A 144179-nucleotide genomic window follows, 5' to 3' on the forward strand; every position below is an offset into this window, starting at 1 on the left:
GATTTCCTCAAAGGCTCTCTTCTTTGGAAAGTGGGAAAGAAAAGGATTTCAGTATTCTGACCTGTTTATTTACATTGAAAACCAAGAGCAGTCAAGCTTGTATATGAATGCTCTCCAGAGAATGATGTGATTTATAATGAGATCTCATCTAACTCTCTGTCTTATAGAGACAGAGGTCATACATAAAATAAGATTTCAAACTTACAGCCTTTGACTCAAAAACCTGAGTTCCTTCTACTCCTGTTTTTAAATATTAATGTACACTAATGATAGTCTTGAGCTTTTAAGGCTTACAACTTACTTTTATTTAAACTGTAACTCAGATGGCTAGGTGGCATAGTGGATAAAGCACCAGCCTCCGAGTCAGGAGTACCTGGGTTCAAATCCAGTCTCAGACACTTAATAATTACCTAGCTGTGTGGCCTTGGGCAAGCCACTTAGCCCCATTTGCCTTGCAAAAAAGAAAACCCTATAAACTGTAACTCATGAAAATCATAAGCATATACACACACACAGTCTTCTTTTTCATCTCATGTTTTTAGGCAATAACAAAAACCTTAAACTACTGAAGACAAATAATATAGACTATGGTGTGCTGGTCATTACAGATTTTTAGTGGATGGGCATTAAGAAGCTGCTGATGTTCATTGTATATTTACGGAAAAATACATTAACTGTGCGATGAAATTCTACAGTCTTCTCCAAGATAAAGACCTGCAGTATTGTAATCCAACAGCAGTAATGAAAGAAAAACACATACTTTATCTAAAGTTTCAAGAAAATTTTCAAATGTCTCCTTTTTAACCTAATTTTTTGAAAAGAAGGAACATCGACCTTTCCCCCTCCCTATTTTGTATGCACTCAAGAGTGACCTTTGGCTAACTCACAGGAGTCATTAACAGAAAGGTCCTCCCCTCGGCCACAGTACTATTTGCCCTTCATTCAGAGGTTGGCTTTCACAGAATTCTCATCACTAGGCTGAAGGATGAGAGTGAAGACTTGTTTTCCAGTCCAAAGGGTAACAGGCTGAAAGAGGATAAAGAATCAGTCCCCTAAGAGTCCCTTCATTATATTTTGTAAAGTAAAGGAATTAAGAATTTATTACACCAGCCAAGCTGGTTTCAAGTTCAAATATGGTATACCTGGTTATAGGCCTAGTCAAACTATAGACAGTCCAACAATAAACAAACAAGTCTGGGATTCTATAAACCAACCTTTAGGATTGTTGGGGGTTGAAGGCAAACCTTAATTTTCGCATCCTTACCAACTAGAATGGAAGCAATGATCTAACAAGCTTCAGCCCAAAGAAAGTATCTTTTAGAGTAAGAAGATAGGCACCTATCTTTGAATGAGAAAAAAAATAGTAGTTAATGCAAAATAAACACTGACCATAATTTAAGATGAATCTGGGAAGTCACTAAAAAAAATATTGTGGACATCTATACTGATAAGCCAACTAGTTAAGAGTTGACATTTCTGTAACGCATTACCTTTTACAAGTTTTTTACTAATACATTTAAAAACAAAAAATGCAAACCTAACACTCAAAAACCATAACCACCCCAAAGACACCCAGCCAACTAGGATCCATAAGACTCAGGGTTTCAGCACTATCTCCTCTAGTTTTGTGACACTGGGAAAAATCAATTTCCCCTACAGGCCAGTTCCCTTTTCTGTAAAACAAGAAAGTAGGAACAGAAAATCTGTACTATTTAATTTAATTCCAACAATTGATAATTCTATGACCCTATGCTCAAAATACACTATAGTAATTATTTTGAAAATACTTTTAACAAGACAAATCACTAGAATCCTTACTATATTAGAGGATAAGACATGGTTCCTCACACCCCCCATACTCCCTATATCCCCCTGCATGTGACAAACCTGTCAAGAAATCCTGAATAGCAGCTATTAAGTGGTTTCTCATTTATTGGTGTTACTAGATTTACTTTTGTCTAAAAAACAGAAAGAGCAAATTCACTATAATTCACCCAGTGTTAGAAATTATTTGCAACAATTCCTCAAAAGGTTTACAAAATTATCGTTTTGTTTTTTTCATACTGCAATAATCACATTTTGTTATCACTTCTCAGTAACTGTTCCAAAAAATCAATCTTCTGACTGATGAAAAAGCATTTGATTTCTTAAAGTCCAAATGATGCCATTTTTAAATTTTAAAATATCTCTCAGATATGTCTGTTGAATTTCTCTTTAGCTTAATAGCCACACCTCTTCTAACTATGAAAAGATTGAGGTACTTTTAGATTGATACTTTTCATCCTTGCTTTTAAAGGCAAAGGACATAGCCGTTTTCTTCCTAGTCTCTATTTTCTTTTAGATGGGGGCTCTTCATTTTCCCCAGGCTAGCAGTGAAAATAGTCCCTCATGGCATAATTACACTAATAGGAAGAGATTCCTTTTTTATGGGACAGCTCTCCATAAGAAGTCAAGTGACCCTCTCTTGTCTTGGGGGCCCCCAATATTTGTGATAGAATTCATGTGGACACCTGTTTGCCTTGTAGTCCTATTACTGCTTGGGACTGCCATGTTTCACTGATCCACCAACTTCTCCAATAGCAGTGATTATAGGAGTCTACCACCATACTCAGCCTCCCCAATCTCTACATTAAAACACTACTCAACTGATCTAAGCCAATGGTACCATGGGGAAATAAGGAGGCTGGTTCGGTAGAAATCATGGATAATTTAAACATTTATCTGTGGGAAGCATTCAGGTTCAATGTTCCTTCAATGTGGTGGGAGGAAGATAATGTCCTTGTGTCTTCAACCCCAACATTGATGGCTCATCAGTTCCCAGGTCATTTATTCCAAGACTTCAGGAAAGAAATACTGTGGTACTTCACCAAAAGTTTAAAAATACAACACTCCTATCCCCAGTGCTCTTAGCAAGGAATATATATATATTCCTGTTACAAAGACAGGAAGTCTATTTGTTACCAGACTTGCTTGGAATCCATGGTACATTCCCTATTGGAAAAGTCCACCAAAATAGTCAGTTTTCCAAATATATAACACATATCTAACTCACTTTCCCTTTTCTCATAACCATAAATTAAGGCTGGGGTAAAGACTTAGTAAAGAATTCCAAGAGGAAATACAAAGATATGAGGTACTCTGAATCATGAAAAAGCCTCTAAGGACATCAAACAGCATCCTGTTACCTTTGTTTTTAGAAACCAGACTAACAAGCTTGATTATCTGGTTTCCCAAACCACAGTGAATGAGAAGCAGTCAATTAGAAGCATGTTATGTCTATGGCTGGGGAAGGGCAAGCTGAAGCCTCTGAACTTGAGAGAGGATAAGAGGGGGTTGCTGTTAGAGGCAGTTTCACAGAGTAACAAGGAGCAGATAAGAAAGGTGAAAACAGGTAACATAAAATTCAGGCAGAAGAACTAACTATCCCACTAGTCAGAAGTCATTTTGTGAAGGGCTGAAAAATTATATCTATATTAATAGCTTCTGAGGGAATCAATGGATAATAAATATTGCTCAGTGATGACAAGATTTAAAGATCACTAAGGGGCAGCTAGGTGGCACAGTGGATAGAGCACTGGCCCTGGAGTCAGGAGTACCTTAGTTCAAATCCAACCTCAGACACTTAATAATTACCTAGCTGTGTGGCCTTGGGCAAGCCACTTAACCCCATTTGCCTTGCAAAAACCTAAAAAAAAAAGATTATTAAGACATTAAGAAAAGTTTTTATCATAGTCAGTAGATTGCTTTTTAAAAGGCAGAGAAAGGTAAAAAGCATTTAGGATTAGAATTAGAATTTAGATCTAACCAAATGAAACAATATTGGTAGCTTATAAGGACATATTTAAGTTATATGGAAAGTTCATTTTATGTGGAACCCTTTACTTCCTGGTGACAATAAATCAATGAGGACATATACTGATGAGTGGCAGCAAGTATGACCCAGAAGACAGATGGAAAGTGTCAGACAGGAGGAAGTGGGTTCAAATTCTATTTGGCACATATCCTCTCTGGGACCCTGGACAAAAGACTTAATGAACCGCTTAGGATACCAAACAACTCTCTTAAGTCTGTAAGGAGATGACCTAGATTGGGAGAGTGAGTTTTCTCACCACCAATCCTTCAAAGCAATAAAATCATAGAGCTAAACAATAAAGAACAATTTGGCTTTTGTCACAGTTGCTGCTGTTTTTGTATTTTCTTTTTTGTTTGTTTATGTTTTTCAAGGCAATGGGGTTAAGTGATCTGTCCAAGATCACACAGCTAGGTAATTATTAAGTGTCTAAGGACACACTTGAACTCAGATTCTCCTGACTCCAGGGTCAGTGCTCTATCCACTGCGCCACCTAGCTGCCCCCTTGCTTTTGTATTTTCTTTGAAAGAACCATCTGCAGTGATGGTGGGGAGGAAGCAGGATTAGTATTTCTGACAACCTTCCAAAATCCTGCTAACACCCAAATATGTAAAATGTTTTATAATTAAAATCACTAAATATGACATAGGGAGAACAAACAACAAGGGGAATTAAAGGATAAGGCCAATAAATAGCTAAACTAGAAAGAGAAACCATGTGACCTCCCTGGACTCCTGTCTGTCCCTAAGGAAACTTTAAAGGCATAAAAGCCATGGTCTTCCAGGTAAGATGCATGAGAATTACCCGGACACACCAGAACAAGAGCCTCTGCTTTAGTTTCTTCAATTTGAGGAAGATGAAGGTTCATTTCATCTCCAAATAAATCAGCATCATAGGGTGTACAGACACATTCAATAAATCTGAAAGTCCGGTGGGATTTTACTCTTTCCTATAAAAAAAGAAAGTTTTGTGTCAATGTTATTTTACTGTTGGACTAAGCCAATTCATTTTTTTTGCCTCTGTATTTAAAACCATGCTAACCATATATCAATACTGAACATGTTGTGAGATAAGAATCAGATCCAAACAGAAGAAAATATTAAGAGAGAAAAATGGTATAATACATAGGACAACTTTTAAAAATTGAAGATAATAAACTTTGGTCTTCATTTAAACTCCACAGTTCCTTCTCTGGATATGGTATTTTCCATCACAAGTCTTTTATAATTATATATATATATATATATATATATATATATATAAAATTTATAATTATCTTTGATTACTGCTGAAATGAACTAGTCCATCATGGTTGATCATCACCCCTGTTGTTGTTAGTGTATATAATATTCTGGTTCTGCTCATTTCATTCAGCATTAATTCATGTCTTTCTAAACTTTTCTGAAATCCCAGTCATCACAATTTCTTTTAGAACAATAGTGCTAGGGGTGGCTAGGTGGCCTAGTGGATAAAGCACTGGCCTTGGAGTCAGGAGTACCTGGGTTCAAATCCGGTCTCAGACACTGAATAATTACCTAGCTGTGTGGCCTTGGGCAAGCCACTTAACCCCAATTTGCCTTGCAAAAAAAACTAAAAAAAAAAGAACAATAGTGCTTCATCACATACATATGCCAGTTTGTTTAATCATTCCCCAAATGATAGGAATCCCCCCAAGCTCCAATTCTTTGCCACTACAAAAAGAGCTGCTATCAATATTTTTGTACTTGTAGAATTTTTACTTTTTTTTCATGATCTCTTCAGGATACAGACCCAGTAGTGGTATTGCTGGATCAAAGGGATGCACATTTTTATTGTCCTTTGGGCATCATTCCAAAGTGCTCTCCAGAAAGATTGGATCAGTTTAACAACTTCACCAACAATGCATTAGTGTCCCAGTTTTACCACATCCTCTCCAACATTGATTATTTTATTTTCTAGTCATATTGGTCAATCTGAGAGGTGTGAGGTGGTACTTCAGAGATGTTATCATTTTAAGTCAATTTATTTTAAAAATGATGCCCTGGAAAATTGAATACTTTGACTTTTAGAAATGGATTCTTAGCTATTCAATTAAATCTTGATGTTCTTTACATCATATTTTCATTCACAGAATTAGAAGGGTTCAGAGATGGAAGGGTCCTTAAAGATCATTCCATCAAACTCCATGACTCTACAGTTGAGAAGACAAAGGGTCATTCCAAAGCCTTGAACTGAACTGCTAGCATGTGGACTAAGCAGCATAAACTCAGATCCTCCCCTTCCAAATCCAGTGTTCTTCCAGCAAACCACAGGTTCCAGAAACAATTCTCAAGAAAGTCAGCTATAATGTGAATTAATCATTGTTTGATATGAGAACTGAAATACTAATTTTGTAAAAATGTGAAAACCCCCAAACTATAAATCTCCCAAACCACCAACCAAACCCTAATCCTATACATTTTTAGCACCAGGTGATGCATCTACCTTCAAAGAACTTGATTTTAAAAAAACTGCTCAAAAGGCTGTTTACACAATCCTTTACAAAATATGTGCACAATATGGAACTATGCCCAAAGAACAATAAGCTGATCATGCCCATTAAACAAGCAATACCAATCCAGGCTTATATCCAGAAGAAATCATTAAAAAATGGGAAAAGTTCCACATGTTCCAAATGATTAATAGCAGCTCATTTTGTAGTGATAAAGAATTGGAAATTGAGGGGATGCCCATCAAGTGGGAAATGGCTGAACAAGTTATGGTATATGAATGTTATGGAGTATGATTGTTCTATAAGAAACAATCAATGGTAAGACTCCAGAGAGGCATGGAACAATTACAGGAACTGATGCTGAGTGAAGGGAGCAGAATCAAGAGAACATTGGACATATTAACAACGCTGTGAGTCGATGAACCTTGATGGATGCAGTTGCTCTCTGCAGTCCAAAGAACTAGGACAACCTTGTAAGACCTGTTATAGACAATGTTATCTACATCCAGAGGAACACAAACAAAACCAAACCAAAAAAAGTCAAACAGAATCTGAATGAATATTTTGTTCATTTTTTAAAAGTTTATTTTCTGGGGCTGCTAGGTGGTACAGTAGATAGAGTATCGTCACTGGAGGCAGGAGGACCTGAGTTCAAATCCGGACCCAGACACTTAATAATTACCTAGCTGTGTGACCTTGGACAAGTCATTTAATCCTATTGCCTTACCAAAAAAGTTTATCTTCTGTTTTTCTTTCCTATCTCATGGCTTTCTTTCTTTTCCTTTAGTCCTAATTCCTTACAGAAATACAGAAATGCAGAGAATGACTAATCTGTAAACATGCTAAAGGCAAATATATATGTATAATGTTCATCGGACTGTTTGTGGTTGAGGGGAAGGGAACAGGAAGGGAGGGTGGAAGGAAATTATGTAACTTTTAAATATGTGTATGCATATAGATGAATGTTGAAAAACTTGCATAACATGTAATCAGAAAAATAAAAAGAAATATCAATTGGGAAAAAATGGAAATATGTGCACATTATGAGTTCATGGATTTCTTCAAAGACAAAAGTTTCTGAATATTCTATGAATTAAAGTTGCAGTACTTTTCCACTTCAAATCTTAAAAAAAATTACCACTGTCACTGTAAAACCAATTCTAAAATAAACAAAGAAGTCAATGCCTTAGTTAAAGGCATTCTAAAAGATAAATCATTTCAAGAACAATGGCTTCTAAGTCTATTAAATCAAAAAAATTCAAGAAGTAAAATGAGTTTTCTCTTATTTTAGTTTTATAGTTTCATGCCCTTTGGTCCATGAGATTATTCCAATTACTTTTTTCAACCAAGTTATTTGAATTTATTGCCTAGAGATAATACTATAATGTCAAGATTCATAGCATTGAAAACAGACTGAAGTTTCAAAAACCAAAAGGAAATGTAAGGGAAGTTTTGAAAATGAGTTGAGATTATTGCATTAAATGTAGGAGCCAAGAATTTGGCTGTAGTATATTTATATTCCATTTAAGAGAATATTGACATATTTTATATTCCATTTGAGAAAAATAAAGTAATTATATATTCACTAAGTGAACCATGATGCTCAATTTGTGTGGGGAGGGCTATCGATTGAATAGCACCACATCACCATCTATGAGATGTCTCTCTACTATGTCTCCATACTTGAGTTCTTGGGCCATCTTTTCCCGATTTCCATACTTCAGAAACCTTATGATAAAAAAAAAAATCACAATTTCTGAGAAAGAGGTTCAAAAAAACATTTCCTCACAAAAATGAAAGCTTAAAAGCTAGTCATAGTGGCCTATGTTTTCCATATATGGTCTCACAAGAAAGTACAATAAGCCTAGAGTTCATCATCTGGAAAATCTAAGCAACTGAAATATGCTCTGATTGTGTAAGATTTCAGAAGACTTAGTTTTTCTATATTTGTTAGTATGCTATTATATTTTCACTGTTTGAATTAAAGGCAAAAGTTTACTATTGAATAACTGATATACCAATGTACTGAAAGGTCAAACCAAGGTGGCAAGTGATCTGTTTTTTTCAAAGAGCAAATATAGTAGCAACAACATCACATTCTAATATTCAAAAATTCTTAAGTACAAATATAGCACAAATTTCATGAGGTGAAAGAAGAAAATGGAAAATTCCAAATTCTGAAATTAAATTCTGTGACTGAATGTTATAACACTCCAGTTAAAGAACCTTAGCCATGAAGTGACAGATAAATTTAGTCAAAAGAAAGTACCATTCATTTCCATAAGTCATCGCTGAATGAAGTTGGCTCCTGGGTGAACTTCAGGACCATTTCTAAGAAGTTTCCTCAGAAAATTGATATTTTCTTACCTGTAGGTCCAAAATTTAAAAAAATAGAAATTCTTTTTATGAATGATTTGATTTTTATATTTCTGTTGATTCAACTAATAAGTTTTAAATACTTTAACCTAAATAATAATTAGAAAAGAGAATGACCCAGGCAGACCACTACTTAAATTTCTTGAAAAGTGGACCAAGTTGTACAGTGAAATGTACATTATGTGTTTGTTATTAAAAAATGTTAAATGCATGAATCTAGCATCAAAATCCTTGTTTTTTCTTGACATGTAGAATGGAATTAAAGAAAATCACAGCACTTTTAATGGAGAAGCTAAGTGATATAAATTCCTAATAGGCTCTTTCAAACATTCTCTGACCTAGAGGAAATGGATTACCCTTTCCCAGTATTGTTTGAGAGATAAATCTAGATCTTTATTTAAGATGCCCCTTAAGAATATAAAATATATAGTATATATTTCTCGGGGGGCAGTTTAGGTAGAACAGTGGCTAAAGTGCCAGACCTGAAGTTAGAGAGATTCACATCCCTTAGTTCAAATCTGGGCTCAGAGACTTGCTAGTTGTGTGATCCTGGACAAGTCACTGAACTTTATCTGCTTCACTTTCCTCATCTGTAAGTTGTTGGAGAAAGAAATGGCAAATCACTCTAGTATTTTTGCCAACAAAACCCTGTAGTATCACAAGAAGTCAGACATGACTGAAACAACTGAAAAACAACAAAATACATTGCCCCTGAATCAAACACAATGGATGATATTAAAAAAAAAAGGAAAACAAGTGAAGGAAGTAGTTTGACAGTGCTCACCTTCTCAGGAAAGGTTAATATTTTGGCCACATGAACTGGTACAGTGACTTTGTCTATTCTGAGATTGGGATCAGGTGAGATGACTGTTCTGCCAGAAAAGTCTACCCTTTTTCCAGAGAGATTTCCTCTAAAGTGACCCTAAGAAGTAAAAAATAAAGGAATGGCTCAAGATAGTGTGGTGGGGTCTTTTTTCCAAGTAATTTTGATTATTATTTGGTATTGGTGCACATGTCCAAACTGGCTCTTATAGAAATGGTAAATGCAATTTAATGAAGGACTAAGAACATCCTCCTGGCTTTTCTCTCCCTAGCCTAGATGAAAGAATCCTTGACCTAGACCTTGCTCAAGCAGGGGTGGTTTTTCTTCCAGCTCCACTCATCTCTCTCTGGACTATTCCACCAGCTCCAGCCCAGGTGCCTTCCACTACCTCCCCCCACTAGGTAGTTCCCTTTGTGGGGATGCCTTCCCTCATTGGAAGGGCTCCTCAAGGGTAGGGAGTTTGTTTGAATTCAAATACCCTGCTCTCAGCCTAGTTGCCCAACCCAATGAGTTCTTAGTATTGTTAAGGGCTGCTGAGGACTCTTCTGAATTTTTCTTTTTTGAGTTGTCATATATTCTAGAAACACTGGCTCTGAGGTGTGCAGGAGGCTCTACATGTATCCAGTATAAAGTCCCCTGCAAGCTGACATAATTTCTTATTTGCACACCAAGCCAGATTGCCTATGTGTCCTTTGGAACCAAAAAAGGCACCAGAAGGTCTATATTAGGGTGGGGAAAATGCTTGTGCAGTTGGGATCCTTTGAAGATAAGCAGACCCTCCTATCTTCATAGTGTAGAGGTTTCCAAGGAATTACTACATCTTTCCCCTCCCATGTCATGCCCCTTCCTATTTACTCCTCTTCTTTTTGCTATACTCTCATAGATATGCCATGACTGTGAACTCTTTGGATCCCACATGCACACTCATTTCTCTTGTAATAAACTTCATGTTTACTTATGTCTCATGGGTTTGTGATTGCCCAATGACAACATGCACATGTTACTGAACAGAGACAGAGGAAAAAAAATTACACCTACCTTGTTTTCCTTTCAACCGCTGAACAAAACCTTGGGTCCATTTCTTAGGTGCCATGTTGAGAGGTATACCTGAGAGTTCACTGTTGATGTAGAGGGCACACTGGAGCTGCAGGAAGTCCCAGTCTTCCATAATCATTTGTGTTTTTGCACCTGTTATCTGATGCTGAAAATCAAAGGGACAGAACAAAAATAGATTGGTTTCTAATTTTACACAAGCATGTTCTCATCATCCCAGAGTGTTCTACAACACTGACCTTTTTGATAACATCATTAAGGAAGATAATTTCAGTTAGCTTTAGGGTCAAGTCATCTTCATGAGTGCCAGACTTCAGATCACTCACAACAGAGGGCCTGATACATAAAGGAGGTACCAGTAGACGTGTGAGAATCAAGTCAGAGGGTTTCCCAGCTTCTGGGTTCATTAGAAGGAGAGGAATATCTTCAGCAGGGATTCATTTAAGTAAGTTCAGGGCCACCAAGGGATTCAAATTTTCCTGCAAAAGACAAAACGATCATGTGTAAGTCGGAAGCACCTACATCAATTTGCCACAGCTTGTCCTAACTCTGCCTACTTTATTGCTTCTCTGTTTTCTCTCCTATCACTTATTTAGAGAAAAAGAAGAAAACTATACATGTGCTTCCCTCCTCAGACAGTACTAAATTGCAAATTACAATTGATTTTTCAATATAGCAAGAAGAACTTATATTAGGGAGTGTAGCAGCAAGCTATCTTTTCACATATTTGAAAAAACAAATGACAAGTCTAACAGCAACACAAATCATCATGTGGCCATGCTCTCAGAAGTTCAGACTTGATTAGTTTTGGAGCAATATATCTCAGAGTAGGAAAAGTATTCTACTCTTATTTGGTTTTCTGTAAATAAGTGACTGTGCAGGAGAAATGGAGTTCAGGGTCTTGGCCTAATGATATGGAAATAGCTACTGAGTGTCTACCAGAATAGAAACACATTCATGGTACAAAGAGAAATTATCAAAAAAAAAAAAACCCAAACAGGACTGGATTTTGGCCTAGTGAAGCATGCAGTTCAGTGAAAAATATCATGTATTTGTACATTTAAGATTTGAGCATCATATTCAGAAGAAAAAAAGAATTAGGACTAATAAAAAGTAAGCAAGGATTGAAGGTTTTAATATTTATTTGAGTGTTTATTGGATTAATTTAATCAGGATACCTTTGTATGTATTTTTCTTCAAATAGTTCAAAGTTTTGTGTCAAGTTTATCTTCTCAATCTCTCAGTATAAAGAAAACACACATGTTTTTTCACAGAGAAGTTAATGAACTTGGGATGTACTCTTACTCAATATTAACTAAAATAAAAAAAGTTTTAAATTATTAACTATAATCACATTAATCTCAGACCAATAGTGAAACGATACCCCTCCCATAGGAGCTATTAAGAAGGGTAAAACAAAACAAATCCATCAATTCAAAGTGTTTATGAAGTCCCTGATATATAATCAGATGTTAGAGCACATGAAGGAAAAAGACAGTATCCGCTTTCCAGGAGTTTTCAATTTGGTCAAAAAGACACAACATAAGGATGGGCAGGAATCTTTCAGGCTGGAAGGCATGAGTCTTTGTTTAGGCAAGGGCACAGAAGGAAGAATTGGTACAAAAAGTGAGAGAGACTGTGAGGAGACCAACTTGGCTGGAAAGGAAGGTTTGAGTTTGAAATAAATGGATATAAAGATATGAGGGGAGTAATGTGACTTCTTAAAACAGGCAATAGAGACCCAATGTCACTGCATAAGCACAAGAGTCATGAAATGAATGGGTTTTGGAAGATTCTTTGGACAAGGAAAGAAGTGAGGCCAGAGATGATTTTGGAAGGGATGATGAAATATGGGTTCTGATCTCAGATCTGCAGCTTACTCATTCTGGGACCTAGTAGATAAAGTCCCTTGATGGGGAAAGCCCCTCAGCTCCTCTGGGCCAAAGCTTCTTTAGGTGAAAAATCGGAGGAGTGGGCTAGATATTCTTTAATGTTCCTGACAATTCTAAAGGCTTGTAATAAAAAGTCTACTTAATTCAGAGTTCAAAGCTTTACATGAGGATGAAGGTAATCCTGGTCCTCTCTAAGGACCTGGCAGTGACACTGAGGCAGTGACAAAGCACTTTTGCTGTTCTAGAGTAAAGGTCTTTTTCTCTATATGAAGGAACTTTAATTTTACTGTCAAAACTAGCAAGTCATATGTCCCAAGGTTGGTGAGTTATATGATCTTATTTAACATTCCTGTCAAAAAGGAATAGAAAATAATGGAGGTGAAAGCAGAAGCAAATGACAGGATAGTTCAAGAGAAAGTCCAGATCAGGATTCCATCTCTTTGGGAGGTCCCTCCATGGAAAGTTCCTCCAATGATATGATTGAGAACCCATAGCCTTCAAAACCCTCGCTGTGGACACTGAGAGGTGACTGGACTCTCCAAGAGCCACAAAGACTGAGTCTCAGGCAGGACTGACATCCTCCTGACTCCTCCACAGCACCCTTGTGCTCAGTCTAATTACTGAATCATACTAAATATACTGTTCTAGAACAAATTCATTCAGCAGTTCTGCCTCCCTGCTGGTGTCAGTGAGTAAGAAAACTCTGGGTCATCCACAGATGTCCTGTAAGACCACAACCAAAAGGACTGTGCCACGTACATTCTTGGGCTCACCTGGGCTCTCCCGAGGAGGGGTTCTACTTCTTTGTTGTATTTTCAAATGTAGTTTCAAATGACTGAAGAAAATTAGACACAACAGGATCCACCACTTTTTTATTGGTCTTGTACTTCTTGTACTTCTCATGAATTATCTTCAGCAAACCACATTTCTTCACAGTGCCTACAAGATGAAGTTTGGTTATGCTGACTTAATATGACTAATAAGAGGGAAAATATAAAAATATCAAAGTGCTTTAATTATCAAAATACATATTATATTAAAGATTATACTTTGAAACAGAGAAACCTGCAAAGAGAACGTTAAGAATCTGAGTGGTTATTACACTAATTCAGGGAGATTTAGGTAGTGCAGTGGACTGAGCTCCCCCCTTCCTGAGTTCAAATCTGGTCTGAGACACTAGCTGTGTGACCCTGGAGAAGTCACTTCTCCCTGTTGGCCTTAGTCCCTCATCTGTAAAATGAGCTGGAGAAGAAGGAAATGGCAAACTGTTCTGGTAGCTTTGTGAAGAAAACTCCAAATGGGGTTCCCAAGAGTCGGACACCACTCAGATCAGTAAACAACACAATTTTATAGGTGGCAAAAAGGAAACTGATGAAATGGAAGCTTCAGGAAAACAGCACCTGCACTCATTTATAGATTTGCTTTCTGTTCCCACATTCTTCATCCCAATTACTCATCAATGTAAAGCAGATAAGTGGAAAGCTTCGAAAGCTAAAAATTCCCCACTCTAAACCCAGCAATTTCAAGATGAATCCAGTGCAGTTTAGAACAGAAATCACAGTCTTGGGGCTCAGTGATTGTCTCCTCTGCCTCGACCCCTCAGTGGTCATCCAGCCTCTGCTTGGGAAGGCTAACATTGAAGCTCTCTATCAGGAGTGCCTTTTCTACTTTCAGAGAATTCTAATTCAGATAAAGGTCTTCCTTTTACTCAATCAAGATGGACTGTCTAGCAACCCCTGCCCCCAAGAAGCCTAATTCTGCTAGTGGAGAAAACCCTTTTAAATATTGAGGACATACCTCTCCCCCAACCCCAACTCCAGTCTCCAGGTTAAATAAACATCCTTCCTCATTTCTAATGTTACTCCAATGACACCATCCTCAGCATTTTAAAATTCAACAAAGGACCCATGTCCTGATAAGACAAAAACCAGTGGGGCTGCTCTCTCCTCTGTTACTGGCATTATACTTTTTGCTACATTTCTCAACACTCTTACTATGGTAATTCAACTGGCTCAAATTTATCTGATTACACCATTAACACTCTCATGTCTCAATTTTCTTAAATACATTATTGAAAGGAAGTTTTGGGCGGAGCCAAGATGGTGACATGAAGGAATCCAGTCTTAGGAGCTCTCTGATAAAAACTCATAAACTAAGGACTCTAACTAAACTTTTGAGAGACAGAACCCACAAAGGGACCCAGTGAGGCAGTTCTCCTACTCAAGGTAACCTGGAAAAGAGCAGAAAGGCTCTGCTCCCCGGGGTCAGAGGGGCAGCCCGCCGGAGGGGTGGCCCGCCAGAGCAAAAGAACTTCAGCCTCCTGGAGGCAGCCCCAGAGCACTGGGAGCCCCGCTCACAGCAGCAGGGGAGTCTCCTGAGCTGCACCCCGTGGAGCACCAGGCACAAAGTGGGGGAACAGTGGGGGACCTCTGCCAGAGTGAGTACGTGGATCCCAGCCCTGAGGGCACACAGCGTGGATCCCAGCCCTGAGGGCACACAGCGAGCAGCTTGGTCTTTCAGCAGCCCAGACCCAGAAACAGAAGCAGGCAGAGCCGGTAAGCAGGAGCCCCCAGGGCATGAGCCCATTGAGCTGAGGGAGGGGAGTGAAAGAGAGAGAGACTGCAGAGCTCTGTCCTCAGCCCCAGGAACAGGACTCTGGGGCTCTGACCACATTCAGATCCTGATCCCAGTCTAGGCACCCCCATAGAACAACAGGGCCCCTCCACCTCCGCCCGTGGCAGAAGGGGTCGCTTATGGTCATTCACAAACCAGGAGAGTGGACAGAACCTCACACACTGAGACCCTTGTGGGAGTGTCCCAAAAGATCAGGAAGCACCCCAAAAAACAGGCTTAGGCTGGGAAAATGAGCAAGCAAAGAAACAAGAGGAAGACCATTGAGAAATATTTTGCAAATGAGCCCAAGAAGGATCAAAATACTCAGTCTGAAGATGAGGAAGCACAAGCTCCTGTATCTAAAGACTCCAAGAAAAACAGAAATTGGGCTCAGGCTATGACAGAGCTCAAAAAAGACTTTGAAAATCAAATGAGGGAGTTGGAAGAAAAACTGGGAAAATAAAGGAGAGAGATGCAGGAAAAACATGAAAATGAAGTCAGCGGCTTAGTCAAGGAAATCCAAAAAAATGCTGAAGAAAATAGCATGCTAAAAAACAGCTTAGGTCAAATGGATAAAACAGTTCAAAAAGTTATTGAGGAGAAGAATGCTTTAAAAAGCAAAATTGGCCAGATGGAAAAACAGATAAGAAAACTCTCTGAGGAGAACAAATCCTTCAGACAAAGAATAGAATTCAGGGAGATTGATGAATTTACCCGAAATCAGGAATCAATACTTTAAAACCAAAAAAATGAAAAATTAGAAGAAAATGTGAAATATCTCATTGAAAAAACACTGACTGATATGGAAAACAGACTTAGGAAAGATAATTTAAAAATTATTGGAATACCTGAAAGGCATGATCAGGAAAAGAGCCTTGACATCATTTTCAAAGAATTACTACAGGAAAATTGCCCTGATATTCTAGAAGCAGAGGACAAAATAGAAATGGAGAGAATCCACCGATCCCCCCGAGAAAGAGATCCCAAAAAACCAATCCCCAGGAATATTATAGCCAAGTTCCAGAATTCCCAAGTCAAAGAGAAAATATTACAAGCAGCCAGAAGGACACAGTTCAAATATCTTGGAGCTGCAGTCAGGATTACACAGGACTTAGCAGCAACTACATTGGAAGCTCGTAGGGCTTGGAATACAATATACCGGAAGGCAAAAGAGCTTAGAATGCAGCCAAGAATGAACTACCCAGCAAGGCTGAATGTCCTCTTCCAGGGAAAAAGATGGATTTTCAATGAACCAGGGGAATTTCAAATGTTCCTTTTGGAATGGCCAGAGCTGAATAGAAGGTTTGACCTTCAGATACAGGATTCAGGTGAAGCATGGAGATTGGAGGAGAGGGGGAAAATATGAGGGACTTAATGAGGATGAACTTCATGTATAGAAAAATGATACTGATAATATTCATATGAACCATTTCAGTTAATAGAGCAGGTAGAGGGAGCTTTTATAGTTGAAGCACAGGAGAAAGCTGAATTCAAAGATAAAATATGGTGTAAAAATGGAGTCAATAGGAAAAAAAGGGAAATGGAATGAGAGAAAGAAAAAGGAGAGGGGGAATAGTCCAAGCTATTTCACATAATAAGATTTTTTTTTATTACAATGAGCTATTGAAATGATATGGAAGTGGGGAGGCAAGGGGGAATGAGGGAACCTTTGCTCTCATTAGAGATGGCTAGGAGAGGAAACAGCAAATATACTCAATAGGGTATAGACAACTGGAGTAAGAAGGAGCGGGGGAAGCAGGGGGAAGGGGTGGGGATGTGAATAAAGGAGGAGAGGATGGACCATGGGGGGAGAGTGGTCAGATATAACACATTTTCTTTTTTACTTCTTGCAAGGGGCTGAGATTGGATGGCCTGCCCAGGACCATAGGGCCAGGTGGATTCTGGGCTTAAGGGGTGGTATGGGGGCTCAGGGCTTCTTGGCCCCAGGACCAGGGATCTGTCTGCTGTGCCACTCAGCGGCCCTACAGCAGAGTCAGAGTGAAAGGAGAGAGAAAATATAGTACATGGTAGTGGAGAAATAAGAAAGGAGGGAGTTGTGATCAGCAATGGCAATGTTGGAAATATATGGAAGTAACTTCTGTGATGGACTTATCATAAAGAATGAGATCCACCCATGACAGAGTTGTTGGTGTTGGAACAAAGACTGAAGCACATTTTTTGTTATTATTTGGGGGAGGGTGCAGGGCAAGTGGGGCTGGGTGGCCTGCCTGGGGCCACATAGCGGGGTGATCTTTGGGTGTCTGGGGCCAGATTTGGACCCAGGTGCTCCTGGCTCAAGGGCCAATGCTCTGTCTGCCACCCAGCCACCCTTACTATTATTACTATTTTATTTTATTTTGGGTCTTTTTTTTCCTTCTTTTTGGCTTTTGCAGGGCAGTGGGGATCGTGTGGCTTGCATGTCACACGGCTGGGTGATTGTTAGGTTTACGAGGCTGGATATGGACTCGGGTGCTCGTGGCTCCAGGGCTGATGCTTCGTCCATTGCGCCACCTGGCCATACCTACAATTATTACTATTATTTTTTTAAATTTTAATTTTTTTTCTCTCCCCTTTACTTTTTTTCACCCAAGCAAGTTTATCTATATTCATGGGGGAGGGGTATTTTGTTTACTTGTAAACAAGAATATTTTATTAATGTAAAAAAAATTTGTACAAAATGAGAATAAAAATAAATTTAAAAAAAAGAAAGTAATAAAGTAAAAGGAGGGGAAAAAAAGAAAGGAAGTCTTTTAAAATTATTTTTTATTCTGAACTTGAACAAAAAAAAGCATTTCCACATATACAGAGCACAAAATGATTACATAGAAAGGACTGAATCTCCATTTCACATCACTTGCTTTATTAAAAAAAGTATATAATATGTGTGTGTGTTTAAATGTATTATTTCTACAAACAGATGTGTTGTGTGTGTGTATATTTTTCAATATTCCATACAGTACTTTGAAAGCCCTGTTTGTCTCTGCTTATTTCTGAACTCTCCTTGGTTCCCTCCTTTGTACTTAAAGAAGAAATTATTTGGGATTTCATTACTGCTAATCTTCCCCCTCCCACAAATCCCCAGATTAAAAAGCCTGACAAATAGGCATCCTCAAGGAAAACTAAGCCACCCAAAGGTTGTGTCCAAAAGTATGTGTCTTTTCTTACACCTTTGATCCATTTCTGTTAGGAGCATCACATGCTTCATAACGAATTCTCTGAAGCCATCGTTGGTCAGAGTTTTTAAGACTTTGACAGATGTTTGAAATCCAGTCTTCATCAACAGAAAAATTACCCCTTACTCCTGAGTAGACACTCAGATCCTCATTGATTCTAATCATTGGGGATCTAGAAGTTTCCCTACAGGTTCATCCTGAGCTACGGGCCGATGTTCCAACCACACTGGCAACTCCTCTGCCCACCCAAAGAGGCACCAGTGGCTTGTCTTTGCTTCCTGTCTGGCCCCCATATCTGGATTGCTTTCCCTCCCCCTCCTGACCAGCTCATTGTTACCCACTTTCTTAAAAACCCAACCTGGGAATGTGTTCACCCCAAGTGAAGTAGGATGCTGCTTCTGGAGACTTGACCCAATACCCCTTTCATAATGAATGCACTCACCTTGTAACATCGCACTATACCCAGTAAGTGATGCCCCCTTCCTGCATGATCAATTGTGAAGGTCACAGACTATATCCAGTTTTAAAGTTCTACTTTCTTAGGCAAGCGCTCAGAAAGCAGCAGGGGAAGCAGAGGACAGAAGAGAAGAATTGTAGTCAAGAAGACCTGGGTTCAAATCCCACCTCAGACACTTCCAAATCACTTAAGTCCTTTGTGTCTTAGTTTCCTCAGTTGTCAAAGGGGATAATAACACCACCTAACCCCTCAAGGTTACAGTGAGGATCCAATGGGTTAAGACATCATCATCAACATTCTGTTTCTGAAGGTACATGTCCTGGAAGATTCTTCAGGTGATCTGGAGGGACTCAGGGCTTGTACAGGGAGTATATGAATCAGGTAGAACTCATACCTGTGGGAGTGGAAGACACTTGGTAAGGGTGAAAGAAATGACTGAAGCTAAGGAGAAGGGCTCAGGGAGGCTGGGTCAAAGGAGGGGAAGACTCCAGAATAAAATCATAGTCAGAAGGGGTGACAAGAAGATGCTACAACCCTTGGGTGAAGGCATCACTTTTGACCAGTGTCAGGCTTCTCAGAGGGTAACAAGGGAGCCCAGGAAGGATCCTGACAAAATAAGGGACCAGTGTGCAGCACTGGTTCTGCCAGTACCTAATGACAGCCAACTGCCCTCCCTGAACAGAGGTTGTTTGTAGGAACTTGTATAATCAGAACAATTACCATTCTCTCCTGTTTCATGGAATTCTTGACCACAGGATGGTGAGACACTGCCCTCCTCTGCCCTCTTTCCCATCCATCCATCCTCTAGCCTGTCTTCTAAGATCCATTTTGCTTGTAAAAAATGGGCAGTGTTCTCTCTCAATTGGGGATTGGTTTCTTGAAATTAAGGCCTGGTCTTTACCGGAAACAAGCAATCCTTAAATGTAAATTGCTATGATTCTAAGCAAGAGAGAGTATAATCTGCAACCATGACAGAGTACTTATCATTAAAAGCTCCCTAGCAATGAAAAGTACTTTTTTCCTTGCAGCTGTCAGAGATTTTCTTTTTGAGCCTTCTTTCCTAAGTGAGACAAGACCTTTTTTAGGTACTATAAAAATTGTTTCCCTTCTTCTTGGGACAGCATAACGTGGCAGCAGGTTTTGCGGATCATCTTTAAAAAATTTTAAAAAGTAAATTTATTTAATGAAAAAGGGAATGTCATTTCCCAAAAAATGAAATTAGCCTAATAATTAGCCTAATAATTTCTATCTAATCCAAATAATTTGTCAGATTATATTCAGTGGTGGGATTCAGCTGGTTTGCACAGGTTTGGTTATGTTGAGTTCAGCAAATTTGAATTTCACCACTTATTATATTAGTATGAAACATTAAAATATAGAATGTTTTTAATTCAAAACATAGCTAATCAACAGAAGAGACACTTTTTCTATTCTTTTTTTTTGTTTTTGCAAGATAATAGTGTTAAGTGACTTGTCCAAGATCACACGGCTAGATAATTACTAAGTATTTGAGGATAGATTTGAACTCAGGTCCTCCTGACTCCAGGGCCCATGCTCCATCCAATAAGCCACCTAGCTGCCTCCAAGAGATACTTTGTCATTCAGTAACTCTTTTAGAATTTACATCCCAGAGACTTTTGTCATAGAAAATAATATTCATCAAGTCTGGAGTGCACCTGTATTCCACATGAAAACAGGGCAATTCCAAGTCAATAATATATCCATAATGTCCCAAACATTCTGCTTAATTCCTCCCACAGATTTCACAAGGATGATCCTTCTTACTTGTACCCTTTGAATAAAAACAGATAGCCATGAACCAATGGTGAGGAGAAAAATCAATATGGTGTAGTCAGTTCCTTTTTCCATATTTCATACTCCTTTGTTTGAGGGAACCCTGAATTTCTGCTCTAGCCCTTAGATCTACTGCCCCCTTATCAAGGGGGCAGGCTCCATAGCCCATGGGGAAGATAACCCCTTGACCTAAAGGACTCCAGGGCCCTGATATTTGTCTTCTGCTATACCAACAGACCTTCCTTTTCAATGGCCTTCCAAACTTTTCTCTTGGCACTGCCTTTCTTTATTAGATAGTGAACTCTTTAAGAGTTAGAGATTGACTTTTTTCTTTATATAGAGAAAGTGTTTGGCATCTTATTCTTTCAGTCATTCAACTTCCTGTTCAATCCTAGGCAGGGTATTAGGAGAGATACAATGCACACCAGCTGGCATTAGCACAGAATATCAAAATATTCATGTCTAAGCATGCAAGGCCTAAAGGAAACATGATTTCTAGCTATTCGGAGTCTAAGCTCTTTGATATCTGCTCAAGCTTTAGCCAATGGAAAAGTTTTGGAGATTATAGCCATCTGTCACATAGTGATATCCATGCACCCTGGTCTAAGTGAGGATGAACCAGCTTAAAATTTTTACATTTTTTTTCACTGGGTCCAGAGGACTCATCTACATAAAAACATATATTGTTGTATGAGAGTTTTGGAGATGTTTGAGAAAACAAAAATGGGTCTTTGAAGAGGACAATTGATTCTTACATCAGAGAAGAAAAGGAAGGAAACAACTTCAGGGAAATCAGCAATAGTGGTCACTGGATCTTAAAGAGAAATTCTGATTAGGAGTTAGAGACAGACCATCAAACAAGTTCCAAATGAATTCAAATTTGGAATGATGAGGGAAAGTTTATAGACAGATAGGAAGAAATGGTGGGGAGAAGATACAGGACAATTTCAAGGGAAACTACCAAAGGCTATCAGAAGCAGTTAGCTGAGACAAACTAATAAGGTCATATTAATGAACCAGTGGGACCAACACACCAACTGTGAAACAAGGAGATAGAAAATATTCTAAGTTGGGAAATTCCTGGAGGTTGGTCTGACACTGAATGGACAAAAGCTCACACCACAAGTATCACTCTCAGAAGGAACTCTGAACATGTTGGCCATTTTTCACAAGCAAATTGGATCTTAGAAGACAGGCAAGGGGGTATATTTATGGGAGAGAGGTGCAAAGGAGGAGAGAGGAGCAATTTTACCAGTTTATGGTCAAGAAATCCATGAAGCAGGGGAGAGTGGTAATGGTCCAAACTGTACAAGTTCCTACAAACAACTTGAATGTGAGCCTGCTGGCACTTTTGCTGGCACTTTTCTTCAGGTGACTCCATTCCAAAACAGATGTGGCTTCTAAAATAGAAAGAAAGCGAGCAATTATATTAGAATCAGTTGTCAAAAAAAATCCAGCAACCAAAAAAATGCTTTGTTGGGATTGAATACTCGAATTCCTTTTGGTTCAAGAGACTTAAAAAAAGTGAAATGATAATTATATTTTCAATGTGATAGACATTAGTAAAAATACATTCCAAAATAATTTTCTCACTAGGAACAAAAATACTCAAAAAAGCTCTTTGATCAAAGCAATTGACTTATATGGTAAAAAAAAAAACCCCTAACAGAAGTATCTGTCTATAAGCAGTAAGATGATGGGACTTTATGAAAATTTTAACTCAATATTGCAAACTATAATTGTGGAAAATTATCATACATATATATATATATGTATAAACTTTTTATAATACCTTAAATCATGTTCATTACCTTAATAGTGAAAGTAGCCCTGGGGGTTCCAGCTGTGAGGAAGACTAAGAAATGACTCTTTTGTCTGAAGGCATAAATCTGAGATCGTGATTTCTCTCATTCATTCCAGGTCTCACATTCTATGCAGGACCCAAACAGAACCAGTAGTCATTACAGGAACTTCTTGTGCCTTGCTAGCCCTTCCTTCCAGTAGCTGAGCACAAGGAGTCCCACTCCATCCTTGATTCTGCTGCTGAGAGCCTTCAGTTCCTTCTTGGGTGGAGGCCACCACCCTAAGGAGGTCTCCCCTCTCCAGTCTCTCAACCTTCTCCACCAGACTTCTCCTATGCCCTTATAGTAAGCTACCTCTATGTAGGATTCCTAAATCATAAGGTCCTTGGAGCCCAAGACTAGAATGAGAGGGTTATGAAGATCTGGAAGAGGAAACTGAGGGTAAATGACTGGGTTAGGGTTAGAGGTTGGAAACTCTCGTTCCAGAGATGGTTCAATCAGGAAGCCTGGCAGGATCGATTGGGGGGGGGGGGGGCGGGAGGAGGGAAGAAAGAGGAAGGTGTTAAGGTGTTAACAGACTGGGAAGGATTTGGTACTTGTGAAGGACCACACAAAAGGAGGTGAGAAAGGAATGGGCAGACACCAGAGGGATCATCCCCTTTTGAGGACTAGAAATTAGGTTGAACAGCAGATGCAAGCCTATGGATCCAGTGAAGATGATGATGATGATGACCCATCATCATCATCAACCAGAATCAATGAATAAATGAATGAAGCATTTATTAGGCACTGATTGTATACAAAGCCCTGGGGCTACAAATGGAAAAGGGAGTGTGTCCTGGCTTCCAAGGGATTCCCTCCCATACTGAAGGTGAAGACACTTCATATAGAAGGTAGTGGCATATCAGATGATTGCTCAGCAGCAAAAGCAGGATAGGATCAAAGACTCTAGTGATCAGATCAGGAGTCTTCCAGTCCTTGTGGCTGCCACACCTGGAGGGGTAGTGGCCAGGATGCAGGTGGGATTCCTTCCTAGAAGAGAAGGTTGGAATGGAAATTGTGGCTTGTCCAGAGGCTCTTGGGTTCAGGGTCCTGGGTTGTCTTGATCCAGATCTGAGAGGTTATTGGGGGGTACAGGGGGAGGTTGTTTGTTTTGTTGACAAGTACTACCTCCTGCCCAGGGCTCCCCGGCCAGTCCTGTCTGGTTGATTGGGGGGCGGGTGGGGAGGGGTGGGGGGGTGGGGGGATGGATGGCTCCTTTTCCTTAGTTTCCTCCCTGAATGATGGTTATGAGGACTGCTCTGGAAATGAGGCAGGGAATTATGAATATAGGAAATTTGTAATTAGAAATAAATTTGTAATATTTTATACTATTAAATTTTATAAAAATATAAAATTTTATCTGCTCCTGAGTTGTAAATTGACTCCTATTGTTCCTTTGTTGAATTAAAATAATACCATCTCCTCACCCCCAACCCCCGGCTTCCAACCTTTTACCTGGTTTTGGTCAGATAGGAGGGGAAGGGATTTCCCCTTTACCCTCAGTCTCCAGATCATTTGTATCCAGAGAATGGGCAAGACTATAAAAACTTGGCCTAACTCCCCTTGTGGCTGCCTTTCTCCCTGATTCTGGCTTTGTCTCTCTGTCTTTCTCTGTCTCTCTCTGTCTCTGTCTCTTTCTCTCTGTCTTCCTAAACAAACTTTGACTAGACTTTTATTATTCACTTCAGTCCTCAAAAGTGCCTGATGCTTTTCTAGGAGGAGAAAAGCTAATCTGTCAGTAGCCTTCTATAATAAATCCTGAGCAAAAGGATTCAAGACCTCTCAATCTTTAATTGGCAGCCCCAATCTCACCCACAACAATAGGAGTCAATTTACATCCCAGGAGCAGATAACAGTTTACATTTTTACAAAATTTGTTTCTAATTAAAATTTCCTATGCTCTTAATTCCCTGCATCAGAAGGAGGACTGTGTAGTCTTGAGAATGCCACCTCTTTCATGGTCCTATGCCTGTTGGGAGCAGTTGGTCAGATATCACTTTGGAGGTTCAGTGATTTATCCATATTCCTACAGCTGCATTCCTAGGGAGGATTTGAACCTATGTTTCTTAGCCTAGGTCTTCCCTCCTTACTTCATCCCAAGAAAAGGAAAATGTGAAAAATTGAAAGACTCATTGGGAAGCTTCATGAAGTGATGGAACAGAAACAGTAGAATAATAGTACCTTGCCTATTACTAAGAAAATTAAAAAAAAATAACCAAAAATCTTGGAAAATTATGAAGGAAAGCAATCCAGAAGAAAATGTAAAAACAGGATTTTTTTACATGGCAATGATAGAAAATAATATATGTAAAATGATTTGTAAATCCTAGCTGTAAATCTTAACTATTATTATTATTTTATCAAATTCAAAACTGTCCTTTTTAAAGATAATAATAATGTTTGTTCTTCATTTTTGAAGACAAAGCTGTAAATAACAGATTTGCCTTACAGATATTCATGCTTGTATATTTGATGGATATTGAGAATGTCTGACCCTCAGCAAGGCTAAATAATGCTTTAATCTTATCTTTATAGTAATTTTGCAAAGCGCTTTTCTTTGCTATGGTAGTAACAGGTATGGTTTTGCCATTTCCTAGATAAAAGCAGGCTCATCAAGGTTGATTAAACACTTCGCACATTTTGTACTCTTGATTCACCTGAACCATTTAATTTATTGAGTGATTGATCTTGTCGCTGAAACAGATTAGAGAAGAGGTTTGTTGGGGAGGCTGTACTATGACAGGAAAAGACTGAGGTGGGATTCAGAGCTAGATCATCCAGACGCAAGATCATCATATTTTAGTCTTTCCATTATATTATTGTCTTCCTATGGCATATTTTCCAGAATAAATTTTTTAAAAAGCATAAAGAAGGCTCAACCAAACTCCTTTTGGAAATCAGAATTCAAGGAGGTTAGAATTTTAATAAGCATGAAAAGTTTCCTTAGCATTTCATCCTGCAGATGAAGGGTTTCTTGTCTATAGAGCTAGACAATGGTCTCTTTTTTTAATTAAAGATTTTATTTATTTTGAGTTTTACAATTTTCCCCCAATCTTACTTCCCTCCCCCACCCCCCACAGAAAGCAATTTGTCAGTCTTTACGTTGTTTCCATGTTATACATTGATCCAAATTGAGTGTGATGAGAGAGAAATCATATCCTTAAAGAAGAAACATAAAGTATAAGAGATAACAAGATCAGACAATAAGATAGCAGCTTTTTTTCTAAATTAAAGGGAATAGTCCTTGAACTTTGTTCAAACTCCACAGTTCTTTCTCTGGATACAGATAGCATTCTCCATTGAAGACAGACCCAAATTGTCCCTGATTGTTTCACTGATGGAATGAGCAAGTCCATCAAGGTTGATCATCACCCCCTTAGACAATGGTCTCTTGCAATAGCTTTGCAACTAATGTCTTTATGAGTCTCTGATTCTCAAACAGAAAGGTCAAGGTAAGGTGTGATGAGACATGTATACCCAAGTAGGTAAGATTCACAAAGGGAATTCTATGGGATGGATTTTAAAGGAACTCTTTTTGGTTTACTCATTTTTGTTGTTTCTTAAACTACTCCCACTCTAGATCTGAGGGCAGAAAAATGCCTACTCCTTCCTGTTTTATTTCCATTCACAGGTACATGTAAATTGAATTCAGTTCAATTCAGTTTATCAGTAAAGACAGGTTCAGAGATATAAGGTCAAAAAATGAAACTGTTTCTACACTTAAGAAGTTAACGCAATTTTCCATTCCAGTCCCAACTCAATTCAATAAAAATTTATTAAGAGTCTACTCTGGGTCAGGTACCTCTCTAAGCCCTGGGGGTAGGGGTGGGAGGTTTAAAACAAAAAAAGGTAAAAGAGAATTCTGGAGGTAGTTAGATGGAGCAGTGGATAAAGCACCAGCTATGGAGTGAGGTGGACCTGAGTACAAATGTGACCTTAATATTTACCAGTTAATAATGACTTGGGCAAGTCATTTAACCCTATTGCCCCCAAAAAACAAAAACAAAAAGACAAACCTTGCTCCCAAAGGAGAATAATTTATTTCTAACTCCACTGAGACAATGTAATGGAAAGATGGATAAGTAAATACAAAGTAATTTTAAGAAAGTGATCCAATGCAAGACCTTAAATCTATTTTTGCTTCAGCTTCCTTAGCTGTAAAATGGGGAGAATAATCCTCAGAAGCATTTTTTAAATAAAAGAATCATTGTTATAAATAGTTCATGAATACTTATTCTAGAGTGATTAAAATGTTTTTTTATTAAGATATCTTAATAAATGGCACATGTCTCTCAAGGGGAGATGGGCGAGGAATCTAGAAATGTTAGGTTTTATATGAACTTTGAAAGGCTTTGTTCCTGTGCCTTTGTGCCAGTCATTGGCTGAGGTTGAAATCTAATTGATATAATTAGCCCCCATATGTTTTCCCTGCCCTGCTCATTATACTAATGAGCAAGAAGGACACAGACCCTAGATTAACTCAGAACCAGATGGGGCAGACCTGGCCAAATCTCACTTTTTGATCAGATTGAGGCCAAACCTTTTGCTTGACTTACGTATCTGCCCATAGACAACAATGTCTATGTAATGTAAACTAAAAATTCTCCCTTCATATCCTTGTGGAACAAAAAATGCCCCATATTCCTCATATCCCGAAAGGTGAACTGATGAAGGGTAAAAAAGAAATTTAAAAAATTGTTTTGGAGTGTAGTCTAGTTTGGGTTTGAATGGGTGATGAATTCACTGAAGGACAGGTTATGACCCAGAAATATTTAGGGACAAAAACAAGTTTTTTTGGTTTGTTTTGTTTTTGTCATTAGCAGGAGCAGCCACAGCAACTGTCATATGGGGATAAGCAGTATGGAAATGGATAGCAGCTTGAGTGTTTATGTAGTGGTCATGCTTTCCAAGAGCAAGCTGGCTTCCCAAAGGATGATTCAGCCTCAAAGGAGGAGAGGATGAGCTTGGGGGCAGGGAGATGAAGTAATAGGTATTCCTTGATGTTGGAAGTAACTCTTAGAGCAGGGATGAGGTAATTAAGGATATATATATATAGGTCAGAGAGTATATCTCAAAGACGTAATCCTTTCAAGTTAGGATTGGGATCCATTGTTTTGTGGGGATTGTCTTGTGCCTAGGGACTAGGATTTTTACTTAGTCCTTGATGGGAAAGGCAAAGGTACCTTTTACTAAAAAAGTTCATTGAACTCATCTCTATAGTTTAGATAATGGGGGGAGGGGGTTGTGAGTTAAATTTTTTTTAATTTAGAAAGCATTTTACATACATCATATCTTTTGAACCTCACACCAACTCAGAATGATGCAAGGAGTTATGGACATAGGAGATGTGATTAGAAACAAATTTTGTGGAAGAAAAAAATTGTGCCTATTTAGGGAATTGTTGTTCAAAGTGACTTCACTATTAAATGTGAATTTGTTAAAATGGCAGTTTAGCTGGTTTCCCTTCCTCCAGCTTCCAGTTTCCAGGCTACCTGATCTTGGCCAGGGTCAAGCTTCCCCTGACATAACAGGAAATGACATGTTGGACTTAGAGGTCATGCAAACTGGGGACAAAAAGGACCAGTACATAGCTTGCCTATTGGAGAATACCTGGAACCAGATGCTAGACCACTCCCCAAGTGCTATCCTTGTCTAACCCACTACAGAATTGTATTTAAGTTATCCTGAAGTGAAGTGCCACCCCTTTTCCCTCTTCTTCACCCTACCTTTGCCTTGTAAGGAAGGCTATCTCTCTATCTCTCTAAGTTAGGCCATGTGCTGCTGACCTAGACCTACTGAAGAACCATGGGCTTCTATCTCATGTGGCTATCTATCCTTTCTCCCCTGAGGAATGAAGGACATTGTTGGTCTTCACAGAGTTGTGGAGGGGGGCCTCTTTGGAATCCATTACAAAGGTGGAATGGCCCCAGCCAGTCACAAAATTGAGAGAGTTCTCCTAATCTTATTCTAAAGATGACAAACTAGATTAGAAGAAACTAGTCCTTTACTGGTCAAGAGTAACCTAGAGTCTTGACCTTCTTTGCATATGCTCAAAGAGATCTATGTGTTCTGGCTCATTAGTATAATGAGCAGGGTGGGGAAATGTATAGGAACCAATGTATCAATTAGATTTGTGACCCCAGCCTATGGTTGCCATGAAGGGGCAGGAACAAAGTCTTTCAAAGTGCATAAAAGAGTTTATATGATGGGATTTCCCTGCCTCTCTCTCCCACCATGAGAGAGGTGTGCCATTTTATTAAGATATCTTAATAAAAATCAGTTTAATCACTCTGGACTAAGTATTCTCAAGCCATTTATAAAAACCCCTTAGCCAGGCAATTTTTCTTTTCACTTTCTTCTCTCTCTCTCAAACCTCACCTAGCTTTTTGTTATTCACTCCTGTGCTTGCAGCTTCTCCAAGAGGAGAAAAGATTTTAATCTGTACACTTTGCAGGCTTATATAATAAATCATGAGCAGTTTTAAAATCCCAGGGCTGTGTAGGAATTTGTTCACCATTCAGGTTCTCTCAATCTTGTATGATGACACCAACCCACAGCAACAAGAGGACCTATAAATCCTGATTTACAGAAGAGGAAACTGAAGGTCAGAGAGATCATAATTTCCTAGGAAGACCTAACCACTCTGGTCCAGGAATGCAGGTGTAAAAACAAAATATAGATTTGACAAAAAGTCATTACAGCATAAAAGAAAGAAAATGAGAGATAGCTAAGAGTCTGGTTTTGAGCACAGCAGCTTAAATTGGGAGGTTAGAGGCTGATTAATTCTCACATTAGGAGGTTAGAGACCATAAGATGAAGAGCTAGTTAAAGTTCTTTAGGTTAGAGACCATAAGATTAAGAGCTAATTAAGGTTCTTTAAAGGCCACGTGGTTTTGGGCACAGCAGATTAACTCACAAATTAGAAGCCAGAGAGGTAAGGGTTGTGAGAGGGAGAAACTCTCCAGTTTCTCCCCGGATCCATAGGAGGGGTGGTGTTATAAAGGTACCGTAATAATAAAAACTTAACCTGGAGTAATGAATAGCTTTTATTAATTAACTTTTCTGCAGAAAAGGACTATCTCCCATGGGGGTGGGGGGGGAAGCCCCAAATTGTGACATTGTTCAGTCTTATATTCAATTTGAAAGACTTTCTCCTCCCCTCTGAGCCAGCCATTGGTCTGAATCATCAGGTGTACAATCTAATCAATATACTGAGTCTCAATCTGCACAGGGGTAGGGGTGAGGGTGGGGTGCATGGACCCCATATGTATGGACCTCATTAAACAAGTGCACTTGCAGAGATCAGAGACTGGAAGTCAACTCAGGACTAGTGGGAGGTAAGTCTCTGTCTAGTCTCAGGTCTGGAATCTTTAGGCCAGGTTGGAAGACCTCTCCTAGTTCAGTGATTGGTGGAGTCAATGCCTTTATCTCCCCTTTTGTCTTACTCTCACATATCTGCATGTAGGCTGGTGTCTTTCCTATTCAAGAGCCATAGACAGACCCCAGTCTTTGTGATGTATATTTTTTTAACTAACAGTCTTCTCTTACATCCTATGGAAGCCAAACACCCTATCTTCCTCCTAGGTGGTGCTTTGAAAGTGGTCTGGGTCTTTTGTTGGAGAGATTCTATAGGAGGTGTGATTATAGGATGAACCCCAACTTGATTTAATGTGACATACTATTTCAAGTACATAATGTATTATCTAACTTGACCCACTGGTGAACACATGGCTAGGGTCAAAGTAAAGGTGGAAATACAAAAAAAATTTAATAAATTTGTTTCCAGTTAAAATATTCCTCTATGCCAGTAATTCCTTGCACCAAAGTGACTTGTCTAGAGTCACAAAACTATTTAAGTGTTCTATCCATCATACCTCAAGTCCCTTCCATATTCCTGGGGGGGGAGTGGCAAAACAATGCAGAAAGGTTGATCTGATTCTCTAAGTGATCCCTAAATTGCTCAACATCTAGTAATCTTAATGGCTCTAATGGGATTACCATGGAATTGGAGTCAGAAGACCAGAGTTCAAATTCCAAATCTCCTACTTACTACCTTAGACAAGTTAAGTAGCCTCTCTGAGACCCTATACCTCACAACTCCTTTATCCAGGCTCATAACTGTGGTGCTACTGGAAATTCCTTCTTTTTAGGATACAAATAATAAAGCAAGGAATCAAGGATTTAAAGTGTCTGTTAGGTATCAGGCAGACAGCTAGGTAGCTCAGTAAATGAAAGATCTGAGTTCAAATTCAGCCTCAGACACTTGATACTTATTGGTCGAGTGACCTCACTCAAGTCACTTAATCCTGATTGTCTCTCATCCGGGAATCTCTTCAGTCATCCTGATTCATGTCTGGCCATTGGACCCAGATGACTCTGGAGGAGAAAGAGAGGTTGATGACTTGGCACAGCAGCCCCTCACTCAAATCAAAATCCATTACTTGTCACGGCATCACCTCCCTGATGTCATGGTTCTCTTTGAGAATGAAGGGCAAACATCATCACTTCTTAGGACTGTTTTGAGGAAAGTGCTTTGTTAGCTTCAAAATGTCATACTAAAGGAAGCAAGAAAATTGAAGTTAAGTGAAAAAATTTCCTTCAATCTGTTCTCAAAGGTCCATCAATCAGTTCTCTCTCTGAAGGTGGAAACCATTTTTCATCATGGCTTCTTTGGAATTGTCTTGGAGTAGTTAATTTTCACAATTGATGATTGTTATGTGACGGTTGTTACTATGTCTAATATTCTCCTGACTCTTCCCAGGTTTTTTTCTGAAACCATTCCCTTCATCTTTTCTTGATCAACTATTCCTTCAGTTGATGGGCATCCTCTCATTTTCTATTTGCCACAACAAAAAGAGCTGCTATAAATAATTTTGTACATATAGGTTCTTCTCCTTTTTCCATAGTGTATTTCCAAGTCTTTTTTCCTTCTTTCCTTTAGGCACCAGTTCCTTCAATTCCAACTACACCCTCATTCCTTCACATTCACTTTGCCTTTTATGTTTCATTTTACTTTATTTTTTTGATGAATAAGAATTTATTTTCTTCTTTTCATTTAAAAGGTAAGAAAAAAAAGCAAAATCTTTATAACAAACGTGTAACCAAGCAAAACAAATATTCATATTGTCCATGTCCAAAAAGGTAACATTCCTGCTATGTTTTTATACATCCAAAGCAGAACTAATTATCTTTCCTTTAAAAACTGAATTGAACCTTCTGAACATCTGAACTTCCCTGTTTCTCTCAAATTCTCTGTCATTGGGGCAGCTAGGTGGCACAGTGGATAAATTACCAGCCCTGTAGTCAGGAGTACCTGAGTTCAAATCTGACCTCAGTCACTTAATTACCTAGCTGTGTGGCCTTGGGCAAGCCACTTAACCCCATTTACCTTGCAAAAAAAAACCCTAAAAATATTGCTCTGTCATTGCTCTAGTCACCCAAGTCTTCAACCTCAGTCATCCTTGACTCTTCTCTCACCTATATTCTGATGATGATATTTGTCCTTCATTCTCAAGGAGGACCATGGCATTCAGGAAGTTGATGCCATGACAAGCACATGAATTGAATTTGACTGGGTGCTGTGCTAAGTCACTGGCCTCACTTTCTCCTCCAGAGCCATCTGAGTCCAGTGGCCAGATATGAATCAGGATGACTGGAGATGGTTCTGGATCGAGGCAAACAGGGTTAAGTGACTTGCTCGAAGTAACACAGATAATAAGTGTCAAGTGTCTTAGGCAAGATTTAAACTCAGATCTTTTTGACTGCAAGACCAAGTTCTACCCAGTTCTCCAGCTTTCTGCCTACCTATCCAAGCAATCACCAGTTTTATTGATTCTACTTCATGTCACCTCTAGCATCCATCCACTCCTACCTACCAATGGTAGCCACTCCAGTTCAGGATTTCTTTACTTTTTATGTGACATATCGAAATAGCCCCCTAATCTGTCTCCTTTCCTTTACAGTCCATCTGCCACAAAATGCTGACAAAATGATATTCCTAGAGTCCACTTCTGAAGTTGTCATTTCTCTGTTCAGTTGGCAACATTGACTCCCTATTACTTCAGGCACCAAGTGAGAATTTCTCTGTTTGACATTCTCATGCTCTTGCTCTTCTCCTCACCCTTTAAAATCCAACTACAGTAGTTTATTTGAACACTCTATCTCCCATCTCTGTGCCTTTGAATTGCCTGTGTCCCAAGTCTGGAAGGTTCTCTCTCTTTCATTCTTCGTCTTCCTGAGTCAAGACCCAAATCAGATTCCCTCCCTGTTGAAGGCTTTTCCTGATCTCCCCACAGCTGCTTTCTGAGATCATCTACCATCACCTATATAGCCAGTTATTTGTATGCCTGCCTTCCCTATTAGAATACAAGCTCCACGAGGGTAGGACTATATTTTGCCTTTCTTTGAATTGTTGGGTGCATATATATAGATATCTATCTCTATATATATGTATATACATACATATATATAGCACAGCGTCTATCTTAATAAATGCTTTTTGACTGTTGAATGATTGGCATAGATTCCAAGCTACATTTTGAGACTCTATCCCCCTCAACCTGTAGTTTTATTAAAACTGTACTTTCTGCATTGATGAAAGGAGTTTCCCAATCTAGGAGTGTCTAATCCTATGCATATCAATCCCAAGTTCAGTTTCCATCCATCATATAAATAACACACAAGTATAGATGAATAAGTATGAACTGGAGACCTTCATATGGGTAGGTACAATGGAACCTTAGGGATAAAAGGGGCAGACAGAGCCTTTAGCATTTTCAGTCAAGTCATGTTCAGGCAGCTTCAGGACCTCAGACTCTGATCTTTCCCAGGCTCCATAGAGGTAGGAAGTGTTCCCTTAGCTTGGCTATAAAAGTCTGGCCCAGTAGCCTTCAGAGGAGATGCCAAAGAGCAAAAATAGTTTGGAAAAGGAGATAGAAAGAGAGAACAAAGAATTGAGAAACCCTCATGCCCTTAACAGAGGCTCTGTGGCCTAAAAGCCCCCAAGAAAAGGACTGGCAATGGTAGAAGAAAACTCAAGTCCCACTTTGGAATCAGAGACTGAATTTCCTTCTCAAGGAAATTTTCCAGAAGCTCCCCAGAGTCTGGTTTTAAATCCTGCCCAAAACTCCCAGGGAAGGAGCATTTGGTGTGACATTCTCATAGGACTTCCTAGTTCCATACCTTCTTGCAAGGCAAGAAGAAACAAGACCCCCAAGGTCAAGCACAGATTAAGGAATGACTGAGATCAGCCAGGTCTTTGACCAAATTCAGAGTTTCTTCTACTGGACCATGCTTGCCATTCCTCCTTCAGGATAAAACAAAAGAAAAAAAGACTCCCTGAAAAAAAAAAAGAAAAAGAAAAGAATGGCCTACCTGCTCATTAGAGAAATGAGATCAGAGACCATGAGTAGCAAACTTTCATACAGTTCAGCTCTTTAGGATGATAATAATAACTACTTACTAAGAATAAATTCTCCCTGAAAGAGCAATTTATAAGTTTATAAAATATTACCCATAGGGATACTCTTGTGGTATACAAAATGCCAACTATAATTATTTCCATTTACTGAATAAGGAAACAGGCTAGAAAAGAGTAAAGGACTTCCTACAACTCCCTTTTTCATGGAGATTTTCCTGATTTCTGCCATGTTAATACCCCCAAAACTTGACTTATATTTAGCTTACGTATACTTTGATGTGCAAATGTTGCTTACCCCATTAAAATGTTAACTCCCTAAGGCCAGAGACTATTTTTATTGTTGTCTTTGTATACTCAGCATCTGGTACATGGTGAATAAGCATTTAACAATAAATTAATAACATTTAAAAATACTTTAACTTAATAAATGAAATTTTAATAAATGCTCTCTGGTGTACATCTATTATCAGCACATTCACATTCACCTGTGCGGAAAATTTCTGGTGAAGTCCTCTCAAGGTTAAAGAAGTGTTTATGTCAAGAAAAACCTTGCATTCCAAGGGACCCAGGGCATCCTGCTTTTGCAATAAGACTGTTTTGCTAACGGAGGCACAACATCATGGCCATGAAAATTCTTATTACCATTTCTATTCTTAGTCAAAATAAGTGATACGAAGTCACTAGGACCTGATCATTCCACCATCTGGTGAGAAACATATTTTGAAAATATGACATTCCTTTCCTTACATATGTTGTGAGGAGGTTAGGGAGGGGGGAACTGCAGTTAGAAATTATAAAAACCAAACTTGTACTTTCAGCCAGACTCTCTGTATGTGAATGTGCCAGAAAGAGAGAGAGAGAGAGAGAGAGAGAGAGAGAGAGAGAGAGAGAGAGAGAGAGAAGCAAATAACAACTTTCTTTTGTTCAGACCAAATCTTGGAGAATTTCTTTTAGAAATTTTAACTTTAGCCCCACACATCCATTTGCTGAAACAGAACAATGGAAAGTTCAAACCTAGAGTTTGAACTCCAGCTGCCACCATGGACAAGTCATTTAACTTCTGATCTTCAGTTTCTTCATCTATAAAAGGGAACAATGCCACTTTTACTACCTGCTTTGCAGTGTTGCCATCAGCTTTAACAAGTGCAATCATTATATAAAGCAGTCACAAAGTCAGAGAGCTGGGAAAGCAGCCATTCTAATAATCCCCAAATCCTTTGGACCCATGGAGATCTTGCCTTTTCATCAGTTCTCCTTTGCCTGTCTTCATAAAGTTCCTTTCAAATAGGATTGTCAGATGTTTCTTTCCCTTTTTTAGACACAGGAAGACTAAAATCCAGAGAGTTTAAATTATTTTTTTCCAGGGTTATAGAATAGAGCTTATAGTGGAACTTAAGTAAGATTCTCAGACCAGTTACTTCTGCCCCTACATTGTGAGAAGAGTATCCACAGCCATCTGAAAGGTAATGTGCTACCTCCATTTGAATCCTGGAATCCAGCCTCAGTGGATTTGACTTTACTAGTCTCAGTCCTTGCCAGGAAAGTGACTGATAACTCTCTACCTTCTTCTTTTGGGGACAGAAGAATTGAAGAGGTTAGTGGATGTCCCTGAGAGACAAGAAAACCTTCCCCAATCCCCAGTCCCAACTTCCCACAGCTTTCAACTAAGAATGAATTTACTCCAAACTGATTCTGTGTGAATGATTTTCCTGGACTTTGGTTTGCTAAGGATTACACTCTTCATTCGGTACAATCTGTCCGCCCTGGTTGGTTGGTTGGTTTGTAATTGAAGAAGGCCAAAATGACATTACCATGTCAGAGATGTTACAGTGTGTTTGATTGTGATGATCAGAGCAACATGAGTTCAGAATGCTCTATCACAGGACAGGTACAAATAGTCCACATGAACACCTAGGGTGGCTACTCTAAACTTAAGCATCTCATGTTTCCTTTGAGTTGTTTTGGTTCTCAGAGAGCACAGCACCCTCTCTGATGAGGGCACACCATGCTGGGTGGTCCTGTGCCACATCTCTCATGTTGCACCATCAATTCTAAAGTTCTTAAGAAAAACAGTCAGTCTTATATCTCTTCTCTCCAAGACTTTCTTTCAGGGACTCCCAAACACTGAATTAGCTCTGGCAATGTGCATGTTGATCTCATTATCAATGTATACCTCCCTGGAAAGGATACTGCCAAAGTAAGTGAACTTATCCACAACATTCAAAATTTCTCCATTTGCTGTAATAATGGTTTTACATATGGATGGTGTGGTTCTGGCTGATGAAACCCCTGGGTTTTCTTATTAGCCAAAAATTAGCAGAAACAGCAGAAATCATTCCATACTTTATTGCATCTCAGTTTCAGAGGTTACACTGTGTGCACAATCAACCAATATTCCCTTCACTTTGATCTTGGCTTGTAGTGTTTTCAAATTGAAGAATTTACCATCAGTGGTAGCTGACCTTGATTCCTTGTTCATCCTCAGGAAAGGCATTTGATAACATGGCAATTCTCCAGTGTTTGCTTTGGGCCAGGCCTAGCAGGACACAACTGAAAAAGCATTCAATTTGGAGACAAAATTTGCAATCAAATCCTACCTCAAATATTCTCAATCTTCTGGACTTCTATTTCCTCAGCTGTAAAAGGAGGAACTTGGTCTCTGAGGGCCCTTTCAAGTTCTAAAAATATGATATTATGAATATGGGAAGCTGGAACCTCAATTAAATGCTTGTGACTGACTGGCTGAGATATCTCACAAATACAACCCCTCTTATTTCCACTGTCACAGTGCTCTTCTATTATCCTCCTAGTCTATTCCAATAACCCCTTTTAGAGTCTTTTCCCTCTGCTCTCTCCCTTCTAATATTGATTATTAATATCACTGGCAAATTAATCTTCATTATGTATTCATTTCAAATCATTCAAAAGCCTCCAGTGAATCTCTTGCCTTCACACAAAATTAAAGGCAAAGTCCTCCATGATCTAATGCATCTCAAACTTCCTAGACTTATCTCCCACTGTTCCCTTAAATTTGATAATATACTCTAGTCTAATTGAATTTATTGCCATTCCTAGTGTCCATCCCTTCAATATGCCTTCATTCATAATGTTTTCTAAACCAGGAATGCTCTTCCATGTCCCTTTTCTGCTATTTTAGCACACATCCTTTATAACTTAATTCCAATACCATATACTCCATGAAATTTTCCCTGGTCCTATGATCCTACCCAGTCATCAATAACTCCCACACAGCATTTGAATTATGCCTCTTTTTCACCTTGTTAAGGATCCTTTTGGATTATGGTCTGTGTAGCATAGCTCCTTAGTCTGTTATTGAGTTGTTTTTAATCATGTTTGACACTTCAAGACCCTTTCTGGAAATTTTTGGGCAAAGATACAGGAGTAGTTTGCCATTTCCTTTGACAACTCATTTTACAGATGAGGAAACTGAAGAAAACAAGGTTAAGTAACTTGTCCAGGGTCACATAGCTAATAAATTCTGAAGCTGGGTTTGAACACAGGAAGAAGAGTCTTTGTGGAGTACTATTGTTCCATAAGAAATCATGAACTCACTGGTAACTTCAGAAAAGCCTGTACAAACTTACATGAAATGATGCTGAGTGAAGTGAGTGGAACCAAGAGTTGTACACAGTTGTACACATCAACAACAACATTGTGTGATGATCAACCATGATGGACTTAAGCTCTTCTCAGGAGTATGAAGGTCAAAGAAAATTCCAAAGAATTGTAATGGAAAATACCTCCACATCAGGGGAAAGAACTATGGAATCTGAATGCCGACCAAAGCATATTATTTCCAATTTTTAAAACTTGTTTTATGCTTAAAGTTTTTGCTCTCTTATGGTCCTCCCTTTCCTTCTGATTCTTGTTTCACAACATGACTAATATGGAAATATGCATAACATAACCATACAAGCATAACACATATCAGATAAATTCAATATTAAGGGAAGAAGAAATTGAAGAGAGGGAGGGACAAAAATGTAGAACTCAAAATCTTACCCAAAAATGACTATTGAAAACTAACTTTGCATGTAGTTGGAAAAATTTTTTTAATTATTTTAAAAAAAAGGTTTTCTGATGCCACTTGGCCACCCAACTGATGTGCCCACTGCTTTACTATACACTTGATGAGGACAGGAAATCACGCAGTACTCATCTTTGAAATTTGTGCAGTGAACAGAAAAAGGCCATTATCAAATATATGAAGGTAAAGTTCTTAACAATAAAAGAAAATGTGTTAACTTGCCCAGATCTAGAAGCCACTGAAGACACATAAAGAAAGAAAAAACATAGAGGGGAGGGAGACCAATTTTGCTTCACTATCATGACACTGTGGGGGGGGGAGAGGTAGGAAGCATTAAATTTGGATTTAAAGGATCTGTGTGAGGGAATTCCAGTTTTGTCATTGCTTACCCATGTGACCTTAGTCAAGTCACAACCTCTTTGGGCTTGCTACTTCAACTAGAAAATGAAGCTGCTGAGGAACCTCAAAGTCTAATAATCTTAAGATTCTAATAGCCAATTATCAATGAGTCTTGGAAACCTTAAAGAGGCATTCTCAGACATTTCTAAAATGAATTCTAAAATGTTTCCCTTTCACTTCTCCCTCCCCCCCCACCCCAGCCCTAATCCCAGGCGGAATCCCAGCGGGACAGCGAGTTCGGGGGTCCAGCCTTTGGGGGTGGATACCATTTGGTTTTTTTTAACCTTGACATCTAGGGGACTTAAGGGGAGAAATGGGAAGCTTGAACACATCTTACATATCTGCAGTTCTACATCACAGAAATCATCTATTTTGTTTTTGTCAATTTACAAATAAAGAAACTGAAACAGACTTGCTCCAAGTCACACAGAAACTGAATAGATGAGCCTGGATTAGAATCTTCATCCTCTGGATTGCTGAAAAAAATTTTTCCCCCAGAGCTCCCTACTCACTCTGTAATGCTAGAATACAAAATCTGATTTCAAAATCATTATCCTAAAGCAAATGCTGCTGGAATTTCATCCAGGATCTAGGAACTTAGTTGCTTCTACTAACCAAATGGACACAGTGTCTGGGGGAACTCTCTAAAGGGCTTTAAAAAATAGGCTTAATCAACATCCACTGTGAAGAGTGGATGAAACAGGTTTCATCCTGAGGTTTTCCTCAGGAATCTGATGATGCTTGTCCTTCTTGAAGAAAAACTTGACATCCAGGTGGTATGGCCATGACAAGAACAAGAATTGGATTGGGGGGGGGGGGGGACTGTGCTAAGTCACTAGCTTCACTTTCTCCTCCAGAACCATCTGGATCCAGTGGCCAGATATTGATCAGGATGACTGGAGATGCCCCCATACAAGCCCACTTATAGTCTCCCAAGGAAAATAGGGTTAGATCTTTACATAGGAGACTAAAAACTTCAGGTACCACATCTACCTTGAGAAGGGCAAGGTCCCCATATACATTTTGAGGTGGGGAAGGACATTGATCCCCTGCAGGCTATGGGACCTCAAGAATTAAATTTAGAAAGGACAAGGTGGTTGGTTCTGGCTCCAGATGAAGCCAGCGAGACCCAAAGCAGTAGAAAATCCTGCACTCGCTTGCACCCTCCGAGGGCTCCCTTCAGGTAAAGGATGGGGAGCAAGTGAGGCTCACCCAAAGGTCTGGGAAATGATCTCGCTCTTTAGGGAGCAGCTTGAGTAGCAGCTCTCCTTGGCCCCGGGACCCCAATGGTTCTTCCAGCTGTGGCCATCCCCTCTTTCAGCTTCAGGCTATCCAGGCTCAAGGCTCAGGCTGCCTCCAGCAAGCCCAGGACGCCTTCCACTTCAGTCATGGCCTGGGCCAGGCTCTGCTGACAGTGAGCAAGCTGCTCCCCGTGCCTGGACCCCAAGGCTCCAAGGAATTTCACCCCACGGGCTTCCTCACCTTCCCCCTTTCCTCAGCTGCCTCCTTTGACCAGGAGAGCTTTAAACGCTCCCTTAATCCGGAGGCTGATGCGTCCAGAGTCCGAAAAAAAACCTAAGCAAATGGAAAAAAATGCTCTGGTCCGGTTGAGCGCAGGACCGCTTGTCTGGGGAGGCTGCTGCTGCTGCTGCTGAGGACAGCCCAGGCGGGCGGGCGAGTGGCCAGAGGCAAAGGCTGGTGACTTAGCTGCAAGCCCAGTGTGGCGGAGCCAGGACCTTGGAGAGGGGCGCAGGGCTCAGCGGCGGCCGCCTCCCCGGCTCAAGAGCGCAGTCGTGGGGTGGTGAAGGAGAGGGTTAGGAAGAAGAGGAAGAGGAGGGAGAGAAGGACGAGGAGTAGTTGCAGGCATGCCCCCCACCCCCAGCCCTCTCCGATCGTGCCCTCCAAGATAAAAGCAAAAGTAAACCCCCCCATCTGAGTTGTACCCCAAGTGTGCTTTGTGAGGTCCGTGCCCCTCTCGCCCGCCAGTCGCTCAGCTCCCCAACTGCAGCCTTCAAGGGGGTAGAGAGAGCAAGGTAAGGAGAAGGAGGAGGGGGAAGAAAGGGTCCCCGCTCCACCCCCAAAGGCTGGACCCCCGAACTCGCTGTCCCGCTGGGATTCCGCCTGGGATTAGGGTGGGGGGAGAGAAGTGAAAGAGACCTGCAGCTTTATCCTAGAACCCAACCTCTCCCCCCTCATCTTAGACCCCAAGCCCCCAACCTTTCCCACTCTTTCATTCAGGAGTCCAACACTCCCACTCCCCCCTCCCTAAACTGTCCCCAAGACTGGGCTTTGATACAGCTCTACTGTTCTAAAGCACGAGGCTAAGCGGTTCTTTTTAAACTAGAAATTCCTCCACCTGATTGTCCTTTCCTAACAAAAAAAAAAAATGAAGAACGTTCCCTGTTTCTCAGAGCAAGACCCCCTGTATCTGCACTCCAGAAGTGGTTTCGCCGGCCAACCTAAATGAGCTTCCCCTGTAGGTAGCAAGCCTTCCTTTCCATCATCATTCCTTCTGCTCCATTCCAGTAAGACTGGAAGGGGAGAAATGTTCGCACTTCTAGAATTCAGTGAATGGGGAAGGCCTGAGAGGCTGGTCAGCCCGCAGTGTGAAAGCATTTGTGTTCTGGTGCAGAGGGTCTGCGAAGGTGGGCAGGGAGGATTTGGAGGAGAAAGATCTTACATCACCAAATCTGCAAGAGACCTTAAATCATGCAGCCCTCTTCTTTCACGGGGAGGCAACAAGGTAGAAGTGAGTATGTATCTAAGGTGACATGGATAAGACTAATCACTTGATTGAAATACAGAGCCTCCCATTTCAAATCCAATGACTTCTGTAAAAGTTAAATTTCTTTCCTCTTATATTTTTGATAAAAAAATATTGGCTTCTTATCCTCTAATTGGGGTTTGTAAATTGTAATGCCTCTGTCCTGCTCAAGGTCTGTGTCTCCCCAGCTCTAAATCGAAGGCTGGCTCAGTCAGAGGGAAACAACCTGTTCTCCCCTACATGTTTGGTTTTCACAATTGGGTCATCAGACAAAAAACCACCCTAAGAAAACAGGAAACTGGTCTGGTTATCTGTATAAGAGACACATAAATTGTTGTACTGATGACATTTTGGAAAGCCTGCCTCATTGAAATGGGGGGGAGTGAGTTTAAAGGGTAGAGCAGAGATTCAGGGTTCCCTCGGGTAAGGGAGAGTGACCTTTGGAAATGTCTAGCCAGAACTGGAAAAGGAACTGACATGAGATCTATACCATATTGGTTTTTCTCCTCACCATTGGAAAGGGAGAAATCTCAATGTTTTAAATATCTATAACATAACTGATAACAACAGAACATATCAAGTCAGAATAGAGGCAGTAGTTCTGCTAATTGGCTCTTTTTCAGTTTTGACATAGAACAGACCTCATATATGGGTAAGAAATAAAGTAATCAATGACATCTTTATATACTAATGTGTAACCTTATTACACTAATGAGCAGGGGAGGGAACAGTAATTTCCTTGAGTTTGCCCACACAGACCCTAGGTTAATTCAGAACTAGGTGGAACAGACCTGATCTAATCTCAGGTTTTGATCAGGTTGAGGCTAAATCTTTTGTTTTATACTCACATACCTACTCTTAGGCACCAATACAGGCAGACCCTGGTCTTTGTAATGAAAACTAGCAATCTCCCTTTACAATCTTGTGGAAGTCAAACACTCCCAGATTCCTCACATTGCCACAAAACACTTTTAGGGGTGATGGGTCTCTTCCATTAATTTAAGGACTGGTTTGTTTTCCATATTAACATGACAATTTTATAGGGCAAATTGGGGAAAGAATTTACATAAGTAAATTGGAAGATTCGGTTTTACTGTGAGGAAAGGACCAGTGGAAAAGACATGTCTTGCGCAGTGCCTGCAATATTTCAGTGTCTCTTTTCAAACTGATGCATTTGCTGCCCTCTTCCCATCCCCACCTCCATGTCTCATTTCAAACCCATGATGGATGGCACACTTATTCCTCCCTAGCCTAGGAATTAGTTTACTCCTTCTGGTGACTGCTAACTCCCCCAAAGCCCTGGACAACACCCTAGATTTAATTTGGGCTAGAATCTACCCTCTCTTCTTTTTGAGCCAGGGTTAGTACACTGTCATTACTGGGGAACCTTGTTGGGGGGAGGTTGATGGGGGGGGTAGGGAAGGAGTTTAGAGGAATTTGACCTATAAATTGAGCCAACAAGTGAGCTAGATCCCAGGCTTCAAAGGGGTCATCATACTCTGTCAAATTATGACATTCATTCCCTTGGCAGACAAAACCTACCTGAAAATATGGAAAAGATCTCTTTGATCTGTATTTTCTTCCCACCTACCATTCCTTCTTTAACCCTGCTCTCACTGTGTGTTCTGGTATTCCCTATTTTAAGCAAATATGACTAGCCTTGGCTTTGGGAAAAAGGAAGACTCAATGAAATCCTCAGGGAGGCTTCTCTCAGTTTATAGTCCCACTGTAGCTGCTGGCTACTTGTGTTTGGTTCTGCCTATGAGGAATCATTATTCAGATTCAGAAAAGCAAGGGTGGAAATAAAACAAAAATGTATTAAAAAGGTTACAAGACATAGGAAGAATTAGGAGGAGAGAGAGAGAGAGAGAGAGAGAAAAGAACAGTCAAGTAGCATTGACTAGACCATATAGGCCATAGCTAGAGAAGACTTTGGCCCTGAGTCAGGGTCCAACCCAGGTTTTTATGTCTTGCCTCCCATTCAGAGGGCAAAAGGTGAACTCCCTTTCCCTATACTGGACTCAAAATTAGGTAGAGGGTAAAGCCTAAGGAGATCAGGATACACATTTTACATTAAACAACAAATCAATGGTACATCAAGAATTGTGTTGGGGGGGGGGGAGGCTCCACCCAAGCAGCTTTTAAGATTACAATTGTTTCTGCTACAATCATAATTCTCTACTTTTAGTCAATTTACATCTCAAGAGTGGGTGGTAGTCAAAAACATCTCCACCCAAGTTCTACTTGCACAATTCTCTTCATCCCTGCATCACCACTCAAAAGTTTGCAAATCTTAAATCTGTTATATAAATGTCATGTATGATGATGGTGATAATTACAACCTCTCCCCTCCAAAAAAGTCTCCATATTCTCCTTCTTTCTTTGGGGCAATTGGGGATAAGTGACTTGCTCAGGTGGATACATTTAGCTAGTATCTGAGGTCAGATTTGATCTCAGTTCCTTTTGACTCCAAGGCTGCTGCTATCTATTGAGCCACCCAGCTGCTCTTTGAAATTCTTCCATGTCACTGACTTTTTGAACACTGAGGCTCAATATTAAATATGAGATGGCACATTTCCAGGAAGTGTAGTGGCGGGATCTAAAATGATAGATCTAGACTTATAGATGACATGTATGGCTTCCTAGTCTTAAAGGCTATTCATGTGAGACTTGACCCTCATTAGTTAAGATCACTACCCCACCCTTCCTGAGGGGTGGGACAAAATAAAAGAGAAGGGGAGAGAGCAGAACTCTCCACTCTTTTATTGTTCTGGGGTCTCTTTAAGTCTCTTTGGACTACAATGCTTCAGACTTCCAACTTCAAGGTTACTGAAGGAAAATACTATAGGAAGAAGACAGGAGAGGAGCTGAAAGTCTTCATTGTTTCCATATTCATTTCAATTCACTAGAGACTTTGAAGAGGTGGGAGGAACAGGGGTGTGGAATATTATATATTTTCAGGTTTTTTTCCTATGTATTCATCAGTCTTGCTGATTTTTTCCCTCTAATTTCTGTTTTACTATGATTGGGGTAAATGGATTTTCTTTGCTCCTCTTTATGTTTTGTTTTTAATCCTATATTTCTGTTTAAAAATCATTTTCTCAGTCGCTTAATGCGTTAGAGGCTGCCCTCTGTTGTTAATGGTAACCTCAGCCCTTATAATCTCAGTTATAAATCAGAGGCCAGGTTCTATTTATATGAAGCAGCCTGGTGTATCTCCAACTGAATCTGCAAGTTTGATTTTCATAGTTTGTGTCAAAAATTAGACAAAGACCATCCTGAGAAGGCAGGAAACTGGTCTATTAACTCTGTAAGAGTAATAAATTGTTATACTTATGATATTTTGGAAAGGGAGAAATCCCAGTGTTTTATATATATATATATATATATATATATGTCATATCTGATAATAACATAATATATCCAGTCAGAATGGAAGACAAGCCTTGCTGCTAATTGGATCTTTGTTAGTTCTCATGGTTGGATAAGAGGTTCATAAAGTAAACAATGACACCTTTCTATACTAATGAGTAACCTGATTGGTTGGCTACCAAAATTTTATAACTCTTTGGGTGAAATCTATAAATATTTTTCCCTCATTAATATCCATCTATAAGCTTATAAGTAAGATCCTAGAGAATAAAACTTCATGATAAACTAACTTTTTGAAATTTTGTTTATCTAAGAAAATTAAGGTGACAACAATCTATGATTCAGATGAATGGAGATTCAAAGAGGGACAGACCCTTTCCCCCTCTCATTGGAAAGAAAGAGGTCTGTAACTTTTCAACTCCCTGCTCCATTTTGAACTGTTTTTGTTTCCTAGTTGACTTAGCATGGACAGGTGACTTGCAAAGTTTCACTCATTCCTAACAACACCCCATAAAGGGACCAGAGCTAAAACAGATTTTGAGCCTGGTAAAGTTCTTTGATTTAAAACCAGAAATTCTGCCACCTTTCAATTCAAACCAAATTTCAATTCAATTTGCTCTAGTTTTGAATGTGTGTTTTGATTGAACTTGGTATTTCTCTAGAAATTTATCTTTGATTTTACAGAATTCTTGTGTTTGGTGATAATTTTCTATTTTCAGCCTTTGAATACTTTGTCTCTGGTGAACAATACTATGAAGTGCTAATGGTAGTTGTCTCTGACTGTCCCTTAATAAGGGGATCTTGTTCTGGCACCCTGTCGTATGTCTTTGCACTGTTTTTTTATTTAGTGTGGTATGTGTCTCTCAGACACTCTAGGATGAGAGCAAAGCTCATTTTCCCTTGGTCTGGTACTTCTCTGGTGATATTTTGGGGTGTTCTGACTCTGTTTATGTGATTTGTAGGTATTTGCTCAAATTGTGTGTACTCTATGTGGTAAAAGGCAGAAGAATTAAAGTCTCCACTGTCCCTCCTAGGTCAGCTTGCTATCTCTTCTCACTCCCCTCCTCTGTTGACCAGCATCCAATGCCTCCCTCTCCCTTTTTCTCTGTTTCACAACCAGGAAATAGGAGGAAATTTGATTTTTTTCCTTTTTAAAAAATTCACAATTCATAGTCACAGGTCAGATTTCCCTTTAAATTGTGCTGTTTTTGAAGGAGGAAAAGGTTCTGTTCTTTTCCTAACTTTCTTTTAAGTTCTGGTCTGGCAGTCTTGCTAATCCTGCACTGAGAAATTTCATCCTTTACCTCTTTCTCATTTTCTGTCCAAACAAGTATATTCAGCTGCATTTTATATATCTGTCTTCTGATTAACTGATTTGAACTTTCTTACTTTCCAGGCTCCTGCCCACGTGCATTCCCCAGGGACCTGGGAACTCTCCCTTCTCTCTTGTTCAGGTCTTGTTTTTTTCTAAGATCAAATTTGTTTAAGTATTAAACTTTCTTGGAGAGTTTGCACAGACCAGAGTGACTCCTTCCATCATATTGGGAAAGACAAGAAAGGATACTTTTTTTTCAAATATATCATTCCTGATCTAAGCATTCCAGGGCTATGTGGAGGGAAATTTCATTCCTCCTTTTTCCTCTTAGCCTCTCTTCCTCTATTGTAAAGCAGCAAATCACTTCATCTCCTTGCTTTTGCTATATTCAACTCTGCCACTCTGCTCTGGATCAGAAATTAGAATGAAATAGTTCCTCTTTTCCCATTCTCTTGGCAGCTGTCATGCTGCCCAAAAGGGCTGGGATTTTTGTTCAAATATTTTTCAAAGGTTATATAAGTTAAAAATCAAGGAGTGATAAATATTAAGACTTTTGAATGGGAATGTGCACTGGGAATAATGGAATTTTTACTATAAATGAATGCCTTGTTCCTCACTTGAAAATGTTTTGTTACTAGGGTTGCGAATAATTTAAAATTAAAATTTGAAATTTAAAATTAAAAAAACATATCCAAGAGAATTTCAGTTGATGTTTTTTCTCTTTTAAGGGATATCAAAATTGTAGCAAAGGGATAAAAATTTTTAGTGTGTTAGACAAGTTTCCAAAAGTTAATTACTGTTTGGCTTATAAGAGTAAGATTGTTATTAACCATAGATGCTTATTAGAAAGAATGGTCCAGAATATGGTTAAATAGCATACTGAACTAATAAAAAGGAAATTTATAAAATGAATTTTTGAATGACATGGGAAGAGAATAAAAAGGTTAAAATGAAAAAAAAGGAAGGTAGGAAAAGTTTGGATTTTCTAAACCACAAGAGGGTATATTTACCATGAAATATGATCTTAAGCATGTCAAAAAGACTGAGCAAGTTTTGAGATTGTTTAAATAGAAGAAAAATGGATTATGAAAGGTTTTATAATTTGATTTTTTTTTTAGGTTTTTGCAAGGCAATGGGGTTAAGTGGCTTGCCCAAGGCCACACAGCTAGGTAACTAAGTGTCTGAGGCCACATTTGAACTTGGGTCCTCCTGACTCCAGGGCCAGTGCTCTATCCACTGTGCAACCTAGCCACCCCATAATTTGATTTTTTAAAAAAATAAGTATTTTTAAGAAAGAAATTACATGAGAACTGTAAATCAAAAGTTAAATTACTCATTCTTTCTGGGATTGTGGAATTCAGATTTGAACTAAAAAAGTTGTGCTTAGATGCAACAACTGAGGTCAAATTAAATCCTAATATCAGACGACTATTTTTATAAATCTATGGCAGTGAATTGACTGGGAAATGAGGAAAGCAGGAAAATATTTAATATTCTAAAATATGAATTCTCCTTTTATTCTTTTGGATTTTCAAAAGACCAATGTGGAATTGATAATCAGTAGCAGATTATCATCTGATTTTAAGATTTCAGGGTCTAGCACCAAGTTAGAGCATTAAAAGATTGTAATAATTTAAATTCAGCAAAAACCTACAAAAAGAAAAGAAAGGTTTTTTTTGAAGTTTGTCTTTGATCAGTTAAAAATAATCAGAATAATGAAAGTTTGCAAGCAAATTAGTGATTTGCCAAATATTTTTTTTTTTTTAGGTTTTTGCAAGGCAAACGGGGTTAAGTGGCTTGCCCAAGGCCACACAGCTAGGTAATTATTAAGTGTCTGAGACCGGATTTGAACCCAGGTACTCCTGACTCCAGGGCCTATGCTTTATCCACTGTGCCACCTAGCTGCCCCTCAAATATTCTTAATAAAGAAGAGAGGAATATATGTATAAGGAATAAAGGACTTATAAATACAGATCTGATTTAATCCAAAATTTAGTCATAAAAAGAAAAGAATAGGGCTAGTTGATATTTATTATTATTATTATTTTTAATGTTTTATATTTTCCAGTTATATACAATAGTAGTTTCTACCTATCATTTTTTGTAAGGTTTTGATTTTTTACAGTTTCCCCCCCCCGAAGGCAATCTGACAGTTTTTATATTGTTACCATGCTATACATTGATCAAAATTGAATGTGTTGAGAGAAGAAATATATCCTTGAGGAAAAAATAAAATATTAGAGATAGCAAAATTATGTAGTACATTAGACAGCTTTTTTTTTTTTTAAATGAAGGTAATAGTCTTTGGTCTTTGTTTTAACTCCACAGTTCTTTCTCTGGATACAGATGGTATTTGCCGTCTCAGATACCCTAAAATTGTCCCTGATCATTGCACTGATGGAATGAACAAGTCCATTAAGGTTGACCATCATCCCCTTGTTGCTGTTAGGGAGTACAGTGTACTTTTGGTTCTGCTCATCTCACTCAGCATCAGTTCATGCAAGTCTTTCCAGGCTTCTCTGAAATCCCATCCCTCCTGGTTTCTAATAGTACAATAGTGTTCTATAATGTACATATACCATAATTTGTTCAGCCATTCCCCAGTTGATGGACATTCCCTCAATTTCCAATTCTTTGCCACCACAAACAGGGCTGCTATGAATATTTTTGTACAAGTGATGTTTTTATCCTTTTTTCATGATCTCTTCAGGGTACAGACCCAGCAGTGGTATTGCTGGATCAAAGGGTCTGCACATTTTTGTTCCCTTTGGGAATAGTTCCAAATTGCTCTCCAATATTTATTACTGAAAAATTTACAAACTATACAAAGAAAGTTCTCTCTTCTTTAGGTTATTATTTCTGTAAGGAGAAAATATATATATATATATATATATATATATTTATATATAAAATCATCCATGTAACATAATCTGGAAGACATTTAAGTAAATTAAGAAGTTTTTTAAATTCATAAACTTGATTATGATTATTGTGACATTCTTAAATGTTCCAATATTAAAAAATATTAATCAATACTTATATCAGCTATATTTATTAGTTAGGATAAAGGCTAAACTAAATATTTAAACTAGGATAAACTAAACATTTGGGAGTTTAAAATTGTGCTGTTAACAAAAAGAATGAATAAAATTTAAATCTCTTATGCATTAGTTATTGCTTATTTTAGCTAAAGTTTTAAGGCCATGACATAAATTTCATAAGATTGTTAAGTGAAGCAAAAAGAAAATTTTGCAATCCTGAAAAAGGGATTTTTAGAATCATATGGCTATAAATCTTCATAAAGAATTTTCTGTGCTACAGAATTTCTATTGAGTAAAGGAATAATCTTTGTTTGAGAATAGGTTGTAATCCATCAGTATGTTTCAGCCAAAAGATATATTTATATACAAAGCCTGCTTGATCTAAGGATATATTTCCTATATAAATTTGAAGAGTTGATATGGGATTATTTCTGGTGATAAAGGTAAAAACAAAGAGGAATATATTGAGTAAATCTTAAAGCTTTGATAACCTTTATTATTCATAATCAAATAATTTAATTACATGTATTCTCCCTGTCTTAAACAAACTAATCTTTTCCTTTTGAAAATAACCTTTTGAGTGGATAGAGTACCGGCTCTGGAGTCAGGAGTACCTGAGTTCAAATGTGACCTCAGACACTTAATAATTACCTAGCTGTGTGGCCTTGGGCAAACCACTTAACCCCATTTGCCTTACAAAATCCTAAAAAAAAAAACCAAAACAAAACTTTGGTGCAAGAAAAGTTGTAATTAGAAATTTTGTTATAGAGGTTTATTGTATGTGAAGAACTTTTTGGAATTCATTTATTAAAGATAATTTTCTACCAACTTAGGTTTGATAAATTCTAATTTTGAAGATTTATTTATATTTTAAGGTTAAATAAGAGACATCTATCACTTGTCTTTTAAACATCAGAAATATTGATTGCTGTTTTTAAGAAAGAGAAACTCTAAGAAAAGGAATGTTTTATAAAAAATTTTATGTGATTTGTATAAGACCAACTTAATTTTCTTTTTTTTTTTTACTGTTTTATTTTTCCAGTTACATGTTATGAAAGTTTTTCAATATTCATCCACTTGCATATTAATGAAGTTATATGATTTTCTTTTACTCTCCCTTCCCACCCCCCCTTCCTTCAGTGGCAAACTAGTAAACCATTGGACAATGTACATTTGTGTTTAACATGTTTACAATATTAGTCATTTTCTGTAAGAAAAATTAGGACTAAGGGAAAAGAAAACCATGGGATAGGAAGTAAAATAAGAGAAATTTTAAAAAAATGAACATGGCGCTCATTCAGATTCTGGAGATTGTTTTTATGGTTTTTTTGTTTTGTTTTGTTTTGTTTCATTTTCTTTGTCTGGATGTGAATGGCACTGCCCATAACAGGTCTCCCAGGGTTGTCCTCATTCTTTGAATTGCTGAGAAAAGCTGCATCCATCAAAGTTAATCAACTCACATTGTGGTGGCTAATGAGGACAATGTTCTCTTGGTTCTGTTCCCTTCACTCAGCATCAGTTCCTGTAATTGTTCCATGCTGCTCTAGAGTAGGACCACTCACTGCTTCTTATAGAACAGCATTCCATAACATATATATATATATAGATATAGATAGATAGATATATCATAACTTGTTCAACCATTCCCCAATTGATAGGCATTCCCTAAATTTCCTCAAAAACAACTGCTATTAATATTTTTAAACATGTGGGATTTTTCCCATTTTTTATGATTTCTTCTGGATATAAGGCCTTCTAAATTTTAACATCTGTAAGGTAATTTCATTGCAATAATGTGATAGTGCTGTTTATAGTTTTCAATGAAAATGTCTATTCTTACAGAATTGAAAGGTTGCCATTGTAATACTAATCAATTAGATTTAGGTTAATATTAAAAACAATTGAAATGACTAATAATTTCAAGTAGAAAAGATCTTTCTGTTTTGATATAAACTTGTTGACATTCCATGACATAAGTAAGAATTTCAAAAGATTTTTTGAATTTATCAGATGTATGAGATTAAATTTCTGATGAATCTAATTTTCTGTTTGAGAATGAAATGAGTTTATTTGCGCAGGAGAATAAACTTATGAAACAAAAGGTATAATTCAATAAGATAAGATTAAAAGTTAAGAAAGTCCTTTACTGCTTTGTTTTCTTCTAAGAAATAGGATTTCTGCATAGAAACCTTATGTTTAGTGAAGGGTAAAAATTCATGTCACCTTATCTAAAAATTTAATGTATTTTATGTTGTTACATCCGAATTTAGAACATCTGTTTAAATACATGCAGATTTTAAAAGTGTCATCTAAAGATGACTAATTGTTTTGAAAGGATGATGGAAGCAAAAGTTTGTTGCTTATGTTTATTTGAACATAGATAATAACTACACATATTGCTAGAGAAAATTGTTTTTATAAAATCTGCTTCCATATCCATATTATGCAGTTTGTATTTATACATCCCAAATCTTTTGATGTTTGTTATTTGAAGCAAAATCTTTTGTCCTACATTATAAAATAATCTGTGATTTTGCTGTGATAATCTCTTGTTGTTGCCAATGTGAAATTATAATCAATATTGTGAGTTGAACTCACCTGAAATTTTGATTATTTGGAATTTGCTGTTTAAGATCTTATGGGAGGGGCGGCTAGGTGGCTCAGTGGATAGAGCACCAGCCCTGGAGTCAGTAGTACCCGAGTTCAAATCTGACCTCAGACAATAATTACTTAGCTGTGTGGCCTTGGGCAAGCCACTTAACCCCATCTGCCTTGCAAAAACCTAAAAAAAAAAAGATCTTATGGTACTGTTTAATTGATATTATTCTGTGTCTGACACTTGGTATGATCAGCAAAAGAAATTTTATTGACCCAATGTTCTATTGATGTCAGTCATCCTATGGGGTTTTGGAAATACATAGTACAGATATTGGTCTCATTAGGACATCAGAAGAGTAACTAGCAAAGCTTCAAGGTTTGATTCTTCTGATTCAGGTTCCCAAATGTGACACTGATAATGACTCACCTGGCAGACTTAAAATCTGGTTTAAGACATTTGGCCTCTCATATGATCTCTGCTTAGAAACTGATGTTTTTTTAAAAAAGGGGAATTTTCCCTTTCTTAAGTCCCTGGTTTTTATGATAAATTGCTGTAATCTTGTCAGTTGATCAATATTAAAATTACATAGAGAAATTTAAGTCATTTGATCTAAATTCTAATAGTCTACTAGTCTAATGTGTAGTTTTGCCATCTGTGGCAGCTATATGTTCCAGGGTAATTACATTTTTTTTTCAGAAATATTCAGGGAATATTTAAGCAAAAATGATAAGAATTTTGTGACATCAAGGTATCTATTATAACACTGTTTCTGTTTTTAGGAAAGAATTTTTAGTCAGCTAAGTATATCAGAAGAAGGATAACCTGTTGATCCATTTTAAAAATATTTTAAAGAGAAATTCATTTTCAGTTAAGTATTTTTGGTTCATTTCTGAACATTGATAAAAATTTAAAACTGTTTTTTTTTGTTAATCACTAATGGATACTCTCTGTTTTAAAAAATGATTATCAATTTATATGTTACAAGCTCAAGCTAATTTGTCAATCTCTAATGAATTCACTTTTGAGGTAGAATCCTTTTTTTAACTGAATTTATTTGTTAAGTGAAATAGCATCCTCCAAATGGGGGAATGAAAAAATAATTTTACCAAGTATAAACTAGGTTTATAATTTCCATTTGAAACTGAATTTTCTGATTTCATGATCTAAGAGGTTCCAGAATTTCCTTTTCCAGTTATGAAAATAATAATAGATTTTTTGACTTGTTCACAATTGTATTGAGTTCTTTTAATAGAAAGGGAAAAACTTCTACAAGTAACCTAGACTGAAGGGAACCTCTAGAACATCTGAAGCCAAAGAACTGCATCAGATGCTGTAGACAAATAATCGACCTGAATTTTCTTCTGATATTTTGTACTTCTTTTCTACAGTCTGTACAATAAAAGGACTCTGCACCCTTTTGACACTGTAACTATCACTGACATACATGTACTGTTATAGACCTTACATTGCCTGTCCATATTTCTTGGCATCCTTAGATCTCAAAGATAGTCAATTCCCCTCCCATATGCCCATCATCTCCCTCCATCTTTGATTGATCTCCCATACACTACAAGTATCAATTTTGATTAAAATGGAGGAACATTGAATCTACATGTCTTTAATACTATACTATACTTTTTTTAAATAAAAAATTGGTTTCTCAGACTAATTGGGGTTTGTAAGTTTGAATGTTAACCTCTGCACTCCTCAAGATCTGTACCTGGGGGGCAGCTAGGTGGTGCAGTGGATAAAGCACCGGCCCTGGAGTCAGGAGTACCTGGGTTCAAATTCAGTCTCAGATAATTACCTAGCTGTGTGGCCTTGGGCAAGCCACTTAACCCCATTTGCCTTGCAAAAACCTAAAAAAAAAAAGATCTGTATCTCTCCAGCTATAAATCTGAAGGCAGGCTCTGTGTGAAGCAGCCTGGGTGCACCTCCAATTGCATCTGTAAGATTGGTTTTCATAGTTTGTGTCAAAAATTAGACAAACACCATCCTGAGCAGGCAGGAAACTGGTCGTGCCAACTTTCTAAGAGACTACATAAATTCTTTTTTAGATTTTTCATGGCAATGGGTTAAGTGGCTTGCCCAAGGCCACACAGCTAGGTAATTATTAAGTGTCTGAGGTCGGATTTGAACCCAGGTACTCCTGACTCCAGGGCCAGTGCTCTATTCACTGCACCACCTAGCCGCCCCCAAGAGACTACATAAATTCTTATACTCCCTTTAGAAAGGGAGAAATTCCAATGTTTTATATGCTATATATCACATCTAATAATTATATATTGTCAGCATAGAACACAGTCTTGTTAATTGGATCTGTTAATTCTGACATAGAACAGACCTTAAGGTTGGGTTAGATCATAATCAATGGCATCTTTTTGTACCAATGTGTAACTTTCCAAAATTTTATGGCTCTTTGATTTCCCTCATGAAAAACTTGATTAATATCTTCAATGATATCATCCACCTATAGGTTTCTGGGTAAGATCTTAGTGAATAAAACTTCATGTTAAACTAACTTTTTTAAATTTCCTTTTTAGCTTAAGGTTACCAGTTTGTTCATAGTGGACCTGGTATTTGATGGGAAGGGAATCAAGCCTTGGCTAAAAAAGCTTAGGGTCCCAATGAATGAAATAGCAATCAAAAGCTAACTTGAAAACCTTAGCCTCTAGATGAATAAGGGAACAGATAGATGGAATTTTACCCTTTACAAGGAAAGCACAATGGCTAAACTTATGGTCCTCCCCCCCTTACCTCTCTTTTAAAAGAAAATAGTCTCTTTTGGAAAAGAGTAGAGGAAGAAGATACTAAAGATACCTATTTCATTTCCCTTCAAGTCACACAATGATACCCCAAGGATTCATGTGGGAGACAGTCTATGCTACAGAACTGTGTATTTATTATATTATGTTGCATATATTATAATATATATTTGTGTATGTAACTGATGGTGAATCTGTGGTTGAGCAGCCACCACTCTTTGGTAATGAAATGGAGAAACCTAGTTATGATGTGAAAGACATCTTGGCTAAAGCAAGCATCTTTTGTGTCAAGAATTTCAAAATAAGGAAAAATGTGCCTAGAAAGTGACAGTTTTTGGTCTAGAATGATTTCACCAGTGTAAAGGAACTCCCCAGCTGGAAATTCATGCCACTGATTCCCACAAGGGATTCTTAGGCAATTGATCCTATCAGAGAGAAGGGAAGGGGTATGGGAAGAGGCTCTGAGTTTTTCAGTCTCTTCAGTACTGACTCCTTAAGAAGTTTCTTGGCAAAGATACTGGAGGGATTTGCCATTTTCTTCTTTCAACTCATTTTCCAGAAGAGGGGATGGAGGCAAACAGAATGAAGTGATTTGTCCAGGATCACACAGATATTGTCTTAAGGATGGATTTAAACTCACAAAAATGAGCCTCCTAGTTGCCCCTTGGAGGAAGGACTGTCGTTTTTGTTTGTATTCTCAGAGCTTAGTATAGCCCCTGGAATACAGTTGGTGTCAAATAAATGCTTATTGATAGATTATAAATGGCAGTTTGGTACAGAGGCTAATAGAAGACCACCCTATTCCCCTGTCCACATGTAACTAAAGTGGACTCACAGACTAGAAGAATAAGAAGGGGTTTTCCCCAATGAGCCCAACAAAGAGATTAAAGGCAGATGCCACCTCCTGGGCATACATGCTTTTACGACTACTAGTATGAAAGGTGAGGGCTGATGTCCACCTTATAGTTCAACTGTGTGGCTGACATTGGTTGACTTTATTCATATCATAAGCTCATGAGCATATTTTGTTTTAACTGTCAGTAATCATTCCTGCTACAACTATAAGCGATAATTTTTGCTGCACGGAGAATTTACCTGAAGTGATAGACTTTATGGGCACACAAGAGATGATGTTCCTTATTTAAGAATCCCTGGATTACTGTATTTTCCATCCCCTTCCTCCTGCTCTAAAACTCAGGGCAATTTGGTTCCTGTAAAGGAATGGGACATAGCCAATTCAGGACTTTATTTTTACTTAAGCTATGCATATTCCTTACAGTATTGTTTTCTCCCAATGGGGAGATTGGAGAAGAAAATACATTTTTTGTTAACTGGAAACCCCTGCCCCAACAATACTTTGTAAAGGCCCATGATTGTTCTCCCTTTTCTTCTTTAGTTGTAATAAAAAGCTACCCAAAATGGGAGACACTTAAAAAGGAAAACGATCATGAAAAGCCAAATTCAATCAGAAATGAATTAATGGACACAGAAGTGCTGAAATAGAAGCACAGTACCATACTTTTAACTGACAATTAATATTCAAAGATTTTACATGATCCCTCCCCACTTCCAACCCCCAAGAGTTTTATAAAGCAGTAGAGCATAATTGAAAACAATTGACTATTCTTAATTCATTTGTTCAAAGGGATATTTTGGAAGGTTAACAGGCTGAATAAAAATAATTTTTTCAAGAATAAATATACTTTTAATGGGTGAGATGAAATTTAGATGCATTTTTCCCCTTCAGATAGTTCCAGAAACTTTAAACTCAGCACTTTGGTCCAGTTTGGAAATGTAATACATATATTTTAATTTTGATCTAAGGCTTCACAAAAGTAAATGTCCCAGTCAATTATACTATACTGTAGTCACATGAGGAAGAAAAGGAAAAAAAAAACCTACATACACATACCCCCCTGTGGCACCCTGCAGTCTGGTCCACCTAATTTTGATTTCAGAATAGGTAGTGTGTGTAACATTGTTTTTTATGGGGGTTGGGGTTTTTTGGCCAATAGTTCAGGACAATTTTAGATAAAGGAGTTTAAGTATCTGTAATTACTAAGCCTGTGTCACAGAAGTTAGTCACAAAATTTTTGAGCCTCACTGGACAGATAAGAAACTGATTAGAGCTATGAAATGACTTTCCCAAGTTCACCCAAATAGAGGTGTTGTGGGTAATGACTTCTACACCCTTTCAAAGTTTCAATTGTCAAATTTTGAGGAAGAAGGGGGGGAAGAAGTCAAGGCTCAAGGGAGCCCCCATGATTTACATTGTAAAGTCACTGTATTATTCAGTCAACATATCACTGGACTGATCTCATTCTACACATGAACAGGAAAGGCAAAGGGTGATTTTTTTCAGTCTCACTGCTTTTGCAACTTTTTGATACTTTGGGTCCCTTCAGTAGATTGGCCTTAAAGGTCTCCCACCAAAGAGGGACAATAGGGACAGTTCATCCTGAGGGTGTTACTTTGATTTCTATCATTAAATTTCATACAAAGTCATATTCTTAGGAAACAAGAAGCATTTTCTGCTCCTACTGGAGTATAACCAGGAGAATGGATGATTTGAACCCTTTTAACTAATTTTACCATCAAGAGCATCCAAAGTTACACTTTTAGTTATGTTAGTGAGATACATCCAACAGTCATCCTTTGCTTCCCTGAGAACAGGGCCTCTTAACAGGTATTGGGTCACTCCCAACTTCCCCTGACTGATCTCTGCATCAAACTAACACTTGGTTCAAATCCTCTTAATTCAGAAAGAAATCTGAACTGAATGTAAACAGAATTCACAATGGAATGCCATCCTTCATATTTCTTACAAAGTCCAAAGGCCAAATGGCAGATTTGAAAAAAACTTAATTTGTAGTATAAATTTTAACATGATCCTTACATTGACAAGAAAGTTATGCCAGAATTTGTGATTCAATGTTTTTCAACTGTAGTTTGAGAAGAGTTAGCTGGGTACATTTATAGTGGATCACAAAATTTACAGCTAGGAGACCTTAAATAACTAGTTTAGTCCCTTCCTTTTACAGGTGGGGCAACAAAGGTTAAGAGAAATGATGTGGTTCACTCAACATAGGCAACAAGAATATTTGAAGACAATCCTTGACTCCAAAGCCAATGTACGCAGGAGTTCAAGAACCAGCATGGTACAATAGGGAGATACTACATGTTGAATTAAAGGGACAATTTGACTCCAGACCCTGGGGTGTTCACTTCAAGGGCCTTCTCCAGATGCTCCTTCCACCATTCTCCCTATCTCTATATATGCAAATGACCATTAGGCCCAAAATACCTCCCTTAACATCTAGACTAAATGAAAAGCACAATTTAAACCAAATCATTTCAGAAGCAGATCTGTGCCACTTCCCACATTTGAGAAGACTCCTTGCCTTCTAGCTCAGGTCAAAGCTTTAGCTTTTGGATACTGCTTCAAGGATAGTCCTGAGTCTTGGGCATATTTCTGGAGTATGGGAAGTAGCCCTTCTGGGATGAACAAAAGAGGGACCTCTGATGGAAGCTTCTGGGGGGGGGGGGGTGTGTGTGCTGCTATTGCCTCTATCATTCATTCCTTTTCCATGGTTCTTCGCCAGTCTTAATGAGCAAATTTTGTACAAAGAACACATTTTCTCCTGGAGCAAAATCCAGTCTCCTCTCTTGATGGCAGGCTACTTACCCTTCTTTCATATATTGCACTAAAACCCCCTGAAAAGCCTTCAAAAACTTCACTTGCAACTGTGCAGCAATCTAAGTAGATGATTAAGGGGTTTTCCTCGAGTATCCTGCTGCTTCATTTGAACAAAGAACTGATGTGTACTTCTTGTACTAGTCCATTTTCACATTCCCCAACCCCCTTCATGAGAAGCCTGAGACTGCCAAGTGTGGCATGTCACCAAGCACTCCCCTCCCCTCCCTTAGTGTGGCCCCCTCTGAACTTTCAAAGACAAGAACAGTTTTCTAATAGTGGGTCACAGAATTTAGATCTAGAAGACCTTAAATAACTAGTTTAGTTCCTTCCTTTTACAGGTGGGGCAACAAAGGTTAAGAGAAATGATTGTGGTTCACTCAACATAGGCAACAAGAAAATCTAAAGCCATTCCTTGACTCCAAAGCCAATGCTTTCTACTCTAACCTCAACCAGGAGACATGTGCGTATACAAGTGTGTATATCCACCCATCTACCCATCCATCCATCCATCCATACAACCACCCACTGTTTTTTGGTCAAGCACACTGGTGATCTGATCAGTATGAGGAACTACCAACATGGCAGTTCCTTCTTCCAATGCAGATTTGGCAATTTGTCCATAATTTACAAGTTACTTGGGGAATACTAGAAAGTTAGATAATGTGTCCTTTGACATAACAACATTATATATCAAAGGCAAGAATGAAACTTAGATCTTTCTGACACCAAAGCTATCTTGTCTCCATTAAGCAACACTGATTACACATACATATGTATGCATACATGCACATGTTTGTCTCTATGGTGAGAAATACATGTATGCATATACTTTACTATTAAAATGTTTAATTTAATCTAGAATATTTAATTTGCAAACTTGGTACAAGCTTACCAAAAAAAAAGGTAGCCATTCTCATGTGAAGAAATGAAAATTTCTTACAAGAAAAAATACAAAAAACCAAAGCCAGTGTCTCTCAGAGATTCCCTCCTTCTCCATACCATTATCTTTGGGGCACTACTTCCTAACAGTCAGCTGCAGGCTGACCTTTCCAAGGTTCATCTTGGTTGGTTCAAGATTTGAAAGTTCTGCCCTACCTTCCTGTCCCTAGTTCACCAAAGGTCTACCTTCCCAAACCCTCAATTTTGGAAGGACCTTGCTTAAACTCTGAAGGGTCACTAGATTTCACACAGAACAGCTGTCAATGCTGACACTTGAAATGCCTTGTAGCAGAAGAGGAAAGAAAGACAAGGGGGTGGGGGTGGGGAAGAGTGGACCAAGTCCTGATGGGGCAGCCAGCCAGAAGGTCCCAGAGAGAAAATGGGCTTAGAATCTAAGCTCTGTTACAAAGTTGTCACTGCAGATTCTCTTTAACCAGTTTTCCCGTGCTACTTCAATGCTGGTTTTGTAGTTCCTTGTGCTCAAAACCATACCAAAATATCCAAGTCTAACAAATAAATAAATAACATAATTTTTACCCAAATCTATCTCATCAGGAAATCCCTGAATCCAAAGACAAACAAAAGGCTGCAGATGGTCTCTCCTGCAGGGGTTGAATCAGCTACTTGATACCTGTGGCTCCAGCAGGAAGATCCTTCAGGCCTCTGAAGTGGCTAACAATCACAGAGGTCATTAGAGAAGGGGGCTGCCATGAAGAAACCCAAGCAGAATGTCTAATAGATATGCCTTAAGCAAGACAAGACTTTATGACAAGGACGTGCTAGAATCAGGATGGAAGGAACAAAGTGTTGAGTTGTCCATGGAAAGAGGTCTCAAAACAGGACGTTCTTCAGAGCAGCGAATTTCCAGGTCATTAGTCTTAACAAATGTTGGCATGGCTCAAGTCCTCCAAATGGTCTCCTGAATGCCCATGTGTATAAATGCTGCTCCTTGGAGCATGCTTCCGATGAATGCTGGCATCATCAAGTGGCTCTTGGCGGAGCTCTGGCAAGGAGAACACTGTCTTAAAGAAGCAACAACCCTGAGTCTCCTCCTTTCTAGAAGGAACTCCAGATCAGGACAGTCTCTGCTCCATTCTCTTAACATGTGCTATGTGACCAGAGGAATGTGAAATTCATTTGTATCAAAGATGAGGGGCCTTCTGGGAGGGTTTGGGTCCCTGTCAGCTTTATGGAGCAGCTTGAAGAGCCCAGTTCCAATGTTCATTGGGATTCCCATGATAATACACTCAGAAACACCTGAAAGAAGGAAGGGTAAAGGTTAAAAAGTCTTCCAAAGGTGCGTTTTTTAATAATGGATCTGACCCTTACGCATTAGGTCATTCCCTAAAAGGCATTTATAGGTCAACCAAATTCTAGGAAAACAACTTTTACCTAAAACCAGGATTCTAGTTATAAGAGAATGTTAGATCTGGAAAGGGCCTTAGAAATCATCACGTTCAGTCCCAAAGTGTCAATGACTTGTCCAAGATCAGACAGAGCTGAGGGCTAGAAGCTACATCTTTCTCTCTCTCTCTGTCCAGTGCTCTCAGAAATTAAATGGAAGTAAGGACCATCTTCATCTGTGACTGGAATGCTATAATGGAGTTGAGAACCAAGAAAGAGAAGCAAGAAGTGTTTCTTCCCTCCCCAAGCAGAATCTGTCACTTCTATCATCACTGGGAGGGTTTCCATGTTCTGGTATAAGAAGCCTACAAATATTATATTCTCACTTCAAGATATGCCTGGGCTTCAGTGATCATGGGAGCCTTTGGGGTCAGTTTGGTTCTGCTCTACAAACTTCAGAAAGTTCTACTCTTCCATCTGTGTCCTTGAAGGTTGCCAGACAAATGACAATAAGCAGGGTTCTTGCCTTTGAGATTACTAAATTCAATCAGCAAAAATGTCATATAAGTGTTGTCAGGAGACAAGGGGTACACAAATGTTTTCACCAGGACCCTTTGATGGAAGTCAACACTCGTGACTCTTGAAACATAAGAACTCTGGACCCATTGAGCCTTGCTCCTCAGTCATCGTAAATACCATATCTTAGGACAAGCCAAATGGGCAATTTCCTAATTAAACTGTGTAGACACACTCTAAACATGTGACCCCCCCTGGAAAATCAGGTCATCTCTCCAAGACAGTAAATTGCAACATAACTGCTGATAAGCCCTGATAGGGGCTTTTACATATACCAAAGAAATGACAAGTCTGGCTCACCAAAAAAGAAAGCTTTGCCTTTCATGATATCATTCCGTTTTGTTTTGTTTTGTTTTGCAAGGCAATGGGGGTAAGGTCACACAGCTATGTAATTATTAAGTATCTGAGGTGGAATTTGATCTCAGTTCTTCCTGACTCTAGGGTCAGTACTCAATCCACTACAACACCTAGCTGCCCCTTGTGATATCCTTCCTAAGACATCAAATGCTTCATCCAGGGAAAACCAGGATCACATGCTAGTAAGTGTCTAGGAACTCTGGTCTTCTTCACAGCAAGTTCAGTATTCAATCATTTGTGCCACCTGACTGCCTCCTTTAGTAGTTCTACTTACCTTCAAAGACTAAAGGGTAGAATCAATCAGGCTGTGGGGGCCTAGACTACCCAACTCCAATTTTATGACCTGTGGCTATGATCTTTCCACAATTTCTCTTCCAAGTTTATGAGGCAACTGAAAAATACTGTTGTGCTGTGGAGAAAATTAGATGGCATTTCTGAAATACCCACCACATATGGAATCCTTCTGCCCAAAGTAGGCTGCATCAAAGAGATGGTCAGCAGTCTTTTCAAATGAAGCCAGCATCAGCACACTTTCCTTCATTTTGGCCAGGCCAAACCTAGTAATGCCCAGAACTTCACCCTAGAGGATAGGAAAGGAAAATCAGAGCTCCAGGATTTTCAATCCATATACCACCATTTCATAATAAATCATCTCTTCCTTACTTGCTTCAAAGAAAGAAACAAAACACAAGATAGTCACTCAGGAGCAACTTGGAAACAAATTCATAAGCTCACCCTAAGATGTCCTTTCCTACTCAATGTGCATCTAAAATTTCTAACTTGAACGGAAAAAATCCTTAATGATAAGACCCATGGTTGGAACAGATCATTCACTTTGCTGAAATGACCTGTGAACCCAAATCTGCATATGAGAGACTGAAGACCAAGTTTTCTGCAAAGGCAAGGTTAAAGACCAGGCTTGTTACCACCCTGTGGAGCAGCCCTGAAGCATCTTGTTTTAAAGGCAAAGAGAAATGTGAGACTCTCAGATAACCCTGTAACCTCCACACAATTCATAAAAAGCAGAGCCAACATTCTAACATCATTGAAATAAGTTAGGTTCAATACAGGTGTATGATATACACAGCATCTTGGTCTTAGGCTCAGAATATCAATGGAAAAAAGAACCCAGGTTGTCTTCAAGATTATAACAAGATAATTATAATGTGGAAAAAGTGCTTTTGTTTCCTACCATTTCCACAACTCATTCTTGCTTTGGAGCAGTAAAACTGTATCAATATATCAAATTAAGAGGGCTACCAAAGTGCTAATGAAGTTGTTCTATGGTGGAGGTTTCCACGGGGGTCCACAGGATGATCTGAAGAATCCTCTAAGGTCTCTGTCCACTGGAGAAGGTAGCTGATCAAAGGACCTTTCTTACCAACCTTGTATGTCATGAGATCTGAAAGCAGCATGACGTGTCTCCTGTCAATGCTCATGCCATGGTTGACCATGGTGTACTGGATCTCATTAATGATGGTTGAACGTGCAGCTTCAATACCCAGGGTCTTCTCTACCTAAGATCAAAGATGAAGAAAAACTGTGAACCCATTTCTGTCCGACGACTGTACTTGTGAAAAAGAATTGGCATGGGAGGAAACCCTATCTCAAAGCATGCTTTGCCACTACAATGAGGGTGACAAGCTCACAGAAGAAGTTCTATCTAGTTATGCTTTGCCATGGGAACCCACAGCCTCACATAGTCTTACAATTTTACCCAGTTTTGACTTTTAGAAAACACTGAGCAAGGACTATCTGTTGTTTCTGCTTATTCTGGGCTTGGTTCAGCCTCCTGAGACCCCTTTCACCCAACAGCCTTTCAAAGACTTGAAAACACCTTCCAATGCTGCTATGTTTTATCTTGCTTATATTCTCTAGCCAAGGAATCAATTCATTAAAATGATCTCCATAGGACTGAGCTTCCAGTGTTTGTCCTCCATGAACAAAGACTAGCTGGTTAATGGCCCTTCCTGAACTCCAGCTCTAAACCCTAAGTGGCAATCAGACCACTGGTGGTCTGAACAAATTGTTGCCCCATTTAAACATAAGCACTTTGACTTTTACTTGGTGTCCTAATTCCAGTAAGTATTAATCCCCAATACAGACACCAGCCTGTGGAAGATTCCAGGATGATGTAGCCAACAGTGATAATGTAGATGGGGCATGAAGGGCTAAGAGAACCCCATGGTGGGGTTCCCTGATGCTTCAGAGGGCTGAAGGTCCACAGCTGGTAAAGCCAAGCAAGTCAAGAAGCCCTGTGAATATCTGTGAATGGTATGGCCAGGACTCCTCTGATGGAGTCAGAAGATTTGGGTACCTCATATGTGTTATTGGAGGTGGTCTTGGTTCCTTGGACTCCGTGAGTCGCCATGACAGCCCGGAGGTTGTCACCCTCCACCAGCAGCTTGTACTTTTCCTTGCCACTCTGCTCATCAATATGGATCACAGCTCTTGCCACTTCTGGGATACCTTGTACCACCACCTGCCCACAGACACAATAGAGCAGTTAAGACACTTTTCAGGCTGCCGGCTCAAAAACATGCCTAGCAGAGAGAACAATCTGGGTGCACTACATCCACATAAAAACCACAGAGACACTGTAGGGCAAGAAAAGGACTTGGGGCTGGGCTCTCACCTTAGGAAGGTCTTCCTTCAGAAACTGCAGCACATAGTACATGGAGCTCTTACTATTCTCTCTTGGGGTAACACAGAGCACGGCCTCCCCATGAACGGCCACATCTCCAGGCTTCACTCGAAGTTTTGATGTGCAGATGGAGTAACGGACAGTTTCAGCATTCACCTAGGACACAGAAGACAAGCAGGACTCAGATCAGGGCCACCTCCTTCTCCAGGTCCAGGTCCCCCAGTACTGATGTTCTCTCCTTCCTAAAATGACCTCATACTTTTTGGAGCCAAGCCTGTGAACAGAACCTCCTGAGGGACTGTCTAGGTCTTCTCTTTGCCCTGGAACCCCAAAGCTTTGTGAGGAAAAGACTTACTTCTAGTCTCAGAAGTCGAATGCGTTCCAATGAGAGCTTGACAAGAATAAAACAGTCATCAGGGAGAAAGACTTCTTCAATGTATTCAGAAATCTGTAACATCAAAAGAATACAACATTAACACAGTCTTTCATTCCTCTACTTGAAAGCCACAGATGAGTACATTAATTGCAGTGGTTCCCAGGTGGAGATGGATCAGTATGACAAGAGGAGAATTTCTTCTTACCTCTCCCAAGAGAGTTTTCTCAATTCGTCCTTTCACGAGACGGGCATAGTCAGCATCATCGTCCTTATCTAGTTGGGCTGTGATAATTGGGGTGCTACAGAAGTGCAGAAAAAGATCATTCAATTATTATGAAAGAGTTAACTTTGCTTTCAATGACTGTTGTTTTAAAGGATAGAGTATGTCTCAGCCTCAGAGGTGCAGGACCCCATCAGGAGCTGCATCAGTCTGGGGTGAAGACACACAGGTCTCTGTGATTGTTTCCCACCTCTAGCTTTGGATAATCCCTGCTCCAATGTACCAGGACCAGCAAGCTCTGCTCCCTTCTCACCAAGTGGGTATAGAAGTCAAACTAAAAGCCTAACCTTAAAAACAGAGGCTCCCTGGAGGGGCACTCCTTGAATGGCTATATTTTCTACTGTAATTTGACACCCCTGGCAAATGGCAGAAGATCACAAGATCGCAGATGTAAAGGGCCCTTAGGGACTGTAGAGTGCAACCTATTCATTCTACAGATGAAATAACTCAGATCCAAAAGGTTCCCAGGGTCCCCTAGATGTCAGAAGTCTGAGGAGAGATTAAAAGTTAGACCTGCTCCCTAACCAAGAAAGTGTGAGAGAGCCAGGAATGAGGAGGGCAGTCTGGTTCTGTCATGTACAAACCAGAGGACAACACAGGAAGGTGTCACCACCAGGGAAAAATCAGACCATTTTCCTGGTTTCTTGTGTATTTGGTTTTAGGAAAAGTTGGGATGAAGTCACTTAATTCAATCTGCAGCTGTGTGAGCATGAGAGAAACAGGCAGAGAGATTGTGTGTGTGTGTGCGTGTGCATACATGTATGAGATAAAACCTAGTGTGGCACCTGATGGCTTTGGAGGCGTTGATGATTTCTTTGATGCGGGGCACACCCAGAGTGATGTTCATGGAAGCAACACCAGCAAAGTGGAAGGTCTTCAGGGTCATCTGTGTGCCAGGTTCCCCAATACTTTGAGCACAGAGCGCCCCCACTGCAGAACCAGGTTCCATCTGAGCCCTACAGAAAACAAGGGATACACAAACTGAAATGCCATTCAAGAAAAGAACAGGTAGTTCCTACACCTCTGGGAAAGAGTTTTCTAGCTTCAGACACAGAAGGTGGGCTCTGCTTTAGAAGAAGGAAGCTCAGATTCATATCTAAGTGTCAGGAGTGAGACAGCAGGGGACCAGATGCAGCTGCAATAAGGGATGAAGCTGGACATGAATTTGTCATGAGAAGAGACACTGAAATAATAGAACAGCATAATGGGAGTGCATTTTTCTTATGCTGGTCCTGAAACTAAAGCTAATACACACCATAAGCTGCAGCAACTAAAAGGTAAGTTCACATAAGAGATTGGCTCATGAAGCTCTGTGGGAAGAGCTTCCTGTGTGAAAACTGACAGGTTTGACAGATCATATGATATATTTTTTGCACATTTAAAAACCTCCTTGATGTTTAAATAATTTATGTTGATATTTTGTTGCAACACATTAAATATATTCCCTTTGTATTACCAATTAAATCACCTCTTCTATGAAAGATATGAATTAAGATAGCTTTCATCTCTAAATATCCAACTTACAGGCTGCAGTCAGTTAGGTAGAAAATACCAAGCAGGATGTCCAAGAGATCTTATTATTTTCAATGTCATGGATAAGGACACAGACAGTTTACTTATCTGATTTGTAGAGGGTGCAAAACAGGGGTAAGATACAGGACAAGTGTCAGAATTGGGGCCACCGTTAAATTCACATTTAAATATGAATATTTTAGCTTGGAGAGGATAAGTCTGTGATGAGTGCAGTACATTGCACCACACAATGCCTTTGTCACTCTCACATCTTATCTGTCTCCTTTTACAATCAGATAGTCTAATACAGGGCTGTCCTAAGTAACTTTTAAAAGTTTTTATTGGGGCAGCTAGGTGGCACAGTGGATAGAGCACTGGCCCTGGAGGCAGGAGTACCTGAGTTCAAATCTGCCCTCAGACACTCAATAATTACCTAGCTGTGTGACCTTGGGCAAGTCACTTAACCCCGTTTGCCTTGCAAAAGACAAAAAAAAAGTTTATAAAATAGACAATATATTTTTATTTGCCATTTTAAAGAGAACTCTGTGGTAGTTCAGCTAGGCTTTGTTTTTCAAAGCATTTAGTAAATCCAGAGGGAGGCCGCATATAATCACACTTTGGGCAGCATGTGACTATTTTGGACAACTCTGGTCTAAGAGGTGTCAATTTTTGCTACAAGGGTACATCTAGGAAGTTTCACTGCATTTAGGTAAATGGAACATAGTGTTTGTGATGAGAAGTTTTGAGAAGTACAAGTCTTCAGTATCTAGGTGATCATCACTGTTGCTTTTTCCAACTAGACTCTTCCCCACGTCTCCCTGCCATATCTGGCAATCTGATCCTATTCTAGCATTAAAGTCAACCAGAATTATGTTTATCCCTTAGTACATTGATGATAAGGGTCTCCAGGTCTTCATAAAATTTTTCTTTTGACTTCTTCAGTGTTCATCATGGTGGGAGCACAGGCACTGATGATGGTGGCATGGTGTTTTCCTAGAAGTGGCAATCTCATTATCGTGAGCCTGTTGTTCACTCATTTTAGTAGGCATGCAAGAATGTTAACTAGGTTAATTTTGAGTGCAATCTATCCCAGTTTCGTAGTATTCCCCTTCAGTATGGCCACTCCAGAAAAATGTGTACCCGGCTGACCTCAGTAAGCTGGCCTTCCTTTGCCAGTTTTATTTCACTCAGGGCTGCTATGTGGCTAAGATATCTGCTGAGTTCTTTTGCAACAAGTGCTGTTTTTCTTTCAGGTCTACTGGATCTTGTGCTATCTATGAGTGTGCACATATTTCATGTACCAATGGTGAATGGAATCTTCTTTGAAGAATCTTTGTAGAATTTTTGTGCCTTGACCACACTGTAGGATTCCCCACCTGCTGTGGTAATCAGGCCAGGATTGGGTAAGCAGGCAATTTTTAGGGTACTTTGTCTAGCCCCTTACTCACATCAGGAGCTAAGTAGTTTGATCCTTAAAAGGGCTGCTCAGTCACCCAGGGGATTGCTAAACCTCACTGCTATTACCAGTGGGAAAACAACCCTATGATCTAGGGCGCCTATGTGCAGTGTTGTGACTACAACTCCCAGTGTATCCACCCATGCTATGGTTATCACTTGCCTGATGCCACAGGACTTTAAGGAATAGTAAAGTATGGGTGATGTCTTTTGATGCATGTGTAAAATGGATTTAGGTGAGATATAATTGCACGAAGTACCTGCCTCATTCTCTCTTCCAAAGCCATGGCAAGACAGAATCAAGACAACTAGTGATGGTTCTATATGCAATGGATGACTATGGTCATCAATGTCTAATCAAGCTCTAAGCACTCCACAGTACCTACTTCAGCTGCCTTCATGGCTGTTGGAATGAAGTGTTCTCATTCATCCATTCCACCAGTGGAAGACTTCACATGCTTAGGATAGACACTCTGCACAACTCAGATGAATTTGAGACTCCCTTGGTTGCCTGAACCTGGTTTAACTGGTCTGCTGAAATGTTTTACCAGGGTGTGGCTCTGGAGCCACAGGTGAAGAGTTAGATGACTCAAGTGGACATCAAAGGTGGAAACCCCAAGGTGGTTAGGTGGCTCATTGGATAGAGCACCATTCCTAGAGTCAGGAGTACCTGTGTTCAAACCTGGCCTCAGACACTCATTACCTAGCCGTGTGCCCTTGGACAAGCCACTAAACCCTATTGCCTTGCAAAAAAAAAACTAAAAAAAAAAAGTGGAAATCCTGAAAAGGGCTTAAACACACTTTCTTTTACCTCGACTGAAGCATAATAGATTTTGTTCCAGCCCTTTATTTTAACTGTGTCTATTGTACAGCATATTGTTGGATTCTGTTTTTTTATCCATCCTACTGCCTACTTCCATTTTATAGGAGAGCTCTTCCTATTCACATTCACAGTAATGATTATTAACTATTTATTTCTCTCCATCTGATTCTTTTTATCCTGTAGCTCCTTAAAAGTCTGTGTTGCTTCTAACTGCTGCCTCTTTTAATCCACCTCCCTTTTTTATTCTCTTTCCTTCCTCCTTTCTGTGTATGCTACTCCCCTTTTGAACCAATTCTGATTAGAGTATGCTTCAAGTATTGTCCATCCGCTCATTTCTACCTCCATTATAGAAACTCTCCCTTCTGCACTATTTTTTTTTAATTTTTTTTTTGTTAAGGTTTTTGCAAGGCAAATGGGGTTAAGTGGCTTGCCCAAGGCCACACGGCTAGGTCATTATTAAATGTCTGAGGTCGGATTTGAACCCAGGTACTCCTGACTCCAAGGCCGGTGCTCTATCCACTACGCCACCTAGCCGCCCCTAGCACCTCTTTATTATAAAATAATTTCCTCCATTTTATTTCTCCCTTCTCCCAATTCATTCCTCTTTCTCATCCCTTTATTTTTGAAACCATACTTCATGTATCAACTTCTCTTAGGGAAATTTAAAGTTTAACCTTATTCCATCCCTTTAATTTATCTTTCATGCTTACCTTTTTATATGTTTCTTAAATCTGAAAGTAAAATTTTCTATTAATTTCTTATTTTTCATTAGGTATGCTTGACAATCTATTTCATTAAACATCCATTTCCTCTCCCCCAAAAGGATTTATAATCAGTTTGGTTACATGGGTTATTCTTGGTTGTAATCCTAGTTCTCCTACTTTCTGGCATATCATATTCCTAGCCTTGACTACTTTAACTTGGAAGCTGCTAAATCTTACTATTGATCCACAATATTTGAATTGTTCCTTTCTGGCTGATCGAAATATTTTCTCCTTGACACGGAAGCTCTGGAATTTGGCTATATTTCTGGGAGTTTTCATTTGGGGATCTCTTTCAGGGAGCAATTGATGATTTCTTTCAACTTCTTTTTTATCTTCTGTTTCCAGTTTATCAGAGCAGTGTTCCTTACTAATTTCACAAAATATGATGACAAAGCTTTTTTTAAAATCATAGTTTTCAGGTAGTCTAATAATTGTTAAATCACCTCTCCTTGATTTATTTCTAAGTCAGTTGATTTTCCAATGAGGTATTTCACATTTTCTTCTATTTTTTCATTCTTTAGACTTTATTGTTTCTACTTGTTTTTGGCAAGGCAATGGGGTTAAGTGACTTGCCCAAGGTCACACAGCCAGGTTATTAATAAGTGTCTGAGACCGGATTTGAACCCAGGTACTCCTGACTCCAGGGTTGGTGCTCTATCCATTGCATGACTTAGCTGCCCCATGTTTTATTGTTTCTTGATGTCACCTCCACTTCCTCAATTCTAATTTTTCAGGAATTATTTTCTTCAGTGAGCTTTTGCACTTTTTTTCCCATTTGGGCAATTCTGTCATTACTTCTTTTCAGTGGATTTTTTTTGCCTCCTTGATCATGTATATAATTCTGCTTTTTAAAGTGTTATTTTCTTTAGTATTTTTGTGCCTCTTTTCATAATTTTCTTGCATCCAAAAACCTTGCCTAAGTTTTCACTGTCAATTAGCTATTATTTTTCAGGCATTGTGCTCTTTCACACTATTTCTTAGAAAAAAATGGAGAATATAGGTTAGAGAATAGTACAACTAGAAGAACTTTTAATTGGCTGAATTGCCAAAAAGAGCTTCCAAGAGCAGCCCTTCATGGTTCCATGTCACTTTCCAGTTGAGCATCTAAGAGAGAGATCTGGACTTGGGCTAATTCTATTAAACAGTTTTAGACTTGACTACTGTTTATTAGATTTGCAGATGAGGGGTGGCTAGGTGGTGTAGTGGATAAAGCACCAGCCCTGGAGTCAGGAGTACCTGGGTTCAAATCTGGTCTCAGACACTTAATAATTACCTAGCTGTGTGGCCTTAGGCAAGCCACTTAACCCCATTTGCCTTACAAAAAAACAAAAGCAGATGAGAAAGGTGTGGGAGAAAGTGTATAAAAAAAATTATTTACAGTCTAAAACTATAAGATGAAGTCTAACAAGGATATATATATAAAATTATAAAGTTCAGTTCAGAGACAAACAAGATGGGAGAGGCAGAGTTAGGGAACAATCTGGGACTTTTCTGCTTTGAAAGCTAGAAAAAATTCAACAGTATGATGTGGTAGTCAGAAAAGTTAATGCAATTTTGGATTACTTTAAAAGAAACATAGCTTTGGGTAATAAGGATATCATAGTCCTGTTGTACTCTGCCTGTTATAGCATCTAAGGTATTCTGTTCAATTTTGGATACAACAATTTGGGAGGAAAATTGATAACTCTATGGAGGGTGGTCACAGAAAGGCAATCAATAAGGATAAGAGTCTTTAGGCCTGCGCAGAATTGGCTCAAGTGCCTAAGGATGGTTACCCTGAAGGAAGACATTTTAGGAGAGACACAATTCTTGTCTTCAAATATTTGAAGGGTTGTCACTTGGTAGAAGATTGGATTTGCTCAGAGAATAGAACCAGTAACAATGAATAGAAGTTGAAAAAAGTTTCATATAAATTTGATGTCAGAAAAAACCCCTTCTAATAATTAGAATTATCCAAAAGTGAATTGAGCTCACCTAGAAGGTGGCAAATTCCTATTTACTAGGGGTCTTTAAACCAACATTAGATGATTGCTTATTGAATGTGTTGCAGTGGGGAGCCTTTGGTCAAGTTTTGTTACTAAATCACCCCTACTGTCTGTTCTCATTCTAAAATCTTATGTTTCTGGATCTGAGCTCCCCCCAAATCAGCTACATGTATATAATTTATTCGATCTCTTTGAATCTCAAATTCCTAATCTGTAACAATAAGGAAGAATAATAGTTGTTCAAAAGTATGTAGCATTTCTGGGTTTACAAAGTACTGATCACAACAGGGAAAATAGGTTGTGAAGTGGATGGAGTTCTGGCCCAAGAGTCAGGAAGACAAGAGTTCAAATTACTAGCTGTGTGACTCTGGACAAGTCCTTTAGCCTTGTCTGTCTCAGTTTCCTCATCTGTACAAATGAGCTGGAGAAGGAAATGGCAAACTACTAGAGGATCTTTACCAAGAAAATCCCTTATGGGGTCACAAAGAGTTAAGATATCCTTAAAAAAAACTAAGTAACAATAAATATATCAAAATAACCCCAGAAAATAGTAGTGGGAAGCAAGTATTATTATCTCCAATTTACAAAAAAGGAAACTGAGGCTTAAAGACCTGAATGACTTGTCCAGGGTCACATGTGTACTTAAATGTGAGAGAGTCAAATATGAACCCATATCTTCTAATTCCTGATGCAGGATATTTTTTCTGGCTGTTCACACTCCCACTCTGTTTTACACACTTGTTGTGAGGTTGAAATGAAATAATCAATTAATCAACCAATAAACATTTGCTCATCTTCTACTGGGTGGGGATTTAAATACAATGATAAATGAGTCTCTGCGCTCTCAAGGAGCTTACATTCTAGGGAACATATGAGTTTGTGTGTAGAATAAAGTCTAGGTAATACAGAGAGGGAGGGCAGAAAACACAATAGACCTAAAAAAATGATCATTGAAAAAGGAACAGGAAAAGGAATATAAAAGATGTAAAAATGGCCATGAAAATGATTTGTAATCAGTCGCAATCTAAATGAGAACTAATGCTAATATCGTGGGATTGTATGTTCTAGAATCCTTTCCAGATATAAACATTCTATGATTCTGCAAGTCCCTATTATTACCAACAGTCTTACGAGGAAGATTAAGGGGTTGGGGGATGAGGAGGAGGACAGAATGAGAAGGGAACCCCACCCATTGAAATCAATTTGCAGAACAGAATGTCAGAGCCATCACATTGCACATTTGTATCCCACAGGCCTAATTTGTCCTGAAAATACATCTACATCTGGGATACTGACACACGTAAGTCAATGTTTCAGTCTTTTTTTTTTGGTGGTTATTAGAAAGGACAGCTAAATTCAAAGAAACATGTTCCTAAAACTTCCAAGTGTAACCACGATGCTTTTACATTTATCTGGTTTTTCATTTAGAGTTTGCTTGGTTTTTTCTACTCTTTTTGGTCAAGACCAGTATAAGGAACTCCTTGTGAGGAAAATTCTCCCACTTAGACAGAATGGTAACTCTTCATTCAACATATGGCAGTAGCCAGAAGTCAGAGATATAGAAAGATTAAGTAACTTGCCCACGGGTCACACAACTAATATCTCTCAGAGACAAGACTTGAAACCAGACAAGTTTTCAGATTTGAAGGTTCTCCTCTTTCACAACCACACTACCTCTCTGCACTTAAACAAGCTTGAGAAAACAACCCTCATGAAATACTCTTCAAGTCTATGCTTCTTTAAAGATGCCTGAATAATGAAAAAGGAAGAAAGTTTAATGTTCTCTCCTATGTAAAGGACCTGTGATTTTAATGTGTTGATCTATGTATGGTTTTCTCTACAGCCCAACAGAGGTACCTAAGCCCCTTTTCTAGCTGAGCCTGCCATCCCTAGCCTTTGTGGTGATCAGGTCAAAGGTAGGAGGGGAACCAGAAGAGAGAATTGTCCTAAAAATCCAGAGGAAAGAGTATGGAGGAGAAGCAGGAAGTCCAGAACATCCAATGCAAAAGAGTGAGAAGGACGAGGCTGAGAAAAGACCACTATCTTTGGCAATAAGACACGACTGGTAACTCAGAGAGGGAGCACTACACAATCAATCTTGGACCCTTGTTAAGAGCAGATTCCTCCTGAGGAAGCTCAGTTCACTACTCCACTATTGGACAGGATTTCCTTCCATGAAGCTGAGTCAGCCCCTGGACCTTGCCTGCATTGTTTTGAGGTCATTCCTCTGGAGCAGACACTGATATACACACTCTTCCTTCAAGCAATTAAGCTCCTCCCATGCTTGTCCCTGCTCTGTTCTAGACCCCCCCCCCCCTTTAATAAATGCTACAACTTGGCTGGTTGGGCCTTCTGGCTCTCCTGCCCTACCATTCCCCAAGGACAGTACCATCTTCTGGTTTCTGGCATTCCAAAGTTTGAATGCTTTTCCCCTCCCAGTGTCCAACATTTTCAATCTCTGGCTTTCTGTAAGACTCAGCCACTTCTCTCTTTTCCCCCAGGTTTCTTTCAAACTAACTGATTTATATGTTATTTCCCCCATTCATATAACTGTTATCTTCTCAACAGTAGAATCTGTTTTTGTATTTTTCTTTTACATCCCCAACACTCAGCACAGAGCCTGAGACCTCGTGAGCATGTAATAATAAGCACTTTGTTATAGTCACTAGATATGGGACATCAACATTTTTTTCACTGGTATGATTGGCTTCCTTTAGATGCCATTATCATTCCTCAGAGGTGGAAACAAGAACTGAAAGTGATGCTCCTGCTGGAATCTGATTTCCACCTCATCACTCATCTTAACCTACCCTCTGAGTTACCAGTCATGTCTTCATTGCCAAAGATGATAGTCTTTTTTCAGGTCTCGTCCTTCTCAAACTCCCTGTTGTACTGGATACTGTTTACCACCTTCTCTATTCTTTCCTCTCTTCTGGTTCCCCTCATATCTTTGGCTAGATCATCACCTAGGCCAGAGATGCTAAGCTCAGTTAGAAAAAAGGGTCTGCTACTCTGTCCCTAGGGACCTCTGCTGGCTTCAGAGGAACTTAGAAAACCATACAAGTTTACAGATTTCTTTTATTATTAATACATCAATACATTAAAATCTTGCAGGAGATGTTGCAGAATTACTCATGAAAGTAAAAGGCTGTACTAAATGGTCACCAACTGTGTGGATCTGCAGTGACAAAGAATTTCATATTGGCAAGAAAATATATTAATGGACATTAAGAGACTTCTAAATTAATTCTCTGTGATCTCATAACACCATCCAGCATCCTACCTCATGTACTTGTCCCTACAGGTCTCAAGAAACTTTTCTATCTGGGTTGGAGTGATCCGATCCAACTGGTACAAGACACGTGGCTGAAAAAGTACAAATCAGTAAGAGAATTTGAAATAGGAGCAACATATTTAAAAAATGATTTACTAAACCAGCTTAACAGGATATTACCTCTGTTGTTCCATTATCGTTAATGCCATATTTATCTCTGGTTTTCTTGATCTTCTCAGAAACAACTTTGATAAATTTTTTTATTTCCTGAAAAGTCAGAATCAATTGTTGTAATAACACATATCAGTAATTTGGGAAACTTTTCTTTCAATTTCACTCTGATGTATACTATGTATTTACAAATGTAATAAAAGATCTGAGACAATGTTTTTATTGTAAAGTGGTTTCCAAAACCACTTTTGAAGGATGATATCCAACAAAGGAGGGGGATATCCCATAGTTTTTGGTTGTGCAAAGGGGATCCCATGGTTTCTGCAGATATACAAGAGGGGCAATAGCTCCAGCAGGGGCTATCAAAACAGGTTATACATATTTACATAGATAGGATTGGTGATTGAGGACTAAATGACCACAGCTTGAAAAGCCTCATGAGAGGGTAAACTACAAGACTGAGTGAGGAGCTGTAATCTGTACTGGAGGCAGAAGTAACTACAACTAACTTAGAAACCACAAGCCATAAAATATCAACTTAAATCATCTTAATAAAAAAAAAAGTTTTTTTAAAAAAAGTTTAATACTCTGCATATCATGGAAACAAATGTAAAGACTATCAGATTAGCTTCTATTGGGGTGGGGGAAAAGGGAGGGAGGGAAAAAATGCAAAATTCAAAACCTTGGGAAAAAAATTGGTAGAAACTATTACTGTATAGAATTAGAAAACAAATAAAAAATACATATCATTAAAAAACAAGAAGCTTAATAAATGCTTTTTGAAATGATTGCCATGTTGCTTTAAATGTAAATCTAGGAACTACCATCACCAACTTGAAACTTCATAATAGTAGAAATCAATGAATGTGCTGTTGGAAATGTCATTTATCCTTTTTTAAAAAATATATATATATATATATATATATATATACACACATATATATAAATATTTTCCAATTACATTAATTTTTTAAAACATTTATTTTAAAAAAAAGGTAAGTTCCAAAACCTCTCCCTGCCTTCTGCCCCTTCACTATCACTTGTGAAATACTGATCATACAAGTACAGTAATGCAAGACATAAGAAATATTTTTTAGATAGTTTAAAAATCTGCCCTAGGAGAAAGAATTTCAGTTTCACAACTAACACAGGTTAGGTTCACCAGGGCCAATGTTCTAAGCAGAAGTTTAGCCATACATTTAGAAGAACAAACTAAACCATTTGTCCTTTTCACTTTGTTTAACATTCTAATGTGTCTTTAAAGAAGAAAAAAAATTAATTTTACATGGAAATCTAAGACAGTTATTACCTTTTGCATTTATCACTGAAGGCTGGCTTTATTAAAAGTCAATTTAAATACTACAGACCCAAAGTTACCTGTATACCTACATCCTCTGCAGGGCTGTAATGCATAAGGGGGGGAACCCTGCTTTTCAAAAAAGCACTATTTTCTTTGAACTCCATGCTTCACAAGCTCAGAACAAAAGAAAGGGTCCTATTAATCAACATTAAAGTAAACATCTTAAAAGTCAGTGCACTTGCTAATCAGAACGAAGTTTCATAAGTCCAAAAAAAAAATTAAGCTTATGTCTTAGACTATGTCTTCTCACTGGATTACAAACTGGCAAGTAAACATTTGACTTTTTCACTTTTAATATAGTATAATAAAATATATAACATATAATATAATATGTTCACTTTTAATAATTTAAAATAATTTTTTCACTCAGGAAACTCTGATACTGATGAGTTTATACCTGTACTTTGGCCTGAGATGGTCTTTACACCAAGTCTCCTTATAGGACTGAACAGTCTTTTCCACATCAGTTTCCTAAAAGTCTCTTTAGGTTCCAAATGACAGCTATGTGCTCATGGTTATTCTACTTAGTGGTGGAGTTGGGGGAAGAGGGTAGAGCATGCATTATTTCACCCCTAAAGAACAAAAGTAGGGTGGATGCACTTGAACATGTAGGGCTTTCAAGGGCTCCCTGAGTAGGCAAGTTACCAGGCACAAGCTCCTCTAAAGAAAAGGAATTTGGGGTCTTTGCAATGAAATATATATATGCTACTTTGGGGGGTAGTCATTTCAACTCTATGAGTTGGAGGAAACCAGAGGAGACCAGCCTGGTCAGAAAAACCACTAAGTTCACAACTGCTGCCCACAATTCTGCCATGCTCAAGACTACTGATCATCCCACTGCAGGAGCACTGGTAACACTGGTTGGAACTGTAAGACTTCTTGTCAAGTAAGGAAGAACTGGCCTGACCAGAAAATCTTGCAACAATGAAATCAACATTATTTTTCAAAATATTACTTCATCTTCTCTTTTCAAAAATGAAAAAAAGCAACTAAAATGAGAGTGCAAAACAACAAAGTCAAATTTCCCTGAACCCAAAGCATAAAAAAAACAGTAAAGAAATCAAGGAAATCTCTAAAACTTGTAACGGAAACTCCCAAATTAATACTGTTAAGCAAACATGCCTCCAACTAGGATAATAACATTATCTTGCTTGTGCTTTATTATCTGTCTGGGTTAATGTCTTTAAAGACAAATAGAAAGATGAAACTGACATATGATCCTGTAACTATAGTTTGTAAGTTTGAACTAGATCAACTGGAAAAAGAATTCTGGAAAAGGTCCCTAGTTTTACAGACTTTAAAAGGTTATATGAACCTTAACCCCACTGCCTTGCAAAACCAAAAAAAGTCACCATAAAATCTACTGATTCTTCTGAATCACAAACTTTCTGAAATATAATCACATCTGGGAAAAGCTGAGCACCACAAATCATATTTACCTGAAGAAAACTTTCCTGGCAGCAGAGGAACTCACTCCTCTTCATGATCGATTCTGTTGTTAGCACCAAATCATTTTTACTCAGGGCTGGTTCACTCTGGCATGGAAAGACTGCCTCAAATATTAAAATGAGAGAAACAGGAGTAGCATTAAATGAAAGAAAATTTCATAAAGAAACACAAAAATTAGGCAGCCTGCATGTTTATTTGTGTGTGTGTGTGTGTGTACATATGTATTTATATGCATTTATCTAAAACTTTTGTAGCTCATCATTTTGTCTAAACCAGATAATTCCCAAATGCTAAACAAAGAAAATAGGATGATATTTTTGCTGATTTTCTATAAATTTTTCATAGACAGAACTAAATCAAACATTGTAGGAGTGAATATGGTTAAATGTTCTTATTTATACAAAATTTAAATTCATGCCTCAGAAGAAGGCAACAGAAAACCGCCAAAGAATCAAGTACAAGCCCAGGATCTTGCCCCAGTTGCTTTAAGTTAAAGTGGACTCTTGTTTTAACCCCAGCTCTGAATCCAAAGGACGTGATCAATCTTACTTTGATGTTATCAAGCACTCTTTTGAACTCCAAGGGCTCATCTTTTCCCTCCATGGCTGCAGGATCCAAGCCATCACCACCATAAATAAACTGGATAATATCACCAGTTGAGCTTCTGACAGTAAGGTCATATTGTGAGCAGAGATCTTCAAGAGATTTCACAAGTCTTCTCTAAGGAAAGGGTGAAGAAGTATTCCAATCACAATAAATAGGCTGTCCTGGTCAAATCCATCAAAACATCTACCTCCCCAAATTAAAGATAAAAGGAAAGAAAAAAAAGAAAAGTTCTCATGACAAGATGTGTTGGGATTTCAAATATGCCACAAATTACAGAACTCTCTGTATTTGCAAAGGTGAGTGGAGGTGACACATTTCATTATATACATAATTTAAATCCAGTGTTCTGAGCCACTTCTAACTTTGTCTTCATTTTACCTAGGGTTGACATTAAGGCAATGGTTTTGCATCTAAAAACAATTTGAGCCAGACTTCCTGTAGGCTCCTATATACATTATTGAGGACTGGGGCCTTGCCCCTTATTAGAGAGAAAGAGAACTCATTTGTTGTATAGTGACCCATTACTCTGGGAAATTTATCTTTTCCACATCAAGAAGGTAAAGATAAAAAACCAAAACCATATTAAGACAACAATGGCAAACTTTACACTCTACAATCTTTACATGTTACAAGTGCACAGAATTGGCTCAAATCTGACTCACATCAAAACAAGAAACAATCAACTTGTTAGAAAATGACTTTCAGTGGCAATGACCACACACAATGGAATAGGACTGCACTGTAAAAGAACAAAGAAGTGATCAACATAAGGGAAGACTGTCATGAGCTGACACAACAATATCAATAGGAAGCACAACAACAAAGAACACTGAAACACTGAGAAGCAATGACAATGACTGAGCCCCCGGAACAGCCACAAGATCTTGCTTCTTGAGGCTTCTTTGCAGAGTCGGAGGATTGTGGAAGTAGAATGTTACACACTCCCTCAGATTGTTTCTAGGTAAGTCGGTTTTTTTCTGAACTTCAATTTTGCTTCCACCTCTCACTCTTCCATCCTTAAATTCTATGTTATCAAGAATGCTGCTCTTGGAGGAGGTCAGGGTTCAAGGATACTCTGATATTATCAGTGCTCCAAAAACAAAAGCTGTACATTATGAACGTACAAATTCAAGGGTTTAAGCAAGGATTTAAGGTCATGGTTCTATCAATAAAGAGGTGAAGCTCAAGTTCTGCCTTGATGTTCCAAGCCCCCGAGTCAGCTATTTGGCTTGTTAGGACACACAACAGAACTGGCACAAAAAGGGGCCCAAATTGTCTGCAGTCTAACCTGCTCACTGAATTGCTGTGTGAACTGTGGCCTAAGAGAAAAAGGACCTGCCTGAGGCTGGCCATGTCCTGGCATCTACTGTCAGGAGCCTGCTCTGCCCTCCATGTTTGTGTCACACCCGAACAGATTCATCTGGACAAAAGAATAGAATCAAAAGATTCATCTTGCTAATAGATTTTCTTTTTCAGCCAAGACTAGATAAATTAGAGTGCGTGTGTCAAACGTAAATACATGAAGGGCATGTACATCCTCCAGTTACCTGCATGTATCCTGTCTCTGCAGTCTTGACAGCCGTGTCAACCAGACCTTCCCTACCAGCCATCGTATGGAAGAAAAACTCCGTTGGTGTCAAACCAGAATAAAAACTGTTAGCTACAAAACCTTTGGCTGCTGGAAGCTATAAGGGGGAGAGAAAAGTAAAGACAAATGAAAATACAGAATTTTAGAGTTCTTTAGATCTTCAATAGTCTGGTCCAATCCAAGTGAAGGGAAAAAGGGCTGATTTGGAGTTGGAGTCCTGGATTCTAAGTTCCCCTGCTATTCCTTCCTTCCCTGGTGAAGGAGGATGGAAAGACAGGTTGCTCAAACCCCTAGAGATTCTTTCACTCTATAGAAGAGGAAGCTTAGGGACCCAAGAACATTGACTCACCCAACCACCCACAGGTACTGGCAGAACCAAGAACAGAGCTCAGATCCCCAGATTTTCAGACAGACTCAGTTACCAATATTCTAACCTCTCCTTCCAAATCTCATTATAAAATTGATTCACAATGTATATCTCTAGGCCTCTCCCCAGAATGTAATGAGGATTTGAGATACATTCGAATGATCCTAAATCACAGGTATTATTTGTAAGTATTCCTTAATGATGAAATGATTATACCTGGGCCTGTTCAGAAATGAGTTCTGTTAAGCTACATATCAGTGTTGAGCTTTCAGCTGTGATGGTCACCAGATCAATGTTCAAGTTCAAAGAGCTGCTCCACACTGAGCTCAGGAACACTGGGGAACTCAGCATCACCAATTTCTTTGGGTGATACTTTCAGTCCTAACACTTCTATCTAGGCACTTAAGCAAACCCCAGCATAAACTCGATTGTATTTATAAAATGAACATTTCCTAGATCTAAAACAGCTTTTGTTTAATGACTCAGATTTGGGCCAAGCCAAGTCTTTCTTCTCCAGAAAAGCTATCATTCCCAGAAAAATATAGTTTGTGTCTGTGGGACTAACTCTAACACATACTCACCTGCAAGTCTAGGTATGTATGGATCAGACAGTGAACACTTTCAGATACTATTAATATTTATTGTGAAAACTAGTTTCCCATAACAGTTACAGATCTCAGCCTAGGTGGCCTGGGGCTACCTTGAATCTGGACTGCTCACCTTTGAGTGCTTCTCAAAGTGCGGTAGGGATCTATTTTCAAAGCCGTCGGGCACACGAGAGCCACTGATAGCTTGTTGTCCCACACAAGCAATCATCTGGGATATATTAATGAAAGAACCTAGAGAAACACATCAGGAATCCAATATGAAGGCTATATATAATCTTTTAACCCAATGATACTGCTACTTGATTTAATACTCTAAAAAAATACTTTAAAAAAAAAGCAAAGAGGAAATGAGGACTCAAAAGAAAAATATTTACAGCAGTTTTTTTGTCTTAGCAAAAAACTGAAACAGAAAGGGTCCCCATCTGTTGGAGAATGGTGAATAAGTTAAGGCATATGTTAAAGAGTATTATTATTCTATAGGAAACTATTAAAAAAAAGGGTGAACTCTACAGAAGCATGGAATGAATTACAGGAACTGATGCTGAACGCAAGTAGTAGAACCAAGAAAACATTGTTCACATTAGCAATAACACTGTGAGTTAATCAACCTTGAAGGATAAAGCTATGATCAGCAATTCAGTGACCTAGAACAACCCTGGGAGATCAGTTATGGACAATGCTGTCTACATCGAGAGGCCAAAAAACAAAAGAAAACAAAGAAAAACCTACAAATTCTGAATGAATGCTATGCTCACTATTTTATTTTTTTTAGGTTTTTTTTTTTTTTTGCAAGGCAATGGGGTTAAGTGGCTTGCCCAAGGCCACACAGCTAGGTAATTATCAAGTGTCTGAGACCGGATTTGAACTCGGGTACTCCTGACTCCAGGGCCAGTGCTTTATCCACTGCGCCACCTAGCTGGCCCTATGCTCACTATTTTAAAAAATTTTCTTTTAAGTTTTTTTTCCTATCTCATGGTTTTCTTTCTTCTCCGTTGGTCCTAATTACTCATATAGAAAATGACTAATCCTGCTAAACACAAATCTATGTAAACAATATTCACCAGACTGTTTGCCACTGAGGGGAGTGGGAAGGAAATTACGTAACTTGTAAATATGCATGTGAATGTGGATGAATCTGTGAGAAAAAAAATCAAAGAAAGGGAAAAAAGACTCAGAAGAAAAATATTTACAGCAATTTTTTGTCATGGCAAAAAACTGGATATAGAAAAAGTCCCAATCAGTTGGAGAATGATTGAATAAGTTAAGATATATGACTCTGATGGAATCCTATCATGCTACAAATGATGAAGGGGATGGTCTGTCTCAGAGAATCCTAGAAAGACTCATATGAGCTGATGCAAAGGGAAGAGAGTAGAACGAAGAACATTTATATATTAACAGCAGTGAAAATATAATAACTCTGAAACACGCAACAGATCTCATCAGCACAATGACAGACCAAAGTTCCAAAGGATTCAGGATGAAACAAGCTATCCACCTCTAGGCAACAAGTCGGAAGGCAGACTGAAGCACATTTTCTTTTCTTTTAAGTTTTTTTTTTCTGCAAGGCAATGGGGTTAAGTGGCTTGCCCAAGGCCACACAGCTAGGTAATTATTAAGTGTCTGAGGCCAGATTTGTTTGAACTTAGGTACTTCTGACTCCAGGGCTGGTGCTCTATCCACTGTACCACCTAGCTGCCCCTAAAGCACATTTTCTTCTCTCTCTCTCTCTCTCTTTTTTTATTGCACACAGCTAATGCAGGAATTTGTTTTACATGACCACAAATACCTTCTCAATGTTGAGGAGAAAGGAAGTGAGAGAGAACTAAGAATGGAAAACAATATGAATCTTTTAAAAGATACACCCATAGGTTTCTGACCAAAATTTTGTTCAAAGAGACTTTCCTAATACTTAGAATTAAAGCAATATTAAGATGTTATTATCAATTCCTTTCAAGGAAAGTAGCTAATTCTCCCTCCCCCCCCCCCCCCCAATTCTTAAACACTCATGACTTAGTTTAACTACTGTGCCAAATCTTCTCTTAGGAAAGCTGGGAATCACTTAAAGTCCTTTTCTGCACACTTACCTTTAGAGCCACAAAGGGCCATGATAAGGGGACTGTTGCTCTTATCCAGTTCTCGAAGGCAAGCACTGCCAGCATGGTCTCTGATCACAGAGAGCTCCTTAAGGATTAAGGCCTAGGATTCCCATAAAAGAAAGACATAAATAGACAAAAGAACACACACACATCAGCTAGGAGGGTGACAAATTCTGAATCTGACCTTTTCAGACACTAAACTGGAAAACTCCCTTTTTTCAATCCAGCTTTTCAAACAAGTCCCCGACAACCTTTCAAAGAAGACCCAATGGCAGCAATCTGCTGCAGAAATGGAGAACTCCGGTGAATCAGTCAGGGTTTGTGATTCTTGGAAACCTCTCCACAGCGGAGGCTTTTGTAGTATAGGATAATGTCCAAAGAAGCGGAGGGAGAAAGGGAGGAAGGCAGGAAAAGAGAGAGAGGGAGGGAGACAGACAGAAAGACAAAGACAGAAAGATGAGAAACAGAAAGGGGGGAAGAGAGGAGGGAGAGAAAGAGGAAAAGAAGAGAACTAGAGAGATGGGGAGAGTAAAAAGTGTTCTTTGAATTATGACTGTTGATCATGGATACTTAGAGACCTTGTTATCAGAATGTTAATACTTGGGAACGCCAATGAAGTTGGCACCAAATCTAGAAAGTAGCAGGTAATATGATTATGAAAAAGCAACTTTTATACAATCATCTCTTTTAAAAAATTGCCCAAAAACAATAGTTTCAGCTTCTGTTCTAACAGTGATGATGTGTTGATCTGTCCATGCTGAAGATGGAGCATAAAGCAAAAAAATAATTGTTCACTGGGTCCAAAATACTCCAATGAAATAAGAGGAACCCCAAGTGGTCAAATAGCAAATGTCTAATGGGAGTATTCCACCTTTCAGGTCTTTTGGGCACCATTGCCCAAAAAAAGTTCTGAAGGGCCTCATACAGAATTCAATTCCCATACAAGATAGGGTCTCTTAGGAATGTTTGAATACACCTGTCCTGGGATTTCTTGACCTTGACTGTTTTTTTTTAGGTTTTTGCAAGGCAAACAGGGTTAAGTGGCTTGTCCAAGGCCACACAGCTAGGTAATTATTAAGTGTCTGAGACTGGATTTGAACCCACGTACTCCTGACTCCAGGTCTGGTGCTTTATCCACCACGCCACCTAGCCACTCCTTGACCTTGATTGTTAAGAATAATCCTAACTCTAAATAATTTAGTCCATGTTGTTCACATCATGAAACTGTGATCTCTAATGTTTAAAGTCATTGACCCAAGGTCACAAGTAGCAGGAATCAGGTTCAGATCCAGGTCTAGTGACAATGAAATGCAGGGCTTCTTCAGCTACACCACGATGTCTCCCCACTATCATTAATGCAACAGATCTCAAACACAACTCTTCCAGATGCCTCCACTCTACCAAATGGAAGCAGAGACAAATCCCAAGCCCTCACCTCTAGTGTCTCCTCTGCAGTGCACCCTGGCTGTTGCTGCAGTTTGCCTGTATTCAGGGCTTCAATATATTCATCACATTTTTTGTAGCCAGCATTCAGTAATTCATACTTGGCCTTTAGCAGTCCCTGGCCTGGTGTGACATCACCGATCCCAATGGAGAAGCCTCGGTTAGCTGTAGGGAAGAAAGGAAGGCAAAGACATCATAGATCTTATTAGTGAAATATGTGCAGATAACCATGTATAGAATGTCTTTCCATTTTTTTAAAAATGTAAACACAACTATACAGAAATAGGTGAATGTTCATCTGATTCAAGTGATAAGACATGAATAATTTGTCCAAGATCAAGTTCACTTTAAAAAGAGCAACACTGCTAAAATAGTGAGAACAGCAGTTTGCCACTTTCCACTTAATTTAGTCTTCCAGGGTGAAGGTTAAATGTGTGAATTATTTCTTATTTACATTGGTTCCTACTGGGGACCCTGAAATACTCACATAGATACACAGGTGCCAGCCGGGCCAGCCGGGACATTGCATCAGCAGCTTCAATCTGCCCCCAATCTCTCAGCAAAATGTAAAAGATGTTGTTCTTGGATCCAGATCCTAAAGTTCCTTTGTCCATACTGCCACTCATTAATTCACTGTTCTGGATGGTCACATCTGTAAGCACAAATGTTAGCAGGTTCAAGAGTGCTTATCATGGTATCTCCATGTCTAAGGAGAAAGAAGTGTCAAAGACAGACTAGAGGATTTCCTCAAAGGCTCTATTCTTTGGAAAGAGGGGGAAGAAAAGGATTTCAGTGTTCTGTCCTGTTTATTTACATTGAAAATCAAAAGCAGTCAAGCTCAAATTTGAATGTTTTATTGGTTAAGGTTGCATAAAATGACCATATTTATAGTGGGATCTTATCTAACTCTTTGAGTTATATGAAATAACATTTCAAACCCACAGCCTGTGACTCTAAACCAGAGTTCCTTTTACTCTTTTTTTACATTAGTTATATGTGTTAATGATAGGTCTGTAGCTTTTAAGGCTTACAACTTACTTTTATTTTAACTACAGCCCATGTACATCATGAATACACATACCTTAATCTACTGAACACAAATAATATAAACTATGGTGTCCTGGTCAATGCCAGACTTTTGGTGGATGGGCATTAAGGAGTTGCTGATGTTCATGACAATTTTATATTTAGGGGAAAAATACATTAACTGTGAGATGAAATATTGTAGGAATACAGCAGGAATGAAAGAAAAATATACAGCTTATCTAAAAGCTTTGAGAAAACTTTCAAAATGTCTCCTTTTTAGCCTAATTTTTAAAGTGAAGGATCACTGACCAATTCCCCTCCCTATATGCACTCAAGAGCAATCTTTGGCTCAACTCACAGGAGTCATTAACACAGAGGTCCTCCCCTCGGCCACAATACTGCTTGCCCTTTGTTCGAAGGTTGGCTCTCACAGGATTCGAATCACTAGGCTGAAGGATGAGGCTAAAGACTTGTTTTCCAGTCCATAGAGTAACAGGCTGAAAGTGGAACCCAACGGATAAAGAATTGGATTAAATTATGTAATTACATTAAACTATGAAAAGTAAAGAAATCATGAATTTATTCCACCAGCCAAGATGGTTTGGAGTTCAAATCCTTTGTGCCTGGCTATAGATAACAAGTCAACAATTCTATAAACCAACCTTTAGGATTGTTGGGGGTGGAAGGCGAACCTTAATTTTCTCATCCTTGCCAACCAGAATTGAAGCAATGATCTGACAAGCTTTAGCTCGATCAAAGAAAGTATCTTTTAGAGTAAGAAGATAGGCACCTAGAAGTTTTGAAAGAGAAAAAAATAGTGGTTAGAGAAAAATATACACTGTGCACATTTTAAGATGAATCTTGGAAGTCACTAAAAAATATTGTAGACATCCATACTGATAAATCAACTAATTAATGAAAACTGACATTTATGTAATGCTTTAACCCTTTACAAGTATTTTTCTAATAAGTGGGGAAAAAATTCCAAATCTAACATTTAAAAATCACAATCACCCCCAAAACACACAGTTAAAAATTAATTTTGTGACACTGGGAACAGTCAATTTCTACTTCTGACCAGTTTCCTCGTCTATAAAATAAGGAAATAGGAATAAACAATCTATTCTATTCATTTTGGTTCTAACATACTTTTTACAAAAAGAAATCATGAGAATATCTTACTATATTATAGGATGAGACATGATTTCTCACATTCCCCTCCACACTCCCCACATCCCACTTCCTGGAACAAACCTGTCAAGAAATCCTGAATAGCAGCAATTAGTGGCTCCCCATTTCTTGGTGTTACCAGATTTGCTTTTGTCTAAAAGAGAAAGATCAAATGCACCATAATTCACCAATGTTAGAATCATTTGCAACAATTTTTCAAAAGGTTTACAAAAATATTGTTTTTTTTAGTACTGCATAATTCCTTATTGGCATCTATTCCTCAGTAACTATTCCAAAAAAAAAATCAATCTTCTGAATGATAAAAAATTGTTTGTTTTTTAAAGTCCAAATGATGCAATTTTTAAATTTTAAAGCATTCAGACATATCTGTTGAATTTCCCTTTGGCTTAATAGCCCACTCCTCTTCAAACAAAACATTGAGTTGTTCAGGATGATACTCTTCATCCTTGCTTTTGAAAGTAATTAACATAGAAGAGCTGCTTTTTTTTCTACTCTATTTTTTTGAGATGGGGGCTCCTCATCTTGCCTAGGTTGGCAATACAAACAGCCCCTCTTGGCATGATCACACCATCAGCAGAGATTCCATTTTTATGGAACAGCTCTCCATAAGAAGTCAAGTTACCCTCCCTTGGTCTCAGGGGCTCCCAATATTTGTGAAAGAATTCATATGAACACCTGTTTGCCTTGTAGTCCTACTACTGCATGGGAATGCCATGTTTCACTGATCCACCAGTCTCTCTTCATTAGCAGTGATTATAGAATTTACCACCATACTCAGTCTCCCCAATCTCTACATGAACTGCTACCTGACTAGGTCTATGGGTAATCATGGGAAAATAAAGAGGCTGGTTCGGTAGAGATCATGGGTAATTTAAACATTTATCTGTGGGAAGCATTTAGGTTCAATGTTCCTTCAGTGTGGTGGGAGGAAGATAATGTCATTGGGTCTTCAACCCCAACATTGATGGCTTATCAGTTCCCAGCTCATTTATTCCAAGGCTTCAGGAAAGAAGCACTGTGGTACTTCACCAAAAGTTAAAAAAAAGTCCTATCTCCAGCACTCTTAGAAAGAATATATTCCTGTTACAAAGGCAGAAAGTCTATTTGATATCAGACTTCCTTGGAATCCATGGTTACATTCCCTATTGGAAAAATCCACCAAAATAGTCAGTTTTCCAAATATATAACTCACCCTTTTCTCATAACCTTAAATTAAGACTGGGGTAAGGACTTAGCAAAGAATTCCAAAAGGAGATACAAAGATGAGGTACTCTGAATCACGAAAAAGCCTCTAAGGATGTCAAACAGTGTCCAGTTACCTTCATTTTTTAGAAACCAGACTAACAAGCTTGATTATCTGGTTTCCCAAACCACAGTGAATGAGAAGCAGTCAATTAGAAGCATGTTATGTCTATGGCTAGGGAAGGGCAGCTGAAGCCTCTGAACTTGAGAGAGGATAAGAAGAGGTTGCTATTAGAGGCAGTTTCACAGAGTAACAAGGGGCAGATAAGAAAGGTGAAAACAGGTAACATAAAATTCAGGCAGAAGGACTAACTCTCCTACTAGTCTGAAGTCATTTTTGTGAAGGGCTGAAAAATTCTTTATTAATAGCTTCTGAGGGCATCAATGGATAATTAATAGTGCTCAGTGATGACAAGATTAAAAGACCATTAAGAAAAGTTTTTATCATATTCAGTAGATTGTTTTTTAAAAGGGAGAGAAAGGTAGAAAACATTTTAGAATGAGATCTAACTATTCAAATGAAACAATATTGGAAGTTTAGGAGGACATATTTAAGTTACATGGAAAGTTCATTTATGTGAAACCCATTATTTCCTGAGGATAATAAATCAGTGAGGACATATATTATTGAGAGGCAGTAAGCATGACCTGGAAGACAGAAAGAAAGTATCAGACTGAAGGAAGTGGGTTCAAATTCCATTTGACACATATCCTCTCTAGGACCCTGGACAAGAAACTTAAACTCCTAGAATACTCGGCAACTCTCTTAAATCTGTAAGGAGATGACCTACATTGAGAGCGGGGGATTTTACTCCTTGAGAATCCCTCATCTCAGTAAAATTAAAGGACAATTTGGCTTTTGTCACAGTTGCAGCCGTTTTGCTCTATTTTCTTTTGAGGAACCATCTGCAATGATGAGGTGGGGGAGGAGGCAAGAATGGTATTTCTGATAACCTTCCAAATCCTACTAACACCCAAATGTGGATCATGTTTTATAATTAAAATCATCAAACAATCTGACATAAGAATAACAAATACGATGGGAGAATTAAGGGATAAAGCCACTCAATAGCTAAACTAGAAAGAGAAACCATGTGGCTTCCTGGACTCATTATCTGTTCCTAATGAAAACTTTAGAGACACAAAAGTCATGGTTTTTCCATAAGATGTACTGGGATTACCTCGACAAACCCTAGGATCCTACTTACCCCCATCAGAACAAGAGCCTCTGCTTTAGCTTCTTCAGTTTGAGGAAGATGAAGGTTCATTTCATCTCCATCAAAATCAGCATTGTAGGGTGTACAGACACATTCATTAAATCTGAAAGTCCGGTGGGGTTTTACTCTTGCCTACAAAAAAGGAAAATTGGTTTTGTGTCAATACTATTTTTCTGTTGGACTAAGCTTTATATTTATAACCCTGCTAGCCATAGATCGATCTTGAACATGTTGTGAGAGAAGAATCAGATTCAAATGGAAGAAAACAGAGCAAAAATTGAGATAATACATAATACAACTTTTAAAAATTGAAAAATAATAAAGCTTTCATCTTCAATTAAACAGCCCAGTTCCTTCTTTATATATGGATGACATTTTCTATCACAAGTCTTTTAAAATTGTCTCTAATTATTGTGTGCTGAAATGAATACGTCTATCAGGATTGATCATTAACTCATGTTGCTGTTCATGTGTATTATGTTCTTTTGGTTCTGCTCATTTCACTCAGCATCAATTCATACAAGTCTTTCCAGGTTTTTCTGAAATCCTGTCCTTCATGATTTCTTAAGGAACAGTGTTCCTTCACATACATGTACCATAATTTGTTCAGCCACTCCCCAATTGATGGGAATACTCTCAATTTCCAATTTTTTGCCACTACAAAAAAGAGTTGCATTGAATATTTTTGAATATGTGGGATTTTTACTCTGATCTCTTCAGTGTATAGACCCAAGTAGTGGTATTGCTGGTTCAAAGGTGATGCACAGTTTTATTGCCCTTTGGGATTAGTTCCATATTGCTCTCCAGAAAGGTTGGATCAGTTTACAACTCAGATTTCCCATATTTCTTCCAACATTGATCATTTTACTTTCAAGTCATATTGGTCAATCTGAAAGGTGGTACCTCAGAAATTTAATTATAAGTCAATTCGTTTTAAAATCGTTTCCTGGAAAACTGGAAGTTCTGACTTTTAGAAATGGCTTATTCTATTAAACCACAGATATTCTTTATTTCACATTTTCATTCATAGAGTTAGAATGGTTCAGGGCTGCAAAGATCCTTAAAGATGACTAAGTCAAACACCAGGACTCTAACAGATGAGGAGATAAGGGATCATTCCAAAGACTTAAACTGAACTACTCACATGTGGAATAAACAGCATATACTCAGAACTTCCTGTTGCAAATGCATTAAACCACAAGTTCCAGAAGCAATTCTCAAGAAAGTCAACTATAATGTGAATTAGTCATTGTTTGGTATAAGAAATGAAAAACTTGTTTTTAAAAATGTGAAAAAAAAAATCACCCCAAAGGCTGTTTACGCAAACTTTTAGGAAATATGTGTGAGTTCCTGAATTTAACTTCTTCAAAGACAAGTTTCTGAACATTCTATGAATTAAAAGTTGCAGTACTCATCGACTTCAAATCTTAAAAAGAAAATAATTACTACATTCACTATGAAACCAATTCTAATATAAACAAAGAAGCCTATGCCTTAGTTAAAGGAGTACTAAAAGATAAATCATTTCAAGAACTATGGCTTCTTAGCAAATTAAAATAAAAAAATTCAAGAAGTAAAATGAGTTTTCTGCTATTTTATTATAGTTTCATGCCTTTTGGTCCACGAGATTATTCCAATTACTTTTTTCATTTCATCTCTCTGAATTTATTGGCTTAATACTATATTTTCCAGTTTCATAGCACTGAGGAGAAACTGAAGTTTCAAAAACCAAAAGGGAGGGTAAAGAAAGTTTTGAAAATGTGTTGAGATTATTGAGTTAAATGTAGGAGCCAAGAATTTGGCTATACTGTATTTATATTCTACTTAGCAGAATATTAACATATTTTATACTCCATTTAAGAAAAAATAGAGTAATTCTATACTTACTAAGTGAGCCATGATGCTCAATTTGTGTAGTGAGGGCTGTCGATTGAATAGCACCACATCACCATCTATGAGATGTCTCTCTACAATGTCACCATACTTGAGCTCTTGGGCCATCTTCTCCCGATTTCCATACTTCAGAAACCTTATGATAAAAATCATAATTCCTGAGAAAGTAGTTCAAAGAATATTTTCTCACAAAATCAAAGCTTAAGAGTTAGTCATAGTAGCCTATGCCTTTCATGATATTTTTCACATACAGGTCTCACAAGAGATAAAGTATAATTAGCCTAAAGTTTATACTCTTTGGAAAACATAAGCAAATGAAATATGCCCTGACTGTGTTAATATTTCAGAAGGCTTAGCTTTTCTATATTAGTTAATATATTATTTACTAGTATTATTAATATTAATGTTTATATATAATATATATTATTATATTTAAATGGTTTGAATTAAAAGAAAGTTTACTATTGAAAAACTGATCAACTAATATATATTCAAAGATCAATCCCAGATGGAAATGATATATACATATACGTATACATATATCTCAATGGGGTTAAGTGGCCCAAGGCCACATGGCTAGGTGATTATTAAGTGTCTGAGGCCGGATTTGAACCCAGGTACTCCTGACTCCAAGGCCAGTGCTCTATCCACTGTGCCACCTAGCTGCCCCTTAAATGATACATTTTTAACAGAACAAATATAGTAGCAATAACATTACATTGCAATATCCAGAAATTTTTAAAGCACAAATACAGCACAAATTTTCTGAGATCAAAGGAGAAAATGGAAAATTCCAAATTCTGAAATTGAATTCTGTGGCTGAAAATCATAACACTTTAGTTTACAGAAGCATCACGTGCTAGAAAAATCTAGTCAAAAGACAGTACCTTTTCATTTGCATATGCCGCTGTTGAATGAAGTTGGCTCCTGGATGAACTTCAGGACCATTTCTAACAAGTTTCCTCATAAAATTGATGTTTGCCTTATTTACCTGTAGGTCCAAAATTTTAAAAATAGTGAGAAATTCTTTTCTATGAATTTCATATTTCTGTTGAATCAGCTCCTGAGATTTAAGTGCTTTCTACCAAATAAGAATCAGAAAAGGGAATAGCCCAGGCACACCACTACTCAAACTTCTTGAAAACTGGGCCAAGTTGTACAGTGAAATATGTATTATGGGTTATTTGTTATTAAAACATGTTAAAGGCATGAATCCAGTATTAAAGTCCTTTTCTTTCCTTTGACATGTAGAATACTATTAGAGAAAAACACAGCACTTTAATGGAGAAGCTAAGTGATATAAATTCCTAATAGGCTCTTTCAAATATTCTCTGACCTAGAGGAAATGGATTACCCTTTCCCAGTGTTATTCTAGAGATAAGTCTAGATCACTATTCAAAATGCTCCATACAAATAAAAAAATGAAGAATATACATTTTCCTGGGACAGTTAGGAAGCACAGGGGATAGAATGCCAGATTTAGAAAGATTCATCTTCCCAAGTTCAAATCTAGCCTCAGACACTTGCTAGCTGTGTTATCCTGAACAAGTCACTGAACCCTGTCTACCTCACTTTCCTCATTTGTAAGAAGGACATGGCAAATCACTCTAATATCTTTGCTAACAAAACCTAACAGGAGTCACAAAAAGTCAAGAGTCAGACATGACTGAAACAACTGAACAACAACAAAACACTTTTCCCATGAATCAAATACAATGGATGATTTTTAAACAAGGGAAAAAAGTGAAGGAAGTAGTTTGACAGTGCTCACCTTCTCAGGAAAGGTTAATATTTTGGCCACATGAACTGGTACTGCAACTTCGTCTATTCGGAGATTGGGATCAGGAGAGATGACTGTTCTGCCAGAAAAGTCTACCCTTTTCCCAGAGAGATTTCCCCTAAAGCGACCTTAAGAAGTAAAAATAAAGGAAATGGCTCAAATCTGTGTGTTGGGCTCTTTTTTCCAAGTAATTTTGCTTCTTATTTGGTGTTGACTGGATGTTCAAACTGGCTCTAATAGAAATGGCAAATGCAATTTAATGAAGGACTAAGGGGCTTTTTCTCTCTCCAGCCTAGATGACAGAGTCCTTGACCTGGATCTTGCTAAAAGTAGGGGTGCTTTGTCTTCCAGCTCCATTTATCTTTCTCACGGTTCCCCAGTCACTCTGTCCCTGCCCAGGTGCTTTCCACTCACTTCCCTTTTGTGGGGATGTCTTCCCTCATTAGAAGGGCACCTCAAGGGTAGGGAGTGTCTTGAGTTCAAATACCCTGCTCTCAGTCTGATGCCCAACCCAATAAGCTCTTAGTCTTGTTAAGGGCTGCTAAGGGCTCCTCTGAATTTTTCTTTTTGAGCTGTCATATATTCTAGAAACACTGGGTCCGGGGTGTCCAGGACAAATCCCCTTGCCAGCTGACATATTTTTTTGTTTGAACCCCAAGCCAGATTGCCTATGTGTCCTTTGGAGCCAAGAAAGGCAGCAGCCTGTCTATAGTAGGCTGGGGAAAATATCTGTGCAGTTGGGATCCTTTGAAGATAAGCAGGCCCTCCTATCTTCATAGTGTAGAGGTTTCCAAGGAATTACTACATCTTTCCCTTCCCATGTCATGCCCCTTCCTATTTTCTCCTCTTCTTTTTGCTATACTCTCATAGATATACCATGACTGTGAACTCTTTGGATCCCACATGCACACTCATTTCTCTTGCAGTAAAGTTCATTTTTACTTATATCTCATGGGTTTGTGATTGCCCAATGACAATATGCACATGAACTGGGACAGAGAAGAAAAAATTACACCTACCTTGTTTTCCTTTCAATCGCTGAACAAAACCTCGGGTCCATTTCTTAGGTGCCATGTTGAGAGGTATACCTGAGAGTTCACTGTTGATGTAGAGGGCACACTGGAGCTGCAGGAAGTCCCAGTCTTCCATAATCATTTGTGTTTTTGCACCTGTTATCCGATGCTGAAAATCAAAGGGACAGAACAAAAGTAGATTGGTTTCTAATTTTACATAAGCATGTTCTCATCATCCCAGAGTGTTCTACAACACTGACCTTTTTGATAACATCATTAAGGAAGATGATTTCAGTTAGCTTTAGGGTCAAGTCATCTTCATTAGTGCCAGACTTCAGATCACTCACAACAGAGGGCCTGATGCATAAAGGAGGTACCAGTAAACGTGTGAGAATCAAGTCAGAGGGTTTCCCAGCTTCTGGGTTCATTAGAAGGAGAGGGATATCTTCAGCAGGGATTCTTTTAAATAAGTTCAGAACCACCAAGGGATTCAAATTTTCCTGCAAAAGACAAAACGATCACGTGTAAGTCGGAAGCACCTACATCAATTTGCCACCGTTTGTCTCAATTCTGACTACTTCATTCCTTTTCCATCTTCTCTCCTATTACTTATTTTGAAAAAAATATATTTATGAGCTTCCCTACCCAGACAGTACTAAACTGCAAATTACAACTGAATTTTCAATATAGCAAGAAGAATTTACTTTAGGAGTCCAACAGCAAACCATCTTTTCACATAATTGAAAAGATACAATAAAAATAAAGGCTTTTCAATCAAGAAAAAAAACCCCAGAAGTCTAACAGTAACACAAATCGTCACATGACCACACTCTCAGAAGACCAGGCTTGATTAGTTTTGGAGAAATGTATCTCAGAGTATGAAAAGTATTCCACTCTTATTTGGTTTTCTGTAAATATGTAACTGTGAGGAAGAAATGGACTTCAGGGTTTGGCCTAATGATGTGGAAATAGTTAGTGAGTGTCTAATAGAAATAGAAGCATATTGCTGGTACAAAGAAAAATTATCAAAAGAAACAAGCAGACAGTTCAGTGAATCAGATCATGTACTTGTACATTTATATTTTGAACATAATATTCAGAAAAATAAAAAATTAAGACTAATAAAAAGTAGCAATGGATTATACATTTCAAGACATACCTAACTGCTTACTGGATTAACTTAATCGGAATACCTTTGTGTGGTATTTTTCTTCAAATAGTTCAAATGTTTATGTCAGATTTATCTTTTCAATCTCTCAGTATAAATTAAAGTTATTTGTGTTTACACAGAGAAGTTAATGAACTTGGGAAGTACTACTGCTCAATATTAACTATAATCACATTAATTTCAGATCTGTGGGGAAATGATACCTCTCCCATAGGAGCTATTAAGAAGGGTAAAATAAATCAAATCCATCAATTCCAAATGTTTATGCAGTTCCTGATATATAACCAGATGTTAGAGCACATGTAGGAAGATGACAGTCTCTGCCTTCCAGTAGCTTTCAATTTGGTCAAAATGATACAACAAAAGGATAGGCAGGAATCTTTCAGGCTGGAAGGCATGAGTCTTTGGTTTAAGCAAGACACAGAAGGAAGAACTGGTACAAAAAGTGAGAGAGACCGTGAGGTCAACTTGGCTGGAAAGGAAGGTTTGAGTTTGAAATAAACAGATGTGAGGATATGAGGGGAGTAATGTGACTTCTTAAAACAAGCAATAGAGACTGAATGTCCCTTTATAAGTATAAGAGTCACAAAATGAATGGGCTGTTTTTGGAACATACTTTGGACAAGGAAAGAAGTGAGGCCAGAGATGATTTTGGAAGGGATGATGAAATATTGGTTCTGATCTCAGATCTGGAGCTTACTCATTCTGGGACCTGATAGATAGGAGGAAAAGTCCCTTGAGGGAGAAAGCCCCTCAGCTCCTCTGGGCCAAAGCTTCTTTAGGTGAAAAACCAGAGAAATGGGCTAGATATTCTCTAATGTTTCTGCCAATTCTAAAGGCTTGTAATAAAAAGTCTACTTAATTCAGAGTTCAAAGCTTTACATGAGGATGAAGGTCCTCTCTAAGGACCTGGCAGTGACACTGAGGCAGTGACAAAGCACTTTTGCTGTTCTAGAGTAAAGGTCTTTTTCTCTATATGAAGGAACTTTAATTTTACTGTCAAAACTAGCAAGTCATATGTTCCAAGGTTGGTGAGTTATATGATCTTATTTAACATTCCTGTCAAAAAGGAATAGAAAATAATGGAGGTGAAAGCAGAAGCAAATGACAGGATAGTTCAAGAGAAAGTCCAGGTCAAGATTCCATCTCTTTGGGAAGTCCCTCCATGGAAAGTTCCTCCACTGATATGATCGAGAACCCATAGCCTTCAAAACCCTCGCTGTGGGCACTGAGAGGTGACTGGACTCTCCAAGAGCCACAAAGTCTGAGTCTCAGGCAGGACTGACATCCTCCTGACTCCTCCACCACACCCTTGTGCTCAGTCTAATTACTGAATCATACTAAATATACTGTTCTAGAACAAATTCATCCAGCAGTTCTGCCTCCCTGCTGGTGTCAGTGAGTAAGAAAACTCTGGGTCATCCACAGATGTCCTATAAGACCACAACCAAAAGGACTGTGCCACGTACATTCTTGGGCTCACCTGGGCTCTCCCGAGGAGGGGTTCTACTTCTTTGTTGTATTCAATGGCAGTTTCAAATGACTGAAGAAAATTAGACACAACAGGATCCACCACTTTTTTATTGGTCTTGTACTTCTCGTGAATTATCTTCAGCAAACCACATTTCTTCACAGTGCCTACAAGATGAAGTTTGGTTATGCTGACTTAATATGACTAATAAGAGGGAAAATATAAAAATATCAAAGTGCTTTAATTATCAAAGTTCATATTATACTAAAGATTATACTTTGAAACAGAGAAACCTGCAAAGAGAACGTTAAGAATCTGAGTGGTTATTACACTAATTCAGGGAGATTTAGGTAGTGCAGTGGACTGAGCTCCCCCTTCCTGAGTTCAAATCTGGTCTGAGACACTAGCTGTGTGACCCTGGAGAAGTTACTTCTCCCTGTTGGCCTCAGTTCCTCATCTCTAAAATGAGCTGAAGAAGAAGGAAATGGCAAACTGCTCTGGTAGCTTTGTGAAGAAAATTCCAAATGGGGTCCCCAAGAGTCAGACACCACTCAAATCACTAAACAACACAATTTTGGCAAAAAGGAAACTGATAAAATGGAAGCTTCAGGAAAATAGCACCTGCACTCATTTATAGATTTGCTTTCTGTTCCCACATTCTTCATCCCAATTACTCATCAACGTAAAGCAGATAAGTGGAAAGCTTCGGAAGCTAAAAACTCCCCACTCTAAACCCAGCAATTGCAAGATGAATCCAGTGCAGCTTAGAACAGAAAACACAGTCTTGGGGCTCAGTGATTATCTCCTCTGCCTTGACCCCTCAGTGGTCATCCAGCCTCTGCTTGGGAAGGCTAACATTGAAGCTCTCTATCAGGAGTGCCTTTTCCACTTTGGGAGAATTCTAATTCAGATAAAGGTCTTCCTTTTACTCAATAAAGATGGACTGTCTAGTAACCCCTGCCCCCAAGAAGCCTAATCCTGCTAGTGGAGAAAACCTTTTTAAATATTGAGGACATACCTCTCCCCCAACCCCAACTCCAGTCTCCAGGTTAAATAAACATCCACTCCAGTCTCCAGGTTAAATAAACATCCTTCCTCAGTTCTAATGTTACTTCAATGACACTATCCTCAGCATTTTAAAATGCAACAAAGGACCCATGTCCTGACAAGACAAAAACCAGTGGGGCTGCTCCCTCCTCTGTTACTGGCACTATACCTTTTGCTCCATTTATCAAAACTCTTGGTATGGTAAAATTTCTCAATTTTCTTAAATATATTATTGAAATGAAGTCTTTGAAAGTTATTTTTTAACTGGGACTTGAAGAAAAAAGGAGCATTTCCACATATACAGAGCACAAAATGATTACATATAAAGGACTGAATCTCCATTTCACATCACTTGCTTTATTAACAAAAGCACACATATCTGTATATATGTATATTTACACATACAGAAACAGACATGTATATATGTACACACACAGAGATATATATTTAAAATATTTCACACAGTACTCTCAAAGCCCTGTTTTTCTGTGTTTATTTTAGAACTCCCTTTGGTTCTCTTCTTCATATGTGAAGAAATTCCATCAATAGTCCCTCCTTTTTGGGCTTCATTACTGCTAAACTTCCCCCTCCCATAAATGCCCCAATTAAAAAGCCTGACAAATAGGCATCTCAAGTTAAACTAATCCATCCAATGGTTTTGTCCAAAAGTATGTCTTTTCATACACCTTTAGTCCATTTCTTTTCTGTTGAGAGCATCACATGTTTTGTAATGAATTCTGCAGAGACATCATTGGTTAGAGTTTTTTAAGTCTTTCACACTTGTTTGAAATCCAGTCTTCATCAACATAAAAATTACCTCTATGGTCCTGATTATACTCCAAGATCCTGACTGGAATCAGCCACTGGGGGGGGGGGGGGGGCGGGGGTCTAGGTTTCCCTACAGGTTCATCCTGAGCTATGGGATGATGTTCTAACCACACTGGCAACTCCTCTGCCCACCCAAAAGAGGTACCAATGGCTTGTCTTTGCTTCTTGTCTGGCCCCCATATCTAGATTGCTCTCCCTCCCCCTCCTGACCAGCTTATTGTTACCCATCTTTTTAAAAACCCAACCTGGGAATGTGTTCACTGCAAGTGGGGCAGGATGCTGCTTCTGGATACTGATCCCAGTTCCTCTTTCAGAATGAAATAGAATAGAGTACTCCAAAATGTAACATAATACTCCAGCACATTAGTGATGTCTTCTTCCTTTATGACCAATGGTCATGGACTGTACCTACTTTAAAACTTCTGTCCTCTTAGCAAGCAACCAGTCCACTGTACTCAGAAAGCAGTAGGGGAAGCAGTGGATAGAAGACAAGAACTGGAGTCAAGGAGACCTGGGTTCAAAACCCACCTCAGACACTTCTAAGCTGGAAAGGGGGGGGGGACCCATATCATTCACACTATGCTTACACTCTGACTTGGCTATCCTGCTACTAGGACTTTCTCCCAAAGAAAGAAGAAAAAGAACCATAAATTCAACAACACTTATAGCTTTTATATCGTGGTAGCAAAGAACTGGAACCTGAGAAGATGCTCACCAACTGAGGAATGGCTGGACAAGTTGTGCTTGGTCATAAAATACTGCCCTGTAGGAAATGAGGAACAGGGGGTGGGGGGCAGCTAGGTGGCACAGTGAATAGAGCCAAGGCCCTGGAGTCAGGAGGACCTGAGTTCAAATCTGACCTCAGCTCCTTAATAATTAGCTGTATGACCTTGGGCAAATCACTTAACTCCATTGCCTCAAAAAAAGCAAAAACAAAGAAATCATGAATAGATCAAATTCAGATAAAACAAGGAAGACTGAGATGAACTGATATAAAGTGAGGTAAGCAGAACCAGAAGAACAAGGCATACAATAACCATGAAAAGAACCCAAGTCTGAAAGAGTTCTGAAGAGCTCTGACCTCTGCCCTTGACCAAGTCACTTAAATATTTTGCATCTCAAATTTCCTCAGCTGTCAAAAGGAATAATAAAATATCTAACCTCTCAAGGCATCATCATCATTATCATCATCATCCTCTTCCTCCTCCTCCTCCTCAACATCATTGAGGGCATTCTGTTTCTAAAAGTGCATGTCCTGGAAAATTCTTCATGTAATCTAGAGGGGCTCAGGGCTTGTACAGGGAACATATGAATCAGGTTTGATTTATACCTGTTGGAGTAGAAGACCCTTGACAAAGGTGAAGGAAATGACTGAAGTTAAGGAGAATTCAGAGAGGCTGGGTCAAAGGAAGGGAAGACAACTCCAGATTAAAGTCCACCTGGGTAGCTATTGCTTCCTTTCTGGTACTGCAGAAAACAAGGGAGAGATGACGCTTGGGCAAAAAGAGTCATTGGCAGTGATTTTATGAAGGTGGGGGATGAATAGAAGAAAAGCAGATCTAGAAAGCAAAGAGTTGGTGAAGAATCGTGGCCTTTGAAGGCAGGAGCTGATTATTGGATAACAGATTAAAAAAAGAATAACAAAATCCAGAGCCAGGCACTTATTGTACCTAAGTAATAAAGGCTGGTAAAGATGTATTTGCCAGGGTCCTGAAGGAAAGAGGGATTAACTAAAACAATACCTTCAGGAAAAGTCAGAGATATAAGATGCATCCATTTTTCTGTATGTTACCAGCAGGAAGAGATAGAAAAAGAAATTCCACTTAAAAATAACTGCAGAATTTTTAAAATGCTTTAAGTTCTATCTGCCAGAACTCACAAAAACAAAATGAACACACAACATTCCTTAGAGAAAGAGACCAAAGAAGAAATGTTAATTGCTCACAATTGGGCTGAACCAGTATAATAAAAAATAATACAACCTAAAGCAATTTATTTATTCAGAGCCAAACCAAACTACCAAAGGAATATATTATAGAGCTAGGAAAAAAAATATAAAGTTCATTTGGAGGAACAAGGGTAAAGACTCTCTAGGGAAATAGTGGGGGAAAAATTATGGAAAGGATGTGGGTCTAATAGTCCTGGATCTTAAACCAAACTCCAAGGAACAATAATAAAAAAAAATCTGATATTGATCAAGAACTATGGTTGACTTGGGGAAAGGTTAGACAGACAACATATAGAAATAAACCAACATGATAGATTACTATTTGATAAAAAGACTTAAACTACTACTGTAAGAAATCACTGACTAAATAAATGCAGGAAAAATGTGAAAACAGAAAGCAGAAACAAGGTACAGATATCTTCTACCATAATAAAATGGATCCAAATAGATAAATGATTTGGGGTGGGGGAAGGTTATGGTAGTAGAGCTTTTAAAAAAAAGTTAGAGGAGGGAAGCAATAACCTGCTAAATTTTTAGATAGAGGTGAAGTTCATGATCAAGTATGAGATAGAGTGGATCATAAAAGATAAAATTAACAATTTTAATTGAATAAAACTTAAAAATCTTTGCAAAAACACAACCAATGCAGCTAAAATTAGATGGGAAAGTTCAACTGGGGGGGGGCGTGAGACTGCAGCAAGTTTCTCCATTAAAGGTCTCCTAAGATAATAAGTAAATGATACAGATTTCTAAGAAATCATTCTCCAACTGATAAATAGGATTGGGTAGTTTTCTAAAGAAGTCCAAGCTATCTACAATCAAATGAAAAATAAAAAAAGCTACAAACCACCAATTCTTGGAGAAATGCAAATTAAAACAATGAAGGGGTCCACCTGGTACCCATCACATTGGCAGACATGACAAACAAGGAAAATGACCAAAGCTGGAGCGGTCTCACAGATGGAGGACTTGTGCCCTGACCAGTCATTCCAGAGAAGATTCTGGGACCCATATCAATCACACTATGCTTACACTCTCACCTGGCTATCCTACTACTAGGACTTTCTCCCAAAGAAAAAAGAAAAAGAACTTTAAGTTCAACAATACTTATAGCCTTTATATTGTGGTAGCAAAGAACTGGAACCTGAGGAATGGCTGGACAAGTTGTGCTTGGTCATAAAATACTACTGTCCTGTAGGAAATGATGAATGGGGGGGGGGGCAGCTAGGTGGCATAGTGGATAGAGCAGAGGCCCTGGAGTCAGGAGGACCTGAGTATTCAGAGAAAACAAGGAAGACTGAGATGAACTGATATAAAATGAGGTAAGCAGAACCAGAAGAACAAAGCATACAATAACCCAAGTCTGAAAGAGTTCTGAAGAGCTCTGACCTCTGCACTAATAACCACAATTCTCAAGCCTGAAACATGCTACCCAGATCCTTACTCAGAGATGACAGACTCAGGACACAGATGATGGCATATTTTCATGGCCAGTGTGATGTTTGTTTTGCTTAACCATGCATATTGTTAAAAAAAGACTTAGCTGGGGATCAGACATAAGAGGAGAAAAGAGCTTCAATTCGCCGAAGGAAAAAAAAAGTAAAGGAGAGGAAGACCAGTGCCCACATATATCCACCAATCTAGAAACCACAGAGTTTAGCTACCATGAAGAAGAAAAGAGGGAGAGTTAGGCCAGATACACTTAGCCTGATTCAGAATGAATTCAATAGTTAGACTCAGAATGGTTCAGACTTTCTACTTGACCCTTGGCAATTGAACATTTCTTATAAAAGACCCGACTAACATCATAGATCAGTTTTGTTGAAGACAGGTAGAGGAAATTAAGACACTGAATGAGAAAATCAGGATTCCACGAGATCTCCATAGGCTAGAGCCCAGAGCTGAAGGTAGCAACATGAATGGAATAAGGTTACGGTCCAAGTTTCAGACTTGGGCTCAAAAACTCTGCTTCACAAAGTAAGGGAGAAAGCTGAAGAAGGCAGTTTGTCTGGGAAGGATCTGGGGCTTCAGAAAACTACAAGCTCCTTTGTCAAACAACAGTGAGCTGTGGCAGTCAAAAAAAACTACTGTGGTTCTGGGTGCACTAAGAGAAGCTCAGCTTCCCAGAATCAGAAGTAATAGCTCCTCTCCTTGCTGTCCAGTCAAAGGACCTGAGGAGTGTGGGGATAGTTCTGGTCCCAGTCAAACAAAAATTATTTTAAAGAAGACCAAGTAGAAGAGTAAGGAATCAGAGGTCATCAATAGTGGAAGGGAATCCCCTTCATTAGAGGATTTTTAATCAGGACAGAACGACCATATAGGTACAGCCTGGCTGATGAGGAGGCCCCTTCAAATTCTCAGATCCTAGGACACTGTATAGGATATTCTCTTGCACTATTTTATCAGCTGATATTGAAATTCCCCTTTTCTATCTCTAACTTGGCTGCTAGAGCCCCATTTCTCTCCCCATAGACCATACAAATGCCCAACGGGGGTGGGGGGGGTTGATGGCAGCAGCCCCATCTTCCTCTATCTAGCAATTGAAGCTTTCAGTACCTCACCATTTTCAGGGGGGCAATCATCAGACTCGGGGGTGAGGGGGAAATGCGTCTTCCCCAAGAAAATGGTCTGGAATTCTACAGTGTCCTCTATGCTCCAATGAAGCTCTTAGTCAGTGGTTGGTTTCTTGAAATTAAGACCTGGTCTTTACTGGAAATAAGCAATCCTTAACATATAAAATGTTATGATTCTAAGCAAGAGAGAGCATAAGCTGCAAACACTACAGAGTACTTACCATTAAAAGCTCCACAGTGATGACAAGTATTTTTTTTCTTGCATTTGTCAGAGATTTTCTTTTTGAGCCCTCTTTTCTGTAGATAAGTGAGACCAGGCCTTTTTAGGTAATCTAAAAATTGTTTCCTTTCTTCCTGGGACAGCATAATGTGACAGCAGGTTTTACAGATCATCTTTAAAAAAAAATTAAAATAAAAGTAAGTTTAATGAAAAAAGTTGTCCTAAAAGTCAAAACTAGCCTAATAATTTCTATCCTAATCCAAATAATTTGTCAGATTATATTAGTAATAGATTATATTAGTATGAAACATTAAAGTATATAATAGGAATTTAGTTCAAAATTTATCTAATCACTTTTTCACTCAGTAACTCATTTAGAATTTACATTCCAGAAACTTTTGCCACAGAAAATAGTTCATCAAGTCACCTGTAGAACACCAATAATAGCTTTGAAGTATCCCACATGAAAACAGGGCAATTCCAAGTCAATATATCCATAATGTCCCAAACATTCTGCTAAATTCTTTCCACAGGTTTCACAAGGACGATCCTTCTCACTTGTACCCTTTGAATAAAAACAGACAGCCATAAACCAACGGTAGAAGAGAAAAATAAACATGGTATAGATCTCATGCCAGTTAACATTATAATCAAATATACACACATTTCCCCTTTCCAGTTCTGATTGGACTTTCCCACACTCCATCTTTCCTTTTCAACCTGCAGGCTGATCCTTTCAGGCTCACAGCCCATTGGGTAGATACGCCCTTGACCTGAAGGACTCCAGGGCTCTGATATTTGTCTTCTGCCACACCAATGGAATCTCCTTTTCATTTACCTTCTAATCTTTTCTCTAGGCAGTGCTTTTCCTTATTAGAATGTGAGCTCTTTTAAGATTGACTTCTTTTTCTTTACATAGAGAAACCGTTTGGCATATAGGAGTTAATCACTTATTTTTTCATTTATTCAACTTCCTTTTCAATACTAGGTGGGGTGTTAGGAGAGATACAATGCACATCAGCAGGCATTAAGCATAGAACATCAAAATATCATTCATGCATAAAGGAAACATGATTTCTAACCATTCTGAGCCTAAGGTCTTTTTTTTAACTTTTTTTTTTGGATTTTGCAAGGCAATGGGGCTAAGTGACTTGCCCAAGGACACACAGCTAGGTAATTATTAAGTGTCTGAGGTGGGATTTGAACTTAGGTTCTCCTGACTATGCACTGCACCAAGCTGCCCCAAGCCTAAGCTCTTTGATATCTGATCTACCACTAGTCACTGGAAAGGTTTTGGAGATTATACAAATCAGTCACATGGTGATATCTTTGCACCCTTGTCTAAGTGAGGATGATTCAACTTCCAATTTCTACATTTTTTTCACCGTTATAGCCCCAGGGGGGCTCAGAGGGCCCCTCCACATAAAACATAATATTGGTATCTGAGAGATCTGGAGAGGTTTGAGAAAACAAAAATGCAAGATTTGAAGAGAACAATCAATTCTTATGTCAGAGAGGAAAAGGAAATCAGCAATAGTGGTCACTGGATCTCAAAGAGAAATTCAGATTAGAAGTTAAAGACCATCAGTCAGCAAATTCCAAAATGAATTCAAATTTTGAATGATGAGGGAAAGTTTGTGGACAGATAAGAAGTACAGGGAGAAGATAAAGGATGATTTCAAGAAGGGAAACTACCAAAGGGTAACAAAAACACTTAGCTGAGCAAACTAATGTTATATTAGGGAACCAGTGGGACCAACACACCAACTTGTGAAACAAATAGATAGGAAACATTCTAAGTTGGGAAATTCCTGGAGGTTGGTCTGACAGTGAAGCTTGCACCACAAGTCATTCTCAGAAGGGACACTGAACACTGTCCACTTTTCACAAGCAAACTGGATGTCAAAAGACAGGCAAGGGTGTAGGTATGCAAAGGAGGGGCAGAGATGGGGAGTGGCTTACCATCCTATGGTCAAGAACTCCATAAAGCAGGGGAGAGTGGTGATTGTCCTGACTGTACAAGTTCTTACTAACGACCTGGATATGAGCCTGCTGGCGCATTTCTTCAGGTGACTTCATTCCAAAACAGATGTGGCTTCTAAAATAGAAAGGAGGTGAGAAATTATATTAGAATCAGTTGTCAAAAAAAATCCCCCCAAACACCCGAAACAAAAAATACATGTTCTGTTGGGACTGAACAAAGAAAAAGTGAAATGACAATTATATTTTCACTGTGATAGACACCAGTAAAAACACATTCCTTCATTATTCTCTCAGAAGAAATAAATGTTACTCAAAAATGATCCTCAATCAAGGCAATTGATTTATATGGGTAAAAAGTCCCAATGAATTCTTGGAAACAGATGCATCTGTCTATGAATATAAAACATAAACACACACACACATATATATATATATCGAAAACAAAAGCCTCTGTCTATAAATATAAAAAATAAAACGTAAAACAGTAGGATGGTGGGACTTTATGAAAATATTGCACTTTAATAGTTAACAGTATGAGGAGCAATCGCACATAAATAACTTTTTCTAATACCTCAAATCACCTTAACAGTAAAAATAGCTTCTCCTGAATAGTTCCCCCTGGGGGTGACTGGTCTGAGAGCTCCACTTACGTCACCTTCTGCGGGCCCCAGGCCGAACCCCGAGGCGCTGCGGGGCCTTCCTGCGCTGGGAGCCCCCCAGGAGCCGCCCCCCGGGTCACCCCCGCGCCCCCTCCCGCGTCAGGAGCCCAAGGCCGTGCCGGAAGCCAAGGAGCGCCCAGCCCCCCGCCCCGGGGCCCCCCACCGGGCACGCAGCGGCGCTTCATGGAGACCCCTCGGCGGGGGCCCCCCGGCGCCCCGCGACCCCCGCCCCCCTCACATTTTCTTGGCCACATCCGTCTCGCGGAACTGCTCCTTCACCATGGCGAAGGCTGCCGGGCCGCGGCCCCCGCGGGCTCCGGGGCTGCGTCGGAGGCGGAGGGAGGCCGGGGCGGCGGGGGGCGAGGGACGCGCTCGGCCACGCTAGCGCCGTCGCCCGGGCCCAGCTCGGCTTCCGTAGCGCTCCCGGCCCGGCGCCGGCAGACGCTTCTTCCGCTTCCGGCACGTGCTAGAGGAGACGCGCAGGCGCGGGAGGCCGTCCCGCCCCCTCCTCCGCAGCGCCCCCTGGTGGCGCCCCCGGGGAGGCTCAGCGGCGGCGTCCCCTGAACCAGGGGTGAGAGTGCAGCCCTGCCCCCAAAGGGAGGTGCCATCCCGCCCAGCCTACTCACGCCCTCCTGATGCCACCAGCATCTATTACTCGCCTGCTCTGCGCCAGGCGCGCTGCTGCCCAGGCTGGGAACGCAACTGCTGACGTGTGTCCTTCCAAGTTCTCCAAGAAGACCATGACGTCAGGGAGGTGATGTCATCACCAACTCTGAGAATTTCATTTGGCTGGTCCAGAGCCACCCCATCATCTCAGCCCTCAGACCCCCTTGACATTCCTGTTGGCGAAAATGCAGAAAGGGGGGTCTGAGTCTCTAATGATCCCTAAATATAACAGCCTTTTTTTTTTTTTAGGTTTTTGCAAGGCTAATAGGGTTAAGTGGCTTGCCCAAGGCCACATTTGAACTCAGGTCCTCCTGACTCCAGGGCCGGTGCTCTATCCATTGCACCACCTCGCCACCCACTATAGATTATTGTTTCAGGAATTGTTAATATGTCCTATGTTCTTCCAGTTCTGCTCATTTTGCTCTGTATTGGTCCATATATAGTCTTTCCATTCATCCACCTTTTTCTGAAACTATCCCCTTTGTCTCTTCTTGAAGCACACCATAACCTGTTCAACTATTCTCCAGTTGATGGGCATTCACCTCAATGCCCAATTCTTTGCCATCACAAAAAAACTGCTATAAATATTTTTGTATATAGGGGGCCTTTTCCTTTTTCCACAGTGTCTGTTTCAAACCTTTACTTCTTTCCTTTAGCCACCAGTTTCATCAATTCCAACTTCACCCTTATTCCTCTACATTTACTTTGGCTTTTATGTTTCATTTTAATTTTTTTGATGAAGAATGTATTTTTATCATTTTAATTTAACAGGTAAGAAAGTAAAATTTTTAATAATATAATCAAAGAAAACAAATTTCCATATCATCCATGTTCAAAAATTTTAGATTACTGTTGTTTTTAAATTTGATTTACAAAGCAGAAATAATTATCTTTCTCTTAAAAACTGAGCTGAATTTTCTGAACCTCTGAACTTCCCAATTTCTGTTGTTTGCACCGTTATCCTTCTGGTCACCCAGTCTTCAGCCTCAGACACCCTTGACTCCCCTCTCCTGTTTGCTACCTATCCAAAGCAGTAACCAAATTTTGTTCATTCTACCTCCAAAACTACCTGTGGTATTCATCCCCTTCTATCTTCTGATGGACCCTCTTGGTTGACTTTAATGCTAGAGTAGACTCAAATTACCAGACTTGGTATAGATTCCTAGGGAGGAATGGAGTTGGAAACAGCCACAGCAATGGTCATCTACTCCTGAAGACTTATCACATTACCTTCTCATCACAAGCACTGTCTTCTATTTACCTAAATGCAATAAAACTTCATGGATGCACCCTTGAAGCAAACATTGGCACCTAATAGACTATGTGATTATAAGGAGAAGAGATCGACAGGATATGAGAGTGACAAAGGCAATGTATGGTACAGGATGCTGGACTGATCACAGACTCTTCCTCTCCAAGCTAAATATTCCCATTCAGCCAAAGTGGTAGCCACAAAGCAAAATGAATACTAGAAGAATTGCTCTCAAGAGATTAGAGTATCTCTCTGAGTGGGAACAGTCTGTTGTTAAATTGAAGTTGGCAACAGGGAGCAGAAAAATAATGGGCAGCTTTCAGAGATCTGGTATGCAGTACTGCATTTACTCCTCTGGCTCAGAATTCTCACAAACACCAAGACTGGTTTGATAAAAATGACAGGGAATACAGAAGCTGTTAAGTGAAAAACAAGAACTCCACAGGGTTAACCAGCATGATAGTTTATCCATTTCCAAGAAGGCATCATTAAATTCCATCAAAAGCAAAGTCCAAGCAAAGCTTGGAGAGATGCAGCAATCTTGACTCAGTAAGAAGGCAAATGAAATTTTTATGTCAACAGTAACGAAGCAGAATGTTTTTACAGTGCTCTGAATTTACATATTTATATATTTATATTATCATATATGTTATATATTATATGTTATATATATTTATATTTTATATATTTATGGATGAAAGGCCTCTAGAGCATGGGGAAATGATCCTAGAAAGATGGGCTTCTGTGGTGTTCTTAACAGACCATCATCAATCAATACAGGTCATTGACCATTTACCTCAAATTGAAGTCAATCAGTCCCTAGATGAAGTCCCAACTGAAGAAGAGGTTTTGAATACCATTAGACTCCTGTCAAATGACAAAGCACCTGGTGCTTATTCTATTCCAGCTGAGATTTACAAGGTAGGGCTCCATTGCTCATCCAAAAATTGCCTGAAATTTTCCAGGTTATATGGCAAAAAAGAGGTTATTTCTCAAGAATTCAGTGATGCTTCCATTGTCATTTCTATAAAGGTATAGGGAATAGATTGTCCTGTGACAATCATAGGGTCATTTCTCTTTTAGTCATTGCTGGTTAGATTCTTTATAGAGACCTTCTCAATAGGCTGATCTTCACCTGGAAGATGGTCATCCCCTTGAGAGCCAGTGTGGCTTCAGAAAGGGTAGAGAAACAGTCAACATAGTGTTTGATCTCCAACAACTCCAGGAAAAATGACAGGAGCAGAACAGAGGTTTATATACCACATTTGTAGATCTGACCAAGGCCTTTGGTACCGTCAGTCATGAGGGTTTAAGGAAAATTATGTCAAAATTTGGTTGCCTGGAGAAGGCCATCAGTATTGTATGTCAGTTCCATGGCAGCGTACATGCCCAGGTTCTGGTTAGTGGATGATGCTCTTGAGATTTCCCAATCACTAATGGAGTAAATTAAGGATGTGTCCTTGCTCCATTAGTTTTTAGCATGATGTTTTCAGCCATGAAATCAAATGCCTTCAATGAGGATGAACATGGTCATCTCCTGCACTGCTGACAAATTTTTTAGTTTGAAATGGAGGGAGTGTTGGTATGTGATCTTCTGTTTGCAGCTGACTGTGCATTCAATGCAGCCTCAGAAGTTGAAATGCAGCAAAGTATGGATCGATTCTTTGCTGCTTGTGCACATTTTGGTCTAATAATATCAAGAAAACACAGGTATTCCATCAGCCAGCATCACACCATCCATATGTAGAACCATTGATTACAGCAAATGGAGAAATTTTGAGTACTGTGAAGAAGTTCACTTACCTTGGCAGTGTCCTTTCCAAGGAGGTACACATTGACAATGCGGTTGACACTCGCATTGCCAGACCTAGCTCAGTATTTGGGAAGCTCTGAAAGAACTTAAGGGAGAAAAGAGGTACTAGACTGAATACCCAACTGAAGGTCTGCAGAGCCATTGTGCTGACCTCATGGCTATATGCCTGTGAAACCTGGACAGTCTACCAGCACCATGTGAGGAAACTGAATCACTTCCATTTAAATTGTCTTAGGAAGATTCTTCTGAAGATTATCTGGCAGGAGAAGATACCAGACACTGAGATCCTTTCACAGTTAAACTGCCCAGCATTCCAACATTACTACAGAGAGTGCAACCACAATGGGTTGGACATGTTGTCAGATGTATGCTTTCCAAAAAAAAGATTGTTTTATGGAGAACTCACACAGGGCAAGCACTCACAAGGGGGACAGAAGAAGTGATACCGAGATACCCTGAAGACCTCATTGAAGAATTTTAGAATTGATTTTACAGCATGGGAGGTACTGGCGCAGGACCACCCATCATCAGTGGGGGGCTTTGCTCTATGAGGAAGGCAGAATGGAAGCATCTCAAAGGAAACATGGCATACGTAAGTCTAGAATACCCACTTCAGGTGTTCACATTGAGTATTTGTGCCCTACTGTGTAGTAAAACATTCCCCAAGCTCATATTGGGCTGATCAGCCATAATTGGACACACTGTCATTTGTCTCAAATATTGTGATATCATTTTGGTCTCCTTTTATAATGAAATAACTGTTATTCTTTTAAACACCCAGTCTTCAACCTTTGTCTCCTTCTCTCCTATTTGTTACCTATTGGAAGCAGTAGCCAAATTTTGTTCATTTTACCTCCAATATTACCTGTAGTATTCATCCCCTTCTATCCACTGATGGATAGAAGCAGTTCAGGACCTCTTCACTTCTTATCTGATATATTGAAATGGCCTTTTGTCTTAACTTTGTCTCTTTTTTAATTCATCTACCACTCAAAGCTGCCAAACTGATATTCCCAGAGCCCAGTTCTGAAAGTGTCATTTCTCTGCTCAACAAACATCAGTGACTCCCTATTACTTTGAAGATCAAATGAGAATTTCTGATGGATATCCTCCTGCTTTGCTCCCTTTTAAAATTCAGCTTCAGAGGCTTACTGGTACACTCCATCTCCCGACTCTGTGACTTTGAATTGGATGTGCCCCAAGTCTGGAATGTTCTCTCTCATTCTGCCTCTTCCTGAGTCTAAACCTAACTTGGATTCTCTCTCGGTTGAAGGCTTTTCCTGTCTCCCCTCAGGTGTTTTCTGAGATCACTTATTTCCCGTGTAAATCCTGAATGTAGCTAGTTATTTTCATGTTTGTCTTCCCAATGAGAATGCAAGTTCCCTGAGGGCAGGGATTATGTTTTGCCTTTTTTTGAATTCTTAGGGTTATATATAGGACAGTATCTGTCACTTATAAAGCTTTTTCAAAACGATAAACTCTTTTTAAAGAAAAATTAAATATTTAATTTGTTTTTCCAACTGCATACAATGGTAGTTTTTACTAACCTTTTTTTTTTTGTAAGGTTTTGAGTTTTACAATTTTTCTCCCTCCCTTCCCTGATAGAAAGCAATCTGTTTTAGGCTCTATATTTATTTTGTTTTGTTTTTTGCAAAGTAATGGGGTCAGCCAGGATTTGAGGGTCCTCCTGATGCTCTATCCACTGCTCTACCTGTTACCAGGTTTTTCATTTATTTATTTAGTTAGTTACTAGGTTTTTGCAAGGCAAATGGGGTTGACTTGCCCAAGGCCACACAGCTAAGTAATTACTGTCTGAGACCGGATTTGAACCTAGGTACTTCTGACTCCAGGGCCGGTGCTTTATCCACTGGGCAACCTAGCTGCCCCCAAATTTTATATTTATAACCATGTTAAACATAGATTGATATTGGATATGTTATGAGAGAAGAATCAGATCCAAATAAATGTAAGAAAGAAAACGAGAGAAAAAAAATAATATGATTAAAAATAGAAGATGATAACCTTTGGTCTTCTTAATGATAAACTTTTTTTTCTTTTTGCAAGGAAATGGGGTTGGTGAGTGACTTGTCCAAGGTCACACAGTTAGGTGACAAGTGTCTGAGGCCCTGGCTGAACTCAGTCCTCCTGGCTTCAGGGCTGGTGCTCTATCCCTTGGCACTGCCCCCAGGGCTGGTGCTCTATCCCTTGCAGTGCCCCTAGGGCTGGTGCTCTATCCCTTGGCACTGCCCCCAGGGCTGGTGCTCTATCCCTTGCAGTGCCCCCAGGGCTGGTGCTCTATCCCTTGCAGTGCCCCCAGGGTTGGTGCTCTATCCTTTGGCACTGCCCGCAGGGCTGGTGCTCTATCCCTTGGCACTGCCCCCAGGGCTGGTGCTCTATCCCCTTACACTGCCCGCAGGGCTGGTGCTCTATCCTTTGGCACGCTCTATCCTTTGGCACTGCCCCCAGGGTTGGTGCTCTATCCTTTGGCACTGCCTGCAGGGCTGGTGCTCTATCCCTTGCAGTGCCCCCAGGGTTGGTGCTCTATCCTTTGGCACTGCCCCCAGGGCTGGTGCTCTATCCCTTGGCACTGCCCCCAGGGCTGGTGCTCTATCCCCTTACACTGCCCGCAGGGCTGGTGCTCTATCCTTTGGCACTGCCCCCAGGGCTGGTGCTCTATCCCTTGCACTGCCCGCAGGGCTGGTGCTCTATCCCTTGGCACTGCCCCCAGGGTTGGTGCTCTATCCTTTGGCACTGCCCGCAGGGCTGGTGCTCTATCCCTTGGCACTGCCCCCAGGGCTGGTGCTCTATCCCCTTACACTGCCCCCAGGGCTGGTGCTCTATCCCTTGGCACTGCCCCCACGGCTGGTGCTCTATCCTGCATTTTCAGAGTCATCACGGCCCCCCCGGGCCTGCAATCTGCCTTCAGCCGGACTTGGCGCGTGATGGAGGCCTCTGCCCACCCGAGAGCTCCCTAGCCCACGCGCGTCGTTCCCCGATTCTGCCCCACTTCGTGACGTAATGACGCCGACGGGCGGGGGGCACGTCGCCGCCTGAGCCGTCAGGCGTTGTCCCGGGCAGCTTCAGCACTTCCCACTCTCGCCTTCCCCCGGCTCCATAGGGGCAGGGAGTGTTCCCTTGGCTTGCCCGGAGAACTGGAAAAGGAAACCGCCCTCCTAAGGATTCAGGAAAGGCGATGGAGGACGATGTTGGGCCTTTTCCAAGCAGGCATTCCTGCGGGCACCTCCCACGCCTAAGACCCGCCCCTTCCGCGGGGTCCTAGGCCGAGCTCTGATAGGATTGGCTGGGACCTCTCGCGGCCCTTTCCCTCTCCTGCTGCTCGAGGAGCCGGCCGCCACCATGGTGAGTCTCCTTGGGGTCTAGACGCCATCCGCCTCGCATCTGCGCCATCCTTCGGCTCGGCTCTCGACTCTTCTTTCAGCCCGTCTCCTGGAGGCCTCTTGTCCGCTCCGATGTTGAAACTAGCCGGGAACCGCGCTCCAAGAGCGGCGAGTTGTGGGCAGAAGGGGGCACGGGGCCGGGCCGGGCTGGTGTGGGGCCGTGGGCGCGGGGAGGGCCGGGCAGGAGAGGCCGGGGCTGCGGCCTAGTGGCGGCATGGCGCCCGACCTCTCCGCTCCTGGGCGCGATCCCTCCCTTCACGGGGGTGGTTGGGGTCAGAAACGGGTCTTTATGAAGACCCCCCCTCCCCGCACGTCTGTCAGGCCCCGCAGGGCGTTTTCCCCCCAATTATGTTAAAAGCAGGGGCCCCCGCGCAGACTGAGGGAGCCCCCCGGGGCTCCCTGCAGATCCCCAGTCATTAGACCCCCCCAGGTCAGTCGAGATTCCCCCTTACCCGTGGGTGGTGGAACCCCAGGATCCACATCCAGCCTCAGGGAGGCTCCTTCGGGGGGGGGGGTTACACCCCTATTGAGGAAGGTTTGTCCCTCAGAGCCACAAAATTTAAAAGTTGGAAGGGACCCCAGGAAACTATTAAGCAGAAACCAAATGAAACCCATAAGACTGTTGATAATGATGACTTCCTAGGCTGTAAATGTTTTTTCGCTTTTGTATCCTTAGTGTCTAGCATAGAGCCCTGGAGGTAAGTTCCCCTAAGCCTTGACAGTTTGCGCTGACTTTAACCCATGTGCTGCCTTTAGAATAACCTTTGGCAGTCACTGTCTTGAAACCTGAAGTAACCAGCCAACTTTATTTTACTTCTGTGTTGTTGTAACATTAGGTGATTTTTCTCTTTTTTTCTTTGCAAATTTTTACTCCTATGTTTTTGTTTTTTTAGCCCTCCTCCCTCCTAGACCTAAGAATAAAAAAAGAAACTATTGATAGGTGTATTGACATAGAATGATAATGCATTTGATTTCCCAAAGATAGCCCCACAATTTTAAGATCATGAAATACAATTGCAAAGGCCCTTTGTGGAAAATAGGACCCAAGACATTTTATCCCCTCACTGACTTGATCCTCCCAATTTTAGACTGGCTACAGAGAAATTAAAATTCCCCTTTGTAACAATAGTTTAGGACAGTTTTTCACTTTTGAATAAAAATCTAATCTTTTTTATGCAGCTTCCCTTAATTTTTCTTAATTGTTTAATTACATTTGCAGAATGACACAGTAACCATCAGAACCAGGAAGTTCATGACAAACAGACTTCTTCAGCGAAAACAGATGGTAAGAATATCAGTCAGGTGCTTTTTTTTTCTTTTGCCTTAAATCTTTTTTATTATACTTTGTTTTATGAATACAAAACTAAGAATAAAATCTTCATTTAGGTTATAGATGTCCTTCATCCTGGCAAGGCCACAGTACCTAAGACTGAAATCCGAGAAAAACTGGCCAAGATGTATAAGACAACTCCAGATGTCATTTTTGTTTTTGGATTCAGAACCCATTTTGGTGGTGGCAAAACAACAGGCTTTGGCATGATTTATGATTCCCTTGACTATGCAAAGAAAAATGAACCAAAGCACAGACTTGCAAGGGTAGGTATCTTGTGATTCATTATTAATGCAATGGAGCAGCACCTAAAATGTGAGCTATATAAAGAAGTGGCTTTTCTGGTAAAGATCAACTCTTCTATATGCACAAGTGATCCTATTCCATCCTATCTTCAGTACATTTCCCTCTTTTGTCAATATTCCTTACTATCTTTGCTTTCTCCTTGTCTGTCCACTGTTTCTTTTCTGTTCATGTCTCCTACCCTCAAAAAAAACTCCCTCTGACTTATCTTGCTATCTTAGTTTCTTTCTTGCAGCCAGATTGCTTGAGAGGACTGTCCATGGTTATAGTCATTGCCTACTGTCTCATTCTTTTCCTCTCTATCACAGTTCTATAGACTGGCTTCCTACACTCTTTATTCCACTGAAACTGTTTTCTCCAAAGTTACTTTCTCTTGACTACATTTTTACTGTGCCTGGAATTCCTAATATGAATATCCTTGGCTTTTTTCAAGCCTCAGCTAAAAATTCTGTTTTCTGCAAGAAATCTCTTAATGCCAGTGTTTTTCTGAGGTCAACCCCTCATTTGTACTCTGCATGTTTTACATGCTTGTTGTCTCTCCTGTTCAACTGAGTTCCTTTTGGTTCTTTAGGGCAAGACCTTTCTTTGCATAGGATCCAATTGTCTTACTATTTTGCCAGTATGAAGGTATAATAAAATGACAAATTGTGAAATATCAGGAGTTAGTTTAGTCTCACAAAGAAGTGAGAATTTGAATCAAAATGTCAAGCCTTTGCATAGAGTACTGGGATTTTTAAATTCTTTTTAACTACAAGGATTATCAGATTTCTTCTGATTTTTAATGGAAGTACCAGCCTATGGCATGTTTATTCATTCCACAAAAAAGCTGCAGTGTTCAAGGACCTGTGGGCCTGGCATCTGGCTGTAGGTGAGATGTGATTATAGAGTAACTTTAAGGAGCTGGTTGTTTTGTAGTAAGGTGGTACATAAGAGTATTGGCATTATTGCATGGTATAATTTTCTGTTTAATCTTTTCCCCTTTTTTAGCATGGTCTGTATGAGAAGAAAAAGACATCAAGAAAGCAGCGAAAGGAACGCAAGAACAGAATGAAGAAAGTGAGGGGCACTGCAAAGGCAAATGTCGGTGCTGGCAAAAAGGTAGAGTATATTGAGGGAAGAATCTCAATGTAAATGCAATAATTGGTTTTATGGAAAGGAAGGCTTTTTTTAACTGAATAACCTTTTTAATATTTTCTCCCTACTTTTTCTGGATAACAGAAGGTAACATATTTTAATGAAGCTATACAGGAGAATGTCGAATGTCTTTGGTAGTTTAGCTTTGCCTACTACAAATTGGTAGTTTGGTTTCTATGTTGATTCACTTATACTGATCCTAACTTCTCAGAAATTGGAATCAGAAAAGTCTCTTTTCATTTAGGGCAAGCAGCACCTATTCTCTAGGATTTAATCAGCTCTTTAAAACTTGTTGCCTGTCCAAGGAACAATATATTTGAATCAGTGTGATGCTTACCTCCCTAGAGGCTTGGAGAAGTAGTTCTGTTAAGTTTGCTGTGTTACTTTCCATTTCCCCAGAAATCCTTTACCTCTTGCTGGTAGCTTTATAATAGTATTATGCTAAGCAGCTTAGAGTCTAAATGACATTAAGATGGTGGGTTGTAAATGGTTAAACAAGTATTTCTGCCACATTAGTTTTAACCTTTTCTTTTGCCTTTTTTCCATACTTTCTTGGATTTCTTGTTCATCAGAAATGAAGTATCTAGCAGGTACTGAGTTTAAAAACACAGCGTGATGATTGTAGAGACTGCATCACACTCACATTTTGTTTCTGCTTTGCATGTCTGCTTTGAAGTTAAATGATATTCTGTAGTACAGAATATCATGCTTTAGAACAAGGACAGTTAATGACTGAAGAAGTGGAAACATTTTTGTTCCTGAAATGCATGTTGTGGGAGACCCAGGGGTGGTGCCTCACAATAAGTCAGCTGTTTACCTTGCACTTGGGAAAGGTTTTGAGGAAAAAATTGTCCACTTAATTGCTAGTAAAAGTTGTAAGTGGCCTACAACAAAGGAAATGCAGTTACTCCTTTGAGTTTCTTTCCAAATGGAAAAATAAATTCTGTCAAACTCAATGATTTTCTTGAGTAGTTTACCACCTTTTTCATCTTTTCTAGTTAATTTCTAATCTTTTGTGAAAAGAGATACAGGTTTATTTTTTGTTGATTGGAAAGTTTTTGAGTCCCTTATAAATTGAAGTTTTTCTTTTGTAGTCAGGCATTGAAAAAGTTAAAAATCTGCAAATTCATCCTATTAAAATGCCTTAGTGTTTATTTTCTTAGTGACACCACTTAGAATAAGCATTTTGAATTATGGGTTCCTAGTGTTTCATTTGTTTTTTCAAAACTGTCAAAAGTTAAGTGTCCAACAATGGAAAAAAAAGATGGTCATAATTTGCCCTTTGAGATAAGCTTGAAAGATATTTAACACATTGCTTTCTCTTTACATTTCTAGCTTTAGAATTTGCAGTTACTAATATTTTGTAAGAGTGTATATGATGTTAATGTTGTCTGTATGCTATCAGTGTCAAATTGCTATGAAAAATTAGAATGATCAGGCACAACTATTAATGTTAATAATTGTTGGCACTCAGGCTAAAGGACTGTTGGAAGTTCCTATACCAATTGTTCTTTTCAGCCAATTATCAAGAATAGTTGTAAATTTAACTTGTAACCAGCTAAATTCAACTTTTTGCTATTTTCTCCCTCTGGGCATATCATTTAAAATTCTTGGAAAGAAAGTTGTTGGCCTGAGAATTTAAAGTTGACTTTTAAGTTCAATGTTGTGTAATCTTGCTGGGCCTCAAGTTCTTTATTTTGTTGACCATAGAAGGTTGCTTTGAGTACTTAGATTTTGTCTCTCTTAAAACCAGAGTGGATTTACTAGTTCAGTTTGTCACAGTTCTAGATATAATGAAAGAGAATTTGATATTATCAATCGCTAGTCACCCTGTATCTTGGAGCTCGCGAGTATTTGGGACTGTCTTCCCACAAAGTGGTAAGATTAAAAACATTCTCTAGAAAGAGTACTTAACTGTGACTTGAGTACTATATGAAAAACTAAACAAAACAATATGGTACTTGATTGTATGCACTTACATGCATATCAATTTTACGTTTGGAATTTGAAAGTAACTACTAATGATACTTTTCTTTCCTTTATTTTCTCCCTCCTGCTGCCACTGATTCAGTGAGCTGGAGATTTCATAACAGGTATAATTCAAGCTTTTTGTTTAGATGAGTAGTATTTAGTTAACTGAATGCCATTTTAGAGAAGCATGTGCATTAGGAAGTCGATGTAGAAATGTTCTATAAAAGAGCCCTGATGGCATCTTAACATACAAAACTAAATTTACTGATAATTTTTTGATGTAAACCATACTCTGGAACTTATTAAAATTAACATTTGTTTAACTCTTGTTATACTGTTACATTGAAACACTGATCAAAATAACCAGATTCTCGATTTACTAATACTGTTTTTGCATGAATATTTGATTTAATTGCCAACTTGGAATCTTAGTAACTGACTTTAGTATATTTCATTTTTTCTTTACAGAAGGATTAAAAGACACTGTGGATGTTTATCTGTGAAGATAATTTGGATTTTTTCATCAGAGCGTAAATAAACTGTTAAAACTCTTTAATTTTCGGTGGATTTTGTATGTATGAGTTTCAGTTAAGTAAAATGAGGCAATTAGGTATGCAATGGATATAAGTGCCTACTCAGTACTAAGAGATTCAACTACAAAGAATGAAACAATCTCTACTCACTGATTAATGATCACATGATTGATGGCCAGCAGAGAGTCCCTTGCTCCATAAAATTACAGGGATAACTAGGGGGTACAATAGGGGAAATAGATATTCACACCCCATCCAGGAACAATGACAATTGATATGATCTGTGGTAGAACTGGAGGATAGGGAAAAGGCAATGTGACTGGAGAGGAAGGATTGAAAGTAGGAAAGACTTGTTTTTATCTTAGGTTATGTCCTCAGATGGTGGTTTAGGAGGAGCTGGTTGGCACCTATAAATAGCAATTTTGACTTGAACTATGCATAATAAGGAATGGGAAAAAGAAAATCTTTTTTTTCCTCCCTCAGAACCTGATTTTCCTGTTTTTCAAGTAGATGTTTTGAATTTTAGTTATGCCTCAATTTTTCCATTAGGAAAACATGTAACTTGGGGCAGCTAGGTGGCGCAGTGGATAAAGCACCAGCCCTGGAGTCAGGAGTATCTGGGTTCAAATCTGGTCTCAGACACTTAATTACCTAGCTGTGTGGCCTTGGGCAAGCCACTTAAACCCATTTGACTTGCAACCCCCCAAAAAAAGCAAAAAAACCCCCATGTAATTTGTTGAATGTCAATTAGCTTTTTTTAAGTCTTGGATAATAACCTTTCCAATGTGGTAGATATAAAATATGTTAGTCTAAACTGGGTATATTTGGGGGCAGATTTTTATTAAAAAATAGCCCTTAACCCTTTATAAATATTCACTAATTTGTGTACCTTTGATTCTATATAAAGAAAAAAGTTAATACTTTGTAGGAGCAGTATAAACGATGTTTGGTCAGCAAAGTGTCTGCAGTTAGGTCCTAGAAATGATAAACTGATTACTAGATAAAAATAGTACTCTTACCTTTAAGTAACTTAATCTTTTAGTCATTTCAGAGGTTACATTGCGTTCAATATTTTTTTTAATCTTTTGGAAAATTCACTTAGGTGGAAATGCTTTTCTCCCTATAATTAGAAAAAGCCCTATTTTTATGAATGCACAGCATTATTATTTTTTTTTTTTAGCTTTTTGCAAGGCAATGGGGTTAAGTGGCTTGCCCAAGGCCACACAAGTAGGTAATTAAGTGTCTGAGTCTGAGTCCAGATTTGTACTGCTGATGCCCTATCCACTGCACCACCTATCCACCCAACATCATTAGTTTTAAGTTTGAATTTCCCCATAGTACACATAGTACATTATTTTATAATTTGCACAAAATAAGGGAAGGTCATTTGGGATCTTAGATTCTGAGTCCATCAAATAAAGCCAACATCTCATTTTATAATTGAAAGTCTTGCCAAAAGTCAGATGTGACTGAAAATCCAAGATTTTTTATTGTAATGGTTTGAGATGTTTGCTGAGAACCAGGTCTTTAAAGTTATGATTTTTATGCTTTTTTGTCAGGCAATGGGGTTAAGTGGCTTGCCCAAGGCCACACAGCGAAAATAAGTAAAGTGGATTGATCTCAGATCTAACTGACTTTGGGGCCACTTAGCTGCCCCTTTCTTAATTCTTTTAAAAAAAGTTATTCCTTTCCCCTTTCTACCACCGTTTTTGTCTTTCTCCTTTAGAATGAATTTGAATTTTTTGAAGGCAGATGTTAAGCTTGTATATATAAGTCTTTAGCATAGTACTTAAGACTGTCCTTAGTAAAGGCAATAAAACAAACACAAAGAAATTTGATAATTTTGACTTGTAAAACGAAAAAACTAATAATGCAATTAACCTGAACTGAGACTGAAACTTAAAAAAAAATCACTGGAGGATACAAAAATATATTACAAAAATAGGTTCAGGCAGTTCACAGGGAGGGAATTCTTTTGACTTTTATTTTCATTATGCCCTTTGTTGGATAATAGCTTCAAGTATTTCTTAACTATTATACCAGTTATAAGTAATACACAATTCCTTTGTATAAAGATTCAGAAAGGTGTAGCAGAAGGGAGAAGGCATTTCTAACCTTGTCAGATAAGTTCTCTGGGACCGTGGACAGTCAATCAACAATAGAAACAGCTTTAGTTTTGAGCTTGGAGTGCCTTGGCTTTCTTTTGCTAGCTGTTAAGTTTCCCTTAGCCAAGTGATTTTCTTAGGGACTGGAGTTAGTGTTAGCAGCATTAAGAATTGTGACTGGGTAGCCCTGGCCAGGACTGGTTGATGTCTTAGCAAAGACTGGAGACTGAGGTAAAGATATTGTGAAGCCTTTTGATTTTTCCATAAACTCGATTTCATCTAACATATGAAGGAAAAAACAAGTAAAAGACAATTACTAATAGAAATTTTTCCAAATCTATTCAATAAGTGACAAAGTTTTGTGTTCTGTTCCATTCACAATACAGTTGAGTCTCCAGAGTAGTGAAAGCCAAAGCCCTCATGCATACCTCCTAATTAAGCCTTAAATAGTCATTAAGGCTTAGGAAATGAAAATCAGTGGCATCTTTTTTCATAGGTGAAAAACTGGCTTTCTTGACTTGAGTATAATGACCACTAAAGGGATTTTGGTTATAAGTTGGAAAATTAGGAATAAAATGCACTCACAAAGTACTTGATAGTTGATGAATGATAATTTGAGAACTTTGAGGCCTGAAGTAAAGATTATTTCAGGTTTGCCTTTTAAAACTTGGGACATGATTTGGAAAAAGACAAAGATTTTTAGTGATAAGTTGGGTATAAAAAGTATTTTCAGATGAAAGTTTCAGTTACAATTAAATATTAAGCAGCCACTAAGAACGTGAACACTATCTTAGTACATTTAATTCATGAAGATGCAGCTGGCCTCATCTGTTTACCATAATTTAATTAAAAGTATTTGAGTATTTTCATCTCTTAGGGTAGGCATTAATAATAGCCAATAGCATATTACCATGGCATAATGTTTAGAATACATATGATCAGGAAAATTGATGACTTGTTTGCTTCAACTATGGAATGGAGAAAATGGTGTAAGTGTAAAGTGGGGGAATCTTGTAAATTCTGGCTCTGCAGTCACTGACTGCAATCTTGGGAAAATTAGGTTATTAAGGCCTGTTTCCTCATCTATAAAAAGGCAGGGTTGAACTATGTTAAGTAGATTTTCTGAAGGGTAATGAGACTGGATGAGAATCAACATTTATTTTGAAAAAATTATAAATCCATTAAAGACATCAAGTCCTGAATGAATCAAAATTACCCTTTTGGGAGGGAAGGGGTGATAATTTGTATTGTCTATCACCTATATTTTCTAGAATTTTTGTTTTCTTCAGAATCCTTGAAATGAGTTTGTCAGGGTCAGGGAAGACACAAGACCCTCATCAAGGATGCAAAAGGTGTTAAAAATTTTGAATCAGCACTAGATGTAAAGAATTTAATCTTATTCTGATGTAAACTTTGGTTTCTCTGCTTCCCTTGGTTGAGTGGTATGGGTCATTGCTTCTTTATGGCCTGAAAGAACTATCAGCAATGGTGATTAGTCTTGTTGAAGATAGACTGGCAGCTCTTTTAGTCTAGTAAACACTGGATAGGTTGGATTGATATTGAGGAAGGGGCATTCCAAGTAAGTATGTTTAATAAAAGCTAGGGAAAATGCAAAGGATGTTCCTATAAGAGGATATAGCTAATCTGAAACCAAAAATCTGTTTTGAGTCATGGTGGGGAGGAGTGTTTATGTAGGCAGGTAATAGTTCAGATCCTTAAAACATCCTATGTACCACAACATCAAGATGTTAGACACTCAATGACTTATACCTGGGCTTCCTAGCTTCTAGCAAGTGAGAAATTTCATTTAATTTATGTATTTCAGGTAGTAACATGGGATTATAGACTAAAGTGGAGGAGGAACTCCAATTCCTTCATTTTACAGGTATGGAAATCTCCCAGAGAAGCTGAAGCGACTTGCCTAAATGCTGTGGCAGAGCTGGGATTCAAATTCAGGTCCTTTGATTCAAAATCTAATATTTTTGCCAGTCTGTTAAGACAAAAAACCACTTTTTGAGATTGTCTTTTAAAATGCAAAAATGGATCTAATTAGGGCTTTTACAAAAGAAAAATTATGAATTCACTTTAGGTAATAATAATTAGCTCTTATATTCAGTTTAAGGTTTGATGTGGGACTGCATTTAAAAAAATTGTGCAACCCTATGAGGACTATAAAAGAAATATGATTATAAGAAATTACAAAAGATAAACATTATTTTAAAGAAATGTCATTTTAAGTGGCGTTGCTAGTTTATCAGACACTGAGGTTTGGAGTCAAAAAGATAGGAGTCTTCTAAATTCTCCTGATATGCTTTATAATGAAGGGCAAATTCATTTACCCTCTCTTAGCCTTGACCTTTTCTGTTAAATTGTAAATTGTGATCTTGATCTGTTGAAGTTCCCATGCCGTAAACCAGGGAACCTGGAAGAATTATAGTTTAAACATCTTCACAGCAAAGTCCTGAATGAATGGACAAGTTATAAGTGTTCACTGGAGGGTTCAATCACTCTACAATAAACTGCTCTAGATTGAAGGATTTGGGAATACCTTAAGGATATGCAGGACTTGATCTGGGCCTTGCATGATAGGGAGAAGGCATCAGGGAAGAAGGGGAGTGGGGGAGGGGGATTTGAGGGAAAGTTTGGAAGACTATTCTCAACCCTCTGTCTCTGAAGTTAGGAAAATAAAATTTATATTTAAGGATGAATAGTCTGGTATGGCTATAGATAAAGGAAATCCATAGATGTAAATCCTGGGTAGCTAGCATCTTGGCAAGCAAGCAGGGATTTGGGATCAGGAAAAGAAAATGCAAAGGGTTTTCATTAAGACCTAGAGCTATCGCTAGAGGGTAGTGTGAACAAAGAAATGAAGGTGAGCTGCAGGGATTGTTCAGACCCTGCTGTCTTGCATATGTGAGAAAGGTAGATCCCAGATCATCTGAGGAGGCTGTCCTCAAAAATTTAACCAAATCTGCTTAAATTTTTTTACAAGGTCTCATTCATCTCACTAAGAAAATCTGCACATGATTATAAGGACCACGGTAGTCATATTTTGGGCAGGGGTAGGCTTGTCTCACCATGCTTTTATAATCACTATAGATCACATCACATGCAAATTGTTTTCTCATTTCTCAGCCTAAATGGATTGGACAGGATATGAATCTGTACCTTCAGGCAAAACTGATCCATACTACTCTACTTTTCCAATATCATTAGATTATTTTATATTCCCTTTATACCCCTTGGACTTGGCACCACAGTACTTAACACTTTGCCTATTCTTTAATTGATGTCCATATTGCCACCTCCTCCAAACTATTAAATTCCTACCTATTCTAAATTCCCTTAACTCCTTTGCTCAAAAGCCTTCAGAAACTTTCCTATTTCTAGGCTAGCTTTTTGTCTGATACTTATTTTCTAGCCCTTTTTCAACCCACTCCATTTTACAAACTTTGTTCTAGCAAAAATGGATATTGGGGGTGGCTGGGTGGCGCAGTGGATAAAACATGGGCCCTGGAGTCAGGAGTACCTGGGTTCAAATCTGGTCTCAGACACTTGATAATTACCTAACTGTGTGGCCTTGGGCAAGCCACTCAACCCCATTTGACTTGCAAAAAGATAAAAAAAAAATGGATATTGATGGTTCTTCCAACTTGATCCCTATTCTTTGACCTGTGGTGTTTTCTATTCCTGCCCCTTATAACCCTTGCATTCTACTTCCTCCATGAAGTTTTTCTAGGCTTCCTTCCTGACCCCTTCCTCAACTGTTATTGCATTCTCCTGTCTGTTTTCCTTGTGTTAAATATACATGTGTGAGTCTAAACAGTGATTATCAAGAATTTTTGAGAGTGAGCTATTTGTTAGGCATTGAAGATGCATATACAAAGAACAGAATAAACCCTACTTGTAAAGAACTGATATTCTAATGTAAGAGACAAACACATTGTGTATGTATGTATATGTGTGTATAAATTTTTATGACAAGAAACATCATATATGTGTGTAATGCAACAGGCAAGGTATTTATTTACATGTATATATTTAAAGATAAGACATGTATTTGTTAATACATGACTAGAAGCAAATTGTATATAGTGCACAAATTATACAAGGTATTGTCTATATGTTTGTATATAGAGACAAGAAATACATTGTGTATATGTGTGTGTATGTATATGACAAAAGCATTGCATGTGCATGTTGTACTCAAAATATGCAAGGTATTTCTTGTCTACATGTATATATATTTAAAGACAAGATGTGTGTATGAATACATGACAAGAAGCATATTGTAAATAGTATATAAAATATACAAGGTATTGTCTGTGTGTGAATATATATTTATATACTTATATATGAGAGAGAGAGACAAGAAATATGCATATGTGTACAAGATATTTGGTATATATGTATCCATACCCATACAATGTTTTTGATTCCATATAATATATAGACAAGAAATACATGGTGTATGTGTGTATATCTATATATAGAGAAGAAATATACTATGTCTGTGCATGTGTACACACTGTATTTGTCTACATGTACTATGTAGCCAAGACATGCATAAAAGTATGTGTATGTGTCTATAGACAAGAGAAGATAGACCGTATGTGGGTGTATTTGTGCATGTACACATAATGTTGTCTACAATATACTAGATAGCAAGAAATACATAGTATGTGTGTGTATATATGAGATATATGTGTGTTTATGTTGTTCACACATACCAATGTAGATGTCTGCATATAATATATAGTAAGAAATACATAGTATATGTATATGTATATGAGAAGTGATACACTGTGTTTATGTATGGCTATATATAATATATAGACAAATACATTATGCCTAATATTTCTTATCAACATACACAGCAAATATATAAAATGAATAAATACAATTATATCTAATTAGGTACAAGGCACTCCAGTTAGGGCCTCAGGAAAGGTTCTGTGAAAAAGGCCATGATGAGGAGGGTGAGCATGAAAGGCCTGTGGGACAGCCAAGAGAAAGGTAGAGTGGGGAGGGAGGGAGGGAGAGAGAGACAGAGAGACAGACAGATTTTGTTTGTGTGTGTGTGTGTGTGTGTGTGTGTGTGTAGCTGCGAGCAGGTCTCCACAGTGGGACTGCAAAAGGTAGAAAAGACCATTGTGGGGCAGCTCAGGGGTGAAGCCAAGATGTTTCTTGCCTTCTCTGGGGTGTTGCATTCCCTCTGACACAGTGCCATGTTCCTTTGGCTTATCTCCCATGGAAGGAAGCACAAGATCAGCATCCCACCCAGGTTTCTGCACTTGCACAGCCTTTGACGAGAGCTAGCTGTGGGCTGGCAGGAGGCCCTTTTGTGTGTCTTTGCAAAGTCCTCAGGATGCAGGAGGAGCCTGAGCTTTGCTGCATCACATCAATCTCATGGATTCTTTTTAGGAGGCGTTTCCAAGGGACTGGGTGCAATGGCAGCAGGGAAGGTGGAACCTTTCCAGCAGCATTAAAGGCGACATCCAGCTATTTAGCTGCCCAGGATTTACATCTATGGATTTGTACTCTGCATTGCCAAAGGAAGGAGAAAGATTTACATCCTTCTCTTCACTACTGGATTTTTTTTTCTTCTGGGACTGCCTTAGAGAAAGGTGGTGTGTGCTCATTCTTCTAAGGATTGGTGCCCCCAGCCTCTGCAACTGCTCCCCAAGCCCCTGGGACCACACTGCATCAGTAATATGTCTTTAATTCTACTGCCCTGTGGAAATCAAGTTCTCAAAGATTTAATTTGGTTCAAATCAATAAATATTAAATACTCAATCTGTTCAAAATCTGTGTTAGGCATGGATGAAGTATAGTTTAGACAAGGCAGAGTATCTTACCTCATGGTGCTTTACTGTTTAGTGGGGAGAAATAGGACATATATATAAATAGAAGACAGTGATATTCTAAATAAGTGCATAAATTATGCTAAACTAGGTGTCTATGGGGAAAGGACTTTGCCATAGGTGGAGAGAGCCATATGGGTAATGGAGTATGAAAGGAAGGGGAATGATTAGAAATGGCCAGTGATGACATAGGATGAGATATCTGGAGTTAAAAGTGACCTTGGAGGTCATCTAGTGAATTTCCTCATTGCAAAGAAAACAGACCCCAGGAGGTTAAGTGACTTGTCCAAGGTAACCTGAATAGTAAATGGCAGAGATTTCTGGAATTTGAGCTTTTTTTGAGTTGCCTGGTTGTACTGAGGGAGATAGAATTTAAGTTGTATCTTAAAGGATCAGTTAGAATTGCACAAATGGAGGTGGAGAGAAAGAATTTTAAGACAGGAAATCATGTGAATAGAGACAAGAAAATGTAGACTGGAGAATGACAAATAGTCTAGTTAAGGCAGATAATAAAATACATGAAGAGGAGTAATATGAAATAAGACCTTAGATTCTGTCTACCAGGGCAACTACCTATAACACCGTAGACAGAGACTGGCCTTGGAGTCAGGAGGATGGGAATTAACCTGATTGCCTCTCATCCAGGACCATTTCTAGTCATTCCAATTCCTATCCGGCCACTGGACCCAGATGGCTCTGGAGGAGAAAGTGAGATTGGTGATTTAGTACAGCGCCCCCCCCCCCCCCCATCCAAATCATGTGCTTGCCATAACATCACCTCCCTGATATCATGGTCATCTTTGAAAATGAAGGACAAACATCAGTATCAGTCTACCTATCTACCTACCTACCTATCTATCTCTCCAATAAGATCATATTCAATAGGGATAAATTACATTTGCGTAGAAGAAAATCAACTTCACCAATATCAAAAGGAGGAGGCCTGGATAGACATAAGCTGTTTTTAAAAGAATCTGATGGTTTTGGTGAACTACGAACTCAATGAGTCAGCACTGTAATAGGTCAGCCAAAAGGACTAGGGTGACCTTGGATTACATTAGGAGAGGCCTGGCTTCCAGGAATAAAGAGATGATGATCTCGTTGTCCTCTCCCCTTGTCAATAGCTCATCTGGAGTGTTTAATTCTAGGCACAATGGTTTAAGAGGAACATTGATAACCTAGAGAGCCTCCAGAGGAAGGCAGCCAGGACAGTGAAAAGTCTTGAGTTCAGGACATGAGGATTAGGTGAAGGAACTGGTTTTGGTTACCCAGGGAAAAAGAAGACTTAAGTGCACCATGATGGCTGTGTAAGTGTTTGAACATTAGAAATCTTATGTAGAAGAGAGATCAGTCTTGTTCTATTTGGTTCCAGAAGGCAATGAGTAGGAGATCCAAAGAGATGTATTTAGGAAGAACTTCCAGAATTAATTAGAGTTGTGGATAAGTAGAATAAGATGCAGAGACAGTATGATCACCTGCCTAGGATGTTCTACTGGTGAAACATTTTATGTACAGTTTACATTCTATAGTCGATGAGTTCCCTTCCAACTCTCCAACTCTGTGGCTCACTGATATGGGAGACTGGGTGGAGAACAAAAGCATGGTTTGAATTTGAGGTGTTGATTGGATGTAGAGCCAGAGACATTCTTATCACAGAGTATGCTATACTGGAGTGAGAGTTGATGGAGGAGGAAGGGACTTAATGTGGGAAGATGAGAGAAGTCCAATGACCCAAACTAGACAAATACCCAAAGACCAAGATGAAGATCCAGGAAGAAGGAAGAAAAGGAGCTTTCAGAGGAGCAGGAGGAGAAATAGGGGAGGGTTGTGTTTCTAAACCTAAGAGAGGAAAGGCTCTTTAGAAGGCGGGGTACCCTGCTGAGAGGTCAGGGAAGATGAGGACTTAAAAACTATTTCTGGATTCAGAGATTAAGAGAGAACTAGTGACTTCTGAAATAGCAAATTCAGTAGATTGGCAGGGTTGGAAACTAGATTGAAGTGAGTCTAGGAAAAAGCAGATGGTGGGGAAGTTGGAGGTCACTGGGTTGGACAACTTTTTAAGAAGTTTAACTGGGATATTGGAGATGGGACGATAACTGGTTAGAGTAGAAGGGTTAAGGGAAGGATCTTTTTTAGGCTTGGATAGATGAACATATCTCAAAGTATAAATGAATGAAAGATCATTTATTAAGTGTCTGGCATGTGTGAAGCTATGCTAAATGTAAAGAATACATATATGAAGCATTAAGGCAGTTCAATGTTGAAAGTGCTGGACTTAGGGTCCAAACTGGCCTTAGATATTTACTAATTCTGTGACTCTGGGGAAGTCACTCAACCTTGGCTTGCCTCAATTTCCTCAACTGTAAAATAGGCACAAAGAGAATGCTTACATTATCAGGTTCTTGTGAGCATAAAATGACAATATTTGTAAAGAGCTTTGTGAACCTTCAAGTACTATATAGGTGCAAGCTATATTATTAAATAGAAAAGCTCATGAAGCTCATTCTAATTATAGAAGACACCAAACACACAGGGTAGAAAGTTCTGTTTTTGGAGTCAGTTTAGCCTTTATTCCCTCTGTAGTTTCAGGCAAGTCCTTTAGCTTACTTAGGTCTCAGTTTCTCATGAACTAATGGCTTCTGAAGTCCCTTCTAACTCTCTGATCTCTGATTCTACTATAGGTTGGTTGTTCTTACAGTTCATTAGGAATGTCTGGAGGTAGAGATAGAGCAGATGGTGAAGCTTGGTGGTCCTTCATCTTTTCAGAAGGATTGTAGCTGATGTATCAGCAAAGCATCGTAAGCAGCTCTACACAGAGGCAGCTCTAGTAGGGGCTCGGGACACCAGGGGACCTTTGGCAGAGGAAGAATGGGATTGAGGATCAGAGTGTCAATGCAGACTGGATTTTCTCTCCAATGGGTGGGATTGGGAAGTCAGCGTTCAGTCAGAAGGGAAAAAAGGACAGACAAATTGACAAGTAGGTGGGTAGTTGGGAGAGTTTGAAGATGCTTGTCAGAGAGGGGAAAATTTCTGGAATAAGGTCTCTGGAAGAAAACAAGGGTATAGGAAGAAGGATTATTGGCCTTAGTGAGGAATAGATATGACTGGATCTCTAAGACTGGAGGGAAAGAAAAGAGTGTGTTTCATGATACTGAGAAATTTTGAGGAGATTTCTGTTCTATAATAGGTCTACTTCACTTTTGTCATTTAGTCTACTTCATTGAGAAGGCAAAGATTAAGTCATCTTACTGTGTATGTATTTATATGTGAATTGAGTTCAGTTACTGAGGTAAATGAGCTAGGGAACCAAAAAGAGTGGACTAGGATTGGTGAGAGCACTGGGTCTCAGATGTGATCATGTACCATCAATTTGTGGGTCAAATCAACTCTCCTATTTGTAATGGGTTGTAGCCTGTTCACATCCACCATGTAACTCTCCATCATCCTTTGGGCTCTGTACAACTTCCACTCTTTGGAGTTCCTCAGCTCAAGCCATAATATTTCACAGGGAGAATAATGGTGTTAAAAAGCTAGACTTTTGTTTCAGGGAACAAACTTAGAGGTTATTAAAGAACTCTACAATCTACCAATGGCGATCCAGCCCAGTCTCCACCATTGGGTTAAGAATCCAGCTCATGTCTGTTTTTAAGTATCTGTTTGTATTGCCACAGAAGAAGTGATGTGAGGAATATTAATGCTGGATTGTATTATATATTAACTAATATTTCTCTGTGAATCCATTCATTTCCTCAGACCCCTAACTTCTGGGGGTCAGGCAATTTCTCAGAATGTAACTAAGATAATATTCCCAGCTCCTAAGGCGTTTACCTGGGCAGGTACCCTGGCTTTTGTTTATCCTGTAAATAGAAATAGGGTGTAAGATTATTCAAAGAGAACTAGCACCTCCAGTGTGAGGGCTTATTGAACCCTTTCCACCCTTGTTGTCTTTCTGGCACTCAACTCTCACACTCAACTCTCACCTGTGGCTCCAAGAAGTTATAGCTTGAGAACTGGCAACAGGCCTAAATCAAGTTAAGGGACCACAAACCCACTGGTTTGTAATGCATTGTAATTGTTTGCAATTCCATAAGAATGTGAAGACTTCTCTAGTAGAATGGGTGAATGAGAACAATTTATTTCAATGGTCATGATGTAGGCACAGTGAAAAGCTTATAACTTGGTTGGACATCAAAGAAACCCAGGTAATCTTGTTAGTCTGATTTTTGTCTTGTCACTGGTCTTTGATGACTCTGGAAGAGAGAGTGAGGTTGATGACTTTGTACAACTCTAATTCACTTAAATTCAATTCACCCTTGACTCAAGACATCAGCTCATGACAGCAGCAACAAATAGAAACCAGTCTGAGCTAGGTTCTCCCCTGGGGACATGTTCCTTTGCCCTTGTTTTATCCCCCATCAAAATCTGGGATGACTTGATCTAAAAAAAGGGAGACTAAGTCAGTAAAAATCTGGTTAAGATGGTTTATGTGTTTTCTATTCAGGATTACTGGAAGTAACTGTCTCTCAGAGAGCAATTGGCATTCCTTGGATGTTAGAAAGGGATGATAAGCCATATCTGAAAGCCTTTTCCTAACTGGAGACTGATACTAAGGATTAATCCTGCCCACTAATGATGAAGTATTAGGGAGGAGCTCCGAACTATTAGCCCAACTCTTCAATAAAATGTTTACCTGTTAGGGTTGCCTTGATTTACCAGGGGAGATCCAAATGAAGAACTTTTAGTTCTATCAGAAGGAAGATATACCCAGGTATAAAAGATTCTGTCAGCTCTCCATCTGGATCTTTGGTACAAATGGAGATTAGTCATAAGGCCCCTTTGTTACCAGGCTGCATGCCTCTGCTCATCAAAGATATCTTGCTTGGAGAATTGCCTCAGTCTACCCTTTGTTAATGTTTGCCTGCTACAAATGTAATGCATTTCATCAGGGGAAAGGTGTTACTGGGCACAAATATAGAAACAAATATTCTTGTGTAGTAAAAATGAGAGATAATTACTGGACAGGCTGCATGTTCCATTGAATCCACATAATGTCAAAAGAATTAGTAATCTATCTCTTGCATATTGGCTGAACTTTCTGAGGCAGATTCATGGGAAGATATGGAAGAAAAGTTGCAGAAAGGGAAGACCTGGATGAGTTTTGATTTGAATCATAAAAGGGAGCAAAAGACTAAGATCATAGAGTCATTGGAAGGTATTGGAAACCAGTGAATTCCATTAGTGGTCAGCAGCCCATGAGCAGGATGATCAGAATTACCTATTATATAAGGAAGTCCCCCAAAACTCTTAGTGAGGTCTTAAACTTTAATAGCAGCTTGGAGACTGACTACTAGGATGTTGGTTGATGAAGTCAATTATTAACATGGCAGATATTAAGGGTACTGGTAGGGATACTACAGTATTGGCTTATGCAGTCAATTTGTTACAGTGACTGAGTTTGGGGTCAGGGGTGGGTGTTGGGGGAAGTGATACCAGAGTAGGAGATATAGACTGGAAGAACTGGAAGGAGGTTGGGGAATTAGAGATTATACTCGGGGGAAAAAGAAGTTTGATTTAGAGGGAGAGATTGCTATCAGAGAATGGATTTGGAAATTTGGAAATTTGGAGATACATCTTTGAAATCAGTGTCATAGATTTATAGCTGGAGGGACCTGTCAAACCATTTAGTAAGAGACCCTTATTTTATAGATATGGAAACTGAGTCCTACAGGAGAGAAAGTTGCTCAGCAAACGTCACAAAGGTCTAGTATATGACCAAGTTCAATGTATGGCTAAAATCCTGTTGAAAAAGGTCATTGGGGCCTGAGAAATTGTGGGACTTGTCCAAGGTTACATAAGTAGTTAGTGGTGAAGAAGGAATGAGAATCCTGGCCTTCTGCCACCTAGTCCATTAACTTTTTACATGAAACAAAAATAATGGCCCCAAGTATCAACTTATTGTTACTACTGCTACAGCCATTGTTGTTGCTGCTTTTGCCACTATTGTCACTTCACATTTAAGTCGGTTTGTCGTTGATCCTTTAGCCAGCATGTATATCGCTTTAAAGTTTATTCATAAATCAACACATTATTTATTTAATTAAAACGAATAGTTTATTAAAGATTAATAATGATATTAGCTAGCATTTATAATTAAGCTTTAAGGTTTGCAAGCACTTTACATATGTCATCTTACTTATTCTTCAGAACAACTCTGTGAGGTCTGTACTGTTATTCCCATTTTTTACATAAGTAAATTGAGGCATGGAGAGGTAAAGTCAGTAAAAAGCAAAATTTTCTTAACATTAGTTTTTTCAATTTTTAAAAACATTTTTATTTAAAGTTTTGAGTTTTAAATTTTATCCCTCTCTACTTCCCTGCCCTCCCCCTTCTCTTAGATGATAAGCAATTAGATATAGGTCATACATGTGCAGTCATCTAAAACATTTCTATATTTGTCATTTTATGCAAGAAAACTCAAATAAAAGAAAAAATGAAAACAAAAAACCATGCTTAAGTCTGTAATTCAAACAATACCGGTTTTTTTCTGGTGGCGGATGGTATACTCCATCATTAATCCTTTGGGATTGTCTTAGATAATTGATCTTAGTCTTAGATCATTCAAGGACTAAGCTATTTAGAGTTCTTCATTGAACAAAATTGTTGTTACTGTATACATTTTCTCCTGGTTCTATTCCTGTCACTATGTATCAGTTCATATAATCCTGCTTTGTCATTTCTTTATTTCTTTTATTTATTTTTTTTGCAAGGTAATGGGGTTAAGTGACTTGCCCAAGGTCACCTTTGGTAATTATTAAGTATCTGAGGCTGGATTTGTACTCAGGTCATCCTGACTATAGGGTTGGCACTCTATCCAGTGCCACCTAGCTGCTGCTTGCTTGTCAGTTCTTTTTTTTTATTTTTTGGAGGGGGGTGGTTTTGCAAAGCAATAGGGTAAGTGACTTTGCCAAAGGTCATACTGCTAAGTATTATTAAGTGTCTGAGGTCAAATTTGAATTCAGGTCCCCCTGACTCCAGGGCCAGTGTTCTATCCACTGTGCCACCTAGCTGCCCGCTGTCATTTCTTATCACACAATGCTATTCCATTATAATCACATACCACAACTTGTTTAGCCATTTCCAATTGATGGATATCCCTTTGATTTCTAATTCTTAACCATCACAAAAAAAAATGCTATAAATATATATTTTTAATAAATATGTCCTTTCCTCTTTTCTTAGATGTCTTTGGGATATAGATCTAGCAGTACTGTTGGATCAAAGGGTATGAACAATTTTATAGTGCTTTGGGCTTAATTCCAAATTGCTCTCCAGAATGGTAGATCAGTTCACAACTTCACCAATATTATGCATTAGTTTTCCCATATCCTTCCAATATCCAGCATTTTCCTTTTATAAAAATCATATTAGCCACTTGGATAGGTGTGAGTTAGTTAATTTGCATTTCCTGATCAATAGTGATTTAGAACATTTTTTCATATAATTATAGATAGCTTTAATTTCTTCCTCTGAAATCTACCTGTTCCTCTTCTTTTATTGTTTATGAATTGGGGAATAACTTGTGTTTTATAAACTCAACTTATTTCTCTATATATTTGAGAAATGAAGCCTTTATCATAGATACTTTAAACATTGGTTTTAAAAAATTTGAGTTCCAAATTTTCTCTCTCCATTTAGCCTCTCCATGACTCACTGAAAACTCGAGCAATATGATACTCATTGTATATGTGAAGTCACAAAAATGTATTCCCATATTAGGTATGTTGTCCCCCCAAAATAAGGAAAAAAGTGGAAAAAATAGGCTTTAATCTGCACTCAGAATTTATCAGCTCTCTCTTTGAATGTTGATAGCAGTTTTTAACATTTCTCTTTTTTAACATTTTTTTTTAAGTTTTGGCAAGGCAGTGGGGTTAAGTGGCTTGCCCAAGGCCACACAGCTAGGTAATTAAGTGTCTGAAGATGGATTTGAACTCAGGTATTCCTGACTCCAGGGCTGGTGCTCTATCCACTGTACCACCTAGCCGACCCTGGATAGCAGTTTTTGACATGATTCATAATAAAGGGTTGTTAAGCAACTACTATGTGTCAGCTACTCTGCCTGATTAGGTGACTTGCCCAGGTGACTTGGAGCTAGTTAGGATCAGAAATGGGTCTTTCTGACTCAAAGTCCAGGGTTCTAAATCCCTGTATTGACCTTATTGACCCACTGATAAGAGTTTAATGTGACCCTCTGCAAGTTTTGTCTTCCTCAAATGTCCTTGGAGAGTGTTGGCTCTTTGCTCTTATTGTCTTCTTTACCTGGCAGTCCTTTTTGTATATCTGTGTACCTTCTCCAATAGATTACAGGTTCCTTGGGGCAGAGACTGTGTCACTTTTCATTTTTGTATCTCCCCCCAGTGACTTGCTCATGACTGGCACTTAATAAGCTTTTGCTGCCTTGAATTAGGTTGTCATTTGATTGTACTCTCAAGGCAGATCAGGGAGAATGCTCCTCTACTTCCCTTCGTGGCTGCCCCAGCAAATTACTGAAACTGGATCTGAGAAATGAACCAAGATATGACATCAGAAATGGCTGTCTCAAGTTTCTCATGAAGGTTTTGATGAAACCACTCCACAGTTTCCAGAGTGTCATCTATCTTTGACCAAAGGTTACTTGGGATCCTAAAAGTAAAAGACCCAGGTGGGGAGGAAATACAGCCCCATTCTTGACTCCTCTCCAGCTTTATTCCCCCTTCCTTTCTGTTTAGTTCTTCCTCATGTCCTGAACTGGGACAGCTGTTTCTACCACTGTATCTTTCCTTTGAGGATGCCACTTTCTCTCTAGCTCTCATAGTTTAGGTGTTGAAAAACTTGGTCATTGATTCATTCACTTTATTTGGCCATCCATCTACCTACTTCTCTTTGTCTGTCTTTCTGTCTCTCTGTCTGTCTGTCTGTCCCTTTCCTATCTATCTACCTAAGCAGCTAGGTAGTGCAGTAGATAGAGGACCTAGAGTCAGGAAGACCTGAGGTAAAATCCAGCTTCAGACACTTACTAGATGCGTGAAACTGGATTTAACCCTATTTGTCTCCATTTCCTCTGAGGCAAATGAGTTGAGGAAGGAAATGGCAAACCATTCCATTATCTTTGCCAAGAAAACTGTAAATGGGGTCATGACAGAAATGACTGAACAAGAACATCCATCCATCCATCTGTTTACCCATCTGTCTGTCTGTCCATCGGTCTATCTATCTATCTATCTGTCTGTCTGGTTATCTTTTATTGATTTGAGAAAATATTTCCATGAATATTTCCTCTAAAGGGAAAGAAAAATATTTCCTCTGAATGGAAAGAAAATGAAATAGGCTAACTCTTTTGTTTCCTATAAACTCATCAATATTCTCATAGAGGCAACTTTGTGGTTCAATGACCACAACACCAAGACTTGGGCTCAAGAAGACTTGAGTTTGAATCTTGCTCAGACACTTTGGTTATAGGATGATTGTACATGTAGCTTTTCTGAGAGGTACCATGCCTTGCTTCTACTCACTGCTTATGAAAACTCTTGAAAGAGAAGAATCAAACCTATTCCAATTTCTTGGTTAACTTGGATTTTTCCTATTTTATTTCAGTCCAAGGTTCTGGAAGAAAAGCAGGTAAACCTTGGGCGGATAGAAAGCAGAGAGAGTGTCAGCTGTGGCGTGAGATGATTAGGAAAGTGGATTTCTTTCTGCTCTTTGAACTTTTATAAATTATTTTACATCATCGCTACTGTCATCATTGCCAATACATATACAAGCAAATGCCTTGAGGATGTTACATTCTCTCTAATTCTCCTGGTTTGGGTGTTGAAAAACTTGGTCATTAATTCATTACTATATCTAACCATCTATCTACCTACCTTCTCTCCATCTGTCTGTGTCTCTAGAAAAACTTTCTAGGAAAAAAATGTGGATCTAACACATTGAATAATGAACACTTTTCTCTATCACTTTCCTAAGACTAGACAACAAAACAGTAAACCAAACCTTATTGGTAGTTTGATGGTTTCCAAAGTGTAAATGCTTATACTAAAAATTTAACAATTATTTTTCTATTTGGAGATGGCTCCAGCACAGCTCCGCTTCTTCGACATTTAAGATCTGCAAAGTTTTCACATGCAGTATCTCATCTGAGTCTCATAGCAACCTTGTAGGGTAGTTACAATAGATACTATTATTTATAATTTACATATGAGGAAACTGAGACTCAGAGAGATTGGAATTTGCTTAGAATTAAATAGCTGGTGTCAGTCAAAGCCAGGTTTTGTCCATTGGTTTTTCTAGTATATCTGCCAAATAAGGAGGTTAGACAAGATGAGTTCTAAGGTCCCTTCTGGAGATAAATTTTGTGAACCTTGGGAGGTAGAAACTCAGAATGGGAAGGGGGCCAAGTTGGAGGCTCCAAACCCCTCCACCCTGATTTTCACTCAGAGATGTTCCCCATAGTGTGATCATACATACAAGGTAAGGCTGGAACAGGGACTATGTCCTGGATTCTGAAATGGTGGTTATGGAATCCTGCTATGAAGCCTCTGTTTAATAGAAGGTCCCTGCTAAAAGTCGTGATGATAGAAACTAGCCCTGTAAGCCCAGATCTGTCATGTCTCACTGATCCCAAGGGCTAAATTTGGAATTTAATAACAACACTTTGGATTTATGTAACCCATTTCCTCTGAGGCACTTCATCTGTTATCCCATTAATTCTCACAATGGTCTCAGTGTGGCTGGGGAAGGAGGGAGGGAGTATCCTCTCTGGATCTGTTTCTTCATCCTGAAGGTGAAAGTATGTTCCTGGGCAAACTGGGAGGGTCAGGCCCCTAGGCAGAGTTCCCAGGACAGCAGGCTGGGGTTGTTTTCTCTGCTTTCAGATCACATTTTGCACCAAATCACTTTATAGAGATAGTTGACCTGCTTCTTAGAGAAATCCCTTTCAGCCTAGCAGGTCGATGGAAAAGCTAAGGCTGGCTCCCAGCTGCTTCCTCATCCCACCAGTGCTCACTCCTTTTTAATCTTTTATCTCAGTAATGTTTATCTACTTCCCTTTGGGCTTTCCCTCTCATTCTCCCTGAGTCTTCCTTTAAGGTTGGTCTTTACAGGGTTTGTACTGTATCTTGTTGGTCTAGTCATTAGTAAGACTGAGAAAAAGTTGGAATGTGCAACTTCTTTGGGATTTCAATTAACACCAGCCTCCACTTGAAACTGGTGTAACAATCACATGTTTAGAAGCCCACTGTGAAAAATAGGATTCTTTTTGAGAAAACTATATTTAATAAAATCACTAAGGATGAGAATATCAGGCCGCTGAGATCTTTGATATAATGCATTTGAGAGAACAGTAAAGGACTTGGAGGGTGTCATGGAGGCAGTCCACTGATGTTGTGATAGAGGACCATCCACCCTGGTTCTTTGGAATGGTTTCTACATAAGATCAGAGCAACATCACAACCTTGAGCTCAAGACTTTCCCAAAGGATTTATTCAATACTAGGGAATTAGGAAGCTATCCAGTTTACTAGCAGTCAAGTCTCTGTCACAAAGAGTTCTTAGCCTGATTCTCTTGCTCTCATTTCCTCCAAAACACTGTTTGGTCACAGTAAGATAGACCAGACTAATAATACCAGCCTCAAGTATGAGCTTTCTCTGTTCTCCTCTGTCATTTATTGATAGTTTCAGAAGATGGTGTCTTCTACTGACAATCCCTTTCCTCTCAGGAGTAGTTTTCCATGGAAGTGAAAAAAAAAACAGAATCGAAGGAGAAAAAAAGTGATTTTTGTAAAACTATTGTTTTAAAGAAGGAAAGATATTTATTTAGACTTTGTGGTAGGATAATTGTCTTCAAGGATTTGAGGGGTTGACCTATAGAAGAAGAATTATACTTGTTTTTATTTGGCACTGGAAGTGAAATTGCAGAAAATACAGATTAGGCTGGGTATAAGGGATCATTGTCTAATGGTTAGAACTAACCCAAAGTAGAATGGGAACTAAGAGTTTGGGTGTCTTTTTACTGGTGCTAAAACTGAATGACCACCTGTCAGGAATGCCATTGAGGGAATTCCTCTTTGAGTACAAGATGATCTAGGTGGTCTTTGATGTCTCTTCTAATTCTGATATTGACTCTTTGGTAAGTAAAACTTTTATCAATACTAGTTTTAGGAAGGGAACTTGGAAACCATGATGTTTAACCCCCTTGTTTTAACAGATGAGTAAATGAGACAAAGTTAAGTGACTTGTCCAGGGTCACCTGGCTAATAAATGACTGAGACAGAATTTGAATTCGGGTCTCCCTGATTCTAGATTCATTCAGGGGCTTTCCCGAATCAGATATCTAGATACCTTGGTCATCCAGTTTTATATGACAGTTGAGAAAACTAAGTCCTGGGAAAATGACTTGCCCAAGATTCCATGATGTGTCAGAGACAGAATTTGAATCATCTGACTCTGAATCCAGGACTTTCTCAACTTTTTTTTTTTTAGATTTTTCAAGGCAATGGGGTTAAGAGGCTTGCCCAAGGCCACACGGCTAGGTAATTATTAAGTGTCTGAGGCCAGATTTGAACTCAGGTACTCTTGACTCCAGGGCCACTGCTCTATCCACTGCACCACTAAGCCGCCCTGCTGGATCCAGGACTTTCAATAGCACTTTATTATCTCAGTCTGGCACTAGAGGGAAGAACCAGGAGCTTTGAACCTTTATTTATATAGGAGAAGAGAAGAGCCAAGGGCTTTCCCACCTCTAAGACTCCAAGTTCTTTATGTCTCACCTATGCTTATATGCTGTAGTTGCACTTGATCTCTTCATGTTCTACATGAAGCCTGAATGACAGAAGGTTAACTCTCCAGTGTCATCTCAGTTGTTGATAGTTTGACATTAATGAGGTTGCCAGTTTATTGCTCCTATGAACTAGGGCTGGATTTGCCAGTCATCTCCCACACCCCTAACCCTATCCAGCTGTCCGGTAAAGGCTTGCTATCGGTCACAAAGGGGAGCATGAGGAGGAGGGCATGGATGGGTCAATGCAAATCCATTTTGACTGTTGGAAAAAGCATCTCAAGTGCATGCCCTGCTGATGGTGGGTCATGGCATCACTGCCGGATAGGAAATTCAGGAGGAAGACAGATGGCTAATTTAAAGACCTTTGCATAAGTTGGAAGCAAGTTTAACTGCTCTGCTTTGAGGGTAAAAATCCATTAATGCATGGCAAGCCCACCTGGTTCCTTGTTCTACTCTCTCCTGTAGAAATTGGTCCAGCTGCACTATTGAGACACTACTGATAGGAGAGGTCAGTGCCATGAGCAAACTGAGAATTCTTTCCTCCCTTCCCTCCCTCCCCTCCCATCCCTTCCGCACCTCTCCTTTCCTTTCCTTTATCCTCTCCTCTTCTCTCCTTTTCTTCCTTCCTTCCTTCCTTCCTTCCTTCCTTCCTTCCTTCCTTCCTTCCTTCCTTCCTTCCTTCCCTACTTCCTTCCTTCCTTCCTCCTTTTTCTTCCTGTGGAAAATGAAAGAGCACTGGTTTGGGAGTCAGGAGATTTGGATTTATGTCTTGAGCACTTTCTAGCTGTATGACCACCTTAGGCAAATTACTATGTCTCTAATCCTCAGTTTCCTTATCTATAAAATGGGGATGATAATATCTGGTCTAACTACCTCACAGTGTGATTGTTTTGTCATAGGTGTTAGTCCCCTATAAACTGCTGTAGGCCAAAGACTTCAAATTTAAATAGATGGGAGTCATTGAATAGTACATTAGAATTTCGGTAGGCTCATATTGACTTAGGAAGCCACATGACTACAGTTGTATTTGACATCTTTACATTAGAGAATAGTGATTGAGATTTCATGTACATAGGGAATTCATAGGTGAGGAAACTCCCTCTGCCAATGCAGATCAGCATCTTCTTAAAGTCTTAGAGAGTTGCTTAGAGTAGCAGTTCTCAAAATATGGTGTATTTTCATAATGCTAAGACATTATCTGCCTATTAAAATACCCTTTCCTTTTTCAACTACATATCTGTGTGAAACTAAGTTTTTTTTTTCCACATACTTCAACCAAAACAACACATCACAACAGACTGAATGCAGAAGTCTATCTAAGAATCCAGCTGTCTTCTATTAAACCAGACATTAAAGAAATGAACAAAAATATGTAAAATAACATCATTCTTCCATTCTTCTTGCTAATTTTTTCATTTTGGAAAATATAGTTTTTTAAAATAAAATACTTATATAAGCATGTAGTGGATTTATCATTGTTATTTTGAAGCAAACTAAACCAAGAACTATTCACATTTTTATCAGTTTTAAATTTTGATATGATAAATGTTGAGATACAATCCACATAAACAGAAGGTCTTTTGAAATTCTCAGTAATTTTAAATAGTGCAATAGGAAATAGTTGAAAAAGAAAAGGCATTAGGATTAAGATAGAATGGGGAAAAACCTTCCTGAAGGAGATGGGATTTTAGTTGAAACTTAAAGGAAGCTAGTCAAGCTAGGAGAAAGAAATAAGAAGAAATTAGGAACAGGTGGAAAAAATGTTGGGAACCACGAAATGGAGCGTCTTGCTTGTGAAACCGCAAGGAGCTCAATGTCACTGGATTGAAGAGTGCTTGACAGGGTGTAAGAACACTAGAAAGAAGAAGGTTAGGTTATGAAGGGCTTTGAATGTCAAATAGGGCATTTTGTATTTTCTTCTGGAGGCAATAGGAAGCCATCATAGTTTACTGAATGGGGCATGGTGATGAAAGTGAAAGTTGAAATACTCAGAACTGCATTTTAATGGCTGAATGGGGGATGGATTGAAATGGGGAGAGCCTCGAAGGAGGTAGATCCACCAGTAGGCATGAAGTGATGAGGATGTATGCTTAGAGTGGTGACACTATTTGAGGAAAGAAGGGAGGATATTCAAAGGGAGTGTTGTAAAGTTGATAGTGATCTTTGGTCATAGAAATGGGAGGGGAGAGATAGTAAATAGAGGAGGATACCTAGGTTAGGAATCTGTGGAACTGTGACAATGGTGCTGCCCTTGATAGTAATATGAAAGTTAGTAGATAGGGAAGGACTTTAGGGAGAAAGATAATGAGTTCTGCTTTGGACATGTTGAGTTTAAGATGGACATCCAATTTGAGAGAGGTAGTTGCAGATGCAAAATTGGATGTCAGAAGATAGGTAGAATAAATAGATTTGAAAATCATCAGCATAGAGATGATTACCAAATCCATGGGAGCTGGTGAGATCACCAAGTGAAGCAGTATAAAGGGAGAGGAGAAGAGAGCCCAGAGCAGAGTCCTGTGACATTCTTACAATTAGAGTGTTTGTAATGGTCCAGCAGAGAAGATTGAGAAACAGGAGAGAACAGCGCCCCAAAAGACTAGGGAGAAGAGAATAGCAAGGAAAAGAGAATGATCAACAGCATCAACCACTTAGCTGGAATATTGCAATAGCAAATTCAGTAATGTTTTCCCACTCTATTCCCTTCCTCTTCCAATCCACCCATTGTATTATTGGTGAAAGTTCATTTCAGTTAAATAGATAGGATCACACCACTATTCTTAACATTCTTCAGTGACTTCCTACTGAGCACAGAATGGCAGCAGTCAATGTTGGAGGGACTGTAGAAAGAAAGGCACACTAATATATTGTTAGTGGAGCTATGGAAGGGCACAACCATTTTGAATTATAATTTGGAATTATGCAAGTGAAGTGGTTAAATTGTCCATAAGCTCTGAACCAGAGATTCCATTACTGAGCCAGGGAAGCCATCAATAAGAAAATAAGTTCCCATATATTCCAAAAGTACTTTTGATAGCTAAAATTGGAAACAAAGTCGATGCCCATTGATTTGGGAATAGTTAAACAAACTGTGATGTATGATAGTATTGGAATATTACTGTACTGTATGAAATGATGAATGTGATGAATACAGAGAAGCATGGAAAGATCTATATGAACTGGTGCATAGTGAGGTAAGCAGAGCCAAGAAAATAATATACACAATAACTATGATGGAACAATTACACACACACACACACAAATCAAAAGTAAATGTAGCAAAATTAAAAAGATATAGTGGAACTCAGATGAAGACATAGGAGAAGATACTCCAACCCACCCCTTTGTGTAGGTTGGAGGCTCACAGCTATCCCATATTACACATTTTTAAACTTTTTTTCAATGTAGAGATCAGTTATGCTGATTTCCGTCCCCCTTCCAAAATTTGATTTTCATATGGGTTGTATCCCTGGGATGGGTGGCAGAGGGATGCATGGAATATGGTTGTGAAATAAAAGAAATAGACAATGTGAATAAAATTTACTTTAAAAAGCACCATTGGAGTACATAGATTCAAACCTAAGGCTCATCTGATCCCAAACTCTCCACTAGCCCCTTCTTCAAGACTTCTGTAGGATCAGTGTACAGTTAGTTAGGGGAACTCAGGCTATTTTCCTTTTTCTTCTTGTCGATTCCTTTACAGCTAAGCAGGGTCATATAATCTGTCCCTCTGACTGCTTCCTCAAATAGTTGACTCTCTGGTTGGGTCATCAGAGAGATCCCATTTGCTGTTTGCTTCTTGCTCACTTTTCATGAAGCATGCAATGGATCTGGCTTCTAGGGTAGTATTGGAATGGAGAGAGGTTCCTCAAATGCTGGCCATCTTTTAGTCTTTCCCTTGAACAACCCACATGTTGACCATATCCTAAGGCATTTACACCCCAACTTCTTTAAGTCTTTCCCTATTATAAAATTTCTCCCTGTATAGACTGTGGTCCCCCTGGCTTCCCTCCCAATCCTACAAAAGACTCCTATTCATTCCCTGTGCTATGGTATCCATTACTTAGCTTGAGATGCTCTTTGTAGAAAGTTGACCTGTGACATAGGACAATAGCTGTAAGTGAGATATTAGAAGCAAAGCAAAACTACAGTCTCTGCTCTATAACATTAAGAATTATAATTATTTGTATTGTCTCATCCTTGTACCAGAGAGAGAGAGGGTGTAAATTCCCTGTAGACAGTGACTGTCACTTATCAAAACTATGTATCTTTTCCAATGTTTTGTGTAATATTCTTCACACAGTAGCTGCTTCATCATTTTTTTTTCCCCCAGTGGAGTTGGATGGTAGAAATGAATCCTGTATTGGACTTTGAAGAAAAAGAAGGTTCTTAAAGATAGAGATAAAGAGGGTATGGATATGAGGAAATGGAAGAATTCAAGAAGAGCCTGGAAATTGAAAAGTAGTCCAATTTTGCTGACCCTATAATGTTAGAAGCAGCATGAAATAAGGTTGGAAATTATAATTGGAGCTGATTTGTGGAGGACCTTAAATGCTAGTTCAAGGAAATTGTATTTTATTCTATAGGCAATAGGGAACTACTCGAAGTTTTCTTTTTCTTTTCTTTTTTAAAACAGGAGAATGATAAAGTCCTTTAACTTAGGATTTTTGGGGCAGCAATGTGAAGTGTGGATTAGAGAAGAGAGAACTCAGTTAATAAAAGATGTGATAGTTCAGGCAAGATGTGAAGAGACCTTGAATTAGGATGATAGGAGAGAACAGTGTCCAGAGATACTAGGGAGCTAGAATTGATAGAGCATACTAACTACATTTGCAATGTGAGGTAGATGGAAGTGTGAAAGATCACTATGATCTTTTGAATCGTCATGTCTGGAAACATGGTGACCCAACAAAAATAGAGAAGTTGGGAGGAAAATCAGATTTACTTGGGATAGGGAGATGTGGGTAATGAGTACACTTTTGGAAATGTTGAGTTTATGGTGTTTGTGAGACATTTGGGAGTGAGTTATCCTTGTGGACACTTCAGCTCAGAGGAAAAATTAGGGTTTGATATGTAGATTTGTAAGCCTCAAAGTTCTGGAGGTGTTAATGGAAGCCTTAGAAAAGGAGGAGATTGCCATGTCAGAGTATAGGGGAGGTAAGCAAAGGTCCGAGTGACAAAGCTTTAGGAGACACACACTTGGGGATAAGAGGAGGAAGTTGCATGTGTGAAGGTGATTCAGAAATGGTCAATCTCCTTCCTACTCTGGTAGGAAGAGAAGCAAGAGACAAAAAGAGACTCCAGAAGCCAGGAGAGTATCCTGAAGGAAAGCATGAACAACAATGTCAAATACTTGTCAGAGACTAAGAAGGATGAGAAATGAGACAATGGGGGTCACTGCATTTGTCTATTGGTGACCTTGTTGGGGGGGGTAGTTTTACTAGTGATTAGAAAAGAGACATGAATGTAGAGGACTGTGGTGAGGGGGTTGATGAGGAAGTAGAAGCTAGACTACTCTTTTCAGAAATTTAGTATATATACACTCTCTTTGCTCCGACTTAGGGCTACATTGACTCCAAAACCCACATACATGTGCACATCCTCAAGCACAGAATAAGAAATGAAAGCAGTAAAAACTGCAACTGGAGAGAATTCATTTGTGTGGTGGAGCAACAAACACCATGATTTAAAAGACCAACTCATCCTGAATGTAGTGGTTTCGGTAGAGAGAGCTGTGTATTTGTGTGGTAGTGTCAGTAGTCTCCATAGGGAGGAAGCATGAATGTGAACCCTGTAAAGGAAGTATGTCCTGTCTCCCTTTTCCACCCTCCCATTTAGCCCAGTACCTAGTCTATATTGCATGCTCAATAAATACTTTTTAATTGAGGGACCCAAAACTATCTAGAAGGCCCTCCTCCAAGGCTTCTATAGGATCAGTGCCAGTTAGCCTCTATAACAGA

At 39.0% G+C, this 144179-nt stretch overlaps 2 protein-coding genes across 6 annotated transcripts; one reads left to right on the top strand and one right to left on the bottom strand.

Annotated features, from left to right (window-relative positions):
* Positions 1-48795: 48795 nt before the first annotated feature.
* Positions 48796-105383, bottom strand: POLR3A (RNA polymerase III subunit A). 2 transcript variants are annotated; one of them, XM_074232927.1, is made up of 31 exons: positions 105282-105383; positions 104364-104499; positions 102829-102966; positions 102403-102574; positions 95798-95952; positions 93407-93646; positions 93153-93315; positions 92125-92261; positions 91241-91344; positions 90348-90489; positions 88452-88592; positions 86065-86134; positions 85473-85600; positions 85169-85307; positions 84272-84436; positions 83777-83949; positions 82330-82441; positions 80355-80473; positions 79227-79364; positions 77623-77793; positions 77064-77177; positions 74274-74360; positions 74103-74185; positions 65066-65236; positions 64206-64299; positions 63980-64072; positions 63616-63780; positions 63298-63462; positions 62366-62497; positions 61428-61560; positions 48796-59960 (listed from the first exon to the last, which is right to left on the bottom strand). In XM_074232927.1, the coding sequence occupies exons 1-31, from the start codon at positions 105323-105325 to the stop codon at positions 59812-59814; spliced, it is 4173 nt and encodes a 1390-aa protein (XP_074089028.1). In that variant the 5' UTR covers positions 105326-105383; the 3' UTR covers positions 48796-59811. The 2 variants fall into 2 exon arrangements, with proteins under 2 accessions (XP_074089028.1, XP_074089029.1); XM_074232928.1 differs by lacking the exon at positions 105282-105383 and adding an exon at positions 104966-105056.
* Positions 105384-112054: 6671 nt separating this feature from the next.
* Positions 112055-117461, top strand: RPS24 (ribosomal protein S24). 4 transcript variants are annotated; one of them, XM_074232930.1, is made up of 7 exons: positions 112152-112280; positions 113392-113457; positions 113559-113768; positions 114793-114903; positions 115512-115529; positions 117011-117032; positions 117379-117461. In XM_074232930.1, exons 1-5 carry the CDS (start codon positions 112245-112247, stop codon positions 115515-115517), a joined length of 429 nt encoding a protein of 142 aa, XP_074089031.1. In that variant the 5' UTR covers positions 112152-112244; the 3' UTR covers positions 115518-115529; positions 117011-117032; positions 117379-117461. The 4 variants fall into 4 exon arrangements, with proteins under 4 accessions (XP_074089033.1, XP_074089031.1, XP_074089032.1 ...); XM_074232931.1 differs by lacking the exon at positions 115512-115529; XM_074232932.1 differs by lacking the exons at positions 112152-112280; positions 115512-115529; positions 117011-117032 and adding an exon at positions 112055-112134.
* Positions 117462-144179: the final 26718 nt, after the last annotated feature.

This window comes from Macrotis lagotis, chromosome 4 (assembly GCF_037893015.1).
Source record: "Macrotis lagotis isolate mMagLag1 chromosome 4, bilby.v1.9.chrom.fasta, whole genome shotgun sequence".
Taxonomy (NCBI): domain Eukaryota; kingdom Metazoa; phylum Chordata; class Mammalia; order Peramelemorphia; family Peramelidae; genus Macrotis; species Macrotis lagotis.

What these genes read in the sequence shown, in the direction of transcription:
- POLR3A (XM_074232927.1), bottom strand. Translation starts at nt 105,325, where the DNA reads ATGGTGAAGGAGCAGTTCCGCGAGACGGATGTGGCCAAGAAAAT. An exon ending in TCACTGTGGAGCTTTTAATG is followed by an intron (nt 95,953 to 102,402) that starts GTAAGTACTCTG and finishes TTCATCTTGTAG; the next exon opens with GCACTGTGAAGAAATGTGGT. An exon ending in AACGCCTCCAAAGCCATCAG is followed by an intron (nt 64,300 to 65,065) that starts GTGCCACACTAG and finishes GCACTTCTGTAG; the next exon opens with CACCCCAATTATCACAGCCC.
- RPS24 (XM_074232929.1), top strand. Translation starts at nt 112,245, where the DNA reads ATGTTGAAACTAGCCGGGAACCGCGCTCCAAGAGCG. An exon ending in TTCTTCAGCGAAAACAGATG is followed by an intron (nt 113,458 to 113,558) that starts GTAAGAATATCA and finishes ATCTTCATTTAG; the next exon opens with GTTATAGATGTCCTTCATCC. An exon ending in CAAAGCACAGACTTGCAAGG is followed by an intron (nt 113,769 to 114,792) that starts GTAGGTATCTTG and finishes CCCCTTTTTTAG; the next exon opens with CATGGTCTGTATGAGAAGAA.